Raw genomic sequence first — 121,896 nt, 5'->3', positions numbered from 1 at the left:
GTTGATGCTGGTGCTCTCAATCTCATGATCTAGTCATATTTTAGTATTCTTTGCTTCTCCAAAGGCGCAGTGTCTGTCTGTGTCTGCATATCCTCTAATTTCTAGAAGCTCAGAATTTGTCCTTTTATTTTCTAAACCATTTTTTTAGTTGAAAACAAAAACAAAAAAATGTTAAGTAGGTTAACGCTACAACTGATTTTTTTTAAGGAAAAAGATTGATATTTTATCTTGACCCAAATTTCACAGAATTTCATAATAGTCGTGGTCAATGCACTAGAGAAATTAATGTTTGGGAATGGGAATTGCAGTCGATGCGAGTATGGATACTGCAAATGTTGCAATGAATATCTTTTTTGTTTCATTTTTAATATTCGTTGTTATAGGAAAAATGTTCGTATTTATATGTACTCCCTCCGTCCCTATATATAAGACCCTTTTGCCAAAATCACGGGAATTAAGATAGTGGATATTTGTATTAAAATTGTTTGTAATCACTATTGTTTTTACAATTTTATCCTTTTAGAAAGAATGTTAGTTTATATTTTCAACATGTTATTTATTGTTGATTGAAGAAAAAGATGTATAATAAATAGGGGCATGTATGTAAAGAAATAATTAATGTAGTTGGAAATAACAAAGAGGTCTTATAAAAAGGGACAAAAAAATTTCTCAAAAGGGTCTTATAATTAGGGACGGAGGGAGTAATATTTAGAATTGATACAGACTGTAGCAAAAAAGAAATTGATATAAAAAATAAATAAATTAACACAACGTTATAATTTATTGTATCAATACTCAATACTACCCTTAATTATTTATAGTAGAGGGACATATAAAGATGATATACATTAGAAAAAAAATCACTCTTCTGAAAGTAATAAAATTAGGTGTTTTCTAAATTACCTTTGAAAAATGGTGGGTAATTTACCCACCAACCAGTGAATATGAGCAATTTATTGGTGGAGTCAAGATAGTTCATGAATATGTGCTTATGTGGTTAATGTGTATTGGTTGAGGTAAATTATCCACCATTCTTCCATGAGTACCTTAGTTGTCACCATAAAATTAGCACTCCCTCCGTCCCTAATTATAAGACCCTTTTGAGAATTTTTTTTGTCCCTTTTTATAAGACCCCTTTATTATTTCCAACTACATTAATTATTTCTTTACATACATGCCCCTATTTATTATACATCTTTTTCTTCAATCAGCAATAAGTAGCATATGGAAAACATAAACTAACTCTCTCTCTTAAGGATAAAATTGTAAAAACAATAGTGATTACAAACAACTTTAATACAAATATCCGCTTTCTTAATTCCCGTGATTTTAGCAAAAGAGTCTTATAATTAGGGACGGAGGGAGTATTATTTTATTGGCAGGAGAGTAACCTTTAACATATCTTTAAAAAAAAACTTTGAAACTACGCATCTCCCGTATGTTTCCTCTAAAAAGCTTAAATCTATCTCATCTCATCTCATTATACAAACCGGCTACAATTTTAAATAGACTTAATTGCACTTTTGGACCCATATCTTTCCAAAAGTTACGGTTATGGTCCCATAACTAATTTAAATACAAAACAGCACTCTATGTTTTGATTATTTAGCATTTTTGGACCCCCAGTCCATTAGTGTGCCACGTGGCCCCCTAAATAATACATGTGGCACCTCACTAATGGATTGGGGGTCCAAAACTGCCAAATAATCAAAACATATGAGGATATTTTATATTTAAATTAGTTAGGGGGTCATAACCACAACTTTTGGAAAGATAGGGGGTCTAAAAGTGCAATTAAGCCTTTTAAATATCTCAATCCCTTTAGAATATCCTTAATATATATATAGAGTTTTACTAAAAGACACGTTTTATGAAGGCGTCTTTTAACAAGTTATTTTATGAATATTTGTTAAAAGGCACCAACTATTTTTTATGAAGGGTTTGTCTAACATAAAAAAAGCTACATATTTAATTAGTAATTTTTCATTGAAAACCAACAATTATTGATTAAAAGCTACATATTTAATATAAAAAACACAAGTTCCAAGTTAAAATTACTACTTTAAACTTCTTAACATGTGTAAATTTGCACATGATAGAAAAACCTTCTTATAAAAGTGTCTTTTAGCAAAATTATAAGTAAAAGGTGAAAATCACACATTGATATGTGGATTGTTAAAAGACACTTTATGGATAACTTATAGCAAAATATATATAGATATATATATCACATTTTTAGAAAGAAAAAAAAAAGATAAATCACACTAATATACAACATCATCTTAGTCTACCCTAATGTATTTTGTTCTTAATAAACTACTTGAGGTGTTGGTTTTTTGTCAAGACTTAATCTTATAACTTTTTTATTTTGGGTACAAGACTTAATCTTATAATTTATCAGAAAGAAAGGAAAAAAAAGAGTAGACCCTACGTAAATTACACGTGAATAGTAGTTAAGCTTAATTGCACTTTTGGATCTCTATCTTTTAAAAAGTTGCGGTTATGAACCCCTAACTAATTTAAATACAAAATAGCCCCCTATGTTTTGATTCTTTGGTAGTTTTGGACCCCCAGTCCATTGTTGACTCGGTCAACGCTGATGTGGCACCCTAAGTGAGGTGCCACATGTCATTCTTTTTTCTTCCTTGGGGTCCAAAACTGCCAAAGAATCAAAACATAGGGAGCTGTTTTGTATTTAAATTAGTTAGGGGTCCATAACCGCAACTTCTGGAAAGATAGGGGTCCATAACCGCAACTTCTGGAAAGATAGGGGTCCAAAAGTGCAATTAAGCCTAATATTTAATGACCAATAGTACAAGTCTGGTGAGTGCCTGGCCCAATAATTGTCGCGCCCCGCCTCACTAACTGTCTTTGACTTTGGAATCCAAATTCGGTATGTGATTAGTACTCCATTCATTTTTTAATATAAACAAAATTCGCATTTTAAGTTCATTTATTTAATGATGAATGTTGTCTATATTATGAACCACATATATTATTAAATGAATGAATTTAAAAAGTCAATTTTGTTTATATTTAAAAGTATAATACTGGAATTGTTTGAAACGTATTAAAATAATGATTGAAACATTCGAAATCAATAAATATTATTAAAGACAATTTAGGATTTTTGTCAAAAAAAAAAAAAACAGGTTTGAGGTTTCCTCGGCAGTTAACTGTCGAAGTTTTCAGTTTTCCTCGGTAGTTAACTACAGCCGGTTCCATAATTCGGCAGTTAATTATCAAGGAACATTTAAGTAAATTACTTGTGTTTATCAACCAATACATATGCGTCAACGGCAATTCTCGTTTTTTTTTTTGTTGAAGGAGGGTGACAATGAAGTTAATGACCGTTTTTGTTTTAATAATGTCAGCAAAGCCAGGCTGCCACCCACAACACAGTCCAAGTAGTACAACTGATCCAACGTGGCTACTAAATGTAATTACCCTCCGTCTCCGTCAGCAGTAAATACTAAAATCATCCACTGGACCCCACACTCACAAACCAAACCAAACCAAACCAAACCCCCTCATCCGTGCGCACCTTGTTCTTCTTCCTTTTTAGATCTTCCCACTTTACTTTCTTTCAATTTCCATTTCATTTCTCTTCATTTTCTCTTTACAAAACTCAAAATAATTACAAAACTCAAAAAGGTTCTCTTCAGAGGGTTTTTGTTGAAGGGTACGTTTTTTATACTGGTTTAAAGTTCTAAGCATTTTCCCAGCTGAATTACCTCTATTTTTTTTACTTGTTGCTGTTTTATTTTATACATCTCAATTTTCTGCTGTCGGTTGTTTTATTTGTGTATTTGTTTTATTAACTTTTTGCTTAATTTGCTCATGTCATATGCATCAATATAGTGCTGAAATGGAAGTTTCTAATCTATGGTGCCTGTGTTTGAATTTTGATGTAACAGATTCTTGATTGTAGATAACAGTATGAGAGCAAGATTAGACTGACATAGAAGAAGAGGTGAATCAGGACAAGGACAATGAAGTTCCAACGCTCAGGGGAGCAATTGGGAGGAACATATGAAACACAACCTTCATCTGAATCTCTTATCACCAGGGACTTCTTTTCAGGAAGTGATCATTCTTTCCTACCTGGAAAACTTGATCAGAAGTTGGACACCGGTAATATAGAAGAAGCAGAATTATCTTTGCGAGAAAGTGGCGTGTTAAACTATGAGGTTTGTTTCTTCAAAATGCTTCACTTTTTAAGTTATTATGTGCATTTTTGGGTATGTGTTTGGATAAACAACTTAATTCAGCGCTTGTAGAATTATGGCCTGTTTGGATAAACAGCTTATTTACACCTTGCATAAGTTATTTTTATAGCAAAAGATAAACAAGAACGTTAAATTGTTTTTGTATGTTGCTATAAGTTGTTTTTATAAGCTATTTTGAAGAACTAAGAAAATTTAGTTGAAAAAAGCTTATGAAAATTGTCATAAGCTGTTTTCATAAGTTGTTTTGTGTGTGAGTTTTCAAGTGGTTACTGTCATACTGTCTATCTACCAAAAATAACTACTGTTTAAAATTATTAGTGATTGTAGCTACTATTCTAATTTGGAGAAAAAATATGCATGCAATCTACAGGAAGCTAGAGCATTGCTAGGAAGATACGAGTATCAAAAAGGAAATTTAGTAGCTGCATTACATGTCTTTGAGGGAATAGATATAGGTGCTGTGACTCCTAAGATCAAAATTGCCCTTTCCAAAAATAGAGAACGCCGCAAGAAACATTCCCATAATCATGGTGAACCGGAAATGTCTATACATTCTGTTGGCTTACTGTTTGAAGCACTCTTTCTAAAAGCAAAATCATTGCAGGCTCTTGAAAGGTTTAAAGGTAACCTTGCTGGTTGTTTGATTCTTAGTTTTTTTCTCTTTTTTTGTATGTCAAGGAATTTGTGGTTTTTCGCTGCATATGGTACATCTTTTACCCGTAGTCTACCTTGTTTTGCACTGGCGAGACTGTTTGGAAGAGCTTTTTGAAACATCTCATGGCATGCTAATAAGTTGTTTTCTGCTTATTTCTATTAGATATCCAAGATAGTTTATGAAAACAAAGTAAAATTTATATGAAAATTGATTGACTTTATTTTAACTTTTGTTATAGAAATAGCATATACGAAAACAGATTGGTTTCGATCACAATAGGACATTAGTCAAAGTGTAATCTAATATTTCAAATCATTCTTGCAGAAGCTGCCCAATCTTGCAAAGTTATTATGGACATAGTGGAATCTTCATTGCCTGAAGGCTTGCCTGATAACTTTGGTGCTGAATGTAAATTGCAGGAGACCGTGAGCAAGGCAGTTGAGCTGCTTCCAGAATTGTGGAAGCTTGCTGATTGTCCTCGTGAAGCTACTTTGTCTTACCGGCGAGCACTCCTTCATAAATGGAATCTTGATCCAGGGACTATAGCAAAGATTCAGAAAGAATTTGTTGTTTTTCTTCTATATAGTGGAGGAGAAGTAATGCCCCCTAATCTACGTTCTCAAATGGATGGCTCGTTTGTTCCGGGAAACAACATAGAAGAGGCTATACTTCTTTTGATGATTTTGCTCAGAAAAGTCACTCTCAATAGAATTGAATGGGATCCTTCAATTTTAGACCACCTTTCATTTGCTCTGTCTGTTTCGGGAGACCTATCGAGTTTAGCCAATCATTTGGAAGAATTACTCCCTGGGACTCTCCATCGAAGTGAAAGATTCCATGATCTAGCTCTTTGTAATTACGGAGCAGGTAAGGACTTGGTGGCACTGGATCTTTTAAGAAAATTGTTGACTGGTAGAGAAAGGCCGGAACACGTTCCCGGTTTGTTAATGGCTTCTAAGATTTGCTGCGAGAACCCTAGTCTTGCAGAAGAAGGGGTAAGTTTTTCTCAGAGAGCGCTTGAGAGCTTGGATGGAAGATGTAAGCAGTTAGAAAATGTTGCAAAATTCTATCTTGGTGTTTCATCATCGGCACACTCAAAATTGGCTGTTTCTGATTTCGAGAAGTTTAAGAGACAGTCTGAGGCACTTCAAGCCTTGGAAACTGCCGGCAGAACGACCGGAATGAGAGACCCTTTAGTACTATACCATCTCAGCTTAGAATATGCTGAACAAAGGAAGTTAAATGATGCACTTTATTATGCAAAGTGCGTCGTAAAACTGGAAGGTGGTTCTAACGTTAAAGGATGGTTACTGTTGGCACGGATATTATCTGCTCAAAAACAGTTTTTGGAGGCTGAATCCATTATCAACGCTGCTTTGGATCAGACTGGGAAATGGGATCAGGGTGATTTGTTGCGAACAAAAGCTAAAATTCAAATTGCACTTGGACAGTTAAAGAATGCCATTGAGACGTACACTCAGCTTCTTGCTGTTCTTCAAATTCAGAGCAAAAGTTTTGGTTCTTGGAAGAAGCTATATAAGGTTTGTTGTTGTAACCACTTGTACTGATTGAATATTTCTGCAGAATGGGATGCGTAACTCTTGTGATTATAACTATTAAAATTGGATAAATGTTTCACTGGTATAAATTTTTATGAGCTTATTTTTTCCTTCTTCTGTTCTAGCTGTTTACCCTTTTATCTATACCATTTCTGACAGGGTAACCGAGATCGTGCTAGGAACTTGGAAGTGGAAATATGGCATGATCTTGCTCATGTGTACATCAGCCTTTCCCAGTGGCATGATGCAGAGGCGTGTCTTTCAAAATCTAAGGCCATCAAGCCGTATTCTGCTTCTAGATGTCATGCACTAGGTAAATATATACATGATTTTTTTTTTTTTTTTTTTTTTTATCTCTGAGCTGCATAGTTTACCATTTAACTTTTTCTTGAGATGGTAATGACGCCAACATATTTGAACATAATTTACAGATGTTGTTATTATATTTTATCATTTTTCTTTTCAAATTTAATAGGTATAATGTATGAAGCAAAGGGCCTTTACAAAGAATCTCTAAAAGCTTTTCGCGATGCTTTAGACATTGATCCTGGCCATGTCCGCAGCCTAATCTCCACTGCTGAAGTACTTAGACATTGCAGTAATAAATCAAATCCTGCAGTCAGAACTTTTTTGACGGATGCTCTACGGCATGACAGATTGAATGCTTCTGCTTGGTATAATCTTGGCCTTTTTCACAAGGCTGAGGGTAAAATATCATCATTAGTCGAAGCTACAGAATGTTTTCAGGCAGCCCACTCTCTTGAAGAATCTACTCCACTTGAACCTTTCAGATGACAGATTCAATAAAACCTCAGGGTTGTGTTCCAGCGGTAGAATCAAGAATGAGATGAACAAAAAATGGTGACAACTATTCAAGCAGTTTTGTGATGTTGCGATTTACGCATAGTATATTCATGTGTAATATTCAATTTTATCAAAAGTCAATCAAGAAAGCAATATAAATAAATAAGTTAATAAAAAAGAAATAAGGTGGTACCATAGAACTTGTTAAATTATTTGTATGCATGCAGACAATTTTATAAGCGCCAAAGAAATTATAAATTGACAAATATGATTTGTATTTGGAATATGAAAAGCACTTGCATCTATTTATAACTCTTTCCATAAAAATAACGTGATTTAGGTCCCACTGCATGATGACAGCAAGGTAAACTGAAGGCTTCAAAGGTGGCATGATAGAGAAGCATCACCAATTCACCATGACAAGTTTGAACATAGGAGGAGGAAAACAGTGCAAGCTTTGGAATAATTTTGTGAACGAATAGGAAGTACTCATCAATTTTTTTTGACAATATATTCATTGCAAAAATGAAATGTGCTCATAATTTCATGGTTATGATCCTCTCCATTTAATTGTTAAATTGAATATAATAATATTATATTCATTGTGTCTGACTCTTTCTAAATATTTGTTAAATGAAGAAGAGACTCATAATTTCATGCCTTTCTCACCAATCTTGTAGACAATTAAAGATTTTTAGGCCCACCTGGCTTGTATGGTTGTGCTGTGATGCTAAATTTTTCAGGGCTGCTTTACCCTTACTCAAACGTTTTTCTTGTGAACTTAGCAGCATCAAGCATAAAATAATGTCAATGTTTCAATATAGTATTAAATAGTTCGCTGTCTTTTTTCAATACATGTTAATGAACATTAAATTGAATTCAATTTGAGAAGTTTTTCATGGTAAAAGTCTTATGTACAGTTAAGTTACATGAAATAATCCATAATGAATTTTACTCTCGTATGCAATTTACATATGAGAGGATAAAATGTGATCTTTAACCATTCAATCTCATTTTATCTAATTTTTTCATGTGTTTCTTTCCCTTAAAAAAATGTTGCTTTGTGAGTGTACAAAGTATTTATAATATTTTTTTTTTAAGTAACATAATATATTAATAGTTGATATTTTGACTAAATGACCCACACCTATAACACAACATTTCTCTCTTGGTCCACACCTGTATTGTATAACATGACACAACAACACAATCTTGTTTCCAAATATACTACACTTATTGCTTTTAATTAATATATATGGGGTGCCTATACTTTTCAAAATTCATAAATCCGTCGTTTAGGTACACTTTACTTTCTCATGTGTAATGTAAATTACACATGAGATGATCCATTTTCAAAATAATCAATCCAGGTGTCTTAAAGATAAAAATTTATGGATTATTGGATTTAATTTACTTGAGAAAATGTTTTCATTTTCATTTTCAAATATGAATATGTATTTTAACTTTACAACATTTCTGTCATTAAGACAGTTTTAGAGGTCTATTTTTGTGACCTTGATGAGGTTCGATTAATATATTGTTTTGAATGGAGAATATACTCAATTCAATAGTGCGAATAATATCACCCGAAACAATTCCATTTAAGTTTTCATAGGATTTTTCTTCCTACAAAATAGACAGGGATGTCGTTTCTGTATTGCTAGGAATATTTTTTATTTTTTATTTGTTGAGAAACTGCTAGGATTATGTTTTGACATTCTTGTTTTTAATTTATAAATATTTGATTTTTTGTACGGAAACAATCTCTTCCAAGAATTTAAAGATTTTTTTAGTTTTGAAAAAACTATTTCTACACATAAAGGGAATAAAATCCACTTTAAATCCTTTAAAACACTTGAATGGTACGTAAAACTTAGGTCAAATGTATCTAAAGGTCCTTTAAATTTTTCGTTTTTCTCAAAGTTGTCCTTTAAGTTTCAAAAGTCTCAAACAAGTCATTTTGGTCTCACATTGTAGATAGCATAGTTGGTAATTGCTTCCTTGAACTCATCTTTGGTACCAAATCTGACTCCTAACACCCACTTAATACCAGTTATCTTTTTAGGCATGTAAAATGGTGGATAATGCTCTTTGTTGCTATCATATGAATCATCACCATCATTCTCTAAAAGTATTTGTTTGAAACGATTCAAAAACTAAAATGATTTGTTTGGAACTTTTGAAACTTAAAAGATCACTTTAAGAAAAACAAAAAACTTAAAGGATCTTTAAATACATTTGACCTAAAACTTATGTTTGAAATTTTGATGGAGAATATAGAATCAAATAATAACATACTACTTTAAGATCGATTCTTGAAAGCAAATCCTTGCAAAGATCCGTGAGATTTTCAACAGGAAAAAGAACATAGCACCTTTAATCGCTTGCATTTCTAACCTTATCACTACTCCACCAATGCTGTCGCTTGCCACCACATACACGATGTAGTAAAAGTCAACCATGAAATACTACTTTCGTTTTTTTTTAAGTGTCGTTTTGAAAATTTTCCATCAAAATAGCAAAGTGTATTTTTGCATATTTTCTTCCTATTATACCCTCAATTTAATTCATTAATATATCTCTATTTTTTGGCACAGTTTATCTTTTCAATAAATTTAATAAGTTATATTTTTCTCGTAATAATTTTTTTTGTTAAGATCGTAACAAACATTTGTTACTCACTATCTTTTTCTCCAAGAAATTACTTTTTTTTTTGCACACTCTCTCTCATAACAAACAATTGTTAATTTTTTAAATATTGTGCACATCTCTTTAATTAATTTAAGTTAATATAAAAATTAGGGTTAAATATGTTTTTGGTCCCTATAAATATGTCAACTTTTCGTTTTAGTCCCTCTAAATTTTTCCTTCAACTTTTAGTCCTTATAAAGTTTTCAATCATTGCTTTTGGTCCCTATTTTTAATTTAATTTTTGTATTTTTTAATGAAATTGTGCAGAAATATGCATAATATTCTAAAAAAAATTCATACAAAAAATTAGAATTTTTTAACAAATCACAAATTAAATATGAATTTTTAACCGTAAAACATATAAAAATTCATATTAAATTCATGTTTTGTTAAACAATTCTAATTTTTTTTTGGAGTGACTCTTGTAATATTTTGAATTTTTCTGGAAAATTTTATTAAAAAAATATGAATTCTACATATGAGTTTACTTTAAAAGAGGGACCAAAAGTGAAGATTGAAAATTTTATAGGGACTAAAAGTTGAAGGAAAATTTTAGAGGGACTAAAACGAAAAGTTGACATATTTATAGGACCAAAAACATATTTAACCCTAAAAATTATATGGATGAAACTTCTTCTTCTTCATTGTCATCTTGTTTTTTCTTGTATATTATTGTCAAACGAATCTTCAACTACTTCTCCCTCTTCACCTTCCATCAGCAGTTCCAATGAGTCTTCCACTATTTCTTCCTTTTCAACATTCATGGAGTTTTTATTTATTTTTCTTTCAAATTATTCTTTTACTTTGCACTTGAAATTTTTAACAATTATTGATCTTATTTATAAAATTTTAACTCTTCATAAAATCATTATCAAAATTTTGTTTAAAAAATAAATAAACTTTGTTTAAAAAACAAACTTTAGTTTTCCAAATATACAACATTAATTAGTTTTATTAAAGAAGATAAGAGTAACCAAACAAAGAAAAAAATACGAGTAATTGACAAAGGGTATAATTGACAAATCGCACCCTTAAAATACTAAAATGACAGTTAAATAGGAACAAAAAGTTCACCCTAAAACAACACTTAAAAAGAAACGGAGGGAATATTAAACAAGAGAAGCAAATGAAGTTTTTCATCTATTTTAAATGAGATATATGATACTGATATGAAAATGTATTTTAAATGAATGGCCTTTTCATCTTATATATCGATTTTGTAAAGTTGATTATCCAAATTCTAAGATTGTATTAGAGACTACTCAAGTAATTCAACTAACTCCTATTTCTCATTGCGTCACACTTCAAATGTTCTCTCTTTAATTAAATTAAACAATATATATGTCCTCGTGAGCTTAGCTCAGTTGATAGGTACAATACATAATATATGCAATGTTGGAGGTTCAAACTTCGAGAAAAAAAATTAATTTCTATCTTCAATTTTCATCCACACGTATTAACAAACATATGGATATACAAGTTAATGTTAGTGAGATAGTAGCAATATATAGATCTAAGCATTTCATTAGAAGGTAACTCTTTCATTTTGTAATATTTCTACTTTGATTATGGTTAAGAGTATCAAACTTTCTCTCTATATTTTCTATGGAAACATGTCTCATAACACCGAGTTCAAATTATGGTAAAGAAGAAAATACTAACTAAACGGCTAATTTACTAACATTTGAAAATCATATATATTTTTTTTTAAGGAAGCATTTGAAAATCATTTAAGCGGCCACCTAAAAATAAATGTTTTTTTTTTACTAACATTTGTCAATAGAAAAATAATACTTAGTGTTGACAAAACTACATGAAAAATGCTTCGAAAAAATTATATGTAAGTAGATAGTTTCATTACTTTGATTCTTCTACAATTTAGTCACTTAAATATATATATAAGATGTCATTTTAATTCTTTAAGTTAAGAATATCAATTTAAATTTTTTTTTGGTTACAAGAATATCAATTTAATAAAAACCAATGAAAGACACATATTATTTAAAATTAAAATTGCGATGCTAATTTTATAAAAATAAATAAATCAATTGACCGACATCACCAAATTTAGGCCAGTCCAAACACGAGTCCAAGACTTTGATTTAGCCTCCAAATTCTGACCTTAAATAAAGGTCTCGCAAGTAGGTTGTGTACAAGAGTTTTGAGGCTTGAAACGAAATATTTAAATATCACTAAACTATTAATTTTTTTTTTATATGAATTTTCTAAAATGTTTTTTTATTTTATTTGAGAGGGGAGGAAGTTTATAATGTTTTAATCAAGTATTTCAAACATTTTACTATCAATAGATAAGAAGACCAATTCTCATTCAATCTATCTTGTAACATTGCTAATTTCGAAAAATTTCTTTCAGCTCTAATAAAAAAAAAACGATTTAATCAAAAGAAAAAAACGGATTTAGACATTAGCAATCGTTATAGGTATCATCATATCATAGTTCATAGTATTCTAATGGCAATATATACATTTGAAAAAGAAAACAATCTTTCAATGATGAACTAAGACACGCTTCTTTCGCAAAAGAAAAATGGAACTTCTAAGGAAAGTAGTGTAGTACAAGGAAGGTGGCCTGATATATATGTAAAAGTAGATCGGGTTGTAACCTCCGAACTTGAGCGATCGAGAGTTATGGCCCAAAAGGTTCGGTTCGTAACTCCCAGTATAGGCATTCTTGAGCTTTTGAGGGATCTATGAGCAATTAAAGAGGCCTATAGAGCAAACAGAGATCATATTTCATGTCCAGCAAGTGGTGAATGTGAGGCCTATAAAGAGGGATCTATGACTGTCTAATATATTCTTAATTTTTTGTAAAACTGGTTTTTATGTTATTTTCTCGTCTTACATAAAAAAACACACACTTTAAGCCTTTTAAATGTATTGAGCCGGCTAATTTAGAAATTAAATTACTACATACAAAATTTGAGTAACAAAATATAGGACAAAAATGATGATTTACCTATCAGAGAATTTTCTAAAGTTTCTTCTCACTTGTCACTAGTCAAAACATTCTATCCTCATGCAGACACAGAATAAGACAGACACACGTAGAATACAAAATGGACGTAGAATAAAACAAAGGACATGTACATGCAAAATATAAAACAAAAGCAGTTGTTAATTGACGAATATATCAATGAACAAGTATTGATTCTTACAATGAAATAAGCCTCAGCGGAAATACCCATGTCTTATAAAACAACCTAGGAACAGAACCTTCAAAAAACCATATAATGAATTTCTTTCTTCACTTTTCATTAACACCAAAAAAATCATTGCTAATATGCAAATGGAATCTTCATCTGCTCCCAGGTTCCGGTTCAGAGACCACTCACTCCCGGAGCCTCGAAACTCGATACACTCTTCAGAGCCGAGCTCCGACGACGTGGTTTCCGTCCTCTCACTTTCTAATTCTAATAACAGTATTGATCGACCTGATGACAATGCCAAACTAGATATTGAATCCATCACAGGAAGGGTATACTTTCATATATAATTCATTTTATTTTATAAATAACATAATCATCACTTCAACATGTTTCATAATATATGTTTTGGCTTAATAATGATGATGACAGGGCATCAAACATCTGTGTGATGAACTTCAAGAGCTCAAGGAAGCAGCAAATCTAGATTTACATAAAAATATCTTTGCTAACTATTCCTCATTCCTTAGGTAAGGTAATTAATTAATTTTAGTTCTATGAGCTACTTTACAGATTTTCATTTATTATTTTATCATCATCATTTTAATCAATATATCCAAGCACTCCTTGAGTGATGAAAATATACCTTTAGAGGTAGGTTTATGAGCTTAGATATGAAAATGTGTTGTTAAATTTAAACCATATTTCAAATTGCATTTACTACTATTTTTCTTTCAAACATACCCTTGATTGATACTAGTACTAATTTGTGTTGAAAGATAGTCATAATTTGACACATCTATACACAAAAAAGACAATTTAGTAATATTCATACATTACATACACATTAATTAAACTACAAACTTTTCTTAATACTCCATATGTGAAAAGTATCAAAGGGGCTTATAAAAAGAGAAGGACTAGTATTGTTCATTCATGTTTATGAAGGATATTCCTGCATGTTACATACCTAGCTCTTGCGTAGGTTGCAAAATCAGATTTCTAATCTTTATTCTTTTTATTGTTGAATGGCATATAATGTTGAGGTACTTATCTTTGTTTTCTCATGTGTAGAATACTAGAGGAAGTGACAGGAGTGGAGAATGAGCTTGTGCACTTAGAGAATCACTTCTTATCCCATCAAATGTTAGTCAAAGATCTTAAAGATCGCATATATCCTAAGATATTGTCCATAAACTCAACCCTTGAAGAATCTATAGATTTTGTCGTACCATCTCCGCCAAGCGAATTAGAAGCTCTTATCAATGATGTTTCAGAAAAACTGGATATTCTCATGTCAGAAAACAAACTAGATGAAGCCTTACAACTCCTAGAGTCTGCATATGAAGATGAATCCCTAACTAATAGTGATGATGAGATAATCTTATATAACACTATGATTTCTGAGAAAAAGTCCATGGTTATAAAACAATTGGTACAGATAGTTGAGAACAAAAGAATAGAAGGACCAGAACTAAAAAGTGCACTGGCTACACTTTGCAGGCTTGGTGATACTCAACTTGCTATTCATCTATTGCTTAAATATTACCATCTGTGTATTGTAACTGGAACAAATAATTTTCAGTGGGAAGATTCATCAATGAATGAGATATATATCAGAAAGCTTGCTAGGTTTGTGTTTTCTAAGATCTCACAAGCGGCCAAGAGCTTTGTGATGTTATGTGGAGAAACTTCTGCTTATGCCTCAGAACTTATGTTGTGGTCATATGAAGAAACAATGTCATTTATTACTTGTTTTGAGAAATTTGTTAAATCCACATCAGAAGTATGTGTTGGTTTGTCCTCTGCCATAAAGGCTGCGAAGTTTGCAGTCATGTATTGTTCTTTGTTAGAAGATCAGAAATTAATGCTGCTGCCATACTTGGTAAATCAACTCTTTCCTTGCATTGAAGAGGTTTTGAATACACACATAAACCACTTTAAGAAAGTGATTCCTATATTCTCAATAAGTGATTCTTGGATTTTAGAGAAATACCTTGTGTCTGGAGTGTTTGGCGGAGCTGGGTCTTCAACCGAACAACCTGATTATTGTCTGCTAACTTCTAGTGGCCGGAAGGTTCTGACACTATTACAGGTGTGTTCAATTACCATACATTATTAAACATTACTGATGTGTTTTGATTTTCTGTTTAGCTTTATAAAAGAAGCATTTAACAGTTGATACACCACATTTATGTTGGTCTAATCTCTATTGTGATACTATAATTTAATGTTGAACGTCGTTTCTACTTAATAACTAAACACAGCAGATTGTAAATTGTAACGAACATAAATTATTTTTAAGAACTTATCCTCTTGCGTTGCATGGGTTCATAATACTAGGACATAACATATATTTGATTGACAATAATCAGGCCATTGCAGAAGACATTTCTCCATTAGTTGAACTTGAAATGGGAAATTTAGTTATTAGCGGACTCAAGAATCTCTTTAATGAGTATATTATCATACTTGAAAGAGCCCTTACTTATGAAACAAGTGCAACGGAGCAAGATAGTTCTAGAATCAAGTTACCTGAGTCACTTACACAACAGGTTTCTATTTTGGCCAATTTGTCAACATTGGTGCAGTTTCTCTCTACCATGGTCAAAGATATCTTCAGCATGGATTCACAATTGGTGGAGAACCACTCAGTTGGTTTTAAGCATCATGAACTCGATGTTTTTCTGATGTTTATTGAAGAGGGCTTCAATAAGTTGAGAAATGTGTTCTGCCAGCAATTAATTCTCAGAGCTTTGTCTACTTGTAGCAGCCATGAAATAGCTTCAGCTATTCACTATAACGACCAATTTGATGCAAACATGATCCACAATCCAATGCCTTCTGCCATTTTTCAGGTATGTTTTCACTGATAATTCCCTAACAAATAGTTGCTTCTGATTTTGCATCTATATATGCTTATGTAAGCTTTTATATTTAGTATAAAGTCTAGTCTCTGTCATGTGTAGGTTTTATTTTTAGAGCTGAGGAAAATTGAAAAACTTGAAGAAGAAAATGTGTTCGAAGTGAATTGGTTAATGGAATTACTGAGAGAGGTGATGGTGTGTATGTTTATTTGGGTTTCCAAGAGCAAGAAGATAAATGCAACAACAGAAGAGCATGTTAGCTTACAAACTGATGAAGCCAAACAGGTTTTCCACTTCCCTCCCTTCTGTTTATTATTGAGTTTCACTATGAGAGTTTTGAAAACAACATGCTTCTCAATTTCTCATCCATTATCTTTATTCCTTGAACAGTTTATTATGGATGTGCAATTCCTAGTGGAAATTGGAATGTATGGAGGATATTTCTCCACTGATCCTTTACTTCTTCTCACTGTCATGAAATCAACCTTTAACTCAGCTGGACTTGACCCTTTCAAGTAAATGCAAACAATGATTTCTAAATTCAAATTTTCTTTTTTATTCTTAGTTCTGTTAAATGTTAACATTTGATCACAATCTCAAAGCATCCTTTACATGACTACTTTCAGAGATGCAGATAGTGATGATTGGGCTATTGATATTGCTACTAAAACAATTCAAAAGCTGTTGGAGATTGAGAAAACAAATTTACATCGAAATGAGTCTATAGTTACCATCAAAGACAAAGAGGAGCTGCATGAACATGAAAACCAAATCAAACAATCTTCAAATGAATGTAATTCTTCTGAAATAGGTGATAAACATTCTTTAGGGGATAATATAGATGAAGAGGAGTATGAGTCAGAAGTTGCTTTTGATGCAGAAACAGATTCATCAACATTTAGTCCTAGGGAGGGATCATTAGAAGAGAGAGACTATTTTGATATAGATAACATTGATTTTGAAAAGGCAGCAGATGCGGGAAATGATGAATTGACTCTTACACCTTCCTCAGGTGTGGAAGGACAGAGTTCTGATCAAACTGAATCAAAATCAGAGGAGTAACACTGACTTACCACTGTATAATTTCTTCAAAATATATCTATATAATTTTAGCTTTCCACTTTTTTTTGAGTCAATCTTAGTTTTCCACTTTAGTCTAAAGCCTATTTGACTTATTTGATGTCTTCATGCTAATGTAAATATGTGCATCAGACCTAATCTCATGACCCAAATCCTCTAGGAGGACAAGTCTAACAACCAAACTTGACAAAAAACAAAGTTGCCAAAATAAATTTAACTTGAAAATCTCATGACCAAAAATAATTGGTACTGAACTTTGACATGTATTTTCAACATTTTAAAGTATCATAATTCTATTTACAAACATATATTTCCAACAACAATTTTTAAAATTAGATTCCTTTTAAAGATGTTGCGCAGCTCAAAATAAAGATATCACTAGACTTCAAATAGCTGTAGAGTACAAAACAACCAAAAGGAGTTCTTAGAGATGATGGAGGTAATTTCTTGTTTGCTTTTGCAGCAAAGCTTCATTTCGTCTACCACACCGAACACCTGTGGATGCTATTCACCGGATTTTTGACAACTTCGGTTTCATTTTTTCAGATCCATCTATACAGAGAGGTTAACATGTGGCTGCTAATTTTCCGGATTCATCTAAACACTAGTTCTACTACAAATAAGCCAATGATTGATAGAACTTTTGGTCATTTTGTTCGGGTGTTAGTGGATATGGAGCTCAAAATTGAACCAAAATATAAAATCCTTGTGGAGAGAACAATATTTTCTTTTATTGCTGGGATTGAATATGGAAACATGCATGATTTTTACAACCATTTTAAAAGAGTCAAAGTTGCACCAACTCAGGAGGAACACGAACTTATCAACAAGAGAGAGCCTAGACAAGTGCACAGGAAAGCTTTTGTGCAAACCAAAGATGACATGAAGGTGCAGAACAAAGAAACTGAAATTATCAATTTGGAAGAAACCAATTGAAACAACAAACAATTTCGAGGGTCCTCCCTATGGCTCTCTCCCTCTCTATGTCCTTCTTCATTGTAATCTTCCTGATGATTCTTCTACCTCCTTCCTATGGCATTATAGACTATAGGACATATTTTCTAATTATTCTATACACACAAATGAAAGTGTTGTTTTATCACAAAACTATCAATTACAATAGGTTGTTCAAAACTATTAAATTAACATAAGCAACAACACAGAGAACCAAAAATATGATAGTGAGACACTATGCATCCATGAGTAAGATTAGTGAAAAGCCAGTCAAGTTTGTTTTCAAACATCATAGCGAAGCTCATGGGATGATGAAAAAAGAAGCCAATAACCGCAGCCAACGAAGGGAATCAAAGGAAGACGCAGGTGAACGAATTGATGAAGGAAGAAAAAAAAGTAAAAAATAATTTGGGTCATTTCTCGATTTGTGCGTGTCATTGTTGCGCATGGCCATGCTAATCTTCTCTGTATCATTCCAATTTTATCGGATGTCATTGAAGGGATAATAGAAGAAGGTATTTCCGTGTTATATAAAAGCTAAATAATTGCAAAGGTTAACCGATGTGGGACTTAATTGGTGCGTGCGTGCGAACGTGAGACAACTAGGAAATAAAATACAGACATGCACTGCACTTACCAATTCAGTTTCAGAGTCAAGTAACAGCGAAGAGGCCTTAAGGTCGCTTATTAACTTGTAGTATCTGGCTCTTGCATCTGTCAATGTGTGAGCGTGTCTATCTAAGCCCAACGCCCAATAACCTGATATCAGTCCAAAAGCGTGGACGTAATCTAGACCAAACGAACCAATGAATAAGAAGAGTGACTTTAGCTCGTCACTTTCTAAGCAATTATAACTCAATTCCAAAGTAGAATAGATTTTCTTATGCAACCCTTTTTGATCAAATCTCTCTAACTCATTCAATGTACTTTTCCAATCAAAGATTTTTTTTTCCTCAAAGACTTTGCCACTGTAACAATCTGGAAACTTTTACTGCAATTGGTTTTATATTGAAATCTTGAACAACATCACCTGCCATTTTCTCAAACAATTTCCAACTATCTTGCTCATGTAAAATTTCAAGTCAATTCTTTTTGAGTGCCCATCTCACGATTCAACACATTAAGATCTTCGGATATCACCACCAACTTGCATCCTTTGTGATCATCACCACAAGGAATCCCCACCTCTTCCAATTCAAGTCTACCCCATATATCATCCAGAATAACAAGAATACTCTTCTCCTTGGTTATCCTTTTTCGTAGCTGTATTGCTCTTCCTTCTATCATCTCCTTGTTAAATCTCATATCCAAGGCATCAACAATTTGACCTTGAATTTTTTTCACATCTGGAGAATCGGTGATGGTAGCCATAACTACAGAACTAAATGACCCATCATTCTCAGCTTTCCATGCTAACTCTTTCACCAGTGTTGTCTTGCCCACTCCACCCATCCCATGCACCCCAATCATAAAGATGTTAGGATTCTTCAATTCTAGCATAATCTCATTCAATATTGATGTTCTAGAGTCTAGGGCCTCATATCCTCTACCAAATGGCGTGACCGTCCCTTGAGAAGCAGCATGGTAAAAAGGGTTGTCAAATTTTCCTTCTGCTATTACCTCAGAAATCTCTTCTGACATCTTTTTTATCTTCCTGTCTAGTTGATGCCTTGTGCACAAATAGGGAAAATATCCCATAGAGAATCGAGCATTGAGCTCATGTGACACACTGCGAAAAAAGAAGCCCCTTTCAATAATGATTCAAAAGAGGAAATAAAAGTGCATAGAGATGGCCATAATGTGTGTCAATGATGATCCAAGTGAAAGGCCAACTAGGAGGGGAAGATATTTCGCTGCGAATTCGTTCGAATTAATATCCCAATAGACATTAGAATCATTTGCAATGATTATGATCGGATAATGAACCCCGATCACACCGCCTCCATTGTTTTTGCTGATAATTTTATCACTTAGAATTTGGAGGTATTTTTTTTGTTTTTTTTTGTTTTTTGCTTTTACACATTATATGCATGTGATTATTTTTTAATGTTTTGTTTTCGGTTTCACCACATCAAAGTGATTATCAGAACTGAAAAGGTTTGTCAACTCACTGCTTTGCTTTATTTTATTTTGCTAATGTCTAATTTTAAATTTTTTGCATACGCTATTTCTTGCTTAACACCGTATTTCCTTTCATCAAATGCATATATTGATGCAACAAAGGTTTTACATTGATTAAAAATATCAATAACAACATCTCTCTGTATAGTAGTTTTCACTTTTCAAGAGAATGGAGAAACCGAACGAACGAACCTTCATTTATTCTGCGCTGCATTAAAGGGATTGATTAGTTAGTAAGTGCAGTGCATGTCTGTATTTTATTTGCTAGTTGTCTAACGTACGCACGCACGCACCAAATAAGTCCCACATCGGTTAACCTTTGCAATTATTTAGCTTTTATATAACACGGAAATACCTTCTTCTAGTATCCCTTCGGGGACATCCAATAAAATTGGAATGAGGAATGATATAGAGAAATGGTCCAAATTATGTTTTACTCTTTTTTTTCTTCCTTCATCAATTCGTTCACCTGTGTCTTCCTTTGATTCCCTTGCCAAACAACACCCACCACTGCAAATGGACCGGTGTCACATGCCGATCGAATCGCGTTACCACCATCAAGCTTCCTTCAAGCTCACTAGTAGATACAATCCCTATCAGTATCAACATTTTCACTAAACTCACACACCTTGATCTTCGGAACAATTCACTCACAAGTCCTTTGCCTGAATTCCGTCCCCTCTTAATTGTGCTCCACACTGTGGACCTTAGTCATAACAACTTCACGTCAGTCCCATATGATTGCTTTAGAGTCATGTTAGGTTTAAGATACCTAAACATTAGCAATAATTTGAATCTCATAGAATGGATTTTTCCTGATTTGAGTGATCCCAAGTTACTCCACACCATTGATTTTGAAGCTACTAATCTGATAGCTTCATTACCACCAGATATGTTCGAACTGTTTCCAAGTTTGGATACAATTGTGCTTTCCCACAACAATTTGAGTGGATTACATCCCCTCTCGCTTGGTAATTCTAAAGTGACGTGTTTACGGCTCAACGACCAAGGGGAAGGTACTGGGTTTACGGGTGGCATTACCCTTATAACATCAATGATTTCTCTGTACAGTAGTTTTCATAAATGTATGGAAAAAAATTCTACAAACATCTATGTATAGTAGTTTTCACTTTTCAAGAGAATGGAGAAACCGAACGAACAAACCTTCATTTATTCTGCGATATATTAAAGTGATTGATTAGTTAGTAAGTGCAGTGCATCTCTGTATTTTATTTGCTAGTTGTCTAACGTACGCACGCACGCACCAAATAAGTCCCACATCGGTTAACCTTTGCAATTATTTAGCTTTTATATAACACGGAAATACCTTCTTCTAGTATCCCTTTTGGGAGGTCTGATAAAATTGGAATGAGGAATGATATAGAGAAATGGTCCAAATTATGTTTTACTCTTTTTTTTCTTCCTTCATCAATTCGTTCACCCATGTCTTCCTTTGATTCCCTTGCCAAACAACACCAACCACTGCAAATGGACCGGTGTCACATGCCGATCGAATCGCGTTACCACCATCAAGCTTCCTTCAAGCTCACTAGTAGGTACAATCCCTATCAGTGTCAACATTCTCACTAAACTCACACACCTTGATCTTCGGAACAATTCACTCACAGGTCCTTTGCCTGAATTTCGTCCCCTCTTAATTGTGCTCCACACTGTGGACCTTAGTCATAACAACTTCACGTCAGTCCCATATGATTGCTTTAGAGTCATGTTAGGTTTAAGATACCTAAACATTAGCAATAATTTGAATCTCATAGAATGGATTTTTCCTGATTTGAATGATTCCAAGTTACTCCACACCATTGATTTTGAAGCTACTAATCTGATAGCTTCATTACCACTAGATATGTTCGAACTGTTTCCAAGTTTGGATACAATTGTGCTTTCCCACAACAATTTGAGTGGATTACTTCCCCTCTCGCTTGGTAATTCTAAAGTGACGTGTTTACGGCTCAACGACCAAGGGGAAGGTGCTGGCTTTACGGGTGGCATTACCCTTATAACATCAATGATTTCTCTGAACAGTAGTTTTCATAAATGTATGGAAACAAATTCTACAAACATCTATGTATAGTAGTTTTCACTTTTCAAGAGAATGGAGAAACCGAACGAACAAACCTTCATTTATTCTGCGATATATTAAAGTGATTGATTAGTTAGTAAGTGCAGTGCATGTCTGTATTTTATTTGCTAGTTGTCTAACGTACGCACGCACGCACCAAATAAGTCCCACATCGGTTAACCTTTGCAATTATTTAGCTTTTATATAACACGGAAATACCTTCTTCTAGTATCCCTTTCGGGGACATATGATAAAATTGGAATGAGGAATGATATAGAGAAATGGTCCAAATATGGTTTTACTCTTTATTTTCTTCCTTCATCAATTCGTTCACCCGTGTCTTCCTTTGATTCCCTTGGCAAACAACACCCACCACTGCAAATGGACCGGTGTGACATGCCGATCGAATTGCGTTACCACCAACAAGCTTCCTTCAAGCTCACTAGTAGGTACAATCCCTATCAGTATCAACATTCTCACTAAACTCACACACCTTGATCTTCGGAACAATTCACTCACAGGTCCTTTGCCTGAATTCCGTCCCCTCTTAATTGTGCTCCACACTGTGGACCTTAGTCATAACAACTTCACGTCAGTCCCATATGATTGCTTTAGAGTCATGTTAGGTTTAAGATACCTAAACATTAGCAATAATTTGAATCTCATAGAATGGATTTTTCCTGATTTGAGTGATCCCAAGTTACTCCACACCATTGATTTTGAAGCTACTAATCTGATAGCTTCATTACCACCAGATATGTTCGAACTGTTTCCAAGTTTGGATACAATTGTGCTTTCCCACAACAATTTGAGTGGATTACTTCCCCTCTCGCTTGGAAATTCCAAAGTGACGTGTTTACGGCTCAGCGACCAAGGGGAAGGTGTTGGGTTTACGGGTGGCATTACCCTTATAACATCAATGATTTCTCTGTACAGTAGTTTTCATAAATGTATGGAAAAAAAATTCTACAAACATCTATGTATAGTAGTTTTCACTTTTCAAGAGAATGGAGAAACCGAACGAACAAACCTTCATTTATTCTGCGATATATTAAAGTGATTGATTAGTTAGTAAGTGCAGTGCATGTCTGTATTTTATTTGCTAGTTGTCTAACGTACGCACGCACGCACGTACGCACCAAATAAGTCCCACATCGGTTAACCTTTGCAATTATTTAGCTTTTATATATGACGGAAATACCTTCTTCTAGTATCCCTTCGGGGACATCTGATAAAATTGGAATGAGGAATGATATAGAGAAATGGTCCAAATTATGTTTTGCTCTTTTTTTTCTTCCTTCATCAATTCGTTCACCCGTGTCTTCCTTTAATTCCCTTGCCAAACAACACCCACCACTGCAAATGGACCGGTGTCACATGCCGATCGAATCGCGTTACCACCATCAAGCTTCCTTCAAGCTCACTAGTAGGTACAATCCCTATCAGTATCAACATTCTCGCTAAACTCACACACCTTCTTCTTCGGAACAATTCACTCACAGGTCCTTTGCCTGAATTCCGTCCCCTCTTAATTGTGCTCCACACTGTGGACCTTAGTCATAACAACTTCACGTCAGTCCCATATGATTGCTTTAGAGTCATGTTAGGTTTAAGATACCTAAACATTAGCAATAATTTGAATCTCATATAATGAATTTTTCCTGATTTGAGTGATCCCAAGTTACTCCACACCGTTGATTTTGAAGCTACTAATCTGATAGCTTCATTACCACTAGATATGTTCGAACTGCTTCCAAGTTTGGATACAATTGTGCTTTCCCACAACAATTTTAGTGGATTACTTCCCCTCTCGCTTGGTAATTCTAAAGTGACGTGTTTACGGCTCAACGACCAAGGGGAAGATGCTGGGTTTACGGGTGGCATTACCCTTATAACATCAATGATTTCTCTGTACAGTAGTTTTCATAAATGTATGGAAACAAATTCTACAAACATCTATGTATAGTAGTTTTCACTTTTCAAGAGAATGGAGAAACCGAACGAACAAACCTTCATTTATTCTGCGATATATTAAAGTGATTGATTAGTTAGTAAGTGCAGTGCATGTTTGTATTTTATTTGCTAGTTGTCTAACGTACGCACGCACACACCAAATAAGTTCCACATCGGTTAACTTTTGCAATTATTTAGCTTTTATATAACACGGAAATACCTTCTTCTAGTATCCCTTCGTGGACATCTGATAAAATTGGAATGAGGAATGATATAGAGAAATGGTCCAAATTATGTTTTACTCTTTTTTTTCTTCCTTCATCAATTCGTTCACCTGTGTCTTCCTTTGATTCCCTTGCCAAACAACACCCAACACTGCAAATGGACCGATGTCATATACCGATCGAATCGCGTTACCACTATCAAACTTCCTTCAAGCTCACTAGTAGGTACAATCCCTATCAGTGTCAACATTCTCACTAAACTCACAGACCTTGATCTTCGGAACAATTCCCTCACAGGTCCTTTTCCTGAATTCCGTCCCCTCTTAATTGTGCTCCACACTGTGGACCTTAGTCATAACAACTTCACGTCAGTCCCATATGATTGCTTTAGAGTCATGTTAGGTTTAAGATACCTAAACATTAGCAATAATTTGAATCTCATAGAATGGATTTTTCCTGATTTGAGTGATTCCAAGTTACTCCACACCATTGATTTTGAAGCTACTAATCTGATAGCTTCATTACCACCGGATATGTTCGAACTGTTTCCAAGTTTGGATACAATTGTGCTTTCCAACAACAATTTGAGTGGATTACTTCCCCTCTCGCTTGGTAATTTTAAAGTGACGTGTTTACGGCTCAACGACCAAGGGGAAGGTGCTGGGTTTGCGGGTGGCATTACCCTTATAGCATCAATGATTTCTCTATACAGTAGTTTTCATAAATGTACGGAAACAAATTCTACAAATATCTATGTATAGTAGTTTTCACTTTTCAAGAGAATGGAGAAACCGAACGAACAAACCTTCATTTATTCTGCGATATATTAAAGTGATTGATTAGTTAGTAAGTGCAGTGCATGTCTGTATTTTATTTGCTAGTTGTCTAACGTACGCACGCACACACGTACGCACCAAATAAGTCCCACATCGGTTAACCTTTGCAATTATTTAGCTTTTATATAACACGGAAATGCCTTCTTCTAGTATCCCTTCGAGGACATCTGATAAAATTGGAATGAGGAATGATATAGAGAAATGGTCCAAATTATGTTTTACTCTTTTTTTTCTTCCTTCCTATCAGTATCAACATTCTCACACACCTTAATCTTCGGAACAATTCGCTCACAGGTCCTTTGCCTGAATTCCGCCCCCTCGTAATTGTGCTCCACACTGTGGACCTTAGTCATAACAACTTCACGTCAGTCCCATATGATTGCTTTTGAGTCATGTTAGGTTTAAGATACCTAAACATTAGCAATAATTTGAATCTCATAGAATGGATTTTTCCTGATTTGAGTGATTCCAAGTTACTCCACACCATTGATTTTAAAGCTACTAATCTGATAGCTTCATTACCACCGGATATGTTCGAACTGTTTCCAAGTTTGGATACAATTGTGCTTTCCAACAACAATTTGAGTGGATTACTTCCCCTCTCGCTTGGTAATTTTAAAGTGACGTGTTTACGGCTCAACGACCAAGGGGAAGGTGCTGGGTTTACGGGTGGCTTTACCCTTATAGCATCAATGATTTCTATGTACAGTAGTTTTCATAAATGTATGGAAACAAATTCTACAAACATCTATGTATAGTAGTTTTCACTTTTCAAGAGAATGGAGAAACCGAACGAACAAACCTTCATTTATTCTGGGATATATTAAAGTGATTGATTAGTTAGTAAGTGCAGTGCATGTCTGTATTTTATTTCCTTGTTGTCTAACGTACGCACGCACCAAATAAGTCCCACATCGGTTAACCTTTGCAATTATTTAGCTTTTATATAACACGAAAATACCTTCTTCTAGTATCCCTTCGGGGACATTCGATAAAATTGGAATGATACAGAGAAGATCAGCATGGCCCATGCGCAAGGATGACACGCACAAATCGAGAAATGACCCAAATTATTTTGTACTTTTTTTGATTCCCTTCGTTGGCTGCAGTTATTGGCTTCTTTTTTCATCATCATCCCATGTGCTTCGCTATGATGTTCGAAAACAAACTTGACTGGCTTTTCACTAATCTTACTCATGGATGCATAGTGTCTCACTATCATATTTTTGGTTCTCTGTGTTGTTGCTAATGTTAATTTAATAGTTTTGAACAACCTATTGTAATTGATAGTTTTGTATTAAAACAACACTTTTAATTGTGTGTATAGAATAATTAGAAATATGTACTATAGTCTAAAATGCCATAGGAAGGAGGTAGTAGAATCATCAGGAAAATTACAATGAAGAGGGACCTAGAGAGAGGTAGCCATAGGGAGGAGGTAGAATCTTAATTAGAAATATGTCCTAGCCTACAATGGATGCAGATTGACAAAGAACCGGTTCGGCAGTGGGTTGAGTTGAAACATGATTTGTATTTGATGATCATGAATCCAAGTGTAGATGAATTGTATACTTAACCTACTACCTGGTCAGTTATCTCTTTCACCATCCGACAATTGAGTCAACATGTCTCCAAACCTCAACCAACAAGTTCATTCACTACCAGGCCACCATCAGAAGATTACAGTTTTTTTCTGTTTGAAGATTTCTGCATTACTTTTGACAAACCCGCCTCCATCTACTTAGCTCACAATCCCACATTTCATGAAAGATCCAAGCATGTCTTTATAAATTTCCATCTTATTATAGAAAAGGTCCAGCTTGGACTATTGTCTTCCCATAAAGCTATCATCAGACTTGGACATCTCAGGATTTTCAGATGAAGATTGGGCAACCAATATATACGACAGAAAATCGTTTGCAGGTTATTGTATATTTTTGGTACAGAGTTTGATAACTTGTCCCTCTAGAAAATAAAAAGTTGTGTCAAGATCTAGGCAGAATCAGAATACAAGACATTAGCAGACCTTGCAGCACATGTAGCTTGAATCCGATCTATATTATAGGAAATAAAGTTGAAATACCTCAAACAAGTGTATTGTGGTGTGAAAATTTGAGTGCTAAGCTTTTGCTTCAAACAGAGAAGTGGATGTGCACTATATCAGAGATCAGTTGTTGAGTAATAACGCGACTATAGCCTATGGTCCAACCTCAAATAAAATAGCAGATTGTTTGACCAAAGCTCTAACAACCATGAAGTTTAGTCAGCTAAGGAACAAGCTAGGAGTAGTCAAACCATCCTCTAGCTTGAGAGGGGCAGTTAAGGAATGATCATAGCCAGTTTGAAATTGTCTCCGACCGATAGCATGATATCTTGATTTAAATTTGTAGATTTTCTAAATCTCTTATCTTTCATCTGTAATTCGGAATTGTGTTATCTTATCCTAATTATTCTGTCTGTAGCAAATAGCATTTATATGATTAATCCAGCCTTCAGTTTTTTCTATCTTGTAGAATATATTACTCCTTTAGTTGCCCTTGAAATGGGAAGTCCGTTAGTGAGTGGACTTAGGAACCTCTTCATTGAGTATATTATCATATTTGAAATTGAAAGATCCCTTCTTATGAAACAAAGTGCAATGGAGTAAGATGGTCCCAGAATAAAGTTAGCTGAGTCACTACCAAAACAAGTTCTATTTTGGCTAATGTGTCAATGTTAGCGCAGTTTCTTTCTACAATGTTCAAGGGCATCTTTTGCAGCTGCAAGGATTTGATGATTTCCTGTTGTTTATCGAAGAAGGCTCTAATAAGTTGATGATCTCCAAGTGATATCTACTTGATGTCGCCATAAAATATTTTAACCTATTCACTTTATGGATCAGGTTGATGCTAACACCATCCACAATCCAATGCCCTCTGCAATGTTTCAGGACTAAAACACTTAGCACATGAGAGGGATCATTGGTGAAGAGAGATATTTTAATGCGGACACTATATACATGAGACAACCTAGTATAGTATGAGTGATATGCAATTAGGGAATAGTTACTATGAAAAGTAAGAGAACAGATGCAGGGATGTATAAATAGGTCCAATGCTCTTGTGGAATCTTGTTTGAGGAGGAGAAAGCTTCACTTCAAAATCTCTAGCTAAAAATGTAGTTTGGAGCGACCGTAATACACAGGAATTGAATTTTTGGAGTTTGGAGCGCAGTCATCTGAAGTGAAGAGTTAATTATAATATTTATAAGTAATTCCGTAAAACATCAACAACGGGGTGGTGGCGCAGTTGGCTAGCGCGTAGGTCTCATAGCTTCTGAGTTATCCTGAGGTCGAGAGTTCGAGCCTCTCTCACCCCATGAATTATTTTTTTAATTTTAATTTTAATTTTAATTGATAATTAATCTCTCGTAGTTCCAAGAAAGGGACAGTTGATATTTTTTTTGTTTGTTTTATGAAGAATGGAAAAATCGTACCAAAAAGCAACTTATCACGTCGTTTAGGAAGCTAATAACGTAATAACCTATATTTTTATTTATGTTTTGTTCACTTTTTTTTTTTTTTAAATTACATTTTTAAATTATAAGAATAATCTGTAAAATAAAATCTAAGTACATGTACATGTATCAAAAAAACTAATCTCATTGCATTAAATTATAAGAATAATCTGTAAAATAAAATCTAAGTACACGTGGATATGTATCAAAAAACTAATCTCACTGCATCTAAGTTTAGAAGGACAAGAATGAAAAACAACAACAACAATTTACATAAAAGTAGCACCATCTTTAACAAGCCAGTTTGCGCATGTTTTTCCTTCTTGAAGAGTGTGGTTGAAATTGAGATTTCAATCATAAAAGAAGTGTTTCTTCATACGGGATACCGATGGTGCATATGAGTGAGTTAAGGGGTGATTGTCTTCCAAAATAAGCAACGTTGACATTGAGTCAGACTTACATTGCGCATGTTTTTGCTACAACTTTTTCTTTCATACTCACATTCTTTTTTATTTATCTCTCTATTGCTTTGATTTTCGTACAATACCTATTTTTTCTTTACAAATTATAGTTGTCCCCATAAGTTGTCAACTAAAAGTTGTTTAAATAATACTCCTCAATAAAAAGACCAATGTTCCAAGCGAAATCTAAATTGTGGTCAATAGCAAACAGTTTAACATTCATGTTTGTAGTGTGATCACAATAATCAAAGCATCCAATAAACCAATCGCCACTAGAATTACGAATGATTCTACCATAGCCAAACGTTTATGGGTTGCCTAAGGAACTACCATTCATATTTTAATTATTGACATTTGAAGGAGGTGATTTCCAACAAACATAACGAGGAGGATTCCAATAAAAAAAATGTTTGGAAACACAAATATAAAAAATTTAAAAGAGAAAATGATTAAATGACGTGACAAAAGATTTCGTTTTTTATTTATTTATTTGTTTATTTGCTCAAATAATTTTTGTTTAAGATTGTGCCTATAGAAAACCTACTATGTCTTGAGGTGGTTTGCTAATCAGAAATGATAATCATACACAAAAGTGGAGACAAATATACAACACCATTCACTGTTACCTAATACATATATTTTTTTACATTTATTTTCTCCTTCTTTTCTTCTTTTCTTCTTTCCTTCTTTCCCTCGTTTCTTTTTCCCTCTTGTTTCTTTTGAGTTCCCTCTTTCTGATTCAGTCATTTCCCATGATCAAGAACAAATCATCTTTCATTCACTAATAATTTCTCGTCACTCCTTCATCTTTGTGCAGTGCCAGCCTCTCATGCTATTTCGGTCACTCCAGCTGCCGCCGTAACGCCGTATTCCTCCACTGTTCCTCCTCGTTTTCATGCTCAGGTTCTTTCCTTTCTCTACTCTTGTTTTTAGAATTTTAGTAGCTTGTAGTTATTGTTTTACCTTGGTTGAGGAAAACGTTGGTTTGATTCATAAATAGATAGAAAAAAAAATCTTAAACCCAAATCATTTTTGTTTTATTCCCACTTATTATCTCATTTCATTACTTCATTCTTCCATTTTTATCATGGGGTGAGATGGTTCCTTCATCATTTTCGTTTTCCCCCAATTTTAAATCACAAACCCTAAATTTTTGAATTCACTAAATAATGAAATTGATTCAGGTTTTATATAATGAATATGCTCAATATTAATTTTCTCAACTTAATTTCATGATTACAGACTTAGACATTGCTAATACTTAAATCTGATACCCTCCTTTGATTACAATTTTTCTCTTATATTTCTGTTATGTTTTTCTGTTGTGTTGAAATGTTTCTTTCTAATGACAAAGTATGTGAGGTACATTATGCGTGCTTATCTCGACGAAGTCCATGCTTACATTTTGAGTTATTTTGTGCAGATTTGGGGTGTCAATTGCCCCCACAATTGAACATTCATGGATAATCCAAATGCTTTTGTGGATAGTGGTAGTATTCATGATGAAGGCATAGAAGTTGACAACTTTAATGTTGAAAATGAAGATGCATGGTGGGAGCCTAAAACAGATATGTGTTTTTCTAGCATAGATGATGTTAAATCATTTTATAGAGAATATGCTTTGAGAAAGGGTTTTGATTGGAAGATTAGAACATCGAGAAAAGGAAAGGATGGGGAGGTATGCTACTTAATTCTTGCATGCACAAGAGATCGGGCTGAAGTGACGAAAAGTGTATGTACATTGAAGACACGTCCGACAATGGGAAAAAGTTGTCCTGCTAAGATTTGTATCAAGTTGAAAGCAGATGGATTGTGGTACATTAACAAATTTGAGCCTAATCATTCTCATCATACTAGCCCTACAAAGGCAAGGTTGTTCAAGGCTAACAAGAATATGGACTTGCATGTAAAGAGGACAATTCAAATCAATGATGATGCAGGTGTGAGGATCAACAAGACTTTTCAATCTCTTGTTAAAGATGCAGGCGGGCATGAAAATGTACCATTTAATGAAAGAGATGTGAGGAATTATGTTAACAAGGAACGACGTGCAATTGGAAAAGAAGGTGATGGCAGAGGAACTAATGTATGTTTTATTTTATTTACAAGTTTTGTAATCACCTTGTATATATGGATATTCCATCTTAATTTCCTGTTTGTCCAAATTTGCAGGACAACAATTCTCAAAGAGTGACAAATCAGTTTGACAGCAACATCTACATTGAACCATATGTTGATGTTGTAAGTGGTGGAAATTTGCTAGATGCAAGTACAATGGTAGTTAACTAGTATGGACAACTCTAATATTTTTTGGACAAAAGCTAATGCACTCACTGCTAAGAAGATGAAGTGGCCTTTTGTGTGTATATAACAAGACTTATATAACAATGATATTGTGTTTTTTGGTGGCCAGATCATGGGGACAAAGGTCTATACATAGTCATGAATTTCATTTTTTTTTTTTTTTGGGAAAACATGTCTGTAAAGTCAACATTAGGTACAATGTTAGTTAACTTATGTAATTTAAGTTTTATTTTGTGATGTACTTAATCAACCATAGAAATGGTGTTGCAGTAATGGACAAATTAGTGAATATAATGCAGCAATGTTATTTTGCAAGTTCATGTCAAAACTCTTAAATTCCATACAACTTATCAATGAAATATTATGGGTGTGCGCTTCTTATGTGTCTTGTATCATTGTAAGGTGAAAAAATAGTCTTATGTTTTTCTTGTTAGATAGGAAGGACTTGTCTTGTTAGATAGGAAGGAATTGTCTTCTATTTTTCTTGCCTAGCTTCCTGTTGGTAATGTTGCAGGTTTAGGTGCAGCTTGTTTTATCTGTTTTATTTGTTTGTGTTTCGGGTGGGCAATTTGTTTGGGTGCTCGTATGCACGCCAGTTTTCTGCTATTAGCAGGTGGCCTTGTACTTTGCTGTTTCGGTTTGTATATGGGGGAGGTGTTTGGGTGTTTTGTTTTGTTTGTTTGGTTTTCATCTATATGCGGAACCTTTTGTAGCCCTTTCTTGTGGGAGTTTGTTTGCTTCTTGCGACATCTTAGCCTAATAAATTTGCCGTTTTAAAAAAAAATAGTCACAACTTAATATTTGAGAATAGAAAAAAGATGTGGTTAATCTTTTTGTTAAATATCATGTATTCACTTCAAAGATTTGGTTAATTTGCAAGTTTCCGCAACCACCTTGTTAACAGTACTAGCTGCCTTGTTAAATTACAGTTTATCATCAAGATACTACAAGACTAAAATTGAACCTGTCATAAATAGTTGGCACTTAATAAATTTCAAAAGCAATCATTACCATTATCATAATACAATACATTTCTATTATGATACAAATACTATGATTTCAATCTTACATAATTGTTTTAAACAATCACAAAATAGTCAACAAGTGTAACAAATAAACCCTTCAATTTTCCCCTAAAACCTAAGTACATAAGTAACAAAAAATCACCATAGCAGCAACAAAAGAATGATACTCCAATTCCTTTCTTCTCAACATACAAATTGACATTTAACTTTTCAAATTTCTTATTGCTCATTTCCTTCATTATGTCGGAACATTTACAAGCTTGTTGAATTGGTGTTGTTTCGGATAATCCAATCCATGTAAAGAAGACAACAGTGGTCAACAATCCATGTGAAACGGGCGTGCACACAGTAGGAAAGCAAAGCCGCAACAGCCCAACATTGCAGCAGCCAACTCGCACAATGCTAGGCAGAAAACTGAGCATAAAATGTCCACTGCAAAAGCACAGCAAATGCAGCTCATAAAACTCTCAAAAGCTGAAAACAATTCTATCTAAACAACACCACACAACACTAACAACAATATCACAACCAAAACAACTAACCACCCTTTCTTTTCAATTGTGTCAAATTGAAATTGGAAGAGTTTCTAGACATTTTTTTCACTGCAAAAGGCAAACACAGTCATGAAACAAATCAACACAATGTTCATAGCTTCACACATAAAACTTTAGCTATGAAGAAAAAAAACCCAAATAAACTTTCAAACATGTTTAATGACAAACGAAATATAGTTTCAAAGGGAAATTAAATAGTTTACCTTTTTCTTTTTAATACCCATAGCCATCAAAATAAAAACTGAAGAACACATTGAACACCATAATTTCAGATCAAATTGAAATTGAATGTAAAAGGAACCGGATATGAGATTGTCATACATGATGAAGGAGATGGAGATTTGAGATTTACCTATATCAATTTGCTTCAATCAATGGTGAAATATCAGAGGAGAACTTGCCGATTGGAGGTGATGTGAGAGAAGAGAGAAGAGGTTCGTAGGGAGAGGGAACGCACGGCAATGAGCAGGGAAAGAAGAAGATAAATTGGATTTTCCAAAACTGTCCTTGGTTTAATGTTGAAATTTCGAAATTACCCATCCTTGTAAATATGGTGTCGTATATTTGTCTATGGTTTTGTGTCTGAGTATCATTTCTGCTAATCAGAAATGATAATCATACACAAAAGTGGAGACAAATATACAACACCATTCACTGTTACCTAATACATATATTTTTTTACATTTATTTTCTCCTTCTTTTCTTCTTTTCTTCTTTCCTTCTTTCCCTCGTTTCTTTTTCCCTCTTGTTTCTTTTGAGTTCCCTCTTTCTGATTCAGTCATTTCCCATGATCAAGAACAAATCATCTTTCATTCACTAATAATTTCTCGTCACTCCTTCATCTTTGTGCAGTGCCAGCCTCTCATGCTATTTCGGTCACTCCAGCTGCCGCCGTAACGCCGTATTCCTCCACTGTTCCTCCTCGTTTTCATGCTCAGGTTCTTTCCTTTCTCTACTCTTGTTTTTAGAATTTTAGTAGCTTGTAGTTATTGTTTTACCTTGGTTGAGGAAAACGTTGGTTTGATTCATAAATAGATAGAAAAAAAAATCTTAAACCCAAATCATTTTTGTTTTATTCCCACTTATTATCTCATTTCATTACTTCATTCTTCCATTTTTATCATGGGGTGAGATGGTTCCTTCATCATTTTCGTTTTCCCCCAATTTTAAATCACAAACCCTAAATTTTTGAATTCACTAAATAATGAAATTGATTCAGGTTTTATATAATGAATATGCTCAATATTAATTTTCTCAACTTAATTTCATGATTACAGACTTAGACATTGCTAATACTTAAATCTGATACCCTCCTTTGATTACAATTTTTCTCTTATATTTCTGTTATGTTTTTCTGTTGTGTTGAAATGTTTCTTTCTAATGACAAAGTATGTGAGGTACATTATGCGTGCTTATCTCGACGAAGTCCATGCTTACATTTTGAGTTATTTTGTGCAGATTTGGGGTGTCAATTGCCCCCACAATTGAACATTCATGGATAATCCAAATGCTTTTGTGGATAGTGGTAGTATTCATGATGAAGGCATAGAAGTTGACAACTTTAATGTTGAAAATGAAGATGCATGGTGGGAGCCTAAAACAGATATGTGTTTTTCTAGCATAGATGATGTTAAATCATTTTATAGAGAATATGCTTTGAGAAAGGGTTTTGATTGGAAGATTAGAACATCGAGAAAAGGAAAGGATGGGGAGGTATGCTACTTAATTCTTGCATGCACAAGAGATCGGGCTGAAGTGACGAAAAGTGTATGTACATTGAAGACACGTCCGACAATGGGAAAAAGTTGTCCTGCTAAGATTTGTATCAAGTTGAAAGCAGATGGATTGTGGTACATTAACAAATTTGAGCCTAATCATTCTCATCATACTAGCCCTACAAAGGCAAGGTTGTTCAAGGCTAACAAGAATATGGACTTGCATGTAAAGAGGACAATTCAAATCAATGATGATGCAGGTGTGAGGATCAACAAGACTTTTCAATCTCTTGTTAAAGATGCAGGCGGGCATGAAAATGTACCATTTAATGAAAGAGATGTGAGGAATTATGTTAACAAGGAACGACGTGCAATTGGAAAAGAAGGTGATGGCAGAGGAACTAATGTATGTTTTATTTTATTTACAAGTTTTGTAATCACCTTGTATATATGGATATTCCATCTTAATTTCCTGTTTGTCCAAATTTGCAGGACAACAATTCTCAAAGAGTGACAAATCAGTTTGACAGCAACATCTACATTGAACCATATGTTGATGTTGTAAGTGGTGGAAATTTGCTAGATGCAAGTACAATGGTAGTTAACTAGTATGGACAACTCTAATATTTTTTGGACAAAAGCTAATGCACTCACTGCTAAGAAGATGAAGTGGCCTTTTGTGTGTATATAACAAGACTTATATAACAATGATATTGTGTTTTTTGGTGGCCAGATCATGGGGACAAAGGTCTATACATAGTCATGAATTTCATTTTTTTTTTTTTTGGGAAAACATGTCTGTAAAGTCAACATTAGGTACAATGTTAGTTAACTTATGTAATTTAAGTTTTATTTTGTGATGTACTTAATCAACCATAGAAATGGTGTTGCAGTAATGGACAAATTAGTGAATATAATGCAGCAATGTTATTTTGCAAGTTCATGTCAAAACTCTTAAATTCCATACAACTTATCAATGAAATATTATGGGTGTGCGCTTCTTATGTGTCTTGTATCATTGTAAGGTGAAAAAATAGTCTTATGTTTTTCTTGTTAGATAGGAAGGACTTGTCTTGTTAGATAGGAAGGAATTGTCTTCTATTTTTCTTGCCTAGCTTCCTGTTGGTAATGTTGCAGGTTTAGGTGCAGCTTGTTTTATCTGTTTTATTTGTTTGTGTTTCGGGTGGGCAATTTGTTTGGGTGCTCGTATGCACGCCAGTTTTCTGCTATTAGCAGGTGGCCTTGTACTTTGCTGTTTCGGTTTGTATATGGGGGGAGGTGTTTGAGTGTTTTGTTTTGTTTGTTTGGTTTTCATCTATATGCGGAACCTTTTGTAGCCCTTTCTTGTGGGAGTTTGTTTGCTTCTTGCGACATCTTAGCCTAATAAATTTGCCGTTTTAAAAAAAAATAGTCACAACTTAATATTTGAGAATAGAAAAAAGATGTGGTTAATCTTTTTGTTAAATATCATGTATTCACTTCAAAGATTTGGTTAATTTGCAAGTTTCCGCAACCACCTTGTTAACAGTACTAGCTGCCTTGTTAAATTACAGTTTATCATCAAGATACTACAAGACTAAAATTGAACCTGTCATAAATAGTTGGCACTTAATAAATTTCAAAAGCAATCATTACCATTATCATAATACAATACATTTCTATTATGATACAAATACTATGATTTCAATCTTACATAATTGTTTTAAACAATCACAAAATAGTCAACAAGTGTAACAAATAAACCCTTCAATTTTCCCCTAAAACCTAAGTACATAAGTAACAAAAAATCACCATAGCAGCAACAAAAGAATGATACTCCAATTCCTTTCTTCTCAACATACAAATTGACATTTAACTTTTCAAATTTCTTATTGCTCATTTCCTTCATTATGTCGGAACATTTACAAGCTTGTTGAATTGGTGTTGTTTCGGATAATCCAATCCATGTAAAGAAGACAACAGTGGTCAACAATCCATGTGAAACGGGCGTGCACACAGTAGGAAAGCAAAGCCGCAACAGCCCAACATTGCAGCAGCCAACTCGCACAATGCTAGGCAGAAAACTGAGCATAAAATGTCCACTGCAAAAGCACAGCAAATGCAGCTCATAAAACTCTCAAAAGCTGAAAACAATTCTATCTAAACAACACCACACAACACTAACAACAATATCACAACCAAAACAACTAACCACCCTTTCTTTTCAATTGTGTCAAATTGAAATTGGAAGAGTTTCTAGACATTTTTTTCACTGCAAAAGGCAAACACAGTCATGAAACAAATCAACACAATGTTCATAGCTTCACACATAAAACTTTAGCTATGAAGAAAAAAAACCCAAATAAACTTTCAAACATGTTTAATGACAAACGAAATATAGTTTCAAAGGGAAATTAAATAGTTTACCTTTTTCTTTTTAATACCCATAGCCATCAAAATAAAAACTGAAGAACACATTGAACACCATAATTTCAGATCAAATTGAAATTGAATGTAAAAGGAACCGGATATGAGATTGTCATACATGATGAAGGAGATGGAGATTTGAGATTTACCTATATCAATTTGCTTCAATCAATGGTGAAATATCAGAGGAGAACTTGCCGATTGGAGGTGATGTGAGAGAAGAGAGAAGAGGTTCGTAGGGAGAGGGAACGCACGGCAATGAGCAGGGAAAGAAGAAGATAAATTGGATTTTCCAAAACTGTCCTTGGTTTAATGTTGAAATTTCGAAATTACCCATCCTTGTAAATATGGTGTCGTATATTTGTCTATGGTTTTGTGTCTGAGTATCATTTCTGCTAATCAGAAATGATAATCATACACAAAAGTGGAGACAAATATACAACACCATTCACTGTTACCTAATACATATATTTTTTTACATTTATTTTCTCCTTCTTTTCTTCTTTTCTTCTTTCCTTCTTTCCCTCGTTTCTTTTTCCCTCTTGTTTCTTTTGAGTTCCCTCTTTCTGATTCAGTCATTTCCCATGATCAAGAACAAATCATCTTTCATTCACTAATAATTTCTCGTCACTCCTTCATCTTTGTGCAGTGCCAGCCTCTCATGCTATTTCGGTCACTCCAGCTGCCGCCGTAACGCCGTATTCCTCCACTGTTCCTCCTCGTTTTCATGCTCAGGTTCTTTCCTTTCTCTACTCTTGTTTTTAGAATTTTAGTAGCTTGTAGTTATTGTTTTACCTTGGTTGAGGAAAACGTTGGTTTGATTCATAAATAGATAGAAAAAAAAATCTTAAACCCAAATCATTTTTGTTTTATTCCCACTTATTATCTCATTTCATTACTTCATTCTTCCATTTTTATCATGGGGTGAGATGGTTCCTTCATCATTTTCGTTTTCCCCCAATTTTAAATCACAAACCCTAAATTTTTGAATTCACTAAATAATGAAATTGATTCAGGTTTTATATAATGAATATGCTCAATATTAATTTTCTCAACTTAATTTCATGATTACAGACTTAGACATTGCTAATACTTAAATCTGATACCCTCCTTTGATTACAATTTTTCTCTTATATTTCTGTTATGTTTTTCTGTTGTGTTGAAATGTTTCTTTCTAATGACAAAGTATGTGAGGTACATTATGCGTGCTTATCTCGACGAAGTCCATGCTTACATTTTGAGTTATTTTGTGCAGATTTGGGGTGTCAATTGCCCCCACAATTGAACATTCATGGATAATCCAAATGCTTTTGTGGATAGTGGTAGTATTCATGATGAAGGCATAGAAGTTGACAACTTTAATGTTGAAAATGAAGATGCATGGTGGGAGCCTAAAACAGATATGTGTTTTTCTAGCATAGATGATGTTAAATCATTTTATAGAGAATATGCTTTGAGAAAGGGTTTTGATTGGAAGATTAGAACATCGAGAAAAGGAAAGGATGGGGAGGTATGCTACTTAATTCTTGCATGCACAAGAGATCGGGCTGAAGTGACGAAAAGTGTATGTACATTGAAGACACGTCCGACAATGGGAAAAAGTTGTCCTGCTAAGATTTGTATCAAGTTGAAAGCAGATGGATTGTGGTACATTAACAAATTTGAGCCTAATCATTCTCATCATACTAGCCCTACAAAGGCAAGGTTGTTCAAGGCTAACAAGAATATGGACTTGCATGTAAAGAGGACAATTCAAATCAATGATGATGCAGGTGTGAGGATCAACAAGACTTTTCAATCTCTTGTTAAAGATGCAGGCGGGCATGAAAATGTACCATTTAATGAAAGAGATGTGAGGAATTATGTTAACAAGGAACGACGTGCAATTGGAAAAGAAGGTGATGGCAGAGGAACTAATGTATGTTTTATTTTATTTACAAGTTTTGTAATCACCTTGTATATATGGATATTCCATCTTAATTTCCTGTTTGTCCAAATTTGCAGGACAACAATTCTCAAAGAGTGACAAATCAGTTTGACAGCAACATCTACATTGAACCATATGTTGATGTTGTAAGTGGTGGAAATTTGCTAGATGCAAGTACAATGGTAGTTAACTAGTATGGACAACTCTAATATTTTTTGGACAAAAGCTAATGCACTCACTGCTAAGAAGATGAAGTGGCCTTTTGTGTGTATATAACAAGACTTATATAACAATGATATTGTGTTTTTTGGTGGCCAGATCATGGGGACAAAGGTCTATACATAGTCATGAATTTCATTTTTTTTTTTTTTTGGGAAAACATGTCTGTAAAGTCAACATTAGGTACAATGTTAGTTAACTTATGTAATTTAAGTTTTATTTTGTGATGTACTTAATCAACCATAGAAATGGTGTTGCAGTAATGGACAAATTAGTGAATATAATGCAGCAATGTTATTTTGCAAGTTCATGTCAAAACTCTTAAATTCCATACAACTTATCAATGAAATATTATGGGTGTGCGCTTCTTATGTGTCTTGTATCATTGTAAGGTGAAAAAATAGTCTTATGTTTTTCTTGTTAGATAGGAAGGACTTGTCTTGTTAGATAGGAAGGAATTGTCTTCTATTTTTCTTGCCTAGCTTCCTGTTGGTAATGTTGCAGGTTTAGGTGCAGCTTGTTTTATCTGTTTTATTTGTTTGTGTTTCGGGTGGGCAATTTGTTTGGGTGCTCGTATGCACGCCAGTTTTCTGCTATTAGCAGGTGGCCTTGTACTTTGCTGTTTCGGTTTGTATATGGGGGGAGGTGTTTGAGTGTTTTGTTTTGTTTGTTTGGTTTTCATCTATATGCGGAACCTTTTGTAGCCCTTTCTTGTGGGAGTTTGTTTGCTTCTTGCGACATCTTAGCCTAATAAATTTGCCGTTTTAAAAAAAAATAGTCACAACTTAATATTTGAGAATAGAAAAAAGATGTGGTTAATCTTTTTGTTAAATATCATGTATTCACTTCAAAGATTTGGTTAATTTGCAAGTTTCCGCAACCACCTTGTTAACAGTACTAGCTGCCTTGTTAAATTACAGTTTATCATCAAGATACTACAAGACTAAAATTGAACCTGTCATAAATAGTTGGCACTTAATAAATTTCAAAAGCAATCATTACCATTATCATAATACAATACATTTCTATTATGATACAAATACTATGATTTCAATCTTACATAATTGTTTTAAACAATCACAAAATAGTCAACAAGTGTAACAAATAAACCCTTCAATTTTCCCCTAAAACCTAAGTACATAAGTAACAAAAAATCACCATAGCAGCAACAAAAGAATGATACTCCAATTCCTTTCTTCTCAACATACAAATTGACATTTAACTTTTCAAATTTCTTATTGCTCATTTCCTTCATTATGTCGGAACATTTACAAGCTTGTTGAATTGGTGTTGTTTCGGATAATCCAATCCATGTAAAGAAGACAACAGTGGTCAACAATCCATGTGAAACGGGCGTGCACACAGTAGGAAAGCAAAGCCGCAACAGCCCAACATTGCAGCAGCCAACTCGCACAATGCTAGGCAGAAAACTGAGCATAAAATGTCCACTGCAAAAGCACAGCAAATGCAGCTCATAAAACTCTCAAAAGCTGAAAACAATTCTATCTAAACAACACCACACAACACTAACAACAATATCACAACCAAAACAACTAACCACCCTTTCTTTTCAATTGTGTCAAATTGAAATTGGAAGAGTTTCTAGACATTTTTTTCACTGCAAAAGGCAAACACAGTCATGAAACAAATCAACACAATGTTCATAGCTTCACACATAAAACTTTAGCTATGAAGAAAAAAAACCCAAATAAACTTTCAAACATGTTTAATGACAAACGAAATATAGTTTCAAAGGGAAATTAAATAGTTTACCTTTTTCTTTTTAATACCCATAGCCATCAAAATAAAAACTGAAGAACACATTGAACACCATAATTTCAGATCAAATTGAAATTGAATGTAAAAGGAACCGGATATGAGATTGTCATACATGATGAAGGAGATGGAGATTTGAGATTTACCTATATCAATTTGCTTCAATCAATGGTGAAATATCAGAGGAGAACTTGCCGATTGGAGGTGATGTGAGAGAAGAGAGAAGAGGTTCGTAGGGAGAGGGAACGCACGGCAATGAGCAGGGAAAGAAGAAGATAAATTGGATTTTCCAAAACTGTCCTTGGTTTAATGTTGAAATTTCGAAATTACCCATCCTTGTAAATATGGTGTCGTATATTTGTCTATGGTTTTGTGTCTGAGTATCATTTCTGTTTACTAATTGTTAGACTCCTACAAAAGAACTTTCAGTTTCTCGATTTGCATTGCCTCTGCCAGTGTTCCAATGAGTAGTTACTCACTTTTTTTAAATAAAAAAAAAAAGACAAGAAAAAAAGAAACAAAAACAAAAGTCCGGAGGGCTATTAATCTAGCCGAGTAGATTAAAAAGACAAGAAAAATAAAAATAAAATTCTCTCAAAAAAAAAAAAAAAAAAATTACACAAGGATGTAATTTCTATATTCTTGAATATATACTTCCTCCGGTCCTATTTACAATAAACATGTTACTTTTTAGATATATTAAATAATTTATATATTTGGTTTAGGTTCTTGACTAGATACATATATTATTCAATGTATCCAACAAATCAACTTTCTCTCGTAAATAGGATCGGAGGGAGTATTTTTCTATGATTACATCACTCAAAGAGCTAACAATTCGCTTATTTATGTTGCTCTCAATTCCTCTATCACTATTTGAACACACTAATTTAAGATTTATCCGTTCATCTACTACATGATAATGTTTTTCCTTATATGCGTATTAAATCTTTATAAAAGAGGAATTGAGAGCAAACATAATTTTGAAAAAGATGTTTAAAGAAATTAATGATGAGAAAGTTGGTACCATAATTCTCCCTCATAAAAATATTAGATTCAATTTTTGCGGTCATCCAATTGAGAGGTCCAACCTTAAAAATAATAAGATGTCTTATTTTTGATTCAAAAACTATTCTTAGACACCTTCTTTTTCATTCTATAAATTTTTCCGTATGCCCTGTGCATTTAGAATTTTAAAATCCAAACAACATAGATACCTTATAAAATCCTAGTTAAATATGTTAAATTATTGAATCAAAATAGGATTCACGAGAAACTTATAAGATGGATAAAGTAATAACATGTGTTATCCAACAAAAAAGTGATAACCATATTTTTATATCATATTTAAAATATGAAAATGCTAATGAGTGTCATTGAGATATTTGTTAAATTATTAAAATAAGTAACTTTACAACAAAAAATTGTGTAATTAAATTATTGATAAGACAAAAGTAAAAACTTACATTTTCAAAACAAAATTTCTACTAATAAATTTCTTAACCATTGTCTTAGACACTCGTTAGTAAAACCCTTTAAAATAGGTTATACTAATAATATCGGATTTAGAAATCTTTTTTTAAAAGACAAATTCTATGGTACACCCAATATATTTGAGTGTACCCATACACCAATTCTTTAAATTAATAGTTAAATGAGTTGTTTTTTGAAGAAAAATATTATTTTTTTATAATTTATAATTATAATAATTAAATCTTATTCATCAAAAGTGTCAACAAAATAAATTTTTTTTTTTAAATTTTTATCACTTATAATTGAGAACATTTATTATTTTTTACGATAATATGTAAAAAAAGTTACTATAATTCTTATAAATAGTAAAATAATGTTTTTTCTTATGAAATATTGTTCTATAAAATATAAATATTAACAAATAGTTATTTACTACATAAAAAATGATCATTAATTTATAAAATTAAGATGCAAGAGTATCGAAACATTTCATGTTACAAGTGAACTGTAGAAGTTACAACGGGTGAGTTATAAACACCCGCGGAAGACAAGACAGCTTTCATCAGTTCCGTTCAAACCCGTTTGCCTTGTAATAATCGTCATAGATAAGACACCATCAATAAAATAGCAATTTCCAGAGTGTAAAGCACTCATCATGTTTATAACGGTCGTTTCCACATTTTTCAAATAATTAATTAACAATATTATTATTGCGGAAAGATACGCTTTTTTTCGTCTTCTTCTTCCCATTGAAACCCTTTCAATGTCACTCACCAACTCATTCTTCATCTGAGACGCGCGCTCCTTCACTCCTTCAATTCATGGGTTGTTTTCTTGGTTGCTTTGGTTCCTCCAAACACAACCGCCACCAAGTGCTTCAAGTAAGACTCTTCAAACCCCCCCTTTTTACTTTCTTCACCCCAAGATGCTAAAATTTCTATTTTCTTGCTTTAATTTCTTATCTCTGATCTAAATTTGTATTTTTTCCATGACCCTTTTCTTTGTTTACTTTCAATGTTTTCTCAGTAGCAAAATAGAGCTAGGTTTTTTAGATTTTAAGTTTTAACCCTCCTTCTCAATTTCTGTTGCAGAGAGATGCTAATAGTAGCAAACCACACCAATACAATGTCCCTTTGGTTCAGGATCACTCCAAAACCCTACTTAGTCCTTCACTAGAATCACCACAACCCCAGTAAGCAATAATTTTCAACTCTTCACTCACCACTTTCTATTTTTGGAAGCTTCTAATTTACATGAATTTGTTATAAAAAAATTCACTTTGTTTTTTGTTGTTGTGCAGGGTTAAAACTGAGGAGGTACTCTTGTTCAATAAAAAAACCGAGGAGGAACGTGGTTGCTGTAGGGATAATATTGAGGAGGAAGTAAGTGTTACAGTTAGAAAGAAAGTAACTTTTGACTCCAATGTGAAAACCTATGAGTCTGTTTTGCCTGAAGAAGGTGGAAAAGAGGAGGCTTTGGCTGAACCAAATCATTCAAAGTCGTCTTCTTGTGAAGATAGTAGTTCTGTGACTTCCACTTCAACTGGGTCTTACCCTCCTCATCATAGGTATCAGAATTGTAGGGATAGTGATGATGAAGAAGAAGAAGTACTTGATGATTGGGCTAGTGATCTTAGTGATGATGAGGAGGAGGATGATGGAGTTAGAGAAGAAGGTGATGAATTGGGTGTGGAGTTTGAAGAAGATGGAATGGGATACTCCAAGTTGAGGGTAAGAGATGATATTATTGATCATGTGTTTACTGAGGAAGTGGATAGCCCTATTCCTACTTATGAAAGGGATGTGGAGTCAATTGGAGTCAATTTCAATGCTAGAGACAGAAGTGTTTATGTTCATTCTGTGCTGAATCCGGTTGAAAATATGGCTCAGTGGAAAGTTGTTAAAGCTAAAAGAACACCACGATCAAGGCCTCAGAAAGAGAATTTTGTTAGTTCCAACCATGAATCAGAGGTTTCATTTGGTGTCAAGGAAATTTTGGAGGCCGGCACACCAAAGAAGTTGAACCAGGAAATCCCAGTTGATGCTAGCCTATCGAATTGGTTGGGTTCATCCGGGACGACTACACCTGTTAACAAGGCTTGTTTGTATGCTGGTGGTGGTATTGGTACTCCTGATAGGAGCATCTCACAACAAGGTTCAAATTCAGTGATAAGCCTTGAAGATAGGCCTATTTTAGGTGCTTTAACAATGGAAGAGATTAAGCAATTTTCCGCTACGTCGTCCCCAAGGAAGTCACCTTGTAAGAGTCCAGATGAGATGCCGATTATAGGAACAGTTGGGTCCTATTGGAATGCTAATGAGGGTTCTGGCTCACCTTCATCCTTTAAAGGAATTCCAAACACAACTAGCAAGTACAGAGAGGTAAAGACGAAGTGAATTTTTGTAGGTTAAATTTTCACTCATTAGTTTGATGGTGAATTCTTATTTAGATATTTAACTGGCTGTGCAGGATAAGAAGGTGAATTGGCATGCTACGCCATTTGAGACAAGGCTAGAGAAAGCATTGAATAGAGATGCTGCAGAAGCTGGTTCTACTTGTGTTCCTCATGCATTTTAGAAAAGTTTGCAATACTGTGCAGGATAGGTTTTTTTTGTTTATAGCCAAAGTTATGTTAATTTTTAAGGTTTGAAGCCTTGACCTCATTTTATGTCCCTGCTCACCAACCGAGCTACTTGCTTAGGACACTACTCTATTTGAGAAAAGGCTATAGAAAACATTGAATAGAGGTGCTGCTACAGAAGTTGCTTCTACTTATTCTCCTGTATTTCGGAAAAGTTTGCAATGGTGTGTTTATTTGTGGGAAGTTGTGTTGAGAATGCATATTTTGATTTGTTTTTTATGAATGATATGATGTAATGTGTAATTTTCTCTTGTAATTATACTTGGCTTTAAAGTTTAATCTATGATGTGTCCCTTGAATAACTTTTTTTCTCCCAAGTCCATCGTATGCCACAATATGTTTACTTTTTGTTGCCGATTTTCATTCATCTTTATATATTCTAAGGCTCTGTAAGTTTTAAAAAATTCAAGTTTTGCCTCCTGTTTTCACAATGGTTATTATGGCAGCATCCTGCTCACAGCTAATTCCTCCACCTAGAAGTTACTCTGAAAGTTTCTTGTAGCTTAACACTTCCTTTGTTATCAAGTTGCATTGCAAGATAGCTAGTGTAGGCTTTGATATCATAGAAAGATAGATTGATACCTTGTATCAATCAAAGGAGGATATGCTTCAGTCATTGAGATAAGAAATTATCTACATGAATCTGGAGGTGTACATATTTCATGCTGCACTAATAACAATTAACAAGCAATCATATATCATATCATATACATGTTACAAAGCAATCTTTAGTTTTAAATTTTTAATTAACCGGTGAATCTTGCACCATAATTCATATCATGCTTCAATGATAACAGTAAATCATATCATATGTTACAAAGCAACCTTGCACCATAAATGATAATGATATTCATGCTTCTAGGATGTAAAGAAATCGTATCTGATGGTTACAAAACAATATTTACTTTTCAGTTAACTAACTAAACTTGCATCATAAATCTTGACTGTTACTGTCTCATAAGGGTAAACACTCCAGTGAAACAACAAAGATCATCAGATGAAATGGGAAGATCGCCACCCTCACTTCTCTACGATCTCAGCATTCTACCCCACATTGTGCGAGTACAGGGCCTGTTTTCTTGGGTAAGAAAATATCAATTCGCACCCATATCATCGAGAAAATCAAAGCCAGAAGTGTTGCCCAGAGAACTACTATGATAGGAGTTCTGTTTTGCCTTCCCAGTAGACCTTTGAGGAAAGGGTACAAGTGCACAATGACCCACAAAGAGAAAAAAACCTTCCCAAATAAAAGTCCCCATGAGTTATAGCCACTGTTAATGGCTTCAGAGACTCCTGCCACAATTCCAATCATGTTCAAGATTACAATACTTGTTGGTGGAATGAGAAGAGTGGTCCACTTGAAGAGATGGAGCTGTCCGAATGCAGTGTCATCTGCTGATTTTGTTCTCACGGCGAAGCTAGTGTCGCGTCCTGCAACTTTAAGGAGGCCTTGAAACACTGCAAAAAGGTGTGCAGAAACACCTCCAATGACCCAGAATTGCTCGTTGCGCCACCAGTCTTGAATGTTAACCTTACTCCAACGAAGCTCGAGCACACAAGTTAAAATGATGGAGATAAATAGAGTCATTAACCAAATGCTTGCAAGGCTTGTCAGCTGCACAAAAGAGAACTTTTGTTATAAGACATGAATTTGATATACCCATAGCTGTTCTCCTGTCATAAATCTAATATCAGTATAGCTGTTTTTTCTTCTTTTAAAAGTAATTAGGATCATGTTGTGAATGAGGGTGGCCAAAGTCATGTTGTATTCACGTTAAGACCATGATTGGATAAACAACTTAATAAAGCACTTATAACATACACACTTATCATAGAAGTGCTTATGCACAAGCTATTTCTATAACAAAATATAAAATAAAGTCAAACTGCTTTGATATAAGCTATAAGCTGTTTGCATAAAGCTATCATGGAGAGCTTATGGAAATAAGTTGAAAACAATTTATTGACATGTCGTAAGTTGTTTCTATAAGCTCTTTCAAACAGCCTTAAATGTGTTTATGCCGGTAGGTAAACTCAAATAAGTCAATCCAAACTTGTCCTAACTCCTAAGGGTCTATTTGGATTAAGATGCACCTATTAATCAAATGTAATAAATTTATTATGTACTTACAGTGGGGAGGATGAACTTTCCAGTCAGAAGACAGATAGCTGGAATTGTGCAGTACACTAAAAGAGGGATAGAAGAGAACGGATAAACGATAGCATTCATGTAAGCCAGTCTTTGAAGCCATTTGAGTTTTCCACTGTAGCCATACCACAATGGACAATAACCACTAAAGAAAATCTGAGTAGCACCCAAAGCCCATTTCAGAACTTGGTGTAATCTGTCTGATAGGTTTATAGGTGCAGATCCTTTAAAAGCCGCTCTTTTTGGCATACAGTACACTGATTTCCATCCTCTACAATGCATGTTAAACCCTGTCAAGATGTCTTCTGTGACAGAGCCATAAAGCCACCCTATCTGCATAGAAAGAAAAGTCAATAAATGACACTTTGGTCGACAGTCATGAAATGTATACATTCTTGTATTGACTGGATTAATTACCTCTTTGCCCCATTCAGTTTTCTCTTCATAGCCAACACTTATAACATGAATGGCTTCCTTCATTAGTATTCGAGTATTAGTTCCTTTCGGAAGTCCACCATCTTCCATCAATGCAGAAGCAATGAAAACTGGTGACTCTCCGAACTTTTTCTCAAAAACTTTGACAGACATGATCGGTGATTCCTCTTTCTCGTCATAGTCTTCAAGTCCATCATCAATCTCTTCAATGTCAAATGCTGACCGAGAGTCACCAGAACAACAGCAACACCATGAGAAGTTTGTCTTTCGTCTTTTGTCAGATGGTGGCTTATAGCCATATAATGCCTGCCTGTTGAACACACATCCAGTACCAACATACACTGGACCTTGAATTCCATCAAGGCATTTCATGTTGATCTACAAACAAGGAAAAGTTCAAGGCAGGAGTTAAAGATTTGTTAATGAAATTGCAACTTTTACTTTAGTTCAAAACAATATCTCTTACATCAAAGAATACAGTGTTGTGGTTGGCATATCTATCATTATCGTCAATGCCATCAAACCTTCGTGGAAATTGGACATAAGCGGTCTTCTTTCCAAGTAGAGGGTCCATTAGGAAGCACATAGACTCCCTAAGAGCCTTGCTATTATTGATGTATTGATCACAATCCAGATTCAACACAAAAGGTGCATTGCTAAGCACCGCAGAAACTCGAAGCTTTTGAGGAAATGAAGCATTTCAAGAGTTATTAAATGGTTTTTATAATATCATGTTTTTATAACATCATGAAATAAAACTTTAACACAAGTATAAAGTATGAACTAGTTACCAGAGAATTCATGGCTCCAGCTTTGTTATGGTGTTGATAGCCGGAACATTTCTCGCGTGAAACATACACAAGCCGTGGAAGATTATTACCTTCATTGTCCAGAGCACCGGCACTTCCCAGACACACCTACAAAGGCAAGTCCTTATATGTTATAGTTCTTCATCTATTGTCATTAACCAAATTTCGAACAAATATAGGCTTGATTTTTCCTCTAGTTTCCTAACAATCAACAAGAGAACACAAATAACAAATTTGGATTTACTTATTTGAGTTTATCTACTGACATAAACATTTTGTGAGACTATTTAGGAGAGCTTATAAAAATCTTTTATGACATGTTCATAAGCTGTTTTCAGCTTATTTCTATAAGCCCTCCAGGATAGTTTATGAAAACAACTTAAAGCTTATATGGAAACAGTTTGACTTTATTTTATCTTTTTTGTAAATGAAATTGGCAAACCTGAATCATTCCTGGATGATCTTCGCTGTTGTTCCCAGGCCATGGAGTACCATCTTGCAGAACCCACCCCTCTTCTGGTTTTTTCTGAGACTTTGCAACCAGTACATTAATTCTCACCTTGAATTCTTCATACTCCCTCTGCAGAATTGCAAAGAAAAATGTTGTAAGCCTCACATAGAAAAATAGAACAAAATCAATATTAGAAAAGAAGAAAATAAATAAGAAATGTCATATTTGATTGCTTAATTTTATGTAGTATTTACCTTCATAGCCCTGCGATCCTTTACAAATGTTGGATGTACCTTGTCTTTCAAGTAATCAACTTTCTGAGAAAAATAGGACTCAGGTGCCCTTGGCTCAATGCTATACTTTTTACAAAATGGAATCCATATTCTTGCAAACTGAGAAGTTTGTGACAAGGTATCAAAGAGAAGCATAGATGCACTGTCATCTGATACATAGCAGCTTACTTTGTCAACAGGATAATCAACAGATAAGATTGATAGAACTGTGTTTGCTGTTATAATAGGTGGTTCCTTCAAAGGGTCTGCAGTGGTAACAAAGACATCGACTGCGGCTAAAAGATTCGGTTCTCCTTCGCGCTCAAACCTCATGGACAAGCGCTCCAAGTAAGTTTCGCGTGTCATGGGGAACCACTTGGGGAACTGGTCTACTATCCAAGACAAAGAGAGCCATATTTCGCAGACCACAGAGATTATCCATAAGGCAAATGCGTCGTGCACCGGAGTTGTGATGCGAAAGTGGAAGAAGAAAACTAGGACAACAAGACGCATGACAATGACTATGCGATATGGATTGATTAGGCTCGAAGCTATTGGTACTTTGCGCCATAATGGCTGCCTTGACTCAGCCAGCCTGCAAGATCATAATAACAGAAGAAAGAAACATCTTAAGTAAGAGTTGAGAAGAAGAAAATGCATTCTAATGTACATAGTTTCATAGCGTTGATAGAGTATTTGAGAGAAGAAAAGTTACAGGTAGTCATCTTCTTCTATGTCATTGCTCATAAGACTTCTCTTTTCTTGCTTTCCTTTCCCTTTCTCTTCATCATAGTTGAATGCTTTCTGCTCTTCAAAATCCTTACTAGCTACTACAGAACAACTCAGAAAAGTGTGCATAAAATTATTACAGTTTTTTTTTCATTCATTCCAAAGTTAATTTAACACAAAAAGATGCTCACCACTTCCAGCTAAAGAGAAAGCATAATCGTCATGTTTCCGTTGCTGTTGAATATTGCAGTCTCCATTTTCCTGTAAAACACAGTACAACAACAAAGCCTTAATCTCATAATCCTTCTGATTACTTACATAGTCCAATACACTTACATTCAATCTAATGTTATTAATGTTATAGTTATAAAAGTTTTATCTAACAGAAACAATTAAAGTCGAACCGGCAAAGTAAAGAGAAGAAGCATGCTGAATACCTCATCCGAGTCATCAAAGACTGAGAAACGGCGTCCATTTCGGGAGTGAGTACCAGTGGTTAAGGCTTTTGAGGCCATAGAGGAAAGAGAAGGTTGCGGAGTTGAGGATTGCATAGAGAAGAAGTGAAGGAGGGTATTTATTATAAGAAGGAGAGAATCTAATGCATGAATGCAGTAATATCAGAGTTACCATCAAAATATTTTGGCACACTGTGAGAGTTGAGAGGTCATGGATTTGAGTTGAAATGTATTGCATGATTGCTTTGCTTTTGTTTATGCATATTCATGCATGCTTGTATATTATAGACATAGCTAACCTAAACTCTATCCTAAACATAGTTTCTGTTTTGATGATTAGGAGTTAAATATGTTTCATTGTTCTTTACTCTTAAATGTATACTATCTAATTAGCTATAAGATTAAAAACTAATTAAAGTAGATGAAAACCACATATATAATTGAGCTAATGCACTAGGTAGGAAAAATAATATTTTCAAATGTAAATCACTTATAGCTACATAAGATCGAAAACGAATTAAAAATACATTGAAGATGAAATTTTGCACCCCGTTGTAATAAGATTTAGATTGTGTGCGTCTAGATTGTCCGATCAAAATCAGACGGTCCGTATTTCAATTCTGATTTTGATTTCTTTTAAATTTAAAATAGCGAGCTTAAAAGTTAAACCGTTTAATCTTGATCAAACAGTTCAAAAGTGACTGACTGCATGAGGTTATAGGATTATTACTACACACTACCCCTATGTTTTGAAACATGGTTACTGGTTAGGGCCACTGAGTGTAGACATTTTACTATACAACAAAAATGTCATTTTACATCGATTGGATTCTCTGTGAAGGAGAAAGCTGATGTATATATATGTCTATACATTATTTGCTAATGTTGTATTGGGTTAAATCTTGATGGAAATTAAAATCACTCTCATTTGTCTTATGCAAAAGATATGTGATATAAAAGATAATCATGATTTTGTTAACAATCCTATGCACTTGCACCTCTTGGGTGATTGTTGGATATTAATGTCAATTTTAAGTTGGCACATCATAATTCTGCCATCTTTTATTGTTAACTTCCTTTTCTATGGGTTGTTAAGATAACAAAAGGAAAGTGAGCAAATCTTTTTCATTTTCTTTTTAGCACCTGAAAATCCATTCATGCAGTAATTTTTCTTTCAACTTGCATTAATAATTAGGGAGTTTCGATATCATTGTACAAACAGTGGGTGTTATCCATTACATTTTTGATGTTATAGTGTTAACTTCATCAAAAAAGTCATTATTATGACTTCACCATAGAATTTTCCTAATAATAAAGGAGTTTCTACGGTGCAGTCAGGAAACTGACTTTTTTAAAAAAGTTAATTTTGATTTTAATGTTTGATTCATTTTTAAATTGTTGATTATTGATTAATAATCAATAGTAATTCATCTAGTAATGCTTGCAACATCTTGGACTTACATGTATTATTTTATCGTTGGAATCTTTAACATGCAAACAGAGTTGATGTTATTATGTGACAGTCTTAAGTGTTACACTTTATAGGGTGTTATGCTTATAACAAGGTAGGATAAAATTAGATTAAGTCTAGTCTTGTTAATCTGATGAATTGATGATACTTTGAGGACTGAACTTTTGATGTCATTGTACAAACAGTGTGTATTACTCATTACATTTTTGATGTTATATTGTTAACTTCAACAAAAAAGTCATTCTTATAACTTCACCATAGAATTTTCCTAATAATTAAAGGAGTCTTTTTTAGACTAAGTATCTCACGCTCTACGACGGAGATTAATATCTTTTAATATATGTTTTTCCATGCACACACCAACCAAAAATCCCTTGATCAAGAGATACAAACATCTACCATTGATGTGTTTTATTTTATTTTTGAAAAAAATGTTGGTGTAACTTTATTTTATTTTTTATTTTTTTTGGGGGGGGCATTGTGTAGCTTAAAGAGTTTGTTTATTTATTTATTGACAAAAGCTCGTGTATTCTTTGTTAGTGCCAATAAATAAAAGTTTCCTTTGTAAAAAAAAAAAAAAAAAACCTTTTAAATATTTTTATATTGTAATTTTTTTTGGAGCTATATTATTATAAAATATTTGTCGAATGCAAAAGTACCTTGTTTATTCTAATTTTAAATGGTGCTTTAAATCTATCTCTTTAAAAATGAATAAATTAGCATTTGAGTCTCTGAATTATCACTCTTCAATTTAATCTTTAAACTACATAAATATAATAAATAGTCTTTGAAGTATTTCAAATATATCAATTCAATCTCGGTTAGCAAGATAATTTGGATTAAAATGATAGATTTTCATATACTTTACAAACTAAATTGATAAATTTTAAATACTTTAAGGACTATCTTTTCTTTAGAAGTAAGAACTCAACTTTATATATATATATATATATAATTTATGATTAAATTGACGATTTATTCCTTCAAAATTCGTAGAGGGACAATTATCAATGAAATGATACCAAGTGCTATTAAATCATTAGAAATATTAGACTTTTTCTACTAACACTCAAAAAATATTTGGTTACACCCAAATCAATTTAAAAATGGCGAAATTATCCTTTTCCAAAAACCCTTTTTTATCTCTTAATTTAATCTTCACCCTCTCTCACAAACATCTATAAATATGTGATCTAGATTGATGAAAGAGTAAATGTTGAAGTGTATAGTCTTCTATTAATACTCCAATACGCATATAAGTGATTTTCTGCAATTTCATTTTTTTTAATTGAATTCAATTAAGCCTACACAATCTTAATTTACCTAACAACTAAAAAAATCCAGAATTTACATGGCTGTCTTGAAGTAAGATCTCGTACATTAAAGTGAAATTGAGTTCATATATAGGTCAATTTTTTAAAGCTACGGGAATTAACACCCATAATTCACATACGTGATCTTATTGTATTCATCTAACAAGAACAACAAATTAAAAAAGTTATACATGATCCCCTTATTGCAATTTTGAGATTGTGAATCGCAATGACAACAGAGAAGAATTAGAGGTGTTTTTGTCATTTTGGGATGTAATAAATAAAATACTTCAGTGTAACTAGAAAAATTGAAATATTATCAATGCACGGGTTTCATAATAGTCTAACTTTATAATTTTGTTGTCAACGAAAATAATGGTTTTAATGTGGATAGTGATGATCACCACCAAGTGAGGTTTAGCATAGAAAAGGAGAATCATAATCAGTAGTGGCTTTAAGTGGCGGAGCCAAGATTATTATAAAGTGGGGAAAACAAATTCCAACATATTTATAGGGGTTTACATAAGAAATTGCAAGCAAATAATCAAAAAATCTAAAGAAGTTGTCTAATTTATAGGGATTTATATAAAAAAATTCAGAAAAATTTATATAAAAAATTGCAAAAAATGACGTCTTTGTACTCTATTATTTTGCTTAAAAAAAAAATCATATGAGCTAGTGTGTGTCCAGACATACATATCAGCCTTCCTTTTACTCGATTCTTTTGCTTAAAAAAATCATACTATCACAGAGTCCCACAACCCTTTTCTCATCGTACCTTCAACCTTCTTTTCAATCTCATTTATTTGGGCCAACATATCAGCAAGTTGTACCATTCCAATTTTTGAAACTCTTTTCTTCGGAAGTTTTGCTGAGCCAACCTTCGAAATCACTCAGATATTTTTCATAAACTAATTTCACTGAAGCCAAAACATTAAGGTCCAAACCCAGATCAACTATCACAGAGTCCCACAACCCTTTTCTCGATACTGCCGCATACCCTCCTTTTTCCTTCACAAGGGAGAAAAGTTAGCTTCAACTTCTTCATATTGGGAACACTCCTCGTCTGGAGAATGTTACACAAGTATTTAAATATAGGGTAAATACCTCTTTCCTTGTCCCTATAATATTAGCGAATTCTGGTTTTAGTCCCTGTAAAAATAAAGATTTAGATTTTGTCCCCGTAATTTCATATTCTTCCATTTTTGATCCCTCATTCCACCATGATTAGTTTGGTTTGTTATAATTTTAAAGCAACAAATAATTATATTTTTAGTTTTAATCAAAATTAAAATTTCATAAATAAAAATAAAAAAAAACCGTTCATAATTTTTAAATATTAGCACAATAAAAAGTGCGAAAATACGGACATATGAGTGCTCATCTTTTCGCTAGTAATAATAATAATAATAGGGGATAATAAGAATATTTTCATAATGGACCCATGGTCCTCTCTTTTGATTTTCTCTGTGGGTTATCTTGAAAGTAACAGAACTTGCAATAACCACTGCCCCTACATCATTAGTGGTAAAAGCCAATAGAGAAGCAATGCATATTATAGATATGACCAATAGAGAAGGGTGGCTTGAAAATTCTCAGAGTACCAAACAATATGTCTCGTGTTTATATAAATACGATCAATAGACTAAAGAGAAACAATGCATATTATAGAAAATAAACATTCAAATATGGACATTCATATGCAAAAGAAATGGTAAACAATGGAATATATTTAGGTATTCAAACTCTTGTCGGATAGGTAATTAGAGAATTTGGATGGTGATCGGATGGATTGCTTTTTCATTGCATGTAGGGTTGACAATGAACCAAACCAATTCGAAACATAGTTCAAAACTTGATTCGATAATTAACTCGTTGAGTTTGGTTCATGAACTAAATGAATTGAACTTGAGCTAAAAATTAAGTTCGTTAACTAAATTTCCTGAACTTGAACCTTATATAATTCGGCTCTTTTTATTCATGTGTTGACTCGATTATCATCAATAAAAAAGAAACTAAAGCCAATTATTCATTTTTTGTAAAAAAGAAAATCGAAGGCATATAACTAACAATAATAATAATATATTTGAAAAAAAAATTATATTATATAATAAGAGTGAAAGAAATCAAATGAAAATTTGATGGAGTCTTTGACATTTGAGAAATGAGAGTGGGTGGGTACTCCGACTCATGGATGTTGTGAGGCTATTGCAAAAGAGAGTTCGTTGATAGTATTCCCACTCATATAAAGCTTCTCAACTATTGCAAAGTGCCATTAACATTCTGAATCTAGAGATATAGTGGAGGCTTTTGTTATTTGGCTTGTGAGAAGAAGAAAAAAAAATTAAAGAATAGTCTCACATCCAATAGCAAAACCACGTTGTTAGTAGCACTTCATTGTTTTTACAAGTCCCACATCGGAAGTGGGTAAGCAATAGAGGGAATGCTTTGCCTATAAATGAAAGAGTCATGTATGCCATTGATCATTGTAACAGTTGGAACAACATGGGAACAGTTCGGGACCTATTCACAACTGTTGGATTGTGAGCAAAACAATGCCCGTAAACCAATCCTGTTGGAAAAAATTAAAAAATAAACTTCCGATTAATGTGTTGTACCAATTCCAATTTGTTTTTATTGAATTGGTTGAAGTTTATTTTTTGGTTTTTTTGGAGCGGGATTAGTTTAGGGTCTTGGCCAAACAAAATAAAAACTATTAGGCCCTTTAGTAAAATTTTGATTTTTTGGATCGTGAAAAATTTGAGGTTACATGGTTGAGTTGGGTTATTCAATTAAACCTAACGAGCTGAGCTGAATTGCTTGTTAATTTTAAACAAGCTGAATATTAGTTGAAAAAAAGTTTCGTTTCAACTCGAGTTTTGGGTTGAATCAATTCTTAATGAATTGGCAGAGGTATATACCTAAATGATGTAACAAAGCGGTATCAAAATATATCAACAAGGATTTGGTTAATGAACCACTCAGTTTATTTGATTATTAAAATGTATATATATTTCATGGATGATAAGTTTAGTTGATTGTAGGTATTTATTTACCGGTCATGAGGAGTGAAACAAATAATAGACAAGGTGTATTAGGATTAAGTTTCATTAGTTAGTTCACCACTGTTTTTCCTTGATCTACCACAAACACCTCCTATTTCAATTATACCTTCGCGTGCTCTTCATAAATCTTGATGTTTCGTAAATAATGAGATATCATATCTAGTCTCTAACCTCTAATGTCCCGCTCAATTAGCTAACAGTGGTATCAGAGCCTTGTTTTGACTTGATGGGTGAACTGAAAGAAATGAAAGTTATAGTCAACAATGCAGGAGTATGAATCCTTCTAAGGTAGTAGTTTTGTCTTAGCAGCTAGTTTTGAGAAGATCCCTACTATAACTTTTATTAAAGAAGGGTCATTACATATACAAGACTCGTTGTGCGCTTGGTTTGGAAGTTCACGAAATATATTTACATTTTCTCCAAAAATTTATGGGTAAAGGTCGGAAAATTTTATCATTAATTTAGCACTTAGTATTTTGGACTACATAACAATTAAAAATAGAGCTATATTTCCTAATGGTGGCTATTATTGGGGTAGGGTCCTTTTCATTTTAAAACTCATTTTGGAGAGGGATTCAATTTTTATTTTTTTTATATAGATAATTAATAATGATGGAACTCTCTTTATGGCAAAATCATAATATATTTATAAAAAATGGTTCTTGAATGAGAATATAAAGGGACAATATCTATTTTAAATGAATACTCAATAAATCTTAGATTAAAGTGCACTCTTCCCTCCGTAACTTTCAAAAAGTTGTAATTTTGATCTTTTATGTACAAAAACTACAATTTTGACCCCTTAAGATTTAGCTCATTTGTATCTTTGATCTTTTTGATCAATTTTGACTTAGTCAACGCTGATTTGGCACATCATTAAAGGACATGGCATGCCACATGTGTATATTCTTTTTTTAAAAAAAAAACAAAAAGCCACGCGTGAAAATATTTAAATTTAAAAAAAAAATATAAAAGGAAATAGGAAAGGGTTGGCACATGTGTTCTTCCGAAAACCCAGATTTGAAACACCCATATTCAAAGCAATCAATTTCAATTCAAATTTCACCGTAAAATAAAAACATAATGGTGTTAAAAATAATTATCCCTTTCCTATTTCAATTAGCAGCTTCAAAGGGTGTTGAAATTATAATTATCCCTTTCCTATTTGAATTAGCTTCACGTAGGGATAATTGACTAACTTAGCAGGCTTAGTGCATCGAATATTTAGTGTTGTTGTTGTAAAGAAGAACAAGAAGGGTGTGGGTGGTGGGTTTGAAAGATGATTTATTCTATGCAGCGGCACGTTGTTGAATAGGATGTGGGTTCAACATTAAATTCAACAGTTAGTGTTGTTTGTTGGAAGATGATTTAGTTGGTGGTGGTTTCAATTCAACAACACTAAAGAAGAATAAGAAAAGCACGAATAACAACAGCAATAGCACACTTGCTTTCTTTCTATGGAGCAACGTGTTGTGCTGATCATGTTATTTTCAACATTATAATTCACTCGTTTTTGGAGCATTGGTGAAACTGAAGCTTCCAACATATTCTTTTCCCTTTTCTTCTTTCTTTTTTCTCTTCTAATTCCTTCAAATTAACCGATTAAATAGCAAGAAAAAAAAAACCCATAATATTTGATTTGTGTTGCTGGGGATAGTAAAGAAAAACCCAGAATATTTTTAACGATTTGGCATTGGAGAGAAGAGATTGGGGAGAGAATTATGTTTGAGATTCAATAAAGGAGGATTTGGCTTTTAGATTGAAGTTTGTTGATGTTGATATGAATTTTGTTTGGATTGTTGTTGAAGATAATTTTCTGTTTTTTTTTTTTTAAGATTGTTTTTTTTTTGAACAACTTTTTAAGATTGTCGTTCTTGTTGTTAAAGATATTGTTGTGGAAGAAGATGAAGATTCTTGTTCTCTCACGTGCCAACCCTTTCCTATTTCCTTTTTTTTATTTTTTTATTTAATTATTTACACGCGTGGCTTTTTGTTTTTGAAAAAAAAAAGGAATATAAACATGTGGCATGCCATGTCCTTTAATGATGTGCCAAATCAGCGTTGGTCAAGTCAAAATTGGCCAAAATGATCAAAGATGCAAAGGAGTTAAATCTTAGAGGGTAAAATTGTAGTTTTTGTACATGGGGACCTAAATCTTATGGATTGTTTGTCTTTTTTTTTTTTTGTGATGTCTGAGATTCAAATATCAAATCTTACATATATTATGCATTATCCCTGCCAACTGAGTTAAGATCAAGATCATAGGTTATGTATTGTTTGTCTAAGACATAGATAGTAATGGTTTCAAAGTCCGCTAAAATGTATGCTCGGTGGTGGACCGGTGGTATAATGTTGTTATCTCATTTTTTAATGTGTAGTCCCGGTTGTATACTAATTCCTATATGCTGGGTGTAGTACTACTTGTACTTTATCCATTATTAATATACTTTTTACCATTCAAAAAATAACTTTTATTCTTATTTTGTATTTTGGTTGCATGGGTTTGACTACAGAAAATATATCAAACAGAATCATCAGGATGAAAATTGTTAAACCTTGGTTGTTTTTTCATGTCATTGGATGCTACCGGGAACTATATTATTGCCACCAATGCATTATAACTATTAATGTACTTCTCTTCAAAAAAAAAAAAATATTATTAATGTACATATTCGTAGGTATTTCATGTCTCACTACAATGGAACACAGAAAAATCTCATATATATATTAACACTAAAAAACATAAAAGTAGCTTTTAATTGATCCAATTCTCAAATGAGTATTTATGTTAGTTTCTTATTGAGTACTTCTGTTACTCTTTGTACTTTGTGTCTTGATTCTTTTTATCTATTAGTATATATTATGTTTGTAATTTGTTCAAAAAAATGATAAGTAATTGACCATGAATAGCAAAAAATATATATAGCAACATTGTTCGTCTGAGTCATCAATCATCTCGAATTATTTACAAATTAAAAGGCTAGTAATTTGCAGAAAAACCATGCACCAATGAAGTTGATTATGATGAATGAGTTGAATTAAAATAGCTAACCCATAAATATTCAAGAAGTTTCATCAGCAGCATTATGCAGTGTAGTACTGGCTTAATCACTGGTTCTCACTCCCGAAATGTACCCCATTAATTAACTAGCTCCAAGATCATCTCAACACCATTAGTTTGAAGATTCATGGCAGGGAATCCATCTACAAGCATTTATTTCCAATTATTCATAGAAGTTGAAATCAATCCAAGCATAAGAATTACATGCATGACAAATTATAACATTAATGTATGTAGTCAATTAGAATAGAGAGGACCAATTATAACAATAAGAATCACAATATAATATATATCAATACCTCAATATATAGTATAAGTCATCAGAGCTAGTATTGCATGCGAGATATGGGATTCATTTCGGGAGTGATATCCAGTGATTATGCTACCAACAAACAACAATGGTGAATGAATGAGGCCAACAAAATTATTTTGTGTACTTGGTATTGGTATTGGTAGTTAATAGTTATATATGTTAGGGAAATTAATTAAGAGAATTAGCTATAAGTGTGTGGTTGAATTCAATTATTAGGACAAGAGTATCTATCAAATAGTGAGTTGGGAAGTCAAGTCGTTTGATTTGAATCTAACATGTCACTCATCTATTGGTGAAGAATTGGGAGTTTTTTCTTTTTCTTTTTTTATCATGATAAGTTGAGAGTTAAATGTCATTGTCAAGTGTTTTTTAATATAATTCTTTTTCTTTTCTATATTGCTTGCTTTGCCTCAAAGTCCTCTTTTATTTCACGGTACATGAAATTAATTAACCATTTTACGAATAATTATCACAATCTCTTGAATATATGGTTCTCGACATGATGAGACTTGAGCAGTTAGTTTGGCTACTAAAATTGAAACCTAGCTATATGTCTGATTATATATGTCTAATTAAAGAGGTTAATGTTTTTTATTCTTTTTGGTAATATTAATGTTCTCTATTTTAGAGGTGAGGTGTCAATGTTATAATGCACCAAAAATCTCACGTAATCTAGTTTATAAATAACATTAACACTCTTTAATATTGTGGACTAATCAAAAAGGTTTAAAGATGAATCCTTAACGGTCTTAGTAAAAAAAAAATATAACCAATAAAAAAACTACCAAATAGACTAGTTTAGAAAAACAAAAGTGGAATTAATAACTTGAATAAATTTCGTCCCCGTGAGCTTAGCTCATTTGGTAGGGACATTGCATAATTGATGCAGGGGTCGGGATTCGAACCCCGAATACCCCACTTCTCCACATTTAATTGTATGAGCTCTAGCCACTAGACTACTAGATAAAAAAAAAAAATAACTTGAATAAATTTCAAACTAAAGAGCTGCTAAATAATTTGCGGTTTGGACAGTATATGGTGTGGGCTGACATTGCACGGTATGATAGGTTTCGTGATCCAATGGAGGTGTTAGTTGAGGAAAAGTTGCAGGTGATGGAGGCAAGGTTAGAAGGGGTTAGAGAGGATGGAGAAAAAATTATGAAAGAGGGAAGTGGGGAGGGAGTTCGTTATCGAAGGAGGGGAGGAATGGGTGGTAAGTGTGAGGGTTGGTGAGATAGTGTCGGCAGGAGGGTGGGCTATAGAAAAGAAGGCAATGATAGCTTTGGGGTAGTAGAAAATAATTGAGGAGTCGAGAAAGGGATTGAAGGGTCTGAAGAAGGATGAAGGGGGTGAAGGTTATTAAAATGGCAGTGAATTTACTTTTTACAAGATTAATCGTGCGTTTGTTCTTGCGGTAGGATATAAGTGAATGTTCAATTGGGCTGAAGATACAAAAAAAAAAAAAAAAATAAAGTGTGTTGATATCACGGTGAAACTAACATGGACGTGAGATTAACACATTCAATGCAGAATCAAACTAAATACGGACTCCACTTGTGTACCACTGCGGAGAAAATGTCATTGACATTGATCAATCTAATTGTGACATATAAGTCAATTAGATTGATAGGTTTCGTGATCCGATGGAGGTGTTAGTTGAGGAAAAGTTGCAGGTGATGGAGGCAAGGTTAGAAGGGGTTAGAGAGGATGGAGAAAAATTTATGAAAGAGGGAAGTGGGGAGGGAGTTCGTTATCGGAGGAGGGGAGGAATGGGTGGTAAGTGTGAGGGTTGGTGAGATAGTGTCGGCAGGAGGGTGGGATATAGAAAAGAAGGCAATGATAGCTTTGGGAGTCGAGAAAGGGATTGAAGGGTCTGAAGAAGGATGAAGGGGTGAAGGTTATTAAAATGGCAGCGAATTTACTTTTTACAAGATTAATGGTGTGTTTGTTCTTGCGGTAGGATAGAAGTAAATGTTCAATTGGGCTGAAGATACAAAAAAAAAAAAAAAAAAGTGTGTTGATATCACGGTGAAACTAACACCACTTGTGTACCACTGCAGAGGAAATGTCATTGACATTGATCAATCTAATTGTGACACATAAGTCAATTCAACTACTCTCTCTCTCTCTCTCATCTTTTTATGTTTAAAGAAATTATTTTGCCACGTATCACATTTGAATTGGCCAGTGTCATATGACAGTGTGCAATCCACTAAGTATAAGAGTATATGGCGAAATAAATTGAGTGAAGTAGAAAGAAACAAGATAAAATCAATTTTATAAATAAATAAAAACTGTATATAATAAATTATATTCCCTTTCATCGTATATCACACATATGAACATACTCTAAATTACAATAAGATACAATTACAATTTTCTCTAAAAAAAAATACAATTTACAATTCAGCAATTGTTTCGAGCAGTGTTATTTAAAGGGAAAGAAATTATCCGGAACACGTCCAGATTAAGGTATTGACTAATTAAAATGTTTGCTTTTGCACGATACACGGAGTAAAGAGAAATGTAAGCATGATAGAGAAATTGAAAATGCACGTTCGAGACAAATTTGTGATCCCTCTTCCACCTATATTGCAATTGACTGCGTGCCTATCGATATTATTAATTAGATTAGATGCGGTGGTGGAGACGTCTTTCTCTACAATTTAAGGTTGGTCATCAGTTCCCTCCCACCCATTTCATGCTTGACTGGACCATATATAGCTAGATTATTATAATGATAATACAAACCTTAATTGGTAGATAATGTCGTTTGTTGCAAAAAAGTTTGATACTGATTTTGGAGAAGATTGCCAAAGTTTTGGAAGTTTCAAACCAATCTTGCATTTAAGAAAGTATAACTTATAAGCAACCAATTTTGAACTTATTGTCCAACATAAAAGTTGGTCGAAAATTAGATTAATAGCTTTTAACAGTTGCTTCATTTTTGTTTAAACAATTACACCAAGAAAAAAAAAGTGTATCCTTCGGTTATGAGTTTATTAATTTGTCCAAAAGAGTGTTAAGTGTGACAATAGATGTTTGTGAGGAAAAAGCTAAAGGTAGAAAAAACATTGGTAAAATGCGATTAAAATAAATTCTTTTATTGATTGAATGTATCTACAATGAAATTTAAGGATGGTAAGCATCTTCAACCATGATCATGGCAAATTAAGATTATGATTTTAGGGCCGTTACTCTCCTCTAAACTATCATGATTGTGTGTAAAATCATGGTAGTAGTCCATTGTATGCGTGGCACTAATGATTGGCCATTACATCGGTGGGCGGGTGGTTCTATTAAATTTGGTTTTCGGGGTCATTCCAAACTTTTACATGTCTTTACTAAAAATGTCGAAAAGTGTGTTGATTAAAGTTGTTATGCTTCAAAGGAAATTTTTGTGGGGAGGTTTGTTGGGGAAGAAGAAAATATGTTGGGTTAAGTGGTGCGACGTTTGTAGACCGAAAAGAAGTGTTGCCTTGTTCATAAGAGACAATGCACTTATCACTTTATTACTTATGCGATTTGGTGCATTTGCTAAATTTTTCAACACCCACGCCACTTGTGAATAAATAAAAGAAGAAACAAACAAGAATAAAAGGAAAAAAAAAAAAGATAAAAATTAATGAATGAAAGTGGTGAACTTGGTGACTTAAACCCGTGTTGCAACAAGTTTGATATACATAGACATACATTATTTAAAAGAGTAAGGAATAATAAAATTGAAAATTAAGTAAAAAAATTGTGAATCTAATTTTTTTTTTGTGAATATTGAAAATTAAGTAATTCAAATGAGGGATAAATTTTAAACAAATAAAAAAATTTACGCAAAAATTGGATATTCTCTTTATATAAAAAGATAGAGTAAATTACACTCCCCTCCCATAAAATATATTTTAATTACACTTCTTTTCTCTTTTATGTTAAAATATATATATTCTCCTTCCATTTTGTACAAAACATATTAGAAAACATTTCACTTCTCACCCGTTAGAGAAGCTTGAATTACATTCTCCTTACCTCTTATGTTAAAATCTACATTTTCCTCCGTTAATAATTTCTTTATTTCTAATAATCGGGCAAAAAAATCTATAACGCACTTTGAACAAAAATAGTATTGTCGGTTCATTTTAATTTTTCTCTATTTTTGATTCATAATTTTGTTAACAACTCCATTATAAAATATCAAATAACACAAAATAAAATTGAAATATGTAAAAAGTTACTAAAATAAATAAAATATGGTTATTTAAAAGTGGATTTTATATTTTAAATGATAAAATTAATAACAAAATATTTGAATTTAATTATCATTGATATTTAAATTCTAAAGAAATAAGTTGATTTTTCTTCAATGGTAGTTCAAAGTTAGTAGATATCATGAAAACATTTATTTATATTAAAGTAATTTAAAGTGTAATGCATATTCAACTATTATGGAAGGAAGTTGTAATTCAAGCATTTAATAGAGGAATGGAGTATAAATTTTATTTTTCAATAGAAGGGGCGTATATTTTAACATAAAATGGGAGAAGAGTGTAATTCAAAATTCTTTTAAGAGCGGGGTTGTAATTTACTCAAAAAGATATAATATTATGATGTTAGAGACCTTATCCAACTCTCATGATATTCATCTTTATCGTATTATTATGTCCACTAAACATACCATGATAATCTTTGTTTGACAATTTCCCATTAAAAATAACTTGTTGATTGTTTCAGATTGGATGGAAAACATTATATTTTTGTTGTAAACATGAAGGGAATGATTTTGTTGTTGTGCAATGCCTTTTCAATCTAAGCTTTTGGCCGGTCACTTATTCTCCTTAATGTAAGTTGTTATTTACACCATTTTTTCTTAATACATTCCCATTTCCTTTTTTCAAAAAAAATTCGGTAACATATTTTTTTAATAACAATTGTCAAAAAGGATTTTGAGAAAAAGATGTTAGATAGGTCATCCTGCCAACCCTTCCAGTTCGCCTCTTGGCGGAGCGGAGTGTGTGTTTGAATCCACATACTTAAGTTGATCCACCCCTCCCCACCCTATTTTTGGCAGGCTAATAGCGGCTTGGGCCTAAACGGGTCAGGCTGGCCTGCCATCCCTACCATCACCATTTTCCTCAAGGTTATGTTTGGCAGTTTAAAAGGAATAAAAAAAATAATATGAAACCTATGTAGTAAGCAATTGTGATAGAGAGAAGATTGAATTCAGAGACAATGAAAAACAGTAAATTTGGCATTTTCAAAAAACAAATTAAAATGCTAAATCTGTTTTTAGAAATTGTAACAGAAAATGGTGAGCAAAATATTATACCACATTCTCTTATGTTTATGTTATATGAAGAGAAAATGAAAACATGGGAAGCAAACATGCCTTAGTTTTATTTTTTACAAAACAAATTGTATATTTAGCTCTTGACAAATTTTGTTAATTTACTTTACCACTTTACTTCTTTTTCTCCATCATTAAAATATATTTTTTAGATAAGTTAGGAGCTCTCAACTCTCAAGCATCAAATGTTGAGTAAAAAAAACATCAAATGTGGCTCCATAAATTTATTAAAATAAAAGAAAAAAATAATAAATAAAAAAGATTAGAGAAACTAACTATTCCAAAACTCAAATAAAAATTAAGTTAAACGAAAATTTGAACCACCCCCCTCCCAAAGCGGGCGTTATAACCACTGGTTGTTCACCTAGCATTTTCCTCAATAGAGAGAGTCTTTAGGCTTATCTTCCTCCACCATATCACCCCAAAGCTTTTTAATAATTTGAACATTCTTTTCCACAATAGGATTAGAATTGGCATGAATCTTGTTTTGAGTAGGTTAGCATCCAACTGAGTATTCGGTACGACGTTTGTTTCAAGTTATATTTGTTGATTTTTGGTAATAAAATGATAGAAATATATATGCCTATGTTTGTTACAAGTTTATTAAATTTTATTCCCGGAATAAAAAGTTATTGGGAATAGAAAAAAATTCCCAAAGAAAAGAGTGAGAATAAAGTTCTCATGAAGATGAGAATAAATTTATATGTAATTACCTATTATAATCCCTACTTTTATGGTTCTTAGGAATATTATAAAGTTAACCAAACATATTTTTTTAAATATTTGGAATAAAATTTCCATTTTTATATTTCAAGGAATTTAAGAATAAGTATAAACTTGGAATAAAATTTCTATTTTTATATTTCCATATGAGCATTATCTTCCAAAATAGGAGTGTCATGCTCACCGGAATGTTGATTAGGAGGAGCCCTACGCATGAATTAACGTGGAATTCACACAAACTGACATTACCAAACAAAGGATAACACAATTGGTTGATAAAAGCTTGAACTTTAAAAAAATGAGACATAGTCATATTGGTGATCAATATATAAGAAATAGTCATAGCACATAGTCAAAGACTAAAAAAATAACTATGTTATTCCTTCTTATACATTCATTCAATAGCATAATGAGTATTACCCTAAAATAAAAATAACTAAATATCAATGGTCAAATGAAGACACCGCCATTTATTACTACACTGCTGTGTATCCTCAAATCCAAATAATTTGCAATACATTTGGTTGATTTTATAGATAGCTTTCTTCTCTTGTTCTCTCAAATCTTCCGATATGGGACTTAAACAACATCATTGTGCACTTATGCTACTAGCTTCCTGTCAACTTTGATGGGGCTTATTATTCTTTTTTGCATGAAGTGGCTTATTTCATCATATAGTGTTGGACTTGTTTCTTTTTAGCATTAGTACTGCGAACAGACGCGTACTGAAGCTCTATACCCCATACGTACCGAATTCTTCACATATGTGACTATGGTCTCAACATTTGCAAATGGATCACCAATTGGGACACCTTCATTTGTGTTACAAACATTAACAGTTGCATTAGTGTTATTTGTGCTATCAATTATGACATGAATATCTTCTTCTATTGAATATCAATGTTAGTATCAATAACAATGGCTTCTGCACTAGTGTTAGTATCAATTATGACCAACAGAGTTTTCCATATTAGCAGCTGCCTTTATTATGTATAACATGTTATGAACCACTGGTGCAGTGGGCATTACCAGTTGCAACACAGGTTCATGATGGATTCCAAGTGTAACATGTGCTATGTTACCACTCACATTCTCACAAGCGAAATGAAAAGAAGTAGATGCTTTGCTTCCCTTATGAGTATCGTCCATGGGAGGATTTGCTTTCTCAAGAGCTGGTTTTTCAATGAATTTTTTGATATCCTTCTTGACTAGGACTTTCTTCTTGCCCTTGTCATCTTTGCATCTGGATAAATGGTGACCAATAACCTTGCAGTTATGACAAAAATCTGGACACTTTTCATATATTACCTCGACATTGAAGGCATGACCCTCCCTCATCAATGGATAAGGGCGTTCCCACGGCACTAGCAATCTCAAAAGGAGTTCTTTCTCTCCAATATTCCTCAGGAAGTTCCATAATTTTGATCGACACCCGAGCATGCGTTTATCATTGAGTACAGGGATTAAAATCATTGGACCGTATAAATAAACGCAAGAAACCAGGCTTAAGGTTCCATGTTCCCATGGATCATACTCTTCTCATATATCATAAGAAGAAAATTGAAATTAAAAAAAAAAACCTCTCCCAAGAGAGATAAGCTTTCATTAAATTAATGATTTCCACAAGACTGATAACTTGGTCGTCTAGTCCCGAGCTTAATGGTTTATCACCCTTATTCAACAACGGAAGTAATTATTTATACATAAATGTGATAATTTAAATCAACATTTCAGCTACCAATGAGGAATGGATCAAGAAAAGGGTTAGACTCGTTGAGACACATGTCCAGATTTAAGGTTGAAATCGTATGTAACATAACACATTAGTTCTAAGTTTCAACCAAACTCTTCACTAAGCAAAACTTGTTGGATAACAAAGATCTGAAATCAATTTACAATTATGCAACTTTGTGTAGTATTTTATCATATGATTACAGAACAACAACAAACACTAGATCAACTTAATCACAATTCAGAAAAATAGCGAATAGATTAAACGAAAAGATCATCAACAAACACGAGACGGAATCATACAATCATTTGAAGTGCCATCATCAAAGTTGAGACAATAGCTTTGAAGATCATAGCTATACTGTGGACTGCTCCTTTTCCACCCAAGAGATTGTTTCCAACAATTCTTCAACTTACAAAATAGTTTTTTTACAATAAATGACAAAGAGCAACACTCAAGTGTAACGCTTCTTTGAACATTATTATTACCAAGTGTCACTGAAGAGGTAACTCTTGTTTTCCTTTGAAACTTCATCAATTGATTTCTTTGAAAGCTATACATCCTTGAGAGTTTCATTGTATTACTCAAACAAATGAAAAAACATCATGAAAGGTGAGTTTTTTCAAGTGTCACCAACACAATGAAGCACCTAGTACTTAATGCCACTTTCTGATTTATGGTTGATAAAAATAAAAACAATATTATCATGAATAGTTTATCATAGTTTACTTTTGCTACCTTCTGCTCAATAATGATGGTCCCAGCTTGGTGAAAGGATTGAAGAGTGTCCTCTAGTAATGTAACATCAATGTGATGTGTTTAATTTCAATCACCTTTTGAAGACAATCTTCTATGATTTTATCATTGTGATTAATTTACTTGTGCTTTACTCAAACATTTGCCAAGATTCCTATTATGCTTCTACGAACGAGTACTAAATTTTGGTCGACATGTACACACTATTTCTACGTAAACAGATCAAAATTCACGAGCTTTTTCTAAGGCCAAAAATTTATGAACACGCTTTATACAAAATAAATTCCAAAATGAATTTCAAGTAACATACAATATAAGGGACAGATCATATCATGCCGACATGCTAACAAGTAACAATTATTAGAAGGTTAAAAAGAAAAATTGCAAATAGTTTACCATACAATATGTATTTTGCCAAATCCAGTGCAAACAAAAGCATATAATTACAAGCTCGTGTTTGGATAAACAACTTAATTAAGTGTCTATAGCATAAGCACTTATTATATAAGTGTTTTATGTATAAGTTATTTCTAAAACCAAATTAATTTATATGTTATAAATTATTTTCATAAGTTATCTTAAAAAACTTATGGAGATAAATTGAAAAGAACTTATATATGTATGTATTACAAGTGTTTTTAATAAGGTCTTTCATATAGTGTCACAAATGACTCTGTTTGTAAATAAACTCATATAAGTCAATCCATAAATATATATGAAAAAAATAACATTATGTTATAAAAAAAAAAAAAAACAGATAATTTATTTGTAAAAGTTACATCATGTTATTGTACCAAAGTTAATACAAATCAGTATATCAGTGATGAACATTTAGAATCAAAAGTCAAAAGTAGTTATGGTAGTCATGATTTTGATGAGTGCAAAATAAATTAACTCCGTTAGAAGAATTGGTTGAGAAATTCCATCAATCGACAGCTTACCATTGGACATTGATTGACAGGGCTACAAAACTAGAGCAATTCTTAGGCAATCTCTTAGCTTTGCTTCTTGTAAAGGTAAAAGTTACTTAGAGTCAGTGTATGTTAAATGGAAATGCAGAAAAATCAGTACATTACATCCTAGTAATAGAGAAAAACCTTGCTAATAGTTAATTCCATTGAGTTACTACATAAAGTAATCAAAACGTAAATAACATATCTTTAACAAATTCTCTTCGAAAAGAAAAAAAAACATATCTTTAACAACAATGTTATGTTGACACTCTTTATTCTCATACCTCCATTATACACCTCATGTGAAATGACATTTTAGTAATTTCATCCCATATAAAAGAGAGTGTTAGATGGCATGGTGAGAGCTACATGTCACATTTGTGTGCGGTGGAAGAGGTGTGTGCCACCTATGGTGGTCAACATATCACCACTCTCTCTTTAAATCCATCTATGTCAACAATTGTAAGGTGAGAATGGTGCAAAGGTTTACAAAGGTTTAGTAGAACACTAAACTTCACTTTCACCCCTTTCTCCAAACCGGGTGCGCTAGTATGAATAGAGCATTAGGATACTTTGGAAGTCCTTTGATATAGTAGATTGAAAGGAAGTGATTCATTCTTCAAAACAAAAAAAAAACAAAAAAAAAAAAAAAGCGAAGTGATTCATTCATAACGATAAAAATAGCAAAAATTCCATGTTACTTTCTTCATATGGAGCACAACTTTTTTTTTTTGTAGAGATCATACGGAGTAGGTATGTTCATACTTAATAGAGCAACGTGTACTACTTAATAAAGAGAAACACATAGCAATTGCTCGCAACACCCCAAATTAATTCACTACCAATTAAATTGTCGTTCAATTGCTAAATGCCTATAGAACAATCCTCAACAATCACTCACACGAGTACATAACTGCAAGTGCACTCTAACAAATACAACTCTGGAAGTCTTAAAATGTGACATGGATGCTGGTTTTTTTAGCTACCGCAGCATAAACAAGCCTTGGCATGCATGTATATCAGGAATTCAAAAAAATGAGTTTGTCAAAGTTAGAACCAGACATTACTGGAGTCTAGCAAAGGCAAAGATTATCTTCGTATTAGATAGCTTTGTATAGGCTTCAATGTTAGAATACGATGCTTGCTAGTTATGTAATGACTCGTAAATGTTAGGCTAGACCAAATAATGACATTAGTATCTCAATTGTTGATGATTACCCAAGAAAGTTGAGCTAGGATTTTTACTCCGAGCTAATACAGTCAGGTTTGACAAGTGAAATGCAAGATCACATACAAATTTAATAAACCGTACCAGAGATTACTCACGTTGAATTATATTCTTTATACCATGTCACATTACTCTCATCTAACAAAAACGAGACAGATTCCACTAAACGAAATCATTTCACCAACGACTTGACAAGCCAGGCATATTACAACACCAATGGTATAAGATGGATGTAGGATGTAGCCTTGAACCTTTAAAATCCCAAAAATACTTCAACCATTTTTAATTTAAAAGAGGAAAAATAGTATTATTTTTCAAATTGGAATGTCCTAATTCAGTAACAATACTGAAAACAAAAACTCAGTTGACACCCGACATAATACTTCAAATTTCAACAAATTGATGAATCGTCATCCGTAAATTTGAGGTATCAAAATTCATTAAAACATCCAAACTCTTGAGACAAAACATGGATTTGAACTTAGCAAGAACAGTAATTTGCATAGACTAATATGATAGTAATAGCTAGAACAGTGAGAGAAACACGTAGTTATCCAAGTTAATCATATTCTAAATCCAACCAAATATCATATATCCAAAAGATACTTAAACATAAATCAAGGAAAGACAAAATGGTGACAAAGTTTAGGCATAAACAAAATCTCTTGCAAAACCTAAAAACATAAAGATAAGTATCTCTTGTATTAAAATTGTCACACAATGGCATCGGCACTACTTGCAATCTTGAAACAGAATCCACGCTCATACAATGGCATTGGCAGCACTTGCAATCCTAGGCCAAAGATCAGCACATTCCTTAGCAATTGGACCGGTGATAGCAGAACCTACAATAAACAGCATGACATAGACCATCAAGACACAATCAAATACCAGCAATGAATCAATTAGACAAAACGGTACAAAGGTAACAATGTAGCAAACTAACAAAAAGACAGGTGGTATAATGATATTTTTCTTGTGAAAAAATAACACCCAAGCATTACCACATTGTAACAAAAACCAAAAGGCACGGAAGCAAGTGTATTAATTTAATATTACACTTCAGTTACAAAAGACCTAAACATATTGGCATGAGCATTAGGTCCCAAAGTATAAACAGTATTTAATACAGAGATATCAGACAAATGAACAAATGATACCTTTCATTTCTCCCTTAGGATTCACAATAACACCAGCATTATCTGCAAAAACCAACACCACATATTAACAAGAGTACACCAGCAAAAGCATATAATTAAAATTGAGAGCGCCACAAATTAACAAGAATAAGTTATGTTGACAAAAATTAATATATTGAATGAATTAAATCTGTAAATCTAATCAGGCTAAAAGTAAAATGATTGAATTGATATTGGCTAAAAAGATTCAAAGTAAAGTGACTTACTTGATTTTGTAAAATTAATTCAAGCTAAGAGTAAGTTTAAGTAAAGTGATGTATGTTTTGAGTTGAACAACAACTTTGAGTGCCTCAATTCTAGACTCATAAACTTCCAATAAATAGCTTTAAGTAAAATCAATTCTACCAAGAGGAACCAAAATTGATTCTATAAGTGTATAATTGATTATGACATGTATGGTTATGTTTAAAACGAAATTTACCAGTAGACAGGTAGCACAATGAAACAAAAATACACATCATGCTGTTTAAGACTGGCAATAACAGTTATATGCTTCTCCAATATGAATGACCAATCAGAACACAGATCACTCATAATGAATTTACAGAAGCAACATTTCCAAAATCAAAAAAGCATGAATCAAAACAGCGTGTGTTTGTTACCTTCAAAGTACATGAAGACACCGTCCTTTCGGCGCCATGGCTTACGCTGACGAACGATGACAGCTGGCAAAACCTTCTTCCTGAGATCAGGCTTTCCCTTCTTCACAGTAGCCATCACCATGTCACCAGCACAAGCTGAAGGAAGACGATTCAACCTACCCTTGATTCCCTTCACGGAGATGATGTACAGATTCTTTGCTCCGGTGTTATCAGCACAGTTCACCGTCGCCGCCACTGGTAGACCCAGTGACATACGGAACTTGTTCCCGGCGGAACCACCACGACCTAATCAGAAAATAGGGATACAGATCAGAAAAATAGAACAGTTGAATCTGAGAAAGGATTCACAAACACTGTTGTACATACCTCTCTTCGACATGGTTTCGTTCTTCGTTAACACTGCTCTTGTGCTCTTGCGTTTGCTTATATATGCAAAATGAAGATTAGGGTTTTTTCAGTTTTAGGGTTTATTTGGGTTGGGCTTTCTTTAGCTTATTTTCTTGGGCTTTGCATCGTTTTATTGACAATTGATTTTGACTATTACTTTTCTCACTATATCTTTCCTCGCGTCCCCTATTTTTTTTTCATTTTTACCCCTAGTTTGGATTTCTTTTTCCAGATTACATTGTTAGAATTTTGCAGATGTATTCAGATTTGAAAATTCAGAATAATGTTTTATCAGAAGTTTTGCAATTTTAATCTTCAAAATTTGTCAATTAAAATGCAAATAAAATAAAAAACAAAAATAAAAAGACATAAACATAAAAACAACTCATTTTATTAATACATTACAATAATTTTCAAGTTTTTTAATCTTATTACATAAGATCCTAAATCTATTTCTACTCTTAACTTATTACATAAGCAATACCGGTGGCTCCAGCCACCGGTGGAGAGGAAAGAGGGGGGGAGGAAAGAAGATGGCGGGGAAGAAGAAACCAATGCTGCCTAATAGGACATACCAGTAGCTTTGGTGTTAGTGGGGAGACATAGGGGACACAAGGGCCTCTATGGAACAAGAGACCATGATGGTCAACATGACACCCAGGCAAACCAACCTCACACCCAGACTGACCCCTTCCCTATTAACCGATCATATGATCCCTGATGGATTTCCAAAGAGGCCTCTTTTATGAAATGCCAACGATGGAAACACATCGTTGTAGAGGAGAAAGAAGAAGGTGTGCAAATGTTTGAGGAAATGAACCATATTTATAGGGGAGGGGGAAAAAACGTGGAAAAGTCATCAATGCCGGTCAAAAAACGTGTGGAAACACGTTTTTCAACTTGACCACCATTCAAAATGTTTGAAAACATGAATTAAATGTACCAAGAAGAAGTTGTATGAGTATGAAAGTGAAGAAGGCTTTAACTTTTTTAACTCATAAAAAATTATATTTAATTCGTATTTTATTAAAAAATTAGAAATTTTTATGGGAGATATTTATTATAATATTTTAAACATCTACGTAAAAATTCATTCAAAAACATAAAGGATATACACAAATTGATTAGACCAAAAGACGTGAAAGAAAATATTTGAATGCCCAAAACTTCCTGAAACTTATTTAAGATATTTTTAAGGACAAAAAATTATACTTGCCTACTCATAAAATTGAAGGTTAATAGGCTTTTACCCCCTGCTATTTGAGGGTCTTTTGATATACCAACTTAGAGATTTTCCCTTATAAAATGAAGATTCTTTGGTTTACACCCTTGATGTCATTTGACTGGATTAATGAGCTGATGTGGCATGTTAACTGCACAGTGATGGATGAAATGGCATTGACACATCATAATTTTTTATTTTTAAACTCATGTTAAAAAGTGAAATACCTAAAATACCCTTAATGATAAATTAAAAAAAAATCCATTTCTTTTTCTCTTTTCTTCTCCAGCGTGAATCCCCTTCTCCCTTCTTCCTTCTCTTCTCTCCCACCTTCTATGTTTATCTTAATTTTTTTCTTCTTCCTTCTATTATCTTCATCATTCTCTTCTATTCTCTCCCCCCTTCTCTCTTTTTGTTCTTCCTTCTCTTCTCTCTATTTATTTTATGCAGAATCATACCCTCCACCCCTTCAATCAAGAAACAGCAACACAATCAAGAAATTGAAAGATAGAATTTTTGAATTTTGAAAGAAAGAGAGAATTTTCGAATTTTTTATTCTTCATACATGGAATTTATTTTTAATCATCTGGGTTTGATTTTCGATCGGCTGTTTTTGATTCTTCATGCATGGAATTGATTTTTTGTTCTGTGCATCTCTAATTTGGAGAAGGGAGAGGGTTAATGAGGATGGAAGAGAAGGACTGGGTTTGTTGGTTCATTAGAGAAATATGAAGAGATCTGGAGAAGAAGAAATGAATGGAGAATTGATTTTTTTTCCTTTTTTTTAATTGATTGGAACGTTTTTTTTTTAAATAATTGCTAATTTATTAAGAAAAAGGCAGGTAGGATAATAATTGTTATTTTCTTTTTGATTTGGGTCTCAAAGGAGTAAAGAGATTGAAGGGAGGTGGACTGGTGGAGTAAAAGCGTATGAATTTTTTTTGAAAAAAGGTTGATAGAAGAAGGAGATAATGAGGAAGAAGATGAAGATATGATGTTTTTAATTTTTCAATTTTTTTAAGCAATTGTTAATTAATATAAAAATGTTGGTTGAAAAAAATATAAAAATCCAACTCAGCACGCCATGTCGTTGGTAAATGGACAGTCAGCGCCCCACCTAAGCTAATTTATTCAGTCAGATGATCTTATGGGGGTAAACCAAATAATCTACATTTTAAAAAGGAGAATATACAAATTTTTTTTTTTTAACAGTGGATAACAGGGGGTAAAAGCTATTAACCCTAAAATTGATCTCCATTTTCATATTTTCACATGTCGAGATGACGTAAATTAAATTGCCAAAGAAAAACTTAAATTTAAACATCAATATACCACCATTTTTAAATAAAATCTGCGGAGTAATTTTAAAATAAGATAAAAAATGTAATTATGCCAAACTTATTTAACCCTCAAAAAACGCCATATTCGATATCTTCATTCACATGTCACAAGAAATGTCGATGTTGAGCGCTTCTCCCTCTTCCTCACACCACCTCGTCGTCATTCCTCCGACAACCACTTTCCGCAACCGGAGACTCACCGGAAGTTCCCTCATCCGTTCTCGCCTGACTATGTCCCTCGACAACAACAACAACAACAACAATTTCTCTTCCCTACTGAGTTCTGTCACAAAACTTCTCTGGGGCCGGTCCCTCCCACCGGGTCTTCTCGTCACCACCGTCCGCACCGCCTGGAACTCCACGTGGCAGCTCATGATGTCTCAGCTCGCTCCCTCCGACCCCACCGGCGGATATTCCAGACCAGCTTCAAAATTCCGATTCTCCGGTCCTCCACCGAATGGTCTCCACCTCTACGTTGGCCTGCCATGCCCGTGGGCACATCGTACTCTCATAGTCCGCGCACTAAAAGGCTTGGAAGACGCGGTTCCGCTGTCAGTGGCATCGCCGGGAATGGACGGGTCGTGGGAATTCAAACGGGTTGGTAATACGGGTCAGGTAATTAGTCCGAGTTTGGATAAGGCAAATGGTTGCAAGACTTTGAAAGAAGTTTATAGGCTGAGAAGTGGTGGGTATGATGGAAGATCCACTGTGCCAATGTTGTGGAACAAAGACTCCAAAGATGTTGTATGTAATGAGAGTTATGATATAATTCAATTGTTTAATTCCGGTTTAAATGGGTTGGCCGGAAACCCGGACTTGGATCTTTCACCACCTGAGTTGAAGGGTAAGATTGAGGAATGGTATCAAGTAATATATCCGAATGTCAACAATGGTGTGTATAGGTAAGAAATGCAAACAACTGAGTGACACTTTTGGTTTGTAGCTCAAGTCATTGTGATTTTGTTTAACTCATCGTGATTCCAAACATGCTCCAATATTTTCAGCAGCAGTTGATTATTGAATTGGTATTATTGTTGCAATTTGCATTGCAGGTGTGGGTTTGCGCAGAGTCAAGAAGCATATGATAGAGCAGTGAATGAGTTGTTTTGTACATTAGACAAGTTGGAGGATCACTTGTCGAATTCTCGCTATTTGTGTGGAGACACGCTCACACTTGTTGATATATGTCTGTTTACTACTTTGATTCGGTTTGATATTGCTTATAATGTTCTGTTTAAATGCACCAAGAAGAAGTTGTATGAGTATACCAATCTACATGCCTACATGCGTGACATTTATCAGGTGCTTGTTTTGCTCAAAAAATGTTAAGATTTTCTATCATCTGTGTTGTTCATCTACTAACATAGTATGTGTTTCGTGCCTTGGACAGATTCCCAAAGTTGCAGATACTTGTAATTTTCAAGAAATTATGGATGGTTACTACATAACCCTTTTTCCTCTCAATCCAGGGAGCATTAGACCAATTATGCCTTCAACTTCAGAGCATGAAATTCTTTGCAGACCTCATGGCAGGGAATCCCTATCATCATCAACTGAACCAGTATTTGTTAAATAGGCAATGAACAAATCTTTCATCCGTTGGTTCTGTTCTGTATGTAAGAATAATAATAATCTGCAATTCAACGTTTATAGGCAATGCAAGTGTATAGCTATATCATACTTTACTAAATGTTATCATGTACTGGCTGGTGATTAGCGCCAAAATTTTCACTTTTTTTGTGACTCAAACCACACTTTCAATTTCATCTCTGGCTCTCACAGTCCCAGCCAGCTCAAATCAAATGATTCTTCCTAAGATCGTTTCTAATGTACCAGATTGCAAAATGTTATGTATACTCTCAGATAAATACGATATTTTCGGCTTTTAAAGTTATCTAAAATAAAATGTAAAAAAAAAAAAAAGGCTCCAAAACTAAGAAACATATGCCAATAAAATTTCGCAACATGATATATCTTCATGTGCGACACAGCAGTTAGTTACATATACTTAACGGTGCTCCAAACTGAAGATTAAACTACATATATTAACGAAGGACCAAAATAAGTTAATTCATTTGTCTTTTTTGGATAAGACTGCCTAATACTTCCCATAAAGCTATACAAAGTAACTATAGCTCAACCACCAACGGTAATAAGCTCCCAAAAAAAACCAAAACATGCATCCCTGGAGTAAGCTGGGTCTTGTTATGACTCAGCAAGGACCTGGATGAGACCACAAAATGGTTCAATGCAGCATGTCTATCATCCAGCAATTAACGCAGACCTAGTGGATCCTGCATCAAAAGAATAAAAGTTAAATACGGAAATCACACATCAATAATGGCGAAAGTGGTGGTGTCTGCATACATGGTGTGTGAATTGAAACCAATCAGAGCATAAGCTATAAGCGCATTATTAAACAATCCAAAAGGCAAATAAGTTGCCTCCCAAGTTCTACAACAAAGTAAATTAAATTTAAAAATTAAAAAATCCAATTTGACATGTTTCATGGCCTTTTCAACAACTATCAATCCAGCAAAAGATTAAGTAGAACAGGCTGTTTGAGAAATTGAACCTACTGTTTGATCGCTTCATATTCCTGCAGAACTTACTGCCACATTTGCACTGGAACAGTTTGACAGGTTGATCATGGTCGTCAAAGTCAATGCCATAATCCTGCAGATACACCATAAAAATAAGCTTCTGTTTAGAAAAAATTGATTATAGATTAATGAAATGATTTGAAGAAAGTAAACTACAAAAATGAACAGGCACTCCTTAGTATAACCTAACTAAATGGTCTGCTATCCACTCAAAGTACACAAGCATTTCTCAATTAAGTAGCCATGAAAAACTAGAAAATAAGTTTAGCCATAAATAAATTATCCCAACTGTGTTAATCATTGCTAAGTTGTTCACTACTTAAAAAGAGAGTAATTAGTAAGCACCGTAAAGAAGTGAAAATTTTATACAATATAGGAGGACCCAAGTGAGCTAGAAAATTTCATGAAAAACTATATTACATAACAAAACTTACCCAAGTGAGCTCTTCATGTGATGCTATGTTTCTGGTGGTAAAAAGGGCGAACTGCAAATTGTAAAACATCAAAAGCATTGGTAAGCAAAACTGCTACACAGATTAGTGTAACAACAAAAGGCAAGTAAAACAGCTTTTCAGACTTCAAGGATTAGGTAGCTTCTCACATGATAGTAGTAACGATCTGGACACTCAATTTGAATTGGGATTTCAACCAAGTTTGCATCAGAACATCTGAAAAATTAAATAGTTATTACAAAATCTCCTAAATAACCAAAAAACATTCAAACATTTGCCGAGGCTATTTGGCAGAAGTCAAGAGTTAACAATAACACAGTCATAACATAAGTATTGAATCATCAGAATACGCAATCAACCATTAGAAGCATGCAAATGAAACAAAGATTGATCCTTTCACTGCTCAGCTATGAGATAAGTAATAATTGATCCTTTCACTGCTCAGCTATGAGATAAGTAATAATATTTGAGTTGAATGTATAAAAATAGCATACAAGAAAGTAAGCCCAGTTTTATAAAGATGGGAATATTGCGATAGATAAACAGTTATGCGAGGCAAGTTAAGGAAGGTAAATCAGATCAAGGATATTTAAGCAGTTTGGGGTAGGGAGAGATCAAGGAAAAGTGTAGATCAAACGATTAAAATAATTGGTATTAAATGGTCTATCATTACGTATGAGCATAGTTTGAGGATCCATGTTGCAGACTCACCTGGTGGAAAAAGGCTCCGACTCATTTTCAACATTGTCATACGTATTTTAATTTATAATGAACTAACTATTTCTCAATCATGACAATCACATAGAAAAAATTATTTTCTCTTCGGATGTTTAGAATTAGAAGTGCACGTGTTTAAAACAATATGAACTACAACCACATTAAATTCGGGTTATTTTTGTTATTCATACAATATTATAAATACATACCAACTTTGATGAAACATCCCAGCCAAATATCTTTTTTTTCTTTCTAGATGCGTAGTCTGTATGATTAAATTTTCCTCCCTGGTTATGTCTTCCTATGTTGGTAATCTCATAGTAAAAAAAAATATAGTATAAACTATGAAAATGAATACTTTGTCTTATCAATGAAAAGTGCAACCAAGTAATAGGGTCGTCCCAACTATGTCCTTCATTTTTTTCCGGATATCAATGGTTATGTCCTCCTACTTTGTCTTCTCCCATTTTTCCAGATATCAATTGTTATGTCCTCCAATTTCTCTGTTTTCCCTAGCTTGAATTTTAGGGTGCCAACCTTGAAACAATGGGTGAGAAATTCAATACCTGTGATTGATAAATCTAGCAATGTTGCCAAAGGACGCTGCATCTAAGCACAGAGCTTCTTCATCCTTCACAAATGTTGAATCCCAATCCGCATCCAGTAGAACTGGGTAAGTAGATTTCCCATTTTCAGCACATTTAATGTTCCTCTCATGCAACTCTTTAATGGTTAAAATTTCTCCAGCAAACTCACACACAAATGCTCCTTTTGGCAGTTCCTCCAAGGTACGAAGTCCCCATCCTTTTCCTTCGGATGTGAAAAATACCTAAATTTAAAATATTAATTAGAGAAAACATTTTAAAAATGTACTGGGGAATAACATTATAATACATAGGAACTTGGGCCTGTAGATACATAACTTGACATAAACAATAAATTCAACGCGTAAGAACTTTTTAATAAAAATTATGAATCAATATTGGAGAAAATGTATTTGTTTACTAGTGGCAGAGATTACTTAAACACTCACCTGCAAGTTGTATGTTATTCCTCGCTGAATAACGCGATTTCCACATTGTTTCCCACAGCCACATTTGCTCCAACATTCTTTAATAAACTTTCTCTTCAAGTGTCCTTTACATGGTTCCAAACAACCATCACTCTTTGACCTTTCAAGTGGACAATCTTTGCAATAAAAGCAATGCTGTTGAGGGTTGTGACTGATAGCAATACACTGTTCCAAAAATTCTTCCTTAATTAGGCCTTGAGCTGTATATGCAAATTCACCCCCAGTTTTACATGTACAGGCACAATGTGTGTCTGACAACAAGACACAACTTCCTATACAGGAACAACTGTCTTCAGCCCCAATACGAGATAGAGAAATGTTAACATAAGCATCTCGGAACACAAGGTTTTGGGGTATGTAGTTGAAAGGTGGTGGAAAGTCGTTAGTAGATGACTCATTCACCCATGAAATTTGATTATTCTCTTCTCCTTTTGTAAGGTCACTAACATCATGATAAGACCTTATACGATCTTCTGTAGATTGGTGATGTGGAACAACTACTAAACTGAGTGAATTTGGAGACACGGGATCCTCCGGCTGCATTCTAACATCACTTTGTGGAATATCATTTGTCCTGTTCATCTCGGAAACCAGTACAGCATCATCCAAACTGCTCTGATGGGCTGGTGAAAAGGGGCCTCGAGGTGAAACCAAGGCAGAAAAAGAATTAACTTGGATTGATCCATTTGATGAGTGAGAACCTGTGTCCAAATCCTTACTGCCCCCAATGGCGGGTGTGCCATCAACCTCCGATTCCTTTGACACATCTATGCTTGATTTTGGCATTGAACCTTCTTGTGAGTTATCGTTTGAATCAGTACTGAATTCCAACATGCAATCACATACATCTCTCAACATTTTTGCGACAGAAAAATTTGGGTCGATGATTTTATATGATCGCAGACATTTATCCTCTATCATCTTTAGAAGTTGTTCTTGAGTAGGCATGCGGAAATCTGGTCCCTGAAGAGCTGAGCTGCAGCTAAGAGAAAGTTTTACTTCTCCCTGAGCTGAAGAGGCTATCACAACATCAGAAACCACTTCTTTATGTGTGTTATGGTGTGATGGTGTCATGGAGACATGGGCACCTTGCTTTTCAGTAACACCATTCTTCCTTGAATAGCGCCTTAAGCTTGATGGTTCTGCATTTAAAAAAATATATATCTTTACAAGATGAATGTTAACATGCAACGAAAGAACGAGATGAAAAGTGGCAAAACAATGTTGAAAAAGAAAAATAATTGGTCAGATTCAGAGGTCAAACTCTGCCTTCTAAAATACAAGCAGTGCCTACCATAGAGTATCTTATGCAAACTTTCTAGAAACTCATAAATCAGTAAAGGCTTGCTTGCATTTTTGTTTATGGAAAATAGTGCATATGATAAATGTGCCTCGCCTCTATCAGTTTCAGCTGACAACATGATGCAATTATGCAATGGTAGTGTCAAAATCAGTTAAACTAATAATTCGTGCATTGACTTTATTCTTTTCAAGTACTCTGACAATAAAGTTCTGTATCTGTATTTTGTAAGAAGATGTATACGTCTATCTTATCACTAGCAATCAGATACATCACTTAGTTCCATCCACAAATAATACATTTAGCAAAACCATAGTTGGGTGTGTGTGTGTGAACTTGAGTTTGAATCACAATCCATGGTTTGAAAAGAAGAATAAAACTAAGTTTTTGAAGAAGAAGAATAAAACAAAGTTACTTTTCTGATAAATTAAATCAAAGTTTGCAAATTATAATCCAAACATGCCAATTACAACTAAGATGTCAAAAACAATAAAAATAATATCAAGGGATAGTTCATCGAATACCAGGGGGAACCATTGCAAGGGGACGCCGCTCATAATCTTCCTCGTCAACGGGCTCAGATTTAGGTACGGTAAATTCATAAGAAGCATGTGGTGATGCAGGTTGCTTTCCCCTGTCAAAACTAGCATCGCGCATGGGACGTGCTGCAACCCTTCCATTTCCATCGGATGACACTACGTTGTTTCGAGGCTGCTGTGAAGAGCCGCCCTCAAGTGCTGTGGCCTTTTCTATGTTAGACTTCTTCAATGGGGAAGAAGCTGAGCTAGGGGAACTGTTCTCTTGTCCTCTTAATCTCAATCTTTTCAAAGGTCGAGCAGATTCAACATTTAATGGAGCTTCCTCAGCCTCCGTCTCTTCTTCCTGGTTGTATGAAAATGCAGAATACATATTCAGTAGCTATAGACATAAAATCGTTTAGTAATGCAGATAAGTTGCCAACAGAAAATGATGAATGTTACGTACATTTACTCTCTTGTTTTTCTTTTGTGGTTCTGGCTCCTGTCAAATAAAATCCAACAATAGAAGTAAGTTTGCAGAAAAATCAGTGATAGAGTGTGTGCGCGCAGCCACAGGGGAGAGGGGTAAAAATAAAGCGAGAAAACCACCTCAAAATCATCGCCTTCTTCAAATATAGCATCCAATAAAGCTCTATAGTTCTCTTCCTCGATAAGTTGCCAGTTTTTATCAAACAACTTTAGGAGTTTCTTAAGCACCCGTTTCACTTTTGCTTCAGGAATCCCAAACGCTGTCATTGCCTGGAGGGCCGCTGCTATTTTTGGATTGGGCCTTGGCGCCATTTATAATCAGTGAACTGTTACTTTTGCTACAGACACCCAAATGTAAAACGCCCTTAATTCAAAAGATTTCCAAGATATAAACAAATGCACCATAAACATTCTTCTTCTAACAAACAAAAACAAAAACCAAGACACCAGTTAAGAAAATAAATTAAACAACAAAAAAGTTTACATTTTGATTTGATGTATTTAAAGCTTTAAAAAAGTGATTATTTCTAAAATCACTTTTTTTAAATAAAAAGAAAAAAGCATCCAAAGTCATGAGTGAGTCAAAGGTGTTATAAACTTCTGTATTACCCTAATCTTTCTATTCTTGAATTTCCATGAGAATATACACAACAGTACATAAATGGGTTAAGCTTTAAAAAAGGGATTATTTGAAAAATCACTTTTTTTTTTCAGTCATTTCTGTTTGTACATGTGATAAATGTCATACAGAGAACATGCAATGGAAGAATCGTACATAAAAGACATTGATCTTACCAAACAAAAACCCAAAACCACAAAAAAAAAAAAAAAAAATGCACAAAATTTCACGGTATAAGAAAAGAAAGAGTGAAAAGAAATGGACCTAGGGTAGAATCGGAGGAAGAGCGTTTCAGAGAGATGAAGCAATGTTGCAAGCGAGGTTTCGTAGCATGATCTGGTGAAGAAAGAAGAAAGCGAAATGAAGCTACTGAAGTGAGAGATGTTGTGGTTAGGTTAATGTGAAACGAAAACGCTAAGAAATGAAAGTGAAAAAAGAGTGTCGAAGATGAAAGGTTTACCTACCTGGGTTTTCATCTGACTGAAGTGCTTAGTGCCATTTTGTTGTTTCTGGGAGTGCGAGACTGAGAGTGAGAGGAACGAGGAGCTTTGAGAAAAATAAATAGGGCTCCACACTTTGCCTTTGTTTTACTCCTATTTGGGTAATAGCAAGAACATTTAAAAAAAATAATACCGAGAATGCTTACCGTTGCCCTTAAAGCATTGGATAAGGGGATAAAAATATAAATATAGTACTCCCTCCGGTTCTTTATATAAAAAACAAAAGACATAAAATATCAACACCAAGAAAATACATTGAAAATAGTCATCTTCATTTAATATACTTCTACATTTAAAAAAAGTATATGAATATCCTTAAATTAATTACTCTTTAATCCATCAACTTACTTACTTTTAATATTCTCTTTCATAATCAATAAGAACACAAATGAATTTTAGCATCAAACATATTTGAAACTTGATCAATCTTCTTATAAAAATGATCAAAAAAATTCTCATTTTTGTTTCTAATAAAAAGGACCGGAGGTAGTATTAGAAAATGATGGAAAGTGATAAATTTAATTTTTTAAAAAGTTAAAATATTGTTGAAACCAATGCAAATATGCTACTTTAGCAAGACCCAAAAAAATATTTGTCCCTAAACAAATAACAAATGTCATAAATCCCTGTTTTAAGTGTCTAAATTGGAGTAAGTTATGATCTTGAAATTTTGGAAATTGCGTATTTAATGCATTGAAAATTCAAGTGTTTAATTTGTTAGTGAATAATTTTTTAATGGATTAAATATGTTTTTAGTTCTTTGCAAATATATCAACTTTTTATTTTAATCCCTCTAAAAAATTTCTTCCACTTTTAGTCCTCTAAAAAAATTTCATTTTCACTTTTGGTCACTCCTTTCAAGTAAACATATGTAGAATTCATATTTTTTAATTAAATTTTGCAAAAAAGTTTATAATATTATAAGAACCTCTCACAAAAAAAAATTAACAAAACATGAATTAAATATGAATTTTTATATATTTGGTGGTTAAAAATTTATATTTAATTCATGTGTTGTTAAAAAAATTCAATTTTTTGGGAGAGATTTTTACAATATACTACACATTTCAACACAATTTCATTAAAAAATGCATTAGTTGGCTTAAAAATAGGCACCAAAAGTGGTTTTTAAAAATTTTATAGTGACTAAAAGTCGAAGAAATTTTTTAGAGGAACTAAAACAAAAATTTGATATATTTATAGGGACCAAAAACATATTTAACCCTTTCTAAATTGATAATTCTCATAAAATATTTTCTCCGTCCCAAATTGTAAGCAAAAGAAACTCAATTCACACTAATTAAGAAAATTAAAACATAAGAACTTGGAATATAATTTTTTGTGTTTTCTTTAAAATAAGTTTTATGGGAAGATGTAAAAACATTTTTTATTGGATATTGGTTATGGAGAAAATTGAAATTAAATTGCATTTAATTTTATAAGAATAAGCAACAGTTTTTCTTGAAAAAGATGATTTAAAAAAAATAAGATTAAATAGGATAAAATTTTGTTTGAGAATTTTGTTATTTTGACAAATTTATTGCTACTTTATTAACTTTATTTATACACAAAAGACAGATTTACATGACTTTGTTTTTGGTTAAAGACAAATTTATATGTGTAACCAAAAAAATACAAATTTACATGTATTTATTATTCTTTTTTTATACCTTTTATTAATATTTTTTTTGAAGAAATCAAAATGATATATAAAAATAAAGGGCCATCTTTCAGGTACAAGGTGTACCAAAGAAGATCCCTACAAGTTACAACAAACATTTAGTAACAAATAGTGAAACTAATCAATTCCCGCACATAAGAATAGGGTTTGGCACTAATTGTAAAAACTATAATGAAAAAATACAGCGTTAGCTTTAAACCACCAAAAAAAAAGGAGTCTAACATTCTCCAGAAGCTGCGTAGGAGAGCTTTGCTTACCTCAAAATATTCCAGCATTCCTTTCCTTCTAGATTTTTGAAGCAATGTTATTTACTAATAGTAAAAAAAACAAATTGATATTTATATGCTTTGTCAAACATAGAGAGTTACCACAAAACAAGCCCCACATCGGAAGTTTTGTGAGCTTGGAGAGGTAAACTGCATTATAAATATGTGTACAACATGAGCCTCAGGTAGTGTGTCTTACAATGCAACCTTGCACGTTGTGCCTGTGTTGTTTCACCCTTCCATTTTCCAATGTGAACTAGTAAAAATACCCGTGCTAACGCACGGGTACCTGTTGGGGTGGACCATTTTTACAGTTAAAACTTGAATATATGATATTTTTTATAAATAATTTTGATAATGATAGTTTAGATATTGATTATTTATTTATTTAAAAGCAAAATATATGATATTTGTATATAAATATTGTCTTTAATTTTAAAATATTTAATTGAATTATATTTAATTAATTTTATATATGATATTCAATTAAATGTAATTCTTTTTCAAACTATTTTATATAAATTGAATTGTTTTAAAATAACATGGTCTCATGTTTTTTATATTTATCATTCACAAATCTTGGTCCCGTGTTTTTTTTTTTAATTTATAAGTCACAAATTTTGGTCTCATGTTTTTTGTAAATATATCATTCAGAAATTTTGGTTCCGTTTTTTTATATTTATCATTCACAAATTTTGGTTTGTATATTTTATATTTATCATTCATAAATCTTGGTTTTGTATTTTTTATATTTATCATTCACAAATCTTTGTCCTATGTTTTTTATATTTAGCATTCAAAAATCTTGACCTCGTGTATTTTTTATATTTATAAGCATGTGTTTGATTTCAATTTTAGAGAGTCAAAAGTGATTCTAGAGGTTGTATAATTGATTATATGATGTTTGGATGATTTAAAGTAGAATTGATTTTGCTTGTATAATTGATTCTACTTGAAGCTATAATTTGTAGTTCTTTGCTTCTACAATTGATTTTACCCTTAAATTATTCTAAAATTTATATCAATAACAAAATAGCTCGAGTATTATAATTATTATAAACTTTGTATCAATGATAACATGTCACATGTATCAGTATTAGTTTAGTCAGAGGCAACTTAAATCGTGCATTTAGGTTAATTATGAAATAGGATCACTGAAAACTTTTCAAGTGCATGATAATTTAGTTTAATCAGTCAACGTTTTAGTGCATTTTATTAACGACAGTTTGTCTCATGCATGATAGTTTTATTTAATTGATGCCAACTTCTCTCATGCATTTTAATAATTTATGAAATTTTAGTATATACCCACCTTATCCCTTTCTTACATTGTGTAGACTTTTTTATATTGTATAAATTTCTAGCAACGACAATTTTTCAAGTGTATAATAATTATCGAATTATATAATTTTATAATATGTTTGCTAACTTATCATGTGCATGATAATCGTTTTCAAATTTATCAGTGACAAAATGTTCTATATATAAGTGTTGTTTTTAACTGTTTATGATTGATAACTATTTAAGTTAATGTCCAATTTTTCCATGCATTTTAATTATTTATGAAATTTTAGTTAATTACGATATTTTAGATATTGCTCATTTATCCTCTGCATTTTATTTGATTAAGTTCAATATCATTGTAGAATTGAAGTGAAGTGATATTCTAAATAATATAAAAGTTTTATCAGGAACAATATAAACGACAACTTGTTTCATGTATTAAAGTTAGTTTAATCGATGACAATTTATCAAGTACGTTTGAGTTAATTTTTTATAATCGGTGTATCAAAGTTAATTTCGTTAGCGGCAACTTATCTCGTGAATTTCGGTTATTTCCAAAATTTTAGCCAATGTCTGCTTCTCCCATGCATTTCAAAGTTATTTACAATTTTTTTGTCAATGCTCACTTAACATGTGCATATGAGTTATTTCTAAAATTTTAGTCATTGCCCACTTCTCCCATGCATTTCACCTATATACGAAACTTTTGTCGATGCTCACATATCCCGTGCATTTTAGTTAATAAGAGTTCAATATAATTGTAGAAATGAAGTGAAGTGATATTCTAAATAGTATAAACATTTTAACATGAACAATTTTTTATAAATGACAATTTTCCCCATGCATCAAATTTAGTTTATCAACGACAATTTATCATGTGCACTTGAGTTAATTTTGATTTTTATTAGTAAAAACTTGTCCATGATAGTTTAATTTAATCAATGACAAAATAATTCTAGAATTAAAGTAAGGTGATATTCGAAATAGTAAAAACTCTTCAGCAGTAACAATTTTTTATAAATAACAACTTGTCCTGCGAATCAAGGTTAGTGTATCAAAGTCTCTGTATAATCTTTTTTCTTATAATTTGAGACAACAAAATGATTTTTTTTTTGCTAATAATAGGTCGGAAGGAGCATATTTTTATTGTAAAAATTTAATAAAAAATTATTTTAATTGTATAAATCTCAAATAGTAACACTCACTGCAAATAAATTTTTAATAAATTGACAAATCCACATTTTTCAGTGTTGGATTTGTTAAAAATATACAATTAATTTTTGAAATACGACTCACTTTTTAATTTTGACTAAGTGATCACAATTATTGATTAAAAGTACACATAATATTTAATTTACTCTTAATTGTAAATATCCATATCAATTTTTTCTTTTCACACTTTCACTACATTAGAAATTTATTTTATTTAACATAATTGTTCTTTTAATAATTTAACCTAATTGTTACTATATATTTTTTTTGAATAAACCTAATTGTTACTATTGTACAGTACAGCTGCCATTTTTCATTTTTCTTTGTCTTTTCGATCCTCCACTTGTAAGTTTTTTAATTTATCTCTCTCACTCTCTTTTATAATAATTATAATTATAATTATTTTTACACAAACACTTATTTGTTCATTTTATTCTCTCTCTTCAACCCTAGCCGCCAAATCACTATTCACGGCCTCCATAATCAACCTCCGACTGCTCCAGCTAGGTTCACAGTCTTAACCTATTCCTTTTCTTCTATCATTCTATTTAATTTATTTTCAGATCAGATGGATTTATAAACATCTCAACCACCACCTTCTCTGATAGATCTCGGTCAACATAGACCACCGTTTGAAAAATCATCACCATAAAAATACTCTCCTCCATGCTTGAATTTGCAACCGCCGGTGTTATTGTCTCCATGAGGTCATGTTTTTGTGTTTTTTAGATCTGATACTATTGATAAAAAAATCTGAGTTGAATAATAATTTTCTTTGGAAAACAATTTTTTTATGGGTCCTGCTAACAGGTGCCTCGGGGCACTGTTAAGCATACCATAAAAAGAAATTATTACCATAAAAGAAAACTATTTTTGACTTTATTATAAATTAATTAAATAATTTAAATGCATTAACTACTCTCTAATTCCCTTTTTTTCATATCCTTAGCCAGTGCCCGGAGCATCGGTTAGCATTTCCATTATTCCATTCTTTCAACATTCACTTTCTGTTATTATTTTTTATGATTTAACAACAATTTCAACTCAGAACATAGATTTTTATTTTTTTTTCAATCCCAAATTGTCATGGTTAAAAAATTGCCCAAACTGATATTAAACCCTAGTGTTAATACTCTCTAGTAAATCAGAATACCAATAGCATCCCTCTCTTTTTCATCGTTTTTTTGTCATGTAGCTTTGATATCAATGGCTGTTTCATAAAACCGCAGCAAAGAAAATTCTACAATTTCCGATTTATTACTTCCTCTCTCCATTGATATCTCATCTCACACCTCCCTTTCCTGTCAGCCAAAGAAAAAGCATTAGATCTACACACAAGTTAGCATGACAGACAGAGAAGACATAAATGATATATTTTCTAATGAAGATGTTTGTTACCTATTTTTTCTGATGTAGATTTGCTTTTGTAGATCTATTATTTTGCAGATTTTTGTTGTTGTAGAGATAATTGTAAAATTATGTTAGGACTGTGTTTGGATATGTATTTTCTCTCTAACTACTCATCTTCATCATCTTTCCACTTTCTTATTTTGCCTCTTATGTTCTGTTGCTGAATCTGAACATAAAAGTGTAGTTTGTTAACATATGATATGAAACTTGTTATACCCTGTTTTTGGACCTAAAAATACTGGGCCCAATTTCATTTCAAACTTTGTCAATTATTAAATTCCAACTGCACAGTTCAAATTGTCTCTGCCTCGCAGTATTTTCAATCACAATTTCACTTATGTTTTTTCTTGCACAAAACTTTTCAAAATGTCCTTACTTGTCTTGTAAGTCATTCAAAAGTGTCTCTGAATCATTACATTGCTTTTTTCTACAGTTTATTTCAAAAATCATACAAAAAGGGTATTTTGGTCATTTCCTGCAGTGGAACCCATTTTAGTCCCCGTGTTTGTCTCTGAGTTGCTTTTAATATTGTTTGCGAGTCGTTATCGAGTCTTTATTAAGAGAATAATTTCAAAAAATTCGCGTCTAAGTCAGTTCGAGTCAGTTTAGTCCCCAGGGGCGTTTTGGTCTTTTCCTACCAAAAATCCGACAGGGAGGTATTTTAAAATACCTCATGTCAGTAATTGGTTCGTTTTAGTCCTTTGATTGATTTTAATTTTTGTTTCACTTTACGTTTTATCAAATTTGTTTTTTAGTCCAATTTTATTTTTAAAATTACATTTAAGTCCAAAAGTTTCTAAAAATTGCATTTCAGTCCTTTTATTATCATTTTTTTTGCAGAAACGCCCCAAAGGGCATTTTGGTCCAAATTTTCGCACAAATTTTAGTCCAGTCCAGATGTCACTTTTTTATTGGCTTTGCAGGCACACATGGTAGCATATAAAAGGGAATAAGTGTCAGATTTTTATAACAGATCCATTGATTGCAATACACATCACCAGAAACAGATTTCATCTTTCTCTCTCCTTTCTGTTAGGATCAAATCAGAAAATCCACAAGAACAAAAAAGAACCAAAACCGAAATTTCTCATCAATTCTCAGAAGATTCATTGAATCATCATCATCAAATCTTTGCTCTGCAATCCAAGTGCAGATTCACCACCGAAAGTGGCAAATCCAGGCACGATCACAGAGACGAATTGGAGAAGAAGAGGGAAAGCAAACAGAATCGAAAACGCAGCAACAACAACGAAGCTGAAGCAAACAGAATCGAAAACGCAGCAACAACAACGAAGCTGAAGCAACAACGAAGACGAAGCCGAAGCAAGAGCGCAGCAAGCACAAGCGTGAAGCACGAAGCAAGCACGAAGCAAGCACGAGGCAGCGCACAGCAACAAAACAAACGCACAGGAGACGAATCGGGAGAGAAGAAGAAAGAAACCGAAAGAAAACAGCAAGCAAATCCGGTCCAAATCAACACAAAATTCGAATCACAGAACAATAGCACCAAATCCGAAGCGAAAAGGTAACGATTCCGTCCTTCTCCTTCCGTTTTCCGTATCTCCTAGCTGTGTGTGATGTGAAGGTTGTTTTGAAAGTGTTTGAAAAAGTTTGAATCCGAGTTTTAAAATGTAGATCTGGAAGAATCCACAACTGTTTTCGAAAAAATAAGCTCATAATCGAACTCAGTGCCTAAGAGGAAGCCTAGAAACGTGTTTTGTTTTGAAAAAGGAGAAGGTTGATCGCTCCGGCGCGGCGGTGCCACCACCGGCCACCGCGCCGGAACTTGTTGTTTCGCCGGAGAAGAAGGAGGAGGAAGGCGGCACGGCTTCATCTTTCTAGAGAGAGGGGAGAGCTTCTCTCTCTAGAGGAAGGAAGAAAGAGAAAAGAAAGAAACAAATGAAATAAACCGGGATCCAACTCTATATATAGAGCTTTAAACCGGACCGGTTTATTTTCGGTTCTTTCCTTTCTCTCTTGATCGCTAGATTAATCCAACGCTTCCTGTGCTTCCAGGCTTTCTGATTTTGGTTTGGGCCTATTATTTTCGATTTTTGCTTTTTTTTTGCTATTTGCACCATGTTTCTTTGCTGTTTGAACCTCTGCATGCTTAAATTTGCTCTAAAAAATCTCCAAAAATTATCACATATTTCTTGATGAATTTTCATGCCTTTTTGATACTTCTCAATGGTTTTAAAATGATAAAAGAGAGTATGTGATATTTCTTGGTTAATTAGAGTGCTTAGGCATAATTTTGTGCATTTTAGTAGTATATTCCTCATGAAAACGTTGGCATGTGATATGAGTTCTTAAGATGCAATTTTTGTGATGAATTTATCACTGGTTATGGGTGCAAATTGCTGCTTGTGTATAGTGTTTTTACTTCCCTCTTTGCTTTGCAATTAACATGCACCTTTACTAGTTAATGAAGTGCCAAAATATTGTGAAAGTGTGCTATAAATTCTAGCATAAAATGTGTCCTATTTTCCCTCATTTCGACACCAAACAAGACCTCTAAAATTTGTCATAATGAAGGAATTAGGGGTCATGCATGTACTAGAATTCTATAACCACTTTCATGCACATTTTGTCACTTTATTAGTCTCTTTTATGTCTTTCCTCTTAATACTTTTTTGTGCACTTCTTTTATTCTATGCTTTATTTTCATCTCACTTCTTTTGTTCCATTCATTTCATGAGCATTTCTCCATGTCACCACTATCTCCTTCACTTCCTTTAGTTTAGTATTCATTTTTTGCAAGTTTTAATCCATTTAGTGATGTAATTTGTTATCATTGGTTTGTAGCTTGGCAAAGGGGCCATAGAATGTATTTAGGCAATTTTTGTAATATGGACTACGGACACTATGACGCACCGACACGCACACACTCACCCTAGATGTATGCCTAGGATTGTATGTGTAGATATACGGCTAGGATTGCATGGTTAGACGAATGTTTAGGTTTTAACACTTAGAAAAAATCCAACTTTTTCCCAAAATATGCAAATAACCTCATTTGAAAACTTTTTTGCAAAAAATAAAATGGGAGTCAAAACTCCTTATTTCTCTTTATTTTTCTTAAGTAAAATTTCCAATGAATCTTAAATATACATAGACTTCATTTTGAGAAAGACTAATTCCACCTCACATTTTCCAAATCTTATGCCCTTGAGGCCTCTCATCTCTATTCTTCAAAATCTCTTTTCAAACTTAAAATCAACCAACAAAAACAAAAACCTTTTTTTGAGAATGAACTACGAACGGTTTTGATCCCTTAAAAGGGTACGTAGGCAATGAGTCAAAACTCATCCAAGCCGAAATAAAATCAAATTCTACTTCTTCTCACCCCCCATTCTTAACTAATCACACCTTCCTTTTTTACAAATAAGCAATAAAACTAAAGCGTAGAAATAAACTTAGGAAAGCGGTTCTTATGGAATACCATAATCGCTCCGGGTGCCTAACACCTTCCCGTAGCGAAAACGACCCCCGAATCTAGAAACTTTTTAAGGGTTTTTCTCCTTTTACCCTTCCCAAGAAAAAAGAGAGATATCAACGGTCGAAAGGTTCAAGTCCAATTAATGGCTTGGCACCCAAAAACCATGATAACAAAACTCAACAATAAAACAAAGACAACAAAAATTAGTTTAGTGGTAACTTTGATAGCTTTGTTAAGAGGAAAATGAATTCTTGTAATAAAATTTGGTAGAAAAAACATATGAACCAGATATTAATATATAAGCTAACTAAATATGGTGTTTCATACAATGATTTTGTTCAGGAAGTGTTCTAAAAAAAATACTGTGTTTTTTGTAAGCTAAATACAATTAGTAGATAATCACACTTGTATCTTTATACACACCACCATTAAACTCCTTTTTTTTTTTTTTAAACAATTAACTCCTTTCTTATGTAGTTTTTTTCTTTATTTCTTCATAACAGTATATAATCATAAAAAAACATATACTAATCAAACTCTTCCATTTGTTTCTTCATCATTCATTTAAGGATGTCTTTCTTTGTAGTTTGTTGAAGTGAAAAGAACATCAATTGACTTTCCTGCAATATATTATATTTTCAATTTTATTAGCAACATATACAAGACACTAATTCATCATTTCCAGCAAGAAATTAACACTTAAATGGGTCATTTATTTTGTTGAGGATTTATGTACTAAACTAATTAGTATTCTCATCATTTACTTACTGATGTCTCCCTTCATTGTTTGTAGTTTGCTGACGAGACAAGAACTCCATTCACCTTTCCTAGAATAACATTTGTAGATCAAAATTTTTTAGTTGAAGATAAATACAAATAATGAAGATTAGAAAAAGGAGGAGAGGTACATGTTAGATAATGAAAAGAGTAAATTTTAGACATCAAATGCCCATATAGATCTTATAAGTTCATAACTGTACTGTTACTCTCAGCTATCACACATACATATAAGTTGGTTCTTCTTCATCTTCTTTATTGTTATCCCCTTTTATCTTCAATGATTCTTCCATAAAATCATAACAGACAAGATTGCTACTTCTTTTGATCTTTGTACTCATCTTTATTTTCTCGTGCTTTTTTCATTCTTACTCTTCCATGGTGATATTCGTCATCTTTATTTCTTGTCTATTATTTTGTCCAAAAAAACAAAGGAAAAATTGTGCAAGAACATTAGTATTAGAAGAAGATTGAGTATAGTGTAAAACTTTATTATAGATCTGAAATAATCTATTTATTATAGTTTGGATGTGAATGATTTTTGGTATTTGTCATGTTATGCAGCTAAGAAAAAAGTAAACTCAGTTTAATACGATGATATGAAGGACATAAAAAAAATGAAGAATAGAAAAATGGAGAAGATGATGAAGTATAGATAAGAAAGGGTGAGAGAAAGAAGAAGAAAGTTGTGAGATTATTGAATTTTATATAAAAGTGTGTTGAGAAGAAAATGAGTTTGAATTTGAATTTCAAATTTTAGAGCCAAAAATTTGGAGTAGGGAAGTGTGAACTTTTGATTGAAAAGGTGTTCTCTGTCATTAATTTTTTGACTGTGATGACAATGTTAAAGTGAGGCATGAGAAGAGTAGTTAACCAAAAGTGTACTTTTTAAAAAAGACCAGATTTACCCCAAAATTTGAGACGTTTGCATTAAAAAAGGATAAGGGCATAAACAGATTTTCCACAGATTTAAGAATAAAAGACCAGCTTTACCCCAAAATTTGAGAGGTTTGCATTAAAAAAGGATAAGGGCATAAATAGATTTTCCACAACATGTTTTTTTCTTATATTAAAGGAGATGGTGTAGTTAATAGTTGGTTGATTTAGTTTAAATTTTTTAAGTACTTTGCTTCCTGCTAAACAAATTTACGGTTTGGAAGTAGTTATAGAAAATTATGTAACCATTGTTACTATATGCACATTTAACCATTTTATGAAGGTGATAACTTTAATTCAGGTCAGAAGATTTACAAAAAATGGTTTTTTTTCTTTTTACAAAAAAAATAAAATAAAATTAGACTTGTGAATTATATGATTTGAGCTGGTCAACTGAATCCAATGAATCGAACGGAGTTACTCGTGAATTTTAAATGAGTCGAACTCGATCCAAAAATAAGAATCGTATCGAACTCGAGTTGAGTTTCGAGCCGAACTAATTTTTATCGAGCCGAATCGAGCTCATATAGGTTTGACTCAACTCGGCTCATTATCAGCCCACTTGAGACAATCTTCTTAACTCTTGCACCTTACAACTATGTTCCCTTAGAACAATTACAGTTTTAACGTTTCTTGTTAATCACTCTCGACTTTATACTTTTCCTTTTACTCAACTAGCACTTTAACACACTTAAAGCTATATGAGTTTTTCTCTTGCAATGATTTGGAAGTTTGAAAGAGTTAGGACAAGAAGAAGAGGAAGAAGATTTTCTTTGAGAAGATAAGAGAGGACTTTACACACTCCTTAAGATTTTATGAAACTTGAAAGATGATTCATGCAATCAGTTTAGCTTTGAATCTTTAAACACTTTTAATAAGTTGTTTAAGTATGCTTGTTAGCCGTGTATCTTCAAAGTGAGTCTTCTTATCATTTTGCAGAGTTTCTTGACCTCATGTAGCTGTTAGAACGTGTCCAAAAGCTTTGTGACATTTGTCCTGGTACTTAGCAACTTTTGGTTATAGTCTGGAACAACATTCTGAACTTCAGAATGTTTATGGGTTCATCGGTATGAACTTCAGACCGTTCTTGGGTTCATGTGTATGAAGATTAGATTAATTCATGGGTTCATCATATGAACTTTGTTCTTCGTATGAACTTCAGTGAGTTCCTGGACCCATGCCTTTGCAGACATGTTTTGAAACTTGTGCAGGAGAGGAAAGTGGAGTTGTCACCTCATGCCCATGTTTTAGGGGATTTTGTTGGTCTTGTACATGACCTGCTCCCATACGCTTCTACTTCTTATTGAATAAGACTTGAGCTTACCTTTTGCTTTTGTACTTGATGTACCTTTCTGTCAAATAAAACACGTGGCTGAAACGAATCTTTTGAACTCATAATGTTCATTTGTTTCTATTAGGATGATTTGTAAGACTTTCATTTGATGTAATCAAATCGAGTTAGGATCCTCTCCATTTATGTTGTCCTCCATTTATTCTATTTAGAGAGATAAAGACACAAAAAAACTGAAGAAAATATATAAAATCGTTAATGATGATGGGACCCACAAAATAATATGACTCACCATCAATTTTTTTTGTCTATCTCTCTCTAAACTGTAAACTCCATTTGTTTTACCAAATGAAGAAGATCTTAACCCAATCAAATCATAATAGTGAACCATCAATGAAGCACAATATGTATAATATCTAGGAAAACATTCTTGGAGGAATATTCCTAATGTTTGTACTTCATTTGTTCGTAAGTCTTTAATGAACAATGAATATGCATTTTGACTTTTATCCAAATAAATGTCTTTAATCCTTGATTGATCCACAATCATAATACTTTTATTTATGTCACGTGAACCTTGAATGTTCTTGACAATGTTCATACATTTATGGGCTCGTTCTTGATAAACCATAAGATCAACCTTCTAGACTACTATCTTCGAACTTTTTGAACTCTGACCAACCTTATCAACTCTGACTGAATTCATAAACTTAAACGGTTCATTTGGTGCACATGATAGGATAAAGACATGATAGGATAAAGAGATGGATAAAGATATGATATGATAATGACATGATAACATTTATCCTATCACTTGTTTGATACACACATGATAAGAAACATGATAATATTATTTTATCCTTTCATGTTTTGATACACACTTAATATTGACATGATAAAATATATATCTTATATTTAAATGATAGATTATCCTTATGAAACAAATACATATATACATACATATATATATATATATATATATATATATATATATTTATGGGAAAAATATAATAATTTCTTTAAGCAAAATTAATTAATATGCACATAATCCGTGACAAAGGAAAATATAATTTAAGAAGCAAATGTCAAAATTGTTTTTATATTCTTTACACAAAGTATATGATATCAATATCATGCAAAAGATAAAAAAGACGTGATTTCCACCTTTCCATCACATACAAGGAACATATATCAATATTATGCATAATATCGAAAGGTGAATAGGATAGGATAAGTAATGAGATTATTTTATCATTTTCTATTGGTGTACCAAACAACAGATTTAAGTAGGATATGATAATTTTATCATACCCTGACTTCTTATCATGTGCACCAAACGGACCCTAATGTTCTTTGATTACTTGCTTTTTGGTTTGATTTATACGTTTTTCGTGTCTTAGTTAATAACTCAAGAACACATGTTAAATACTAAAAAACTAATCAAAATCCATTAATCCTTTAATCATCAAAGTTTGTTATCTTTAAAACTATTTAGAGATTTTGCCTCAACATATAAATATTTTCTTCTTTTTCATGTTCAAATTTAGGATTTTTTTACTCCTTTAACACCTTTTCTTAACTTAAATCAATTGAATAATCTATCTTTCCATGGATTGTGTACTTGAAAGTACTTAAATGTAGTTGACTTCTCTTCAAAACAAGCCAAATATAGTATGAATATCTTGAGCACTAAAAACAATTAGATTTATTATTTCAAGGCTTATAACGTTATCATCGGATGACAAGATTTCGAAGTTTCAAAGTTTATAACGTTATTATCGGATGATGAGATTTCGAAGTTTCAAAGTTTATAACATTATTATCGGATTACGAGATTATGAATGTATCATTCTCGTCTTTAATTTCAGGGTTTGCAAAATCTCACCTTATTATGTTTAAAGCTGTGAAGAAATCAGCAGTATCATAGCTAGGGTTTACTTTCACCGCCGTTTACATCCAATTTTCAAACACTACAGACAAAAACAACTCTGTTCTCTCCATTTGAATTTTTCCATGGCGGGGGAAGAAGACAACAACAACAACACAGTTGCTTTCACAGGGGAGGAATCCATTCCTGATAATCAAGAAACCATAGCTGCTCCTGATGAAGCTTCTGTTGATGCTGCCGCTCCTCCGGCAAAGAAACGTGGCAGAAAGAGAAAAACGGAGAAGGAAGCCGAAACAGGCGAAATCGTGAGAAGAAGTGAGCGTGCCAAGAAGAGTAGCAGATCATTGAACGAGGATTACTTGTTAGATGTAGAGGAGGAGCTGGAAGTTAAGAAGATTAAGGGGAAACGTGGTAGGAAGAAGAAGGTGGCAACCGGTGTTGGTGTTACTGATGAAATCAATGCTGCTCAGGAGGGGGAGAATCCTGAATGCATTGAACAGCAACAGATGGTAACATCATATGATCTTTTTGTTAATTTTTATTTCATGTTGTAGATATATGTTTGAATTTTGAGTTACATGTTGTATTGTATGTAATTGTGGTTCTGTTACTGTTTCTCAATCAATAGGGGATTGAAGATGGGTCCTTATTGGTCTGTAATAAGGACACTAATTGCCATCAATGTAAAAGAAATGACAAGGGCAGGGTTGTGAAATGCACGAAATGCGACCGGAAGAAATTTTGCATACTTTGTATTAACCGTTGGTACGTACAACTTCCTTAACTTATGTTTTATTCTGTTTAACGTGCTTCCTCAGTTGTTGGTTATCTTGTCTTGTCTTGGGTCACAAGGGTTGTGACCATCCACATTGGGCTCAGAGCAACCTGGCAAGTGAGTTTGGACACCACACTTTAACCCAAAACCTTAATGCATTGAGTTTAAGGGTCCTCTCATTTGCTACACAACAATCTCCCCCCTCAAATGTGAGTATGTAAATTCATTTATGCTCTCCCTTAAGTGGAAGTTCTTTCATCCACATACACTTGCACTTATACTTGCACCGCAGTTGTCAAAGACACCAATGGAACCCACGGCCTGAACTTTTGATATAAGGAGCCGGTCAAACCCGTGTCGAACCCCGACTCTGATACCACTGTTGGGTCATGAGGGGAGTCAAGGGATTGTCTACATTGGGCTCAGAGCAACCACACAGGTGAGTTTGGATACCACACTGTAACCCAAAACCTTAAGGCAGTGGTTTATGGATCCTCTCACAAAGTGCTCAACCTTCACTTTTATAAACAATGTAAGATTTCTACTCACACTTGCCACACAACGTCTTGTTATTGAATGAGACTTGTTCAACAGTCGGGGAGGTGAGAAACATGATATTTTAGGGATATTTGGATGAATATATTATTATTAATATTTTGTTGAAAAAAATATTTATGATCGGTTTAGATTTTGGATGATGACATTCTAACCGGTGAATGTTTTTGTTGTCTTATGAAGGTATCCTCGCTTGAAAGAGGAGGACATTGCCAAGGCATGTCCAGGGTGCTGTGGTAATTGCAATTGCAAAGCATGCTTGCAATCACTTGCACTTATCAAGGTCAGTTCTCCCCCTTATAGATCAACTATTCTTGTGATTTGTTGCATTCTACATTTGAAATGTGATAATCTGGTTTACTACAGGCAATTAAAGATAAGCGAGAAACCTACAATGACCATGAGGTTGAGCTCTCCAAGTATATGTTGAAAATACTTCTTCCGTATTTAAGACAATTGGATGAAGAACAAATGGCCGAGAAGGAGATAGAAGCAAAGAGACAAGGTATTTTTCCTCCAAGAGTCTCACTTCTTGCAATTCATTTCTTCTTGCTTTTTTCTATCTATCCTTTTATTAATGCGAGTTGCGTTTCTCATGCTTCATGGTTTTGACTCTCTATTATAGAGTTAATTATACGTTCCTTTATTCCTCTTCTTCTTTCTTTTGGATTACCTACATAAATGATAACCTGCTTCACACTATACTTACATGTTTTTTTTCTTCTTCTTCTTTTTGATTATGTGTGAAGTTTCATTTTTTTTAATTTGTCTTTGGGATGAACATTACAGGGCTCTCATGTTCTGAGCTAAAAATAAAAGCCGCAGATATCCCTAAAAAAGAGCGTGTGTACTGGTAGGGGCTTATTTCGTATATGCTTGTTTTTTCAGTTATACTAATTCTATATAGTTAATGACTTAACACTTTTTGTAGTGACAACTGCAAAACGTCAATATTTGACTACCACAGAAGCTGTACAAAATGCTCTTTTGACATTTGTCTCCTTTGTTGCTGCGAGCTTCGTGGTGGGAAGCTTCTAGGTGGTGCAGATCCAATCAAGTTTGAGTTTATCTACCGAGGGCTTGATTATCTGCATGGTGGAAATGATAATGAAGAGAGAGTAAATGAAAGTGAACCTCGTGCTGCTGCCCAACCCGAGATTCGTGAATGGTCAAGATCTGGATGGCTTGCAGACAGTGATGGTAGCATTCCCTGTCCAAAAGCCGATGATGATTGTGATCATGGTTTCCTTGAACTGAGAAGCATACTTCCACAAAATTGCATCTCTGAGTTAGTATGTAAAGCAAAAGAACATGAAGAAACAATTAAGCTTCAAGATGCAGAGGAGACTTCTGATAGTAGGTGTTCTTGTTTGAAGCCTGTTTTGAATGCATCTGATATACACAATAGCACAAGGAAGGCAGCTTCTCGTGAAGATTCCAGTGAGAACTTCTTATACTGTCCCAGGGCAGTAAATCTATGTCATGAGGATTTAAGACATTTTCAATGGCACTGGAGCAAAGGGGAGCCTATAATTGTTAGCAATGTACTTGAATGTACATCTGGTTTAAGCTGGGAACCGTTTGTCATGTGGCGTGCATTCCGTCAGATAAGTAATACCAAGCAAAAAACTCTTTTGGATGTGAAAACTATTGATTGCTTAGGTTGGTGTGAGGTTTGTTCAATTTCTCAATCTTGAGCATGAATTTTGTTTGATTTCCAAGTCTTGAGCTTGTATTGTGATCTTTGCTAAAATCTGGAATTTACTAGTACATTTTTACTTTATTTAGGGAATATTTTAGTTACAATTTCTTTTGCAGTTGAATTTCGTACATGTTTTCTGATTTTGGGTGTTTCCATCCTTTTGGGATTAAGAGAAGCTTAAACATATTTAATTTTGTCCATTACTCAAGTCATACTTCATATCTGTAATGAATGTCTTGAAAAAGATTTTGGAGTACCAAGTTACTGTTCCAACTAATTTTTAGCGGACAGTTGCTCATTAAAAAAACGTGTCTAGATGGTCTGCTCTCTGGGTCATGAAGAGTGACCAGTACAAGGTTATAGTCATATTTGTCTGCAAATATACAATAGCAACAACTTCCCAACATTATCAACAAAGTTAGATATCGTTAACTTAATTTATACAGCCTTAATTATAACTTCTCTCATCTTTCTCTTAGTCATAGGCCTCAGTGTCTCTCTCAATTTCTCATTATCTTATCTTTCAGCACCATCTCAATTTCTTGCATTCTAGTGTCCCTGTTCTTTTTTCTTGATCTACCCAAGTACTTTCTTGTTGCCCTTGCATCCCCTAGTTGTATTCATTTTCTTTCCTTTCTATATAGTTTGTCACACTAAAGTAAATTCTATCTGCTTAGTGTTAATAATTTTTCTTCCTTTACATGACATGTCTATCTGTTGCCAGTAATTTCTGCAATTTTTATCTGAGGTGTTGATTGAATGCAGGGAGATATTAATTTGCACAAATTCTTTACTGGGTACACAAAGGGTCTCCTGGACTGGCTTAATTGGCCTAAGGTTTTGAAACTGAAAGATTGGCCTCCTTCTAATTTATTTGAGGAAAGTTTGCCCCGTCATTGTGCTGAGTTCATATCTTCCTTGCCGTTCAAAGAATATACAGATCCTTTCAATGGTGTTCTAAACCTTGCTGCGAAGTTGCCTAAAGATGTTTTACAGCCAGACATGGGCCCAAAAACATATATTGCTTATGGATTTGCTCAGGAGCTTGGGCGGGGTGATTCTGTGACTAAGCTCCATTGTGATATGTCAGATGCAGTATGCTTCAATTCACAGTCTTTCTAGCATTGGTTTTTCCACAATGTCTTATGATATTTTATTTTATGTTTATACTGTTGTTTTTATAATTGAGTATCATATTGAAAGGTGCATAGTTTTTAGGACGTATACAATGCCTTTGTAAGCCGTTACATCATGAGCTGTTAGCCTTGTAGTTTCAAGTACATGTCTTACTTTTTTGGTTGTTGAACTGTTCTTTGAAAATACTATCATTTGATTATATATTCAATTTAATTTACTTTGATGTGTTACTTACCTTTGTCTTTTGGTTACTGCTAATTTTTTTTTTTTTTTAAATTTATTTATTTATTCATGATTAGATGCATCATTATATAAGGTATCTTTTGGACTTGAAATATGATCAATACCTATACTATTATCAGATCCATTGTCATTCCTGGCCAGTTCCCTGTCTGTGCTACATTTTTTTTTTGCTTCGTGTCTCTGAATACATATTCTATTATGAGGAAAATGAAACATGTTTCTTGTTTAATTTGGCTTTTTATTTTAGGTAAATGTTCTGACTCATATTACTGAAGTGAAGTTGGATTCTAAGATCATTAATGCCATTAAAACACAGAAAAAAAATCACCTTGAGCAAGACAAGAGGGAGCTAATTGGTGATAATCGGGATGGAGAGCCCAGCATTGACATGCTCGATAATACATCTTCTTCCATAAATGCTTCGTACGAGCAAAATAGTGTTCGATTTGTGGAAAATGGAAGTGGATTATGTGATGAAAAGGTGGTTGATCCAGAGCTCAAAGAAGTTGATAAAGAAAATAGTTTATTGGTTGGGTGCAATTCCTTAGATGGTGCTCTCTGGGATATTTTTCGGAGAGAGGATGTACCTAAATTGGAAGAATATTTAAAGAAGCATTTCAGAGAGTTCAGGCATGTCTATTGCTCTCCTTTAAAGCAGGTAAAATTTGTTAAGATAATTTTCTATTAGCTGTTGGGATTCCCCATTTTAACTTGATTCATTAACTAAACTTTGTTGCTACCAGTTAGTCATTAACTAAATTTTATATTAGGAGTTTACACCATGATAAAATTGATGCTATCTCTCCTTTTCCCTACTTGATCTAAGTCTTAGCTTATGCTTTATTTTGTTTTTCTGTGTTGGTATGTTTGTTTTGCTTCTGTAATTGCAATATGTTCTATTGGGCCTTCATAGTTTAGTCTGACAGCACATTGGCCACCGGAAGAAAACCAACTAGGATAAATTGCACCTACTTCCGACTGTTTGAGCCAACAGTTTGGTCGGGTGGTGGGTTTTGCTGATAACAGGTTGGGCGTTTGGGTTGTTACAGTAGGGAAAATAGTCCCAAAGTTGCATTATTTTTTAGGTCAATTAATGTTTCTTGCATCTATAAGCCTGTTGATAAAATTTTCTTAATGATGGATGCAATTGTGGGGGAAGTTTGTGAAGAAAATGTTAGCCAAGTTGTTACCAAAAAGCAACAAATACAAGGCAGCTGGCAGCCGCAAAAATGTTGATTGCAAAGGGAATCTTTATTGGAGAATGGACACCTTGTGTTGCATACATCTAATGTTGGAAGAATACCACTTCATAAAGATGGCATTGCAAAGGGTAAGTAGATTGCCACCTACATTTATTTTAGGACTAGTCTTATTTCTTTGGTGGATCAACATACCAATGATGACGATAATTAGACCTGCCATGACACGATTAGCTCAACCACCTGGTTTTGTTGACTTGGGTCCTTGAAGTGTTCTCCTCCTCAAGGTCTCAGGTTCAATTCTCTCCGATGCCAATTTTGGCTGGCTAATTTAGCTTCTTCAAACAAAATAAAAAATGACACGATTAGCTTAAGGTGGACTCGAGAACAAAACTTCACCTCAATGGTGGGAAACATATGGTGATGAATTTTCATAGTTGCAACAATTTGTTGTTTGTATCTTGAGTTTAACTTGTAGTTCTTCTGGTTGTGAGAGGAACTGAAGTGCTTTTGAGATGGTATGGTTTCGAGTTCAGTTTAAAGATTACCTTCTATAATTATTGCTTTAAGGGAAAACAGCCATTTTGGTCCCTGAATGTGAGACATTGTCACTAAAGTTCCTAAAGGTATCTAAATTGCAAACAAATCTTTAGTGCCTCTTTTGTTAGTAATTTTATGAACTAAATTGACAAATGAAAAACACATTTAATGACTAAATTGACTAAAACAAATTCAAGGACGAAAATGATTATTAAACGAGACACTTGTAGATAAAGAAGCTAGTTCATGAGAATAGGATACACGGTTTAAATATCTTGGGTCCTTCGTACAAAATGACGGAGAAATAGAAGCAGATGTAAGCCATCGTATTCAAGCCGGGTGGTTGAAATGGAGAAGAGCCTCAGGTGTTTTGTGCGATAAGAAAGTACCACTTAAGTTGAAAGGAAAGTTCTATCGGACAACAGTCCGACCGGCGTTGTTGTGTGGTACAGAGTGTTGGGCGGTTAAGAGTCAACATGAGAATCAAGTAAGTGTAGCAGAGATGAGGATGTTGCGTTGGATGAGTGGTAAGACTAGACATGATAGGATTAGGAATGACACCATTAGAGAGAGAGTGGGGGTAGCACCTATAGTAGAAAGGTTGGTAGAAAATAGGCTTAGATGGTTTGGTCATGTAGAGAGAAGACCCGTAGATGCCGTGGTAAGAAGAGTAGATCAAATGGACGAGAGTCAAGTTAAAAGAGGTAGAGGAAGACCTAGGAAAACTATTAGAGAAACCATTAGAAAGGATTTAGAGGTCAATGAGTTGGATCCAAATTTGGTGTATGATAGAACACTATGGCGTCATTTGATCCATGTAGCCGACCCCACTTAGTGGGATAAGGCTTGGTTGTTGTTGTTGTTGTTGTACACTTGTGGATGCACTTGTAATTTCGATACACTTTGGGACCAATGTGACAAGGGATACACTTCCGAGAACCAAAATGGTGGTTTTCCAATTGTTTTAAATACTTTGATTTATACGATCTTGTAATTTTTTAGGTTGAGACCAAGAAAAGGAATAAATTGAAACAAAATATTATGAACGACCTTGTGTATGTAATGGTCAATTTGAGGTGGAGAAGATGACGATATTGATGATGATAAAACCGGTGATTTTATGGATGATTGGTGTATTAGTGACTTGTTTTAGAGTATACCTTAAGATTAGGGTGTTTTCGTTTTAGGACTTTTGGTATTTTGCTAATTAGTCACATGCCTTATTTATAAAAAGTTGTTATGTGAGTCATGTAACTAAGTAACTATTATGATTTGTTTTGGATTTTATGTAACTTATGGTTATGAAATCCTCATTGTTTGCACATAATTGCTCATGACCAGTGGGCTGGGATCCTATGTTGCATGGATGTGGGTACAGGGGACATGATTTTGAAAAACTTAAGTATGAGCATGGTATAAATTTTCTAAGAACATTACTTGATGGTGTAAAAGATAGAAATAAAAAAATTACAAGAAAAATCTTTTATAATATACTATGTCAGAAATCAAAGTTGGAGTATCAACAACACCATAAAAATTTAAAAGGTAAAAAACCTAATGTTTGTGCTAAATGACAAACATAGGTTTATTTATTAGACTGTGGGTACATACTGGTAGCCAAGAAGTACTCACGTGCATCCAATCGGAGTACCCAATTTTTTCTTTTGAAAAATAATTTTGGTACATACTTCGACTTACACACGAGTACCGGGTTTGGGTACATCTTGAATTTTGGAGTCCCATGCTTCAGAGCTGGTATCTTACCTGGGCTTTATCTCCTGCTCAGTTTATTGTTATACATGACAATCTTTGGGTCAGAGATATTGGAGATAAATCACCCACCCGCATTTACTCAGTCTCCCACCATAAGTTCAGGGGCTGCTGGTAATACTTGTGATTAGTTAGTTTTGAACATGTACCATCCTGACATGAGTAAGGAACTATGTTGATGTGGTTAGCAATATTGAAACATGATATGCAAGGAAATGTCTTGGTCACCCGTTGAGTTGATAACCTTATATCTTTCGTTTTACTATTTAAAAGTTCCCTCGACAGTCGAAGGGCCTGCTTTCTTGAATAACACCTTCTTTGATATTGTAGGTTGTTCACCCCATCCATGATCAGACATTTTATTTGACTATCGAGCATAAAAAGAGGCTTAAGGAGGAGTATGGTTAGTAATCTTTACAGTTTTTCTTATATTGTTTGGTTTGAGCAGTATTGATTAATCAACATGTGCCATTTTGTTGACAATTCAACATTCAACTTGTAGGAATTGAACCCTGGACTTTCGTTCAGAAGCTGGGAGATGCTGTTTTCATTCCGGCTGGTTGTCCCCACCAAGTCCGAAATCTGAAGGTATAACATACATATATTATGGATTTGTTTTCATTCTAGCTTGTAATGTTTCCTTGTTTGCCACAAAGTGTATATGTTGAGGTTATGGGTTTTAGGTAAAAGACGGAGAAGAGAAAGAATAAATATAGGTTACAACCCAAGACTGTGATTCCCATCGGTATATCATGGGGACTGATATTCTTGGGAGTAGAGTTACATGATTTAAAATAGATGATCAAAAGGAATAACTTTCTTGAATGGTGCCAATCGTGAAAGAAAATCTTCACTACAATTTCATACCAATTGCCCAAATTATCTAGCACTAGCTCACTTTTTATGTCGCTGTTGCTTTTCTTTCTAATGCCTGAAAAATATGTCTAAATGTCAATGATAATGTGCATCACCGTTTTGCAGTCATGCACCAAGGTTGCCCTTGATTTTGTCTCTCCTGAAAATGTTGGCGAGTGCTTTCGTTTGACAGAGGAATTCCGCAAACTTCCAGTAAATCACAAGTCTGCAGAGGACAAATTGGAGGTATTATTCCATGCTACTTTTGTTGATTTGATTATGCTGTTTATACACTTATCCAATATTGAGATATTGCATCTCTGTTTTGTTATTAGCTTCTTTCAACTAGATTTCATTATAGCCCAATAGCTATTTTAGAATCTGGGCTTGGCCTACTGGAACAATTTGGACTGTTGTTAGCTTTCAGTTACACCTAGTGATGTCACTGGCATGCTGCGTTTGTCCAGATTCAAACACTTAATAGGTTGAACTGGTTCAAGCATACTATTCACATTTGCTTGATTCGAATTGCTTAATTCAAACATTTTTTAATGTCTTGATTCTAAACTGCAAGGTGCTAACCAAGTCACTCTAGTAATTGTAATCTGACATATTAATTGTCATCTAACTGTTTTTACTTGTTGAATTTTAAAAGTTTAGATTTTCTACCTATTTCAGAACCTGTTACTGTATCATACTTGTCCTGTCATATCAAAAGATTGTTATTGATATTGTGTATTGTTTTTTGAGGAATGATTATGAACAAAAAAAAAGTTGTCCACACCATATTTTAGTACGTTTAATAGCACAAAGTTAATATTTTTTTATTGTCTTGAAATGCGTGCTAGCCTATAATTCCTTCATAAAGTGATACGGTGTTGGAATTGGTTGTTGAATTTTGATTGTCAATATATCATTGCTCTTGTTTTTTTTTTTACCTGATTGCTGCTTCTTTTGGTAAAAGGTGAAGAAAATGATTATATATGCTATGGTTGATTTGGTCAAGAAGTTGGAGAAAGCAAGGTTAGTAATTGCAAACTTTAGGCCCTATGGTTATGGATTTGTGATACTTGCATCTTTTGAATGCATGTTCGCAGTCAAAGACATTGAACATCATATCTTATAATTGTACATAACTTATCATGAAATTGATGTCTGTCATTCAATTTACAGGTCTGGAGAAACCAAGGTTCCAATGTAAATTATAGATGATCTCAGAGATTGAATCTGAATAGGGATGTAAATTTGAGGCGCGTAGTTAGGTGTGGTGATCTTGGATTCTTTGTATTGCAACTGTAAAGGCAAGAATCCATATTTTGTTATGTCTGCCACACCTTGAGGAAGCACTTTTTAAACAATATATGACTTGTAATGGTGTTCTTAGAAGGATCACCACTTGTATACCCTGTGTACTAATTTTCGGGTTTGTCTGGAATATTGCAGAAGCTAACGCTAGCACTGTATTATTAAACTTTTGAATGCGTTAATGATGAGATACTAAGTCACCTTGATGCAAAATGCTGTAGTTATTGATTTGAAATCGTGACCTCGATTGTTTTTGTCACTAAAAGTAGTATTATTAAGTGTGAAGTGAAGTGAACTATGTTCGATGAATCCTAATGACCTTGATTGTTTTTGCCGCTAAAAAGTAGTACTGGTAAGTCTCAAGTCATGTGAACTTTTCATATTTGGGATCGTGACACATTTGGGTACATTAATGTTTTTACAATTAAAGAATAAAACATGGTTGGTGATAGTATTTTGTCTTAATTTGTTCTCAATAGACATGAACATCCCTGTTTGTTTTTTGAGGTAGGTTATTTGAACAACTATTTTTTTGGATAACTTATGAGACAACTAAAGATATATATAAAAAGGAAAATACCAATACCCCCGATGTTCTAATTATGAAAAAGTAGTAAGAATTTCTTGAAACTTCTGCAATCAAATACTTAAGTGTAGAAAATGTTGTTTTTAATACAAAACTTACATTTTTTGTTTTTTACTAGTGTCCTGGGAAGGATTAGGATTTGCTGGTGTAAATTTACACGCAGTTGCACGCTGTAGCACATCTCAATTATAGATTTGATATCCATTGGTTCAGATTTAATCACAGTTTCACACAGTAAAATAATCTCAGCCATCAATTTAAAATTGAATGACCTAGATCAGTTACAGCACCCTGCTGTAACAGCAGGGAATCTGATTCCATCTTGAGAACTAGTTAGCATGACCCATAAAAAATGTAGATATTGACACGAACATCAAAACAACAAAGAAAAAGGAAAAATACGATTTGAGTATGAAAGATAATTGTTTAAAAATTTGTCACAAAATAGTTGTACAAATATCATTTTAAAATTGATACAAAATAGTTGTACAAATATCAATTCTCTTGTTTTTTTTTTCTTCATTTAAAGTGTATGTCAATGTCGATTTGTTAGTTCCAAATGTTCTTTCGTAGAAAAGAGTACCTAGAGTACCCTATGTAACCTGTAAATTGTATCTATCCTCAATTTTTTTAGGTTAGACCATCAAGTAGCAGTAGAGTCACACAAAGAAAGAGATGTTAAAGTTTGAGTTGATTAATGATAATTGCTCCTTCGTATGAAGAAGCTGGAATATAAAGACACTAGATTAAACTCCATCTCAAACGTAAATGTAGATAGCAGAATTCCCTTTAACTAGATGTGATGGGGTCAACATTTAGTCAACTCCGAGTTCTCTAAACCCTTTGCAATGAACATGAATGGTGTCCCTGATGGCTGGAGCACCATTAAAATCTCGTAGATGACATAAATAGAGGAAGTTGAAGACACTCTCGTCATTATCCCATGTGTACTAATTGTAAATGAGAGGGTAAAGTTTAATCTAGTACCATTCAAACTTACTTTATTTAAAAAAAATTTATGTGTTTCTCTCTTAATGAATGGTGAGAGATCACACTTTACTATCACATGTCTAAATTACACATGAGATGATCAATTTCTTTCTTTTACCAGAATGTATAAATTAATGACGGTAAATAAATATAGGGTAATGTTAACCGGTACCCCGTGACACTAGTTAAGGAAACAAATATAGTAACATCACATTGAAACTTGTGCAGTCACCTCATTAAAGGTCTAAAAAATATTTATTTTAGTTTAAAACTTTCTTTTTTCGGTTTTCTTAACCAGCACCCAGGAACACCGATTAACATAACCCATAAATATATTACTTCAAAGGAATCAAAATATATGCCAACATTACTTTAATTGAGATTATAATTCACATGTTGAAAATTTGAAACCGTTAATTTTGTTTAGCAAATACATGATTTGAAATAAATTTCTATTTAATTAATCGTCATGGGAGATACTTTACCTCAAATTTTGTATGCAAACCCTTCATACTATTTAGTATTATAAAACTCTTCAAATAAGAACAAGAATAAAGATGATGTCAAAGAGTGTTATCAATTACAATAGAGTAGTGATATTTGTACACCTCTTTCTAAACAACTTTCATGACAACTTTATTTTTCTCTATTTTGATTGGTCAAAATCAATGGAGGGAGAAAAAGGTAGAGAGAATAAGAATATAATGTGAGTATGAGAGAGAAAGTTGTCAAAAAATTGATTGTAGAAATATCATTTCTCATTACAATATTATCTTGTGTTGTCTTTTCTTTTAAATTACTAGGTGTTCATGTATGAACAAATGGGGTGTACCTTATGAGCAGAAACTAGGAGGTGTGGACTTCACGTGGTCTTCTCTGATATATATTGCACATTCTCGTTGAATAGAAGTTGTATTAGAATAGTTTGAAAAAGTTTAGTTCATACGATGTCAATCTTCAGTTCTAGTAACAAAAATAGTGTTAATTTCTGTTGCGAGTGTTTGATTTCTGCAACTTGCTGCCCAAATTATCTCACAAATATATGAGGAAGAGGAAGAGGAAGAGGAAGAGTATCCTTCGCTAATTTTACTAGTCAAAGGCAAACCCCTTGCTCAGCATTATTTTTATGGTGTGTTTGGTTAGGAAGATAAGTTGTGAAGAGAGAAGTTGGTAAGAGAGAGTTTGAGAAGAGAGAAAAATGTGAGAAATAGAGTAAATTTGATGGATTGTTTGGGTATAAAAGAGAAATGAGAGAAATAGAGAAGAGATAAGTGTTGTTTATATTTAAAAGTACTATAATGTCCCTATGTTAAAATAACATTTATATTCAAACTAATTTGATTATTTTGTTTAAATTCAATTAATTAATTTAACTATTTATTTTAAATAGAACATTTATATATATATATATATATATATATATATATATATATATATATATATATATATATATAATATAAATTTAAGTATTTTTTATCAATAAAAAGTGTAGTATTTCCCCAAAAAAAAGTGTAATAACTCTTAAATGTTTTGTGAAATATTAAACAACGGTGTACCGCATACACTTATTAAAAAAAAAAAAAAAAGTGTACCACATACACTTGGGAAATAGCGACAAACTCTATATTTATACTAAAAAAAATTGCTGAAAAAAAAAATTACAGTATAATTAAAGCATATAAAATTAATTGAATAAAAAGAGAAGCGAGGGGTAAAATATAATTACAGAAAAAGCATCCCATCTCTTTTCCATTTCTCGTCAGTTATGAAAGAATTTTGTGTGGGACCCATAACTTTTTAGCCTCCCTCCCCTATTTCTCTTCTTTACCAAACATGAGAAGTTCATCATCTCTCTTTAACTTCTCTCTTCCCTATTGCTATCCTACCAAACAGAGTGTTAGTGCCAAAAAAAAGAGCATCACTCTTGGTGGTATTTTAACATCGCTATTAATTGGCTCTGTCTACTCTTGATGAGGAGAATTGTTGTTCCCACATTTGGTTTGGCTATGCCACACGAGTAAATTACTCAAATGCCCCTCGGCAGTTAACTGCCGAATTATGAAACCGGCTGCAGTTAACTGCCGAGGAAAACTTCGGCAGTAAACTACCGAGGAAAACTGAAAACTTCGGCAGTTAACTGCCGAGGAAACCTCAAATCTGTTAATTTTTTTTATTTTTTATTCTTTGAGAATATTCCGCGGTCTTTATCATTTTTGATTGATTTTTCTTAATAATTCGTTTTTAATTTTATTGATTTGCCTTCCTTATTTATTTTAATTGTATTACTCCTTTAAATCTTTTTTTTTTGTTATAACTGCTTTGATCTTCAACAATAGTGAATATTTTATTTCCAAAGAACTTTCACGGAATTTTCTTCTTTTATTTCCTTTTTACGGAAATATTCACAATTATTTTAATTGTATTACTCATTTGATCTTTTTTTTTTTTTTTTGCCTATTTTATTTCCAAAGAACTTTCACGAAATTTTCTTCTTTTATTTCCTTTTTCTTTGTTTTAGGCTTAACATTTAAGTCCTCAAAAAACATTTCAATAAGTGTAAAAATTAAGTATTTGAATATTGTTTTGCAAATTACTTAAATAAAAAAAAAAAATCTTTATACACAATTATTTTAATGTAGAAAATATAACAACATATTATACCTTAAAAAAATCGTTGTGCACAATTATTTTAACGATTTTTTTATTGTTATTTGTATTTAAGTAATGTGCAAAACAATATTCAAATGCTTAATTTTTACACTGATTTAAATGTTATTCTTATTAAGATATATACACATAAGTATAATACTGCAATTGTTTAAAACGTACCAAAATAATGATTGAAACATTCAAAATCAATAAATATTATTAAAGACAATTTATGGTTTTTGTCAAAAAAAAAAAGGTTTGTTATTAATGACAATTTATGAATTTTGTCAAAAAAAAAAAAAAAAAAAAGGTTTGAGGTTTCCTCGGCAGTTAACTGCCGAAGTTTCAGTTTTCCTTGGTAGTTTACTGCCGAAGTTTTCCTCGGCAGTTAACTGCAGCCGTATTTCTAAAACTTCGGCAGTTAACTGCCGAAGGGTATTTGAGTAATTTACTCGTGTGATGTCTAAAACTATCAAGACTTCTGTATGTCTAAAACATCTAAGAATATATTTGAATCTTCTTGGCGTCACCATCCATTATGCTTCCATTGACGTGCAGAAAGCTTAGAGAATCGTTTACAATTAGAATAATCACTCGATAAAACAAATAAGAACAACTGCATTGGAAGGTATCTTGGACATTTGAATGAAAACTTTTTTATTTTTTTGAAGAAATTGCATGAAAACTGTTACTGAGCCACTTAAGACTTAATTGGGAGGAGTTACACTAACTAGTCATTAGTGTGGCACTGTTACTTACCAATTCGTCGGCTATTTTACAATGTAATTGCTGACTCGCTTCTTTATTATATATGTAATTTTTGAAATCTCCAAGGGATATTTTTAAAAAAAACTTGCGTGTTTTCACAATTGAGAGGTTTGTGTTTTCTTGAGTTGTTCATCGCGCTAAAAATCTGACTTAGCTCAGCTAGAAGCTAACAACTCCTTGCAACGTCTTCGTACAGCTAGCCAATTTCTTAGTGAGTTGTGGTCAGCCCGGATAGGTAGTACAAATACGGATACATGTACGATACGGGTACGTGGATACGTAAATTTTTTAAAATTAGGATACGATAGGGCTAAGATACATTAACAAAATATTTATACTAAAATTTATATGCATGTAAAATACTTAAAAATACAATTTTTTTTTTTTTTTGATAATCAAAGAAGTAGGTACGGCATCAAGAGTTGACAGAAACATCTCAACTATATAATCATTGATTACTCTTCAATACAATATAATCATAAAATTCACAATTTACAAAAAATAATACATGTGATCAAAATAAAAAATGTAAAATTTTTCGTATAAATCATATTTTGTTGTCATTCATATGTTAGGTTATCTCTTCTCTCTTTCTCGTTACTCTCATCCACCAAAAACATAATTTTTAATTGGTTATCGAAAAACAATTATAGCGATTCAAATTTTAAATCCTAATAACCAAACTAAAATCAACAAAAATAAGAGATACAAAGCGTTTAAATTCATCTGACTACAGAAAAAGATGTTTACAAATGTGCGCTCAAAGTGACTATAAGTGGTGCATCCATTTTCTTTGACCTAAGTGAGTGAGTTGTGGCGTTTTCATCCATTATGGTTGGAGGAAAAAAAAATAATTTAATAAAAAATGATATTTTAATTGTAGACAAAGAAAATACAATTCTTCTCACAAAAAGAGACAAACTTATAATTCATATAAATTTAGTTTATTTATATAATAATAAGCATCTAAAGATTATGTAGTTGTTTTTTCAAAAACTCGGACCTAATGATCGACTAATCTGAAATACCAATCCTATTCTCCACTAGCGGAGTCCATTTAAAGTCACAGCAAAGCCCTCGGAAATTGACACCGGAAGTATTAAAACCGGAGACCGAGGGGAATACGCACTATGATCACACATAAATTAACACCTGTCAGATTCAAATCGTAGACCATGAGAGGGTTCAAAGCCTACACCACGAGGTTAACCCATGTTGATTAAGATTATGCAAATTGTTACCAAATTATTTAATTTAACTTAAAATTATATAACTATTTTTATATCCTCTAATAGCAATATTTTTATATATTTATTAAACTAAGACTAAGTTCCATAATTCCTAGAGGTTGTGTTAGCTTCTAACCGTTATTTTATTTGAATTATATTGGTTTGTATTTTTATTTATCCCTGTTCTTGTAACCAACAGTGCAAATGTTATTCTCAGAGTACTATTGATTATAATAACAATCCTGTTCAGTATATACTCTTCATCCCTTACCCATATATTCCATCTATATGAGAATGTTCACACTGAGATATGAAAATTGAGGTGTTTGTACAGATTGAGTTTGGAGCAAACAAGTTAACAGTGACTTGTTTAAAGATGGGGGTGGACCAAATTGAAGTAGTGCTCATTATGAGTTTTTTTTTAAAGATAATCACACAAAGTACAAAACCCAACCACAAGTTCATTTTATTTACTATGCAGAGAAATAATAGTTTAACAGCACCATTGCAATTTACATCAGTAGAAGAATTCAGTGTGTTTCATGATTTCTAAATGCTCCAAATACTAGCTTCTACACTACTGCGGTTTTTTGCCGTGATTTTCATCAAACTCCATTTTGCCAACTTTAAGGCGGAGAAGTCACGGTGACTTTGTGTCTATCTCTCTCTCCTACATTGCTCATTTCTCTGTGATATTTATTTCTCATAAAATACACAAAAATACACTTAATAACCCTGACTTTTCCGCCACAAATTCACTTAATCCAAATCCCTTATGAGTTTATCTATTGACATAAGTTTTATGAGACTCTTTGGGAGAACTTATATGACATTTTTCATGGCTTATAAAAACAGCTTATAGCATATGCACAAAATAAATTAACTTTATTTTATTTTTTGCTATAAAAATAGCTTAGGTATACTTATACACAAGTGCTTATCATAATAAGCACTTCTGCTATAAGTTGTAAATAAGCTATTTATCCAAACGAGGCCATGTATCAATATGTCACAGGAAAGTCTTTTATCACATTTCCTTTCTGGATTCAACCCAAACCCATGCATTATATCCAAACTAAGTTACCACATCATAAACTACAAAAGTGTTTGCAAAAAACAATCCTATAAAATTGAAGATAAAACATGCGTTATAATGCTCAAAGAAACTTGTTTAACCAACAAGATAGATCCTATTGCATTTTTCAAAAGAATAACACAGATTCACATAAGATCATTATTATAGTATCAAATCAACAATTCCGCACTAAACTAAGTCTAAAAATACACAAAATCATAGAATTATTTCAATCATAAACCCTAGAAACAGAACAACACTGTTTTCAATCACCAAAACCTAAATCAAGAAACGGGATGAAGATCAATTGGGAGGAGTACCAAGAATACTAGCCTGCTGAAGTTCAAGATCGTTAAGCTGCTGTTCTCGATCCATCTCGATGATGAGAGGAACGACGAGGACAACGAAGGTGGTTCCAACGATCCAAGCAGCTTTACCGGTGCTTTTGAGGAGTTTTCCGACGACGACGGAGGTACTGGAGGCGGTTTCCTTGGTCCAGGTGACGGCGGGAGTGCGTGAGATCTTGGTGAGCCAGGAATCAGATGGTTTGGCAGGTAGAGAGATACCGCCTCTTCGAGCTACAGTCGCCATGGCCGAATAACAGAAGAAAGAAAGAAAGAAACAACTAGGGTTTAGTTTTGCCCCTTTCTGATTTTTATTTACTGGGGAACGTATTTATTTTGTGATGTGCCTTGCTGCAAAAGTTTTTTTTTTTTTTTTTTTTTTTTTTTTTTTTTTTTTTGTAAAAAAAAATTATGAAATTTATTTGATGTGATTTGATTTACAATAGGCTATGTTTGGATTGATGGGTTGTAGTGGAATGGAATGGAATGAGATGGTATATAATAAAATTCCATTGTTTGGATTGATGGGATGTACATGGAATGGAATGGAACCAATTCCATTCTATACCACTCAATCCTTCAATTTCTCATTCCCCCCAATTTGGGAGGTATCCAATGGAATGAAATTTGTGTCTTGAAATTTTACTATTCTACCCTCCTTTTATTTGCCTCTTCCTCTACTCAATCACAATTTTCAACACGTTCTTTTCTCTATTTCTACTGACTGCATTTCACTTTCATCTTCTTTGTACTGCTGACTGCTCTTCTTCTTCTCCTGTCTTCTCATTTCTACGATTTTGCTTCACAAGGTACCTCATTTCTACCCCATTTATTTTTTCACCGTATGCTTCTATGCATGTTTAGTTATGTGTATCAAATTTTATTTGTCACGTGATCTTTTCATTTTTATTATGTGTATCATAACATCAATCCTTTGTGAGCCATTTATTTTGTGAACTAGCGTCAAAATTTTCATTTATTTTAGGTGATCGTGATAAATTTATACACTTGCTCTGTTTGGGTATCCTATGATTTTGTCATTTTTGGTAGTGTGGAGTATCTCTATGTAGATAGTTGATGAATGTAAAATAGAGGGTGTGTTCTTTTTATTTGTTTATTCTAGTTTCTTATATATGGCATATGCATGTCATTTGATTTTTTTTCCTAGAACTGAGATTATGTCTATATGCTAGTTGTATAAAGTAACCATCATTAGAACAGTGAAGACTTGTGAGATTTTGTCTATATATGATTTTTTTTTTGCTTAGTTATTTGTGGTACTGGGTTTTTGTCTATATATGATTCTTTGCTTTGTTATTTGTGGTACTGAGTTTTTGTCTATATGTGATTTTTTTTTATTTTTTTTTGCCTTGTTATAGATGACTAATGAAGACATGAGAACAAAACATTTGAAATTGCTTCAAATGATGATTGTTCAAGTATCCATCATTATAGTTCTAATATTTCGCCTAAAAAACAAGTCTAGATCTCAAATACCCTCTAGAATCATAGAGCATAGAGAGAAAGTTAGGAACGAACTAATGAAACATATAATAGGTAGTGACCGATGTTATGATATAATTCGTATGAGTCCCAAAGCTTTCGTAAACTTGTGTACCTTATTACGAGATCACGGTGGGCTTACACATACACGAAGAGCATCTATCGAGGAACAAGTTGCCAAATTTCTTCACACAGTCGGACATAACGTCAGAAATCGTGTGTTGTCCTTCTTCTTTAGACGCTTAGGTGAAACAATTAGTCGTCATTTTCATAGAGTATTAGATGCTTTGATAGAATTGGAAGACAAATTTTTGAAACAACCTGATGGAACACAAGTGCCTCCAGAGATACGTAACAACAATAGGTTCTACCCATATTTCAAGGTAAGAATAAGTTTGTCTTACACTTCGATAAGTTATGTTATACACTTTTAATGTGATAATTGAATGCCAGGATTGTATCGGAGCAATTGACTGTACACATATACGTGTCAAAGTTCCAACAGAACTTGCACCTAGATACCGTGGTAGAAAAGATTACCCTACACAAAATGTACTCGCTGCGTGCACATTTGACTTGAAATTTACATATGTCTTGGTTGGATGGGAAGGAACAACATCAGACTCAAGAATAGTAAAGAGTGCTTTGACACGTCGGTATCCTCTTAAAGTCCCGCAAGGTAACGAAAAAATACAAAAGCTTTTTATAAGTATGTAGCTTATCCAAACTAATAGACTCATTATTTTCTATAGGAAAATATTATCTTGCTGATGCGGGGTTTCCTTTAAAGGCATGTCTCATCACACCTTATAGGGGAGAACGTTACCACTTACAAGAATATTCTAGAAATCCACCTCGAAACCCTCGCGAGTTGTTCAACAATCGACATTCATCGTTAAGAATGTCTATTGAATGTGCATTTGGAGTGTTGAAGAAGAGATTTCCAATTCTGCAAACTTCAACTGAACCCACATTTGGAATTAAAACTCAAAATAAAATCATTGTTGCTTGTTGCATCTTACACAATTATTTGATGACTGAAGACCCTAACCAGAATCTAATAGACGAGGTGCGTCACGAGCTCACAAATGAAAGCGGTTTGCAAGAGGGACATCAAGCTCAAAGAGAAAACAATGATGATACAGCTAGAGGAGAGCTAGTTAGAGCTGATGTTACTGGTTCAATGTGGATAGCTTACTAAAAAAGTGTTTGAAGGCCTCTCTTTCAAATATGGAGTGTTCTTAGGTTATTTAGGCTAGTTTATTGGTGTTTGTTTTGATCTTTTGGGCTTATGTTTTGAAGCTTAACGTGTTGCCATTTGTTTGAGTATGAAAACTGACACTTTGTTGATACTAATGTGAACTTGGGGAATCTGTTTGCAATCTGAATCTTAATTTTTAGTGCTTGGAATCTTCATATTTCAACTTGTGCTTGAGTTTGTAATTTGTGCTTGAATTATTATATATGTCGTTTGTTTTTTTTAATATTAGATATGGAAGAAAGTTCAAAGAGGCCAAGGAAATGCAAAGGTCCTGATACTTGTAATTGGACTTTAGCTATGGATGAGGTATTGATTGATGCATATTTGCATCAACATACTCTGGGAAATATAATAAAAATGGTAACAGTCTGACATCATTTGCAATGGATAGTATTTTTCAAGAGCTGAAAACTCACTTTCCAGACAAGCCAATTACTAAAGACAAGATTAAAGATCACATGAAAAATATCAAAGCAAAGTTCAATCCTTGTTATGATGTTTTCAAGAATGGTCTGAGTGGGTTTGCATGGAATGCAGAGACAAATATGTGGATTGCTGAAGATGAAGTCTGGGAAAGTCTAATTAAGGTATTATTTACTTCAACTGAAGTATTTTTTTTTATCAAGTGTACATGATAAGTTTTTTTTTTTTATGTAACACTTTGTTTAATTTACGAAATTGTAGACAAAACCCGTAGCTGCTGAGTGGAAAAATAAGCCTATTATGTTTTATGATAAACTAGCAACTCTTTTTGGGAAAGATCGAGCAACAGGAGATGATGAAGATACAGGATTTGAAATGAGAGCAAAAAAAGCTGCTAGTGCTAAAAAAAATTACGGTCCAACCATTGAGGATATAGACCATTTGGTTGAAACCAATGAAGTTACTTTGGAGGGATTTGAAGTTGATGAAGAATTTGATCCCAATGGTTCTCCTAAAAGACCTTCTATTAGGAAGCCTCAAGATGTACCATCATCTAGGAATAAGAAACGTGCAAGAAAGGTGGATGAAGATGAGACAAGCATGAGCGAAATTGCTAAGACTTTTAAGAAAATGGCTGAGATGTTTGAACTGAACACTGCAGAGTTGGTCAAACAAAATAAGAGTTCTAGTGCTGAAGATGTTTGGGCTAACTTGGTCGAGATTGGTGTTGAAGAAGCATCCTTGCCTTGTGTCTACATGCACCTTGTTCAACATCCAGAAGCATTGAAAGCTTTTAATGGAATTCCAGTTGATAAGCGTAAGGAAATGTTACCTTACATTGTGCCGAACTATCCTTGAAGAAGAGTATTATGATCTGCAGTGAACCCATGCTTTACTTATTTTGTTATTAACAGCTAATGTTGGTTGAAAAGAAACTCTTTTGTTTGTTAGCTTTTTGAGAGGTTTAAAAAGCCATTTTTGTAGAAGCAAGAAAAGCTTGTTTTGGTGGGAAAAAAAAAAAGACAAGCACTGTTATTTTGTTCTGTTTGGGTTCTAACATTACTCATGCAAGTACATGTTAATTATCAACTATTGCATTTTGACAGGATAATGTTTCTTGTCTATGATGTTTTCTTTATTAGTCTATGATGTTTCTTAGTCTATGATTTTTCTCGTTACATTCTCGTTACATTCAGTCAGTGATATTAGCCATTGTTTGATACATATATGAATAAATAATCATAATATGGAACTTATTTTATAAGGGTAAAAATGGAAAAAAATATTGTAACTTATTTTATTCCATCCATTATCTAAACAATGGAGTGGGAACCTTGTTCTATTAAATTGTAAAATATCCAGCTCATTTAAATACCGTTCCGTTCCACTCTCTTCCATCAATCCAAACAGAGCCTCAAATCAAATCCAAAATTAGGGATGTCAACGTGGTGAGGCGAGAACTGTTTCCATATCTGAACCATTTTATCTCTACTCTTTGATATACGTGGAACACCCTTAACCTCCAATTTAAAATACTTTGCAAAGTAGATTAGTTTCGAAAAAGATTTACGGCAGATTTTAAAATGAGTATTACAATTTTTTTTCAAATATATAAGACTTAGGATGCCACATTTTTCACAATCACAAAGTCCTAAATTAAAATTCTCAAAGGTTTATCAAATCAAATCATATAAAAATGTTATGGTTTTACAAAGGTTAAACAATTTAAACCACAGTAAAGACAATGGACACTTTCACCTAAATCATAGCATGGATCATCGACACATGCAACAATTGTATTTATGCAAACGTGCACAAGTCAACAACAACAACAAAGCGCGAGTAGTCGAGAATAATGGAAGACAAAATGTAAGTGCGAACAATAACGACTTTTATAGACATAAAACATATGACAATGAATGAGCATTGCATGAACATATGAGGTATTTATGGCATGTAATCATTAGGGACGTGATGATGCGCACTAACATGTCCATAATAGTCCTTCGATGACAGTTAGGAACTTATTATAACATCTAAGAAGGTCCATTGAATTGACCATGTTGCAATTTATGTGTCTTGTTTTAGATAAATGTAATTTACACGTCTCTGATATGACCTTGCTAGAAAAATGATGTCAAAGTTTGAAAACCGATAGAGAGGTTTTGTGGTGTAAAGTATTATTGGATTACATGTACAATTTGAATTAGGTAAAAAAAAAGGTACAATTTGAATTATTTCAAAATAATGAAGCCACCGATTCTTGCAACAACATACAATTTGATTTTTTGAATGAATCACATCTATGTGTTGGTGGTGGGTGTTAAAGAATTATCTTTTTTGAATGTCCTTTTTTTTTGGTATCATGCAATTAATTTTGTGGCTTAAGTCATCATTATGGAAAAGGGCGTACGTGATAAGTTTAATATAATTTGGTTGTCTTACAATTGAGCTATTTGAAAATATTGTAATGATATTATTTTTTGAAGAAATGATATATGAACATATTTTGTGATAAATTTATCTTTCATACTTACATTATTTTTTACTTTATCTCTTTATTGTTTTGATATTCATGCAAATAACACTCCTATATTTTCCGCTGAGAAGAGTTCAATGTTTCTTTTCTTATTGACAAAAGGTTAAATTATTGCCTTGATGTTGCTTGAAGGTTTAAGACATGTGTCTATTATGATTATGTAGAAAAACACATTAAGAAATAAACCTCTCTTTCTTATATAAATTGGTGGGGAACTCTTACTTCTCATTGGTAGTAGCATAGTCTATCATATTTGATTGAGGTTCAATTAGTAATGTTTTGAACCAAATTTGAGGCTCAATTAATAAAATTGATGATTTTCACTCAATGCCACTCACATGTAATCTGAACAATCTTACCTACTTGATGTTTAAGCAAAGAAACATCATTGTCACTTTTTTGTTACTCATTTAACAATAGCTAGGTTGTAATTGTGTATGAGGCTCAACTTTATAAACTAGAACAAGTGTTCAACTCTACAACTATCCTCTATCAATTTCCAACATCAGTTCTATTTCAAACAACATATTAAAGTGAGTTTCCTTCAAATATATAGACACAACTAGTAACTTAAAGTGTCAATCACTTTTTTTCCTCACTAACTTAAACTTGTGCTGTTTTTTGAAGTGTATCCAAGAGTGAAAGTGAGGGTCACAGAGCAAGAAGACTATGTTTATCCTGAAAATGATAGTGGAATTTTGGCTTTTTTGAAGCTCATTGAGTCTTTACACTTTGAAGGTAATTTGTCTACATGGATCTTTTGATTTGGTTTAGCAATAAT

General features: G+C 33.2%; 16 protein-coding genes, 4 long non-coding RNA genes and 4 other non-coding genes across 36 annotated transcripts in view; 14 read left to right on the top strand and 10 right to left on the bottom strand.

The window, feature by feature from the left end:
* Window positions 1–3,513: 3,513 nt before the first annotated feature.
* On the top strand, window positions 3,514–7,758 carry LOC25484223 (protein NPGR2). 4 transcript variants are annotated; one of them, XR_005643106.1, is made up of 7 exons: window positions 3,514–3,682; window positions 3,918–4,190; window positions 4,600–4,852; window positions 5,209–6,425; window positions 6,603–6,756; window positions 6,919–7,304; window positions 7,608–7,758. XR_005643106.1 is itself a non-coding variant. In XM_024779538.2 (6 exons), the coding sequence occupies exons 2-6, from the start codon at window positions 3,993–3,995 to the stop codon at window positions 7,236–7,238; spliced, it is 2,142 nt and encodes a 713-aa protein (XP_024635306.1). In that variant the 5' UTR covers window positions 3,514–3,682; window positions 3,932–3,992; the 3' UTR covers window positions 7,239–7,552. The 4 variants fall into 4 exon arrangements, 2 of the variants coding, with proteins under 2 accessions (XP_024635306.1, XP_013468448.1); XR_003010438.2 differs by having other exon boundaries at window positions 7,588–7,758; XM_024779538.2 differs by lacking the exon at window positions 7,608–7,758 and having other exon boundaries at window positions 3,932–4,190; window positions 6,919–7,552.
* Window positions 7,759–14,168: 6,410 nt separating this feature from the next.
* LOC120578291 (exocyst complex component EXO84A-like) lies at window positions 14,169–15,224 on the top strand. The gene has a single exon (XM_039830947.1). The coding sequence runs from the start codon at window positions 14,169–14,171 to the stop codon at window positions 15,222–15,224; it is 1,056 nt and encodes a 351-aa protein (XP_039686881.1).
* Window positions 15,225–15,470: 246 nt separating this feature from the next.
* LOC25484221 (exocyst complex component EXO84C) lies at window positions 15,471–17,092 on the top strand. Its single transcript, XM_024786445.2, has 4 exons — window positions 15,471–15,960; window positions 16,072–16,254; window positions 16,360–16,484; window positions 16,596–17,092. The coding sequence occupies exons 1-4, from the start codon at window positions 15,517–15,519 to the stop codon at window positions 17,029–17,031; spliced, it is 1,188 nt and encodes a 395-aa protein (XP_024642213.2). The 5' UTR covers window positions 15,471–15,516; the 3' UTR covers window positions 17,032–17,092.
* A 1,313-nt stretch (window positions 17,093–18,405) lies between these two features.
* On the bottom strand, window positions 18,406–18,510 carry LOC112418855 (U6 spliceosomal RNA). Its single transcript, XR_003008928.1, has one exon. It is a non-coding gene; the product is annotated as a U6 spliceosomal RNA (small nuclear RNA).
* Window positions 18,511–26,189: 7,679 nt separating this feature from the next.
* On the top strand, window positions 26,190–26,292 carry LOC112417920 (U6 spliceosomal RNA). Its single transcript, XR_003008307.1, has one exon. It is a non-coding gene; the product is annotated as a U6 spliceosomal RNA (small nuclear RNA).
* Window positions 26,293–28,489: 2,197 nt separating this feature from the next.
* Window positions 28,490–28,574, top strand: TRNAM-CAU (transfer RNA methionine (anticodon CAU)). Its single transcript is given in 2 exon segments — window positions 28,490–28,527; window positions 28,539–28,574. It is a non-coding gene; the product is annotated as a tRNA-Met (tRNA).
* A 2,025-nt stretch (window positions 28,575–30,599) lies between these two features.
* Window positions 30,600–31,784, top strand: LOC120576833 (protein FAR1-RELATED SEQUENCE 4-like). Its single transcript, XM_039827379.1, has 2 exons — window positions 30,600–31,259; window positions 31,346–31,784. Exons 1-2 carry the CDS (start codon window positions 30,633–30,635, stop codon window positions 31,460–31,462), a joined length of 744 nt encoding a protein of 247 aa, XP_039683313.1. The 5' UTR covers window positions 30,600–30,632; the 3' UTR covers window positions 31,463–31,784.
* A 685-nt stretch (window positions 31,785–32,469) lies between these two features.
* Window positions 32,470–33,636, bottom strand: LOC120577083 (uncharacterized). Its single transcript, XR_005643105.1, has 2 exons — window positions 33,260–33,636; window positions 32,470–33,104 (listed from the first exon to the last, which is right to left on the bottom strand). It is a non-coding gene; the product is annotated as an uncharacterized lncRNA (long non-coding RNA).
* An 881-nt stretch (window positions 33,637–34,517) lies between these two features.
* LOC120576826 (protein FAR1-RELATED SEQUENCE 4-like) lies at window positions 34,518–35,701 on the top strand. The gene is made up of 2 exons (XM_039827350.1): window positions 34,518–35,177; window positions 35,264–35,701. Exons 1-2 carry the CDS (start codon window positions 34,551–34,553, stop codon window positions 35,378–35,380), a joined length of 744 nt encoding a protein of 247 aa, XP_039683284.1. The 5' UTR covers window positions 34,518–34,550; the 3' UTR covers window positions 35,381–35,701.
* A 686-nt stretch (window positions 35,702–36,387) lies between these two features.
* Window positions 36,388–37,554, bottom strand: LOC120577082 (uncharacterized). The gene is made up of 2 exons (XR_005643104.1): window positions 37,178–37,554; window positions 36,388–37,022 (listed from the first exon to the last, which is right to left on the bottom strand). It is a non-coding gene; the product is annotated as an uncharacterized lncRNA (long non-coding RNA).
* Window positions 37,555–38,435: 881 nt separating this feature from the next.
* Window positions 38,436–39,620, top strand: LOC120576813 (protein FAR1-RELATED SEQUENCE 4-like). Its single transcript, XM_039827326.1, has 2 exons — window positions 38,436–39,095; window positions 39,182–39,620. The coding sequence occupies exons 1-2, from the start codon at window positions 38,469–38,471 to the stop codon at window positions 39,296–39,298; spliced, it is 744 nt and encodes a 247-aa protein (XP_039683260.1). The 5' UTR covers window positions 38,436–38,468; the 3' UTR covers window positions 39,299–39,620.
* Window positions 39,621–40,306: 686 nt separating this feature from the next.
* On the bottom strand, window positions 40,307–41,527 carry LOC120577080 (uncharacterized). Its single transcript, XR_005643103.1, has 2 exons — window positions 41,097–41,527; window positions 40,307–40,941 (listed from the first exon to the last, which is right to left on the bottom strand). It is a non-coding gene; the product is annotated as an uncharacterized lncRNA (long non-coding RNA).
* A 1,641-nt stretch (window positions 41,528–43,168) lies between these two features.
* Window positions 43,169–45,530, top strand: LOC25484219 (uncharacterized). Its single transcript, XM_013612990.3, has 4 exons — window positions 43,169–43,453; window positions 43,664–43,764; window positions 43,873–44,953; window positions 45,042–45,530. Exons 1-4 carry the CDS (start codon window positions 43,394–43,396, stop codon window positions 45,147–45,149), a joined length of 1,350 nt encoding a protein of 449 aa, XP_013468444.1. The 5' UTR covers window positions 43,169–43,393; the 3' UTR covers window positions 45,150–45,530.
* A 363-nt stretch (window positions 45,531–45,893) lies between these two features.
* Window positions 45,894–50,648, bottom strand: LOC25484218 (cellulose synthase A catalytic subunit 4 [UDP-forming]). The gene is made up of 10 exons (XM_013612989.3): window positions 50,496–50,648; window positions 50,250–50,319; window positions 50,045–50,159; window positions 49,312–49,924; window positions 49,049–49,186; window positions 48,589–48,714; window positions 48,264–48,476; window positions 47,780–48,175; window positions 47,345–47,695; window positions 45,894–46,828 (listed from the first exon to the last, which is right to left on the bottom strand). The coding sequence occupies exons 1-10, from the start codon at window positions 50,607–50,609 to the stop codon at window positions 46,250–46,252; spliced, it is 2,715 nt and encodes a 904-aa protein (XP_013468443.2). The 5' UTR covers window positions 50,610–50,648; the 3' UTR covers window positions 45,894–46,249.
* Window positions 50,649–53,933: 3,285 nt separating this feature from the next.
* On the bottom strand, window positions 53,934–59,893 carry LOC25484217 (uncharacterized). 2 transcript variants are annotated; one of them, XR_003012488.2, is made up of 4 exons: window positions 59,723–59,893; window positions 59,415–59,566; window positions 54,405–54,449; window positions 53,934–54,308 (listed from the first exon to the last, which is right to left on the bottom strand). It is a non-coding gene; the product is annotated as an uncharacterized lncRNA (long non-coding RNA). The 2 variants fall into 2 exon arrangements; XR_005642876.1 differs by lacking the exons at window positions 53,934–54,308; window positions 54,405–54,449 and having other exon boundaries at window positions 59,259–59,566; window positions 59,723–59,887.
* Window positions 59,894–70,997: 11,104 nt separating this feature from the next.
* Window positions 70,998–72,787, bottom strand: LOC25484216 (60S ribosomal protein L23). Its single transcript, XM_013612987.3, has 4 exons — window positions 72,631–72,787; window positions 72,265–72,549; window positions 71,624–71,665; window positions 70,998–71,308 (listed from the first exon to the last, which is right to left on the bottom strand). The coding sequence occupies exons 1-4, from the start codon at window positions 72,641–72,643 to the stop codon at window positions 71,226–71,228; spliced, it is 423 nt and encodes a 140-aa protein (XP_013468441.1). The 5' UTR covers window positions 72,644–72,787; the 3' UTR covers window positions 70,998–71,225.
* On the bottom strand, window positions 72,076–72,216 carry LOC112418822 (small nucleolar RNA snoR137). Its single transcript, XR_003008902.1, has one exon. It is a non-coding gene; the product is annotated as a small nucleolar RNA snoR137 (small nucleolar RNA).
* Window positions 72,788–75,291: 2,504 nt separating the features above from the next.
* LOC25484215 (glutathionyl-hydroquinone reductase YqjG) lies at window positions 75,292–76,979 on the top strand. The gene is made up of 3 exons (XM_013612986.3): window positions 75,292–76,115; window positions 76,266–76,515; window positions 76,604–76,979. The coding sequence occupies exons 1-3, from the start codon at window positions 75,316–75,318 to the stop codon at window positions 76,787–76,789; spliced, it is 1,236 nt and encodes a 411-aa protein (XP_013468440.2). The 5' UTR covers window positions 75,292–75,315; the 3' UTR covers window positions 76,790–76,979.
* A 160-nt stretch (window positions 76,980–77,139) lies between these two features.
* On the bottom strand, window positions 77,140–83,585 carry LOC25484214 (probable inactive histone-lysine N-methyltransferase SUVR2). 4 transcript variants are annotated; one of them, XM_024779492.2, is made up of 11 exons: window positions 83,448–83,585; window positions 83,248–83,319; window positions 82,485–82,782; window positions 82,342–82,377; window positions 81,882–82,239; window positions 80,019–81,199; window positions 79,552–79,814; window positions 78,418–78,484; window positions 78,251–78,301; window positions 77,793–77,889; window positions 77,140–77,507 (listed from the first exon to the last, which is right to left on the bottom strand). In XM_024779492.2, exons 3-11 carry the CDS (start codon window positions 82,674–82,676, stop codon window positions 77,476–77,478), a joined length of 2,277 nt encoding a protein of 758 aa, XP_024635260.1. In that variant the 5' UTR covers window positions 82,677–82,782; window positions 83,248–83,319; window positions 83,448–83,585; the 3' UTR covers window positions 77,140–77,475. The 4 variants fall into 4 exon arrangements, with proteins under 4 accessions (XP_024635260.1, XP_013468439.1, XP_024635254.1 ...); XM_013612985.3 differs by having other exon boundaries at window positions 82,485–82,702; XM_024779486.2 differs by having other exon boundaries at window positions 82,485–82,702; window positions 83,444–83,579.
* Window positions 83,586–97,489: 13,904 nt separating this feature from the next.
* Window positions 97,490–107,983, top strand: LOC25484213 (lysine-specific demethylase JMJ25). 5 transcript variants are annotated; one of them, XM_024779477.2, is made up of 14 exons: window positions 97,490–98,176; window positions 98,296–98,432; window positions 99,181–99,280; window positions 99,364–99,502; window positions 99,787–99,850; window positions 99,929–100,670; window positions 101,465–101,794; window positions 102,396–102,737; window positions 103,239–103,409; window positions 105,919–105,991; window positions 106,091–106,176; window positions 106,570–106,689; window positions 107,408–107,466; window positions 107,617–107,983. In XM_024779477.2, exons 1-14 carry the CDS (start codon window positions 97,793–97,795, stop codon window positions 107,642–107,644), a joined length of 2,775 nt encoding a protein of 924 aa, XP_024635245.1. In that variant the 5' UTR covers window positions 97,490–97,792; the 3' UTR covers window positions 107,645–107,983. The 5 variants fall into 5 exon arrangements, with proteins under 5 accessions (XP_024635245.1, XP_013468436.1, XP_013468437.1 ...); XM_013612982.3 differs by having other exon boundaries at window positions 97,492–98,176; window positions 102,327–102,737; XM_039827998.1 differs by lacking the exons at window positions 97,490–98,176; window positions 98,296–98,432 and adding exons at window positions 98,442–98,651; window positions 98,735–99,044 and having other exon boundaries at window positions 102,327–102,737.
* A 7,138-nt stretch (window positions 107,984–115,121) lies between these two features.
* LOC25484212 (mitochondrial import receptor subunit TOM9-2) lies at window positions 115,122–115,711 on the bottom strand. The gene has a single exon (XM_013612981.3). The coding sequence runs from the start codon at window positions 115,634–115,636 to the stop codon at window positions 115,349–115,351; it is 288 nt and encodes a 95-aa protein (XP_013468435.1). The 5' UTR covers window positions 115,637–115,711; the 3' UTR covers window positions 115,122–115,348.
* A 1,264-nt stretch (window positions 115,712–116,975) lies between these two features.
* Window positions 116,976–118,093, top strand: LOC112419375 (protein ALP1-like). Its single transcript, XM_024777007.2, has 3 exons — window positions 116,976–117,275; window positions 117,346–117,571; window positions 117,645–118,093. Exons 1-3 carry the CDS (start codon window positions 116,976–116,978, stop codon window positions 118,091–118,093), a joined length of 975 nt encoding a protein of 324 aa, XP_024632775.2.
* Window positions 118,094–118,511: 418 nt separating this feature from the next.
* LOC120578288 (uncharacterized) lies at window positions 118,512–119,434 on the top strand. The gene is made up of 2 exons (XM_039830944.1): window positions 118,512–118,740; window positions 118,838–119,434. The coding sequence occupies exons 1-2, from the start codon at window positions 118,537–118,539 to the stop codon at window positions 119,432–119,434; spliced, it is 801 nt and encodes a 266-aa protein (XP_039686878.1). The 5' UTR covers window positions 118,512–118,536.
* Window positions 119,435–121,533: 2,099 nt separating this feature from the next.
* The window catches only part of LOC112420829 (uncharacterized), a 1,365-nt gene continuing 1,002 nt past the window's right edge, over window positions 121,534–121,896 (top strand). For both annotated transcript variants that reach the window (XM_039827986.1, XM_024780571.2), the window contains exons 1-2: window positions 121,534–121,648; window positions 121,743–121,853. In XM_039827986.1, coding sequence (XP_039683920.1) covers window position 121,648; window positions 121,743–121,853 — 112 coding nt within the window. In that variant the 5' untranslated portion in view covers window positions 121,534–121,647. The remainder of the gene's footprint in view (window positions 121,649–121,742; window positions 121,854–121,896) is intronic.

This window comes from Medicago truncatula, chromosome 1, assembly GCF_003473485.1.
Source record: "Medicago truncatula cultivar Jemalong A17 chromosome 1, MtrunA17r5.0-ANR, whole genome shotgun sequence".
Lineage (NCBI taxonomy): Eukaryota > Viridiplantae > Streptophyta > Magnoliopsida > Fabales > Fabaceae > Medicago > Medicago truncatula.
The sequence above is the reverse complement of the archived record's forward strand: the minus strand, read 5'-3'. Positions and strand labels throughout refer to the sequence as shown.

Excerpts from the sequence above, each read along its gene's own strand:
- LOC120578291 (XM_039830947.1), top strand. The coding sequence starts at position 14,169 with ATGTGTAGAATACTAGAGGAAGTGACAGGAGTGGAGAATGAGCTTGTG.
- LOC25484223 (XM_024779538.2), top strand. The coding sequence starts at position 3,993 with ATGAAGTTCCAACGCTCAGGGGAGCAATTGGGAGGAACATATGAAACA. Across the intron at positions 4,191-4,599 it reads GTGGCGTGTTAAACTATGAG|GAAGCTAGAGCATTGCTAGG; the intron begins GTTTGTTTCTTC and ends TGCAATCTACAG. Across the intron at positions 4,853-5,208 it reads GGCTCTTGAAAGGTTTAAAG|AAGCTGCCCAATCTTGCAAA; the intron begins GTAACCTTGCTG and ends TCATTCTTGCAG.
- LOC112419375 (XM_024777007.2), top strand. The coding sequence starts at position 116,976 with ATGAGTCCCAAAGCTTTCGTAAACTTGTGTACCTTATTACGAGATCAC. Across the intron at positions 117,276-117,345 it reads GGTTCTACCCATATTTCAAG|GATTGTATCGGAGCAATTGA; the intron begins GTAAGAATAAGT and ends ATTGAATGCCAG. Across the intron at positions 117,572-117,644 it reads TCCTCTTAAAGTCCCGCAAG|GAAAATATTATCTTGCTGAT; the intron begins GTAACGAAAAAA and ends TATTTTCTATAG.
- LOC25484214 (XM_024779492.2), bottom strand. The coding sequence starts at position 82,676 with ATGGCGCCAAGGCCCAATCCAAAAATAGCAGCGGCCCTCCAGGCAATG. Across the intron at positions 82,378-82,484 it reads AAGAAGGCGATGATTTTGAG|GAGCCAGAACCACAAAAGAA; the intron begins GTGGTTTTCTCG and ends TTTATTTGACAG. Across the intron at positions 79,815-80,018 it reads GAATAACATACAACTTGCAG|GTATTTTTCACATCCGAAGG; the intron begins GTGAGTGTTTAA and ends TTTTAAATTTAG.
- LOC120576833 (XM_039827379.1), top strand. The coding sequence starts at position 30,633 with ATGGATAATCCAAATGCTTTTGTGGATAGTGGTAGTATTCATGATGAA. Across the intron at positions 31,260-31,345 it reads GTGATGGCAGAGGAACTAAT|GACAACAATTCTCAAAGAGT; the intron begins GTATGTTTTATT and ends CCAAATTTGCAG.
- LOC25484213 (XM_013612982.3), top strand. The coding sequence starts at position 97,793 with ATGGCGGGGGAAGAAGACAACAACAACAACACAGTTGCTTTCACAGGG. Across the intron at positions 102,738-103,238 it reads ATTGCTCTCCTTTAAAGCAG|TTTGTGAAGAAAATGTTAGC; the intron begins GTAAAATTTGTT and ends TTGTGGGGGAAG. Across the intron at positions 107,467-107,616 it reads AAGAAGTTGGAGAAAGCAAG|GTCTGGAGAAACCAAGGTTC; the intron begins GTTAGTAATTGC and ends TTCAATTTACAG.
- LOC120578288 (XM_039830944.1), top strand. The coding sequence starts at position 118,537 with ATGGATAGTATTTTTCAAGAGCTGAAAACTCACTTTCCAGACAAGCCA. Across the intron at positions 118,741-118,837 it reads TCTGGGAAAGTCTAATTAAG|ACAAAACCCGTAGCTGCTGA; the intron begins GTATTATTTACT and ends ACGAAATTGTAG.
- LOC25484221 (XM_024786445.2), top strand. The coding sequence starts at position 15,517 with ATGGGAAATTTAGTTATTAGCGGACTCAAGAATCTCTTTAATGAGTAT. Across the intron at positions 15,961-16,071 it reads TGCCTTCTGCCATTTTTCAG|GTTTTATTTTTAGAGCTGAG; the intron begins GTATGTTTTCAC and ends TGTCATGTGTAG. Across the intron at positions 16,255-16,359 it reads AAACTGATGAAGCCAAACAG|TTTATTATGGATGTGCAATT; the intron begins GTTTTCCACTTC and ends TTCCTTGAACAG.
- LOC120576813 (XM_039827326.1), top strand. The coding sequence starts at position 38,469 with ATGGATAATCCAAATGCTTTTGTGGATAGTGGTAGTATTCATGATGAA. Across the intron at positions 39,096-39,181 it reads GTGATGGCAGAGGAACTAAT|GACAACAATTCTCAAAGAGT; the intron begins GTATGTTTTATT and ends CCAAATTTGCAG.
- LOC25484219 (XM_013612990.3), top strand. The coding sequence starts at position 43,394 with ATGGGTTGTTTTCTTGGTTGCTTTGGTTCCTCCAAACACAACCGCCAC. Across the intron at positions 43,454-43,663 it reads ACCGCCACCAAGTGCTTCAA|AGAGATGCTAATAGTAGCAA; the intron begins GTAAGACTCTTC and ends TTTCTGTTGCAG. Across the intron at positions 44,954-45,041 it reads CAACTAGCAAGTACAGAGAG|GATAAGAAGGTGAATTGGCA; the intron begins GTAAAGACGAAG and ends CTGGCTGTGCAG.
- LOC120576826 (XM_039827350.1), top strand. The coding sequence starts at position 34,551 with ATGGATAATCCAAATGCTTTTGTGGATAGTGGTAGTATTCATGATGAA. Across the intron at positions 35,178-35,263 it reads GTGATGGCAGAGGAACTAAT|GACAACAATTCTCAAAGAGT; the intron begins GTATGTTTTATT and ends CCAAATTTGCAG.
- LOC25484218 (XM_013612989.3), bottom strand. The coding sequence starts at position 50,609 with ATGCAATCCTCAACTCCGCAACCTTCTCTTTCCTCTATGGCCTCAAAA. Across the intron at positions 49,925-50,044 it reads ATAGAAGAAGATGACTACCT|GCTGGCTGAGTCAAGGCAGC; the intron begins GTAACTTTTCTT and ends ATGATCTTGCAG. Across the intron at positions 48,176-48,263 it reads ACAACACTGTATTCTTTGAT|ATCAACATGAAATGCCTTGA; the intron begins GTAAGAGATATT and ends CCTTGTTTGTAG.
- LOC25484212 (XM_013612981.3), bottom strand. The coding sequence starts at position 115,636 with ATGGCGACTGTAGCTCGAAGAGGCGGTATCTCTCTACCTGCCAAACCA.
- LOC25484216 (XM_013612987.3), bottom strand. Across the intron at positions 71,666-72,264 it reads TGTCTTCATGTACTTTGAAG|ATAATGCTGGTGTTATTGTG; the intron begins GTAACAAACACA and ends TGGTTTTTGCAG. Across the intron at positions 71,309-71,623 it reads TCCTAAGGGAGAAATGAAAG|GTTCTGCTATCACCGGTCCA; the intron begins GTATCATTTGTT and ends TGTTTATTGTAG.
- LOC25484215 (XM_013612986.3), top strand. The coding sequence starts at position 75,316 with ATGTCACAAGAAATGTCGATGTTGAGCGCTTCTCCCTCTTCCTCACAC. Across the intron at positions 76,116-76,265 it reads GTCAACAATGGTGTGTATAG|GTGTGGGTTTGCGCAGAGTC; the intron begins GTAAGAAATGCA and ends TTTGCATTGCAG. Across the intron at positions 76,516-76,603 it reads ACATGCGTGACATTTATCAG|ATTCCCAAAGTTGCAGATAC; the intron begins GTGCTTGTTTTG and ends TGCCTTGGACAG.